Source organism: Amborella trichopoda, chromosome 13 (assembly GCF_054954075.1).
Source record: "Amborella trichopoda isolate Santa Cruz 75 chromosome 13, AtrichopodaSantaCruz75HAP2 v2.0, whole genome shotgun sequence".
NCBI classification, from domain to species: Eukaryota; Viridiplantae; Streptophyta; class Magnoliopsida; order Amborellales; family Amborellaceae; genus Amborella; species Amborella trichopoda.
In genome coordinates, this window is record NC_142348.1 from 43,022,874 (window position 1) to 43,167,052 (window position 144,179).

The 144,179-nt window shown below is 36.1% G+C and overlaps 5 protein-coding genes, 1 long non-coding RNA gene and 1 pseudogene across 33 annotated transcripts; 4 read left to right on the forward strand and 3 right to left on the reverse strand.

Annotated features, from left to right (window-relative positions):
* Nucleotides 1-19,974: 19,974 nt before the first annotated feature.
* On the forward strand, nt 19,975-30,059 carry LOC18442511 (Hyp O-arabinosyltransferase-like protein). 2 transcript variants are annotated; one of them, XM_006852727.4, is made up of 8 exons: nt 19,975-20,415; nt 26,511-26,578; nt 26,720-26,921; nt 27,010-27,107; nt 27,189-27,258; nt 27,348-27,419; nt 27,701-27,814; nt 29,777-30,059. In XM_006852727.4, the coding sequence occupies exons 1-8, from the start codon at nt 20,005-20,007 to the stop codon at nt 29,840-29,842; spliced, it is 1,101 nt and encodes a 366-aa protein (XP_006852789.1). In that variant the 5' UTR covers nt 19,975-20,004; the 3' UTR covers nt 29,843-30,059. The 2 variants fall into 2 exon arrangements, with proteins under 2 accessions (XP_006852789.1, XP_011626381.1); XM_011628079.3 differs by lacking the exon at nt 27,348-27,419.
* On the forward strand, nt 24,028-25,384 carry LOC148779242 (medium-chain-alcohol O-fatty-acyltransferase-like; annotated as a pseudogene).
* Nucleotides 30,060-31,567: 1,508 nt separating the features above from the next.
* On the reverse strand, nt 31,568-74,149 carry LOC18442513 (uncharacterized). 17 transcript variants are annotated; one of them, XR_016047075.1, is made up of 20 exons: nt 73,659-74,149; nt 70,911-71,502; nt 70,638-70,726; nt 70,398-70,496; nt 61,261-61,972; nt 60,036-61,127; nt 59,762-59,888; nt 55,616-57,459; nt 55,130-55,280; nt 54,894-55,020; nt 54,707-54,790; nt 49,577-50,059; nt 49,267-49,362; nt 44,570-44,652; nt 44,028-44,198; nt 43,752-43,931; nt 43,094-43,207; nt 42,805-42,987; nt 42,665-42,709; nt 31,568-31,896 (listed from the first exon to the last, which is right to left on the reverse strand). XR_016047075.1 is itself a non-coding variant. In XM_088855158.1 (19 exons), exons 1-18 carry the CDS (start codon nt 73,728-73,730, stop codon nt 42,705-42,707), a joined length of 6,186 nt encoding a protein of 2,061 aa, XP_088711284.1. In that variant the 5' UTR covers nt 73,731-74,149; the 3' UTR covers nt 31,568-31,896; nt 42,665-42,704. The 17 variants fall into 17 exon arrangements, 7 of the variants coding, with proteins under 7 accessions (XP_088711284.1, XP_020528001.2, XP_088711283.1 ...); XR_016047074.1 differs by having other exon boundaries at nt 55,130-55,292; XR_016047081.1 differs by lacking the exon at nt 44,570-44,652 and having other exon boundaries at nt 54,894-55,041.
* On the forward strand, nt 39,782-40,971 carry LOC148779243 (uncharacterized). Its single transcript, XR_016047085.1, has 3 exons — nt 39,782-39,942; nt 40,089-40,206; nt 40,360-40,971. It is a non-coding gene; the product is annotated as an uncharacterized LOC148779243 (long non-coding RNA).
* Nucleotides 74,150-84,303: 10,154 nt separating the features above from the next.
* On the reverse strand, nt 84,304-100,699 carry BRIZ2 (zinc finger (C3HC4-type RING finger) family protein). Of its 6 annotated transcripts, none has more exons than XR_016047089.1 (13): nt 100,023-100,698; nt 99,385-99,500; nt 99,141-99,249; nt 98,890-99,004; nt 91,736-91,833; nt 91,177-91,283; nt 90,510-90,709; nt 90,273-90,326; nt 89,926-90,066; nt 89,773-89,837; nt 87,806-87,860; nt 87,508-87,668; nt 84,304-84,705 (listed from the first exon to the last, which is right to left on the reverse strand). XR_016047089.1 is itself a non-coding variant. In XM_088855162.1 (13 exons), the coding sequence occupies exons 1-12, from the start codon at nt 100,440-100,442 to the stop codon at nt 87,519-87,521; spliced, it is 1,662 nt and encodes a 553-aa protein (XP_088711288.1). In that variant the 5' UTR covers nt 100,443-100,698; the 3' UTR covers nt 84,304-84,705; nt 87,508-87,518. The 6 variants fall into 6 exon arrangements, 2 of the variants coding, with proteins under 2 accessions (XP_088711288.1, XP_011626450.2); XM_088855162.1 differs by having other exon boundaries at nt 90,478-90,709; XR_016047087.1 differs by having other exon boundaries at nt 84,384-84,705; nt 90,492-90,709.
* Nucleotides 100,700-103,920: 3,221 nt separating this feature from the next.
* Nucleotides 103,921-106,881, forward strand: G3PP5 (Major facilitator superfamily protein). Its single transcript, XM_006852731.4, has 3 exons — nt 103,921-104,108; nt 104,246-105,340; nt 106,043-106,881. The coding sequence occupies exons 2-3, from the start codon at nt 104,284-104,286 to the stop codon at nt 106,573-106,575; spliced, it is 1,590 nt and encodes a 529-aa protein (XP_006852793.4). The 5' UTR covers nt 103,921-104,108; nt 104,246-104,283; the 3' UTR covers nt 106,576-106,881.
* A 5,140-nt stretch (nt 106,882-112,021) lies between these two features.
* On the reverse strand, nt 112,022-134,217 carry LOC105421287 (putative protein phosphatase 2C 27). Of its 6 annotated transcripts, none has more exons than XM_088855163.1 (5): nt 133,653-134,217; nt 117,014-117,218; nt 115,542-115,588; nt 113,964-114,199; nt 112,022-112,876 (listed from the first exon to the last, which is right to left on the reverse strand). In XM_088855163.1, the coding sequence occupies exons 1-5, from the start codon at nt 133,803-133,805 to the stop codon at nt 112,303-112,305; spliced, it is 1,215 nt and encodes a 404-aa protein (XP_088711289.1). In that variant the 5' UTR covers nt 133,806-134,217; the 3' UTR covers nt 112,022-112,302. The 6 variants fall into 6 exon arrangements, with proteins under 6 accessions (XP_088711289.1, XP_088711292.1, XP_088711291.1 ...); XM_088855166.1 differs by having other exon boundaries at nt 112,022-112,884; XM_088855165.1 differs by having other exon boundaries at nt 112,022-112,911.
* Nucleotides 134,218-144,179: the final 9,962 nt, after the last annotated feature.

A 144,179-nucleotide genomic window follows, 5' to 3' on the forward strand; every position in this document is an offset into this window, starting at 1 on the left:
CGTAATACACCTTATAGCAACTTTTAAAATGTATTACGGTACTTGTAGTACCGTAATACTTCCCTTTTTCAGCCATATAAACCCTAACGCAAAAGAACTCAATATTACAGACTTCATCCAAACAACCTAAGATTACAGTCTTCATTATGTCGTTAGAAGGTTGCTACGGTGTTCTCCATCTTCATCGATCTCTCCTTCATTATTTCAGGTAAGAAATAGTTGTTGTTGGATTTATAAACTCCAATCGTACAATATTAATTTCAGAGCACATAGAATTGCAACATCTTTGTTCTCTCTTTTCAATTCAACAGATTTGTTATTTCTTCCAATATCTGTGATTAATTTCTTGGATCGAAATGGTGTAGTATTTAGGTTTTTGATAATTTTTGCCATTCTTTTAATAATTTCTTCACCCCCTAATGCTTCTTGAAGAAATTTGGTGGGTTTGATAGATAATCGAAGTAGTTATCAGATTCATGTTTCAATTTGTTCAAAAAACAAAATATTATAGGTTGATATTCACCCAAAAGGGTGTTGCTCAAAAAACCTGTGCTCAATCCAAAAACAAAGATTTTTTAAACTAAAATTTGAAACTAAATATTATGGCATCTTCTTATATTTTATTTGAAAATAAATATTGTTCAAGCTTGTATGATGATATCTTGTATTTTTTATGAAAACTGAGTTCATTACCTTATTTGATAATCCATCATTGCATTTTGTGCAACCTATGCTAGCATATATCAATGACAATAAGACAAAATAAAAATAAAAATCGATCGTATGAATCTCTCTCGAAATGTTCAAAAATCTTTGCCAACTTATATTTGTAAGGAGTGAAAAACATCAATGTCTATATATCAATGTAGTAGGGTTTCTAATATTAATTATATTTGGAGAATCAACTCTCAACACAAACCTAGGCTTTATTATCAAGAAAAGTATAACATTTGATTTGAAATTAAATATTATTCAAGCTTGTGTAATGGCATCTTCTGATATTTGTTTTGAAGCTAAATATTGTTCAAGCTTTTGTGATGGTATCATAGGCATTGGATGAGTTCATTCCCTTATTAGCTAATCCTTCCCTGCATTTTGTACAACCTAAGCTAGCATATGTCAATGACACCAAGTTAGGCATTTTTTTTAGTAGAATTAGCATCACATGTCATTATGTTGTCATTGAACTTGGTCCATATAGCTGAGTATATGAAATATGTAAATTGTAGACATTAACCGCTAATGCATTTTGCTAGCCATCTTTGAATGATTTGTTTCTTTTTGCTTGTGATATCAATGTACACCAAGTTAGGCTTTTTTAAGTAAAATTGGCATAAATGTACACCAAGTTAGACATGTTTTTAAGTAGAATTAGCTTATGCATATTTGGAATGGAGTGTAAGTTGCAGATATAGTGGTTTTAAATATAGGTACCAAATTTATCAGGGACTTAAGGAATACTTACTAGGACATTTAAATATCATACTATCGTATCATTTACTATAAAAATGTTTATTAATGAATATTTTTTTTTGTTTATTTACAAAGATTTTTTATGTATGATGACTTTTTGAACAATGATCATGGCAGAAGATGCACCCTTCCCTGGAGGTCCAGAGATTCCTTCATTGCTCACTAGACAAAGGGAACATATATCACAGAAGATATGGGAAGGAGATGTAAGTAGAAATATTTAAAATTATATTCTTTATCTATCATATTAGTTAATCATTTTTTTTTTTTTTTATGTATCTGAAATGACAAATTCTATTTCAACATCGAAAAAATACCTCAGGATTGATGTGAAGCCTAATGCAAGTGCTGCATGGCTGTTAACAAACAACGACCAAATTGATTTGGTCAGGAGATCAAGATTGTATCATATGAGTATAATATCGATGAATCGACATGACCACGACACATTATCTACAATCATCGAGAGGTGGCGCGTTAAGACAAATACGGGGCACTTCAATGTAGACATCGGAGAGATGATGCCTACACTTGAAGATACATGAAAAATTCTTCGGTTAAAGGTGACTGGTGTAGCTGTAACCGTGAGGAGAGTGGAGAACTAGGAGAAACATATAGTTCGCATGATAGGACAGCTGTCACCTGGTCATAGTCATTCCTTTATCCGACTGACATGGTTGAGGAACATATTTAAGCATATACCACATAACTATAACCGCAGGACTCTTTGACGATATACCCGTGCTTATATCTTATATCTAGTCGAGTGCATAATATTTACGGATTCCACAGATGGTACAGTTCCTACAATCTACTTACAACTTTTTGAAGGTATCGATGTAATATGCATGGGGTGCAACTACGTTAGCATTTTTGTTTCGAGCCTTGTCAAAGGTTGTTCATGCTGATCATTAACACTTAAGTAGATCTGCCACTCTTTTGCAGGTAATTGTTTTGATACTTTTTATAAAGTTCAATAGATATTTCTTGTTCTGATTCTTATTTTTTTATACAGGCATTTCAATGTTGGGCATACGAGCATTTCAAATTGTTGCGCCCAATTCCAAAAGAAATAAGGGCACGGCAACCTAGATCCCTCAGGTGGGCCCCTCCTAGATAATGGGATAACACTCACAACTTCGGTTTGGTGGGGCGACAAGAGTTTGATAATACGTGGATAAATGATGTTAGTATAGTATAGTTATAATTTGTTTTGTTTAGTTATAATTTATTTAAATTTAGGTGATGTTATTATAGGTAAATTTGTGATGTTAGTATAGATAAATTTGTTATGTTACATGGACCACATACGATGATTTGTTACAATTTGTGATGTTTATAATTAAATTTGTTTATTTATGTCATAGGTCATATGGACCCCATACGACGATTATCCTGACATAGGAGAGGAAAGTGCAGATGATAGAGATTATGGGCTTTGTGTCCATGAGACTGTTTTGTGTCATACATACCTTATATGTGGACACATCTGTGAGGAGTATATGCTGGATCATGTGCTCCGGCAATTTGGACGTTACCAAGGGATATCAGCAGATCCCTTATAGTGGGAGAGGAGGGAGAGAAGGGGGAATAAATATGACAACTAAGGAGATAAGCTTAGAGATGAAATCGATATGTGAACGAATCGATTAGATTATTTTTGTCAGGCAGATGAAGGTATGTACAATGGGAAGCCGACACGAGAATACATCAAGTGGTACAAACTAAGGACTAGGCCCCTGATCCATAATATATTTAGAAAACGTCCTTCCAAATATGCACCTTGAGGTTATAATGATGAAGATAGAATGACAGTTATTTATCTTCATATTTCATATAACTTAATACAATTTAGAAGTCTCAATAATAATTTCGTATTTGATATGACTTTATGTAGCCTAGGGACATCAGCCATGCAACTAAACTTTTACTTGAAGGTTGCAATTCAAGAAATTGGGACCTAGTTGATGAAGCAATATATATAGTTAAAACATATGACCCAAAAATTGCAGAGGAAGAAGTATCTGAAGAATTGGAGCTAGATGATAAGATGGATGACAACGTGCAAGTATGACATCATTCTCGACTAAATGAGGGGTCAAGTAATACATAACTCGTCCCCACAGCGATTCAACCAGAGGAGCCCAGATAACAATTGTGTCATCGTGTTGCAAGACGGGAGGAGAGCAGCTCACAACAGCAGAGCAGCTCTAATAGAAAGTTGCAGGTACCTTGCAGATCGAGAAGCTGCCAATACGACAAAAGCGTTCATAATGTGTACATGACTGGATGTATGGTTTTATTTATTGTAATGAGGCAAGTAGTGCTTAATCTGTGTAAATAGGTCATTAGTGCCTATACTGTTTTATATGAGAAGTCTTGTATAAAAAGTGTTGCTTGTATGTGAATTGCTTTGTATGTGAATTGTTGTGTGTATATCAATTTCACGGCCCATTAGTCTTAAAGGGTGCAACTCAGGGTACAAATGGTCTACAAGTATAAATACAACTCGTGCTACAAATATTGATTAGGTACATCACATTTTGAAGCTATGAGAAAAGTTACTTACAACCTACAATTCACATTTTGTAACTAAGACTAGAGCGGCAGAAGTTGAGTAAAATAGATGGGCAGAAGCTATGAGAAAAGTTACTTATAACCTACAACCAGCATATCTTCATAAAATAGATGGGTAGAAGGTGAGTAATTAAGACTAGAGGAGAGGACAAATGTTGCCCAGTGGTGATGTGGAAGAAGCAATATTGTTAGTGATGTTGGCTTGCATTTCTTATAGACAAATTATTAAAAAAAAAAATTTATTATGGTTCTTTTAATACCGTAATACCTGTTTAAGGAATTGCAGTACTAAGAGTACCGCTATGACTATTACGGTACTCTTAGTACCGTAATTCTCCTTGTGACCATTACGTGTCATACAAAGACCGTAACGGTCCATAGCTTACTGGAATTTTCCAGTAAGCTATGGACCGTTACGGTCTTTGTATGACACGTAATGGTCACAAGGAGAATTACGGTACTAAGAGTACCATAATGACTATTCCGGTACTAGTATTATATCCAAACTGTTCGCAGAAATCACCCAACTCCTTTTTCCCTGTCATCCTTTGTTTATGCAATTGTCTTTTTAATTTTAGATCAGTACATAAGACAAGCCCTTCCGCACATATCTCAGCGGATAATTCTCCTAATGTATAGAGGGAGTATGGGAGTATGAAATTATTCCATTATGTTTATTTTTTAATCTATTTCTAACTTTCTCGATAAAAAGATATGGTAATCCTACAATAAACTTTTCCGTCTAATGATCAGCTTTACTATCCTCTCTATAGAGAAGCCAAGAAAAGAATACGTCTTTATATCATTTGTAATGTGACAATGTTGGACACCTAAGATTGGACAAAAGATCTTCAGATCTGGCATCCAACAAGGCAATACTCCCAACAAAATGGAGAGTTATTGTATATATGAGAGTGTTTACTGCATCACTTTCACTGGTGGGTATTTCTCGTCCATATTCATTTTTAACTGTCCACTGCCCTGTGGCAGTTAATATTTCTCTTTTAGTGGTTTCATCCATATGAAAGTCCCACCATCCTTTTAACCAACCAGTGAAACCGCATACTATAGCCTTAGCAATTTCTTGATCATGGTTACCACTTATTTTACAGGCCATTGAATACATCGTCATATGTTTCATTGTGTCAAGTATTTGATGGTCAGACATACAATCAATTTCCAATTAACTATTGTTCTTCCAGAGTAATATCTACAGGGGTATGTATAGAATGATACATTCTCGTATGGGAAGTTGCCATAATCTATTATATTAATGTCAAGGTTTTCTTCTTTAAAAACATCTTCCATTTCTTGTATCTCATCATTGATCGAACTTTCTTCTTGTAAAACTATAGCTTCTGATTCAACCATTACTCATTTACCCTTTATATCCAGTTTGGCTAATTTCTTTACTAATTCTTCAATTAGAGCCTTATTTTCTTCCTTTTTTTTCATTCCCTCCAAACTGGATCGTCCTTTATTTATTTATGGAGGCGGTTTATATATGACAGATTTTTTACTTTTTAAATCATATTTTTTATCTTTTATGCTATTTTGGTTTTTATTTACCATATTTTCAATTCTGGTTGTTTGCTTTCCAATGGTTTGTAAACATAAATTAGTATAATTATTTTGTTCTAATATATGTGATATAATATCAATTTTATGACTACGGTGGTCGTTTTCTTTAGGGATTATTTTATATGGAGAAGCTTTGGTTTCAGGCTTCTCTTTTAATGTTCCTCTTAACTAGAGACTTCTATCAGGAGGATGTATGCTATGTATGAAATATCTGGTATTGGTTTTCTATACCATTAAGACTAAAATTGGGAATTAAAATTCCTTTTTCCCTTAGTGTGGGTTTCAGCCAATCAAAGAACCCTATGTTTTTCTTATTTTTCTTTATAAATTTATTAAACCTTTTATGTAGAGCATCTAATAGTTCTTTAGGAAATTCTGCTAAATACCAATCACGTATCTTTTTATTTTCCTCAGAATGATAATCATTTCTGATTGCTTCTAGATCTATTTTTTCTTCTTTTTGAAGAGTTAAAATATTAAAACCTAGATCTGAAGGTGATGGTTCATTATTAGATATGCTAGGATTATATATTTTATAGACAGGTTGATGGATATTACTGTTTGTTTAGGTCAAATCTTTTGCAATATCGATGAAGTAGGATGCCTAGAGGGTGTAGGTAATCTTATTGGGGCTCGTATTAACCCTTCTAAAAGGTTTATTCTAGTTCTTCTATCAAGGTTGAATTGAATTTCAATATCCCCATCCAGATATTCTATAATCTGATTAGGCTCTCGACTGATTGGAGTTCTATATTATTGATTTTCATTGTGTATAGACCAATTATCAGGAAGAACAATCTGAGACCAACTAATGGATTTTGGGATTACAGTATTTGATTTTTCCACATTAGTTTGGAAGAATGTTGTTTGACCTTTAGTGTCCATATGTAGAACACTTGGACTTAAGGTATTCATTACCTTATAATATATTCTATAAATTAGAGCAATATTTTGGGATCCATGGTTCATATCAAATCCCTGGGTTTTTAGATTTAAGGTAAGTACCTTAAGAAGGTTAGGATCTGTTAACGATACAGAAAAATTTGAAAAACAATTAAAATATATAGGTCCATTACATAAACTATATTCAACTATTCCCAATAATGAATCAGAGAATTTGTTATGGCGACTATCTCTTAAACATAAATGTATGGAGTTATTTAATCTTCATCAAGTTAGGGGTGTTACAGCTACTTGAATTAATCCTGTATGGAGGTATTTATATTCTTTAGTCCTATGATTTTGAATCATACGATCAGATAAAAGTTGGAAACTTTCTTGTTCATTGTTAACAGATATACTATGTTCTACAGTTTTAATAGCATAACTAGTTATGAACTCAAATGTTCCTTTCTTATAAATGTTAGATATAGGAACCCTTGGGATGTTTCAATTCTGTATTTGTTTTTCAATATTGTCAATAATTATTTCCTCCTTATTTTTTAGTCTTAATGTACTGTTTGATGAAGATGTTGTTCTATTAGACAATATCCTAATAAAATTTTCCATTTTTAAGATAACGGATGAGTACATGAGTCAATCGAAAACAATCCCTGTGCCTTTCAACGACTCTTCTGGCCTAATTCGACAATACGAGTCATGACGACTTTGGTCTCAACTCTCGGACTTATCTTGGATGGTAAATTTTATTAAGCTATTAGCCTTTAGAACAATATTTTCATCGACAGTTCACCGCTGTATATTATCTGTGGCTCTGATATCAAGATGACTCAAGATCTATTTTAAGCAACTATTATTGAGGACATTTGAATGATTACTAGTACATAAATCTAACAATTAAGTAAACAATTAGGCAGAGAATTAATATTAAAGGAGAAAAATCTACCACAAGCCAATTAATGTAAGTAGCAATTCTAAATTTTACGCAAAGTATGAATTTAACTTGCATAAAGGAAAAAACTTATACTTAAAGAAACTTTATACAAAACACTTACATATTACAGATACAATAGCTTGTAAAGAGCCTCCACTCTTCTGGACAATAACTTGGTAGACTATCTAAGTTACAGTCACACACGTACAGAACTTACAATCACTCAATTTTTGGATGGCTAGACAAGAGTAGAGAGATGAGATAAGAGAGGAGTAGTAGAGAAATAGAAAGTAGCAGAGGATACTACAGAGATTAGTGGGTTGTACAGAGAGTAGCACAGAGGGTTCAGAGAGTTGAGAAGGAGAAAAGAGAGAGAAAATGAAGAAAAGAGTAGAGCTTCAGAGTGAAGCTTTAGAGATAGAGAATGAAGAAAAGAGTAGAGCTTCAGAGTGAAGCTTTAGAGAGAGAGAATGAATAACAGAGTAGTGGGAGAAGAGCACCCAGGGGGAAAACTTCAGAGGTGAAGACTTAAGAGGAGTAGAGGACAAAGGGAGAAGACTTGAACTCTTTTCCGAGGCCCTTCCATTTAGCTGAGGTTCCTTGTTATAGCCTCCGGACTCCAACTTCAAATTATTCATATTGTATTATTGAGCGCCAGCTGGGTGATAGCTCAAAAGAGATGAGCAGTAAAAAGGTGGTCGCACAGTAAGTGGAAGTGACAAAAGAGGTAAACAGTATCTATCGGCGGCATTTTGGAATAGTGAAAAGGTGAATAGTATTTGTCGGCAGCATCCTGGAACAGTGAAAAGGTTAATAGTATTTGTCGGCAGCATCTTGAAACAGTGAAAAGGTAAATAGTATTTGTCGGCAGCATCCTAGAACAGTGAAAAGGTGAACAGTATTTGTCGGCAGCATCTTGGAGATTCTTCATATTATTGGCCTTTTGGAAGTACATAGGCGAGAGATCTTCTATTCAGGCTTTTGATGAAAAGTTAGGTTTATGGAAAGTCGACCCCAGGTTGTATGAGCTCGCAGTCCTCATTTTCTAGGGCGTAGTCTTCATCATTCTACGTAGATGTTGACATCGCTTCTTCCTCGTCGTCGAACATTTGAAATAGTTTTTCCTTTAACTCTTCTTTGGTGGTTGTAGGGTTCTGCTGTTTCAATTTATTTATATAATCGGCCATATTGGTTTCCTTTGCTTCTGGTGTTGAAATATAATCTTCCTCAATTTTATGTTTTCTAGTTCGATGGCTTTGTTTTCATACACATCCCACCATTTGATATATATTGTTTTTCCCAATTTTGGTATATATTCCCAGTCATGTGTATAATCATCCGATATATTATAGGACTATTTCATGATCCATAGTATCGGATAGTATGCCATAAAGTACATGTGGAGATCTATTTGGGTATTATTGTTATTATATTCAACAAACTTGGTTTGTGAGGCTTGTATTTTATTGGAAGTATTTCTGTTCCAGACCCCCATATCTGGAACCAATTCCTAAACCAGTTAGGAAATTCATCTACCAATGGTATCTTGATTTGTAAAACCATGTATGAGAATTATTAGTATTTTGAAAAGAAGAGACTTTATGCCAGGCATCTATGTACTCAGCATATCTATAATATTTATTATTGAATTTTTCTTATTGTAACTTCCTGCATTTTACAGGATCCATACCCCATTCTTTATAAGATATTATTTTCCTTATTTGGAATTTGGAGTAGGCCAGTATATTAGCATTTTTCTGAAAAAAATGAACCAGGATTATCGATCTAGTTTCTAAAAAAATGGCCTCATACCATTATCTAGTCTTATTACCATTTGATGGATGTAAATGATTATTTAAATATATATTAGCTACGTTAACTGGATCCATATCTAGATGAGTGTTCTCTATTATTATTTCAGACATGAAGGTGGTCTCTATAAATTTTGATTTTTCTATTGCAGGTTTTGTTACTGGTACCGGGTCAGGAGAGAAAGTTATATCTTTGGCATGTCTTTTTATTAATTGGTTTGGGGTCATAGGAGAGGCTATTAAAGAGTTTTCTTATGGTGATGGAACTATTTCCATCTTTTCTTTTCCTTTATTTGTATTTGCTATAATGCGATTTTCTGTCTCTATTCCTGTCCCCCCTGCAAAAATTCACGAGTTAAAAAGTCAGGAAGGTAATTTCTATTACCTTTGATATGTTCAATGTTAAAATCAAAAGAAGATAATATTGCTTGCTATCAGGCAAAGATTTGTTTTGAAACAAGATTCTTTACATTTTTGTTAATAATATCCTTTGCAGCCTTGCAATCAGATCGTATAAGAAACTTTTGATTAAGAAGGTCACTTTGGACCTTTGTGACACAGTGTACATTAACTAGAATTTCATTTTTAACTATTCAATAGTTTTGCTGAGTCTAGTTCCAAGCTTTGGAAGTAAAACGAACTAATTGTTCTTTTTCAAAAAGTACTTGTTTTATAGTTCCTCCTAAACCTATTTCAGAGGCATCACATTCTATAATTTTGAAAGCATTGGGATTAGAAAGAGTAAGGCAAGGTAATTCCTTTGCCTTTATTTTTATTTTTCTAACCGTCATTGTATGCTCATCTGTCCACTTAGGTGGAGTCTTTTTCAACCTTTGGAAGCTTAGCATCAATAGCCAAGTTTACATAGAAATCGGTAATATAATTAAGACATCCCAAAAATCTCTGAAGCTCAGTTTTATCTAATATAATATCTGGGAATTTATTTGCAAATTCAATTGCTCTGTTAATAGGGACAATACTTCCTTGAAAAATATTATGCCCCAAAAACCTTACCTTAGTCAGAGACTAATTTTCTTGGCAGAGACTATTAGTCCTGCATTTTTATAGCATTTATGAAAATATTTATATGTTTAAAGTGTTGTTCACTGTATTAAGAGTACGGTAATGACTATTACGGTACTCTTAGTACCGTAATTCCTTTTGTAATCATTATGATCATACAAAGACCGTAATTGTCCATAGCTTATTGGAATTTTCAGTAAGCTATGGACCATTACGGTCTTTGTATTTCTAGTAAGCTATAAACCATTACGGTCTTTATATGATCGTAATGGTCACAAAGGCCATTACGGTACTAAAGAGGCCTAATCTCTTTGTACTCTATTTGCCTATGATGTTTCTTCGGCCAACCTGCGGTTCGCCTTGCAACTGACGGCATTACAGTTGTATAGATAATCTCTGACAATTCTAGTACATCAGACATTGGGTTGAAGGGAAGGGAATATGCCCTACGGTACATTTGAACTGTAAAATAAACGTCGCAATAATTTGTAACATCTTCATGCCTTTGACCTATAGTGGCGATTGCATGACTGCACGACAACCCACTAACCTGCCACACCCTACAATTACATGTATGAGTCGTCAGATTAACAACATAAATCTTATCTGCATTGATCTCATACATACCATCATGAGCTCATGTGACTGTATGAAGGAATATGGAGTTATCCCTCCTAAGCATGCCACTCAATTTTAGGGACATAGTCATCTTTTTTTAAAATTCTCCCATGAGTTTAACCCTTAGGCATTCAAGGAGTTCAATTAAGGGCTTCTCCCGAGCATGTAATATCCACTGGTTAAATGATTCAGAGATGTTCGATGTCAGATGATTGTATCTACACCCATTAAAATGTGTGTTTTCCTAATATTCGGTATGTTGTAACATGATCTAGTCATAGGTCTCAACATTTGCGCTCGTAATAGTTGTCATGTACTCATCGAAGTCCGATATATACAATGTACTTGCAGCTTTTCAATAAAGCTTTGTGAGCACTGGATTTCTATAGACCTTTTTGAAGTTATCGGCAAGGTGTTTCACACAATAGCCTTGTTCACTGGTTGGAAATACTGTTTCAATTGCATCTTACAAGATCTAAGTCAATAATCAATGCTGGCAAATCAGGCATCTCGCAAAATTGCTCATTCAGAAGCTCTAGGAACCAAGTCTAACTTAGTGTATTTTCACTCTCAACCACTACATATGCTATAGAAAAAATATTTTCATTCGCATCTACCACAATTGTAGCCAATAATATCCCTTTGTATCTTTCATTCAAAAATGTCCCATATAGTCCTATTAGCAGCCTACAACCAAATAAAAATCCATATAAACATGGACGATTGCCTATAAATACACTTTGATCATCTGTTTGAATGATGGTTAAGGTTCCAGGGTTAATGACTTGGATCTTATGAAGATATTTAGCAAGATCCTCATATGACTTCACATGGGAACCCTCATTTATCTGTTGTGCAACCTCTTTGCCGCGCCATGATTGTTGGTACGATATCATGACATCGTGATTACGTTGTATATCATTAACTACATCCCTAGGTATAAGATTGAACATATCACTCAATCAGTCTTTGATCTTGCTTGCCACCTAGTCGTTCCGAACAAGTGGCTGATGAACCCTACCTATTCCCCCAGCACATGAGTGAACGTTTATCAATTTATTCACCTTGAAGAAGTATCTTGTATTAACCCTTCAACAACGCAATTGCCATGAACAACCATCTACAACACACTTTGCCCATATATGTCTCTGCTCGCTTTTTATAAACTTCATATTGAAGTTTTGTGATATGGAACAATCAATAAGATGATTATGGCATGCCTGTACGTCATCAAAATCTTGACCATCTTCAAGTACAACTTTGTAAAGGTTAATCCTCAGGAGGCTTTCTAGCTGACCAATGTCGTCTATATGCCGTTCGATTTCTTATTCATGCTCATCTTGTACGCATATGCCAGCAGCACATTCACTGTGACCTACTTGCTCTGGTCGGGATGTGCTGTAGAAAAAAAAAAAAAAACAAGACAAGTCCGAATTATCTTAACTCATAACAAAAATTTCACAAATAAGAAAATTTATGATTTCCATTGAAAACTTCTTACATGACCAATCTTGATGGATCATTATCGAGCATTGGTGGTGGTCGATATTCAGTGCAATATCGAGCATTGTTGATTGATATTCAGTATAGTCAGACTCAATAGGTCTGTTTGATACGTACATAGTAATGGGAGAAGCCCATTCTATCATATTGGCAATGCCGTCATCATCATCAATACGTATCACATTACTTGATAACCCTGGGTCAATATACCCAATAGTCATGATACTCGGGGTATAATTTGATACTTTTGACAAGTGATCCTTGACTTGTTCAAATGACGGGATCCCCTTAAAAAAAATATAACATTTACGTCCCCACCATCATAAAAAATACTTCCATTAGGTTTCTTTCTGAAAAATCCACCAAAGTGTAAAACGATGTTCACTTTGATCTCACACATTATTGATGTGTACAAGTTGAATCACTGTATATAAATTTCATATGGAAACCAAAAAAAAATACTTATATGAAGTTCAAAAGACTTACACAAAGTGAGGAGGTTGCTTGAAGGACAATACATTGCAATACAATTGTCATAATATAAAAAAAAATTACAATGGTCATCCAAACTATATCAAGTATTTTTTTGATGGCCAAACTACAATTGTCATAATATAAAAATACAATTGGAAAACATTATTTTGATGGCCAACCATTAAATAAAGCTAAAATTTATTTATGCAACAATATACATAAATCTCAAACTTAGTTATGCAACATAATATTTTTTTATGCTAAAAACAACATAATATTTTGATGACATACCTAAAAATCAGTTGGTCTTTAAATTTGATCCTCTGATGGACCTCCTTCAAAGATTGATAAATAGTGATGATATGATAGAAAATAAACGAGAGAAGGGATGAGAGAGATAAAAAAAAGTCTAAAAATGCTTAACAATTTGTCAAAATAGGGTTTTATGAAAAATTTGGGAAAAATAAAAAACGAGAAACAATTACGGTACTAAGAGTACGTAATTTCTTAAGTAAAATACCCAACCCTTATTACGGTACCTGTAGTACTGTAAAAAGCTTTTGAAGAATTACGGTACCAGTAGTATCGTAATATATTGTAAGAACAATACGGTACTCATAGTACCGTAAATTAAACATTACGGTGTTTTTAATACCATAATTCTTATTATGGTACAAAGACTACTGTAAAGGGTAGTTTGGTCCAAAATTTCACGAAAATAGAAAAAATGGGTGTGGGTGAGGTTTTGGGAAGTTGGGGTTTTTTTTTCTAATTTCCTAAAAATATGGGTATATTAGTGATAATTTCCCTAAAAAATAGTGTAGATCGAGAGATCTATGAAAACTTGAAAATCTTAAAAAATGACGGTCCAAAAGTGCGATACATAATATACTATTTCTAAAAACTTGAAATCCATTGTTTTCTCATATCCATGCATCTGGATGTGGAGATAATGAATTTGAGGATATTTGAGAATCAAAACAACCTCTTCTTGTGAAATTTTTTAGGTAGGCTCGAATTTGATTGTTTAGAGCCTCTGCTCCATATAAACTTTTCCCTTATTTAAAATGTAAGTTGTTTTTTTATTAAAATTTAAATAACATATAAGAGATGAACAAATTAACTCTCACCTATACTTTGTGATTTAATTTTAGAATATCCATAAAAAAGCATACGGTCTTGAGTTTGAATAGTTACAATAGGACAAAATGTTAAAGGATGAGGTTTTTATGAGTCAGCCGACTCAAATTGTACATATGCGCGGCCTCCATTAAACCATCTTAAAAATGGATTCAAAATTCAAGATTTATGTTCTAGTTTAAGATAGTCATGAGCATGAAAATAAAAATAAAAGCCCTTTGAGTTTTTTACAACATCCATCTTTAAGATGGACGTTGCTAAGTCAACGGGCCCTTGCACCTGCTGAATCAAGAACGACTTTTCCAATGTTAAAAACTTCATCTCATGGGTATTTTGAAAATTTTTTCTTTTTTATTTAATTTAAAAGGCTAAATTTATCAAAACACGATATAGCTTAACTATATAAAGTTTTATAACAGGTGTAAATATTATTTTTTTTTTTGGTGTTATTTGATTGGCTTCTTGAAATTTGATAAAAAAAAATGACCCACTTGAAATTAGATTAAATAATATAGTTAAGATGGTAAATAGTTCAAATATTTTAAGTTAGTTTGATGAGTTGCCCATCTAAAACACCTATTGACCGCGAGTAATAAAAAAAAAGAAGTAATAAACAATTGGTATTTTTGTGTAATTTGATAAATAAGCAAAATGTTAAATAGTTAATAGGGAAATTATAAACAATATCCTTTTTTTTGGGTTATTCGAAAAAAAAAAAAAAAACCTCTAAATTTTTAAGACCTCGATCATACCCTTTTTTTTTTTCACTATTTAAGATTTTGTGACCAAAATACACTTCACACAAGTATTAGATCCATGAAAGTCATCATGATTGAGTCAAAACAATGATGATTTTAAATAGTTTATAGGGGGTATTTTTACATATTTGCATAACTGTTATTCTTAAGTGAAGATAGACAACTTAGAAAGCATCATGGTAGTAGCACAATCGTGATGCCTCTTAGGGATCTTCACGGTTCTAAGTGAATTATCATTGAAGGCACCACAGTCGTAGCTCAACCATGATGGATGCATCTCATGCGGCGGCATTTTTCTTATCATCTTGAGCGTAATTACCTTATGTGTGGCCCCTTATGTGGGAACATTTTTAGAAATCAATCATATTTTCTTAAAGGTATAAGAGAATGATCAAGACCTTAATGGTTCTAAGCGAACCGTGGTTCACAGAGAGTACTAGCACAACCGTCACGGTTCTAACTCAACCATGATTGTTAAGTGCAGCATCAAGGTACTAGCACAACTGTGATACTCTATCACGGCCCAAAGACTATTGTGATGGTTTTAGTACATTTAGCACATCACAGTTCAAGCAGAATCGTGATGGTTCAATGGTGGCAAAGCCATCACTGTTCTCTTACAACTATGATGGTTAAAAAGTTTGTCCCCGCCATCTATGATCATCACTATTATGAGTTAACGGTGATGACCTTCAAGGACCTAATACTACTATGAAGGGTATATTGGTCACAAAATTATAAACAATGATGAAAATGGGTATGATGAATGAGCTTTTAGAATATTTGGGTTTTTTTAATAATAACCTTAAAAAATGATATTTTTGATAATTTTCCTAGTTAATATCCAAGTGAGATTTGATAAATTCTCTTTAAAAGTTACATATATCTTAAAGATACACCAAGCAAAAACATTTTTGATAAAAATTGATTGACATCTTTAGGCCATGTTTGACAGAAAACGAAATTGAATCTACATTTTTAAAAAGAATGTAGATGAAAATCTCTTAGATATTTAGAAAACCACATTCAAATTAATCGATTGTGGAGTGAAGTTTTGAGTGTCATTTTTGAAAGGTGAGCCATATGTTATGTACACATGTAGTAGATCTTAAAATTTCAATGCGCAATTTGACAAAACCTATTTACATGTGCCTTTTTACAAAGTTAAGCAGTACATGGGACATTCAAAGCTCATAACAAGAAGAAATACAACTCAATTAAGAGCCAAGGACTCCCACTTGCATGTGCCAAGACACAATTCACATCATTGAACAAAATGATATTGTATTAACAAGACAATGTACACAATCCAATTCCAACACATCATTAACAAGACAAGACAATGTACACAATCCAATTCCAACATAGAGATTACATTAATACATTCCACAACACTTCATTGCAATTTTGATACATGGACTCATGTGCAATCTCATGAACATAAAAACCAAAACAAATGGACTATAGAACCATGGGAAGCAAATTGAGAACAGTTGCCCTAGGATTACCTTAATGGGACTTCGTACACCACATGTACCGGATCACACCTCTCGATGGCACATGGATCAATCTCTTTGTGCTACAATGCTAGGAAGCTATAAAAAAAACGCCCTAATTATAGACCCAATGCCTCTATGAGTCTTAAACAAGATGATCTAGATGGGCTGAAAGCATAATGGTGGTGGCCTGCCACAATGGAGTAGAACATGGATGCAATGCTACACAATGGACTACATGGACTATAAGTACAGTGGTTCAAAGTGAGGGCTTAGGAAATTTAAGATATGGGGCATCAGGGGACCTCAATGCTTGTTGTCCGTGGACTGAGACATGGCTCAAAACAAGTGGCTATAGGTGGCATCAAGGTTTTAGAAAACACTTATTTGGGTCGAAATCATTGATCTATATCGGGAATCAGGGGAATGGCTCAGGTTCCCCCAATATATCGAGAACTAACAAGTTTTGTTAGTAAACCAGGCCAAATCACCAGGTTTGTATCTAATTTTTAACTATTGTATTTTTATTTTTTTCCATTTTAAGAATTTTTTTCATTTACTTACTTCTATGGTCCCACTACCACCATTGCATAGGATGCCATGAGTTTGCCATTTTTCTACATGTGACTCCTTTTTAATATTGGATTCTTGTAAAAATGAAGGATATTAATGGATACATATCCATTTAATTCCAAGAGTTTATAAGACTTCTAACATGGCCATTAATACTAGGATGCGGTATTTATAAGGCAGAGGCTTTATGAAAATAAAACATAACCTCACCTCAAGTCATAGTCCAAAAAGAACTTTGGGTACTAGAAATCTTCATGATGGCTCTAAAATTAATTTTCAATATCAACTATGGAATTGAAGTTCAAAAATTGTATAAATCTTGTTGATCTGCAAAAACTTTTTTTTAGGGCAAAATGATGGTCTAGATAATGTGTTATAATAAACATATTTATAGGGCTTAAAATCATAACTTTTATTTTTTCACAACCATAATAATCGAAGCCAAAATGATCGATTTGAAGATTTTCTGATGTAAGTTTTAAGTGAGTTTTGAGGTGAGACTTTACTTATTTTGATAATACTGAAGCTCTATGAGAACATTTTCCTTAATGGCATGATGGTAACCCAAGAACCTCCTTGACAAACTTCAACAAAATGCTCATCATACATACCATTAAACTCACGAAAGAGCACTACCTAGTGGGATTTTACGCTTTACAAGTATGATTAAATTATAGGAAAACTTACTATACTTTCTCATCCATATATACATATTTATTGTACATCTCCCATCTCCTAGCTGTTTGTTCTAAATTGATAGCTGGGATGACTTTGGCCATAATGTCACAAGTGAAACTCCCAACTATTTGATATAAATATGACATCTCAAAGTATTTTATTTTTATTTTATAAATCATATGAAGATAAAATTTGATTAATATCATCATCTTAATAATGTGCACTTAAAAAAAATATTTAAATTATTTTTAAAAATAAAATACCAAAATACTCATATAACTTCCAAGGGTAATTTAGTTATTTTATTTTTTAAAATATATTTTTTATATTTTTTGAAGGTGCAAGGTTAAGAGAGGAATGAGCACCCCCTAATTTGGTGACAAAATATTTTACATAATTTTTTTTGAAATAAAACAATATATAGTCATGACATTGAGATTGAGGTCATTTCAACCGTCCATTGAGCTCAGACGGCTGGGATATGAGGGAGATAAGAAAATACAAATGGGTGGAGAAATATAAGTAGTTTTTCCCTTAAATTATTAGCATATGTTTTAAATGAAATGACATTATAGTTGAGAGGATTTTTTTAAAAAAACTAATTTAGTGGGGAAAGGGTCCCCTCCCTTCTCTTTCTTTCGTTTTTCTTCTTCTTCTTCTTCTTTTTTTTTTTTAGGCAATTGAGTAGGGAAAAGAATACCCACCAATAGTTGGAATCAAATTCGACGTTGTGGTGCCCCACCACCCTAACTGCCTAGCCTTGAGTCCATTCCTCATTTTAGACTAATTTTTATTTCAAATTACACACAATATAAAATGTAAATATATCAAAGGTGACAGTAATTTCTAACAGGTCTGCACTATCAATTTCTTGCAAACCGATCCTCATTTGCCCAATTGATATTTTGGAGTTGTCTATAAGTAGGTCACATATTTCTTTTCAAATTCAAATGGCTAATTTCGCTTCAGAACACATTTAGGTTTTCATCAGACGAGTATTTTATCACGTAACATATTACATATCCTGATAAATTGATTTTATTTCAATGGAACTTAGTGCAATATAATAAAAATAAATAAGAGAGAATTAGTAATATAGATAAAATAAAATAATTTATCTTATAACAATATTTTTTTTTTGATCAGATCTTATAACATATTTATTATCACTTAGAGGCAAGCAACATATGAAATGGAAATGATTTGGAATGTCATGAGCATTTTTAGGGTGGGTAAAGAGTAAATTTCTATTTTAGGGAACTGAAATTCATATATATTTTGGATGTTTGGTGTGTTTGCTTGCTCTTTCTCCCTTGAGAAGATGTATTAAATCTATTCCATCTAAATAAAATAAGTTGTGTCGAGTATTGTAACTTTATTTTAAGATAAAAAAACATATTGTTTTATATTTTGAGCTTCTCAAGTTCAACAACCAAGGTTTGTGTTTCCCTTGTTTGTATATTTTGAGATCAGAAAAAATGTACAAGAATGAATGAGCTTGGGTTTATTATGGTCATTTAAGATTGGGATATTTTGACCAGGTAGGCCGAAAGAGAGAGGAGAAATAATCCATTCATTGAAAGGAAAAAGTTTATATAAGGTTGCAATTTTAAAATGTAGAATTATAGATGCACCTCAAAAATCTATCGGAAAAGGTTGTTATAATGTTGAAAAACCTTGTAATTGATCATCTCGACAACAAGATGTATGAATATGAAAAAAGAAAAAAAGATTTTGAGTCTTAGAAATAATTCATTTTGCAGCATATTATCTAGGCCGTCTATTTTCGAGATTTTCATATGTTTATAGATCTATTTGACTTTAATCATTTTTTTAATTTAAAATTTTATAATTAGATATAAAAATAAATTTTGCTATAATTCTAAAAATGCTTTACATCAAAATTACACTTTACTATAAAATTTGAAAGTGCGCCTTAATTTGAAGGTACAACCTTATAAAAACCACACCCTTGATGAAATGAGAGACAGATTAAGATCCTCATTCAAAAACTCCAAGAGAGAGATAAATTGTTCATTGTATGAAATGAGAGAAAAGACTCCATATAGAGAGAGAGAGAGGAGAAATTGTCCATATTAAATGAGGGAGATCAGGATTCAATGGCTCCATTCTAGGTGAACAGAAGAAAACAGAAGTTGGTAGACAAGAATAATACTTTATTTCTCAATGTATGGCTTTCAACCCCACCGACTTACCCCAAAAAATAAAAAATAAAAAATAAAAAAATAATAACAGAAGCAGAAAAGTCTTCTCTCCATGAAAGTCCATGTAACAAGTACAATAATTCCAATCAATGGGAGAGGGGCTGCTATTTTTCCATGTTCTTCACACCCCAAGAGAGAGGAGAGAGAGAGGTGCAACCCCAGCCCAGAGACCCAAACCCAGACCCCAAATAAATATATCCTTTGTCTCACTCCTCAGGTTGAGAGAGAGAAAGGAAGAAAATGGGGAGTTGTGAGAGCCTCTTCTGGTCTCTCATCCTCACTCTCTCTACTGCAATCATAACTTACAACATCATAGTCTCTGCAAATGCTTCTCTCAACCAAGAGCTACCTGGAACCTCTCCGTCTTCAACTTCAATTGACCCATTGATCAGAATGCCTGTTGATACTCGCTTTAGAAATGGAGGAGAGAGGAACAAAAAGAGACTATTCCACACTGCCGTGACTGCATCAGACAGTGTCTATAACACATGGCAGTGTAGGATTATGTATTACTGGTTCAAGAAATTCAAGGACATGGAGGGCTCTGAGATGGGTGGATTTACTAGGGTGCTTCACTCTGGGAAGCCTGATGCTTACATGGACGAGATACCCACTTTCGTTGCTGACCCACTTCCTGCTGGCTCTGATCAGGTACTTCTGTTACATTAGAGAGAGAGAGAGATTTTGGGTTGGGGATCTGGGCATTTGTCTTTTTCTGCTAAATTTGTTTGCATTTTTTTCTCAGATTCCGGGGAAATTTTGTCCATTTTGAGGCTGCGAATAATGGCAGTCTTTTAATTTCTTCAGTTGGGAGTTGAATACCATGAGATTTGTGTGTGAAATTTGATTGATTTGAGAATAGTCTCTCTTTCTCCTCTCTCTCTCTTTCTCTCTCTCTCTCTTTCTTTGTGTGATTGGGTTTCCCTAATTTTTGTTCAGCAATTTACGTTTAAGTTTCCAGACATTCTAGCTTTGCTTTAATGTAAACGATGTGGAAATTATAGAAACCTGTACTTATTTTTTGGTACAATATTCTCCTTACTTTTATGTGTACCGATATTAGAAAAGTGGTTTTATTTTTTATTTTTTAAAATTAACCATCCTCTGGTTTTATTATTACTGTCTCATGGATGGATGAGAGAGAAAAGGAAAAGAAAAAGAAAACAGAGAAGACTGAGCTGTGTACAGACTTGTTTCTCTGGTTTCTGATGGGTGAGATGTGAATATACTCTGTTTTTAGTGTAAGCTTTCTTTTCATCGGTGGAGAAGAGATGCCTTCGAGTCTTGAATGGACAAAAAGGATCCGAAACAATAATAAACGCGCATCTCTTCCTCTTCCTCTTTCAATGGAACCCTAGATGGCATCATCAGCTAAGCCAAGGAAAATCCCCAACAAAACTCTCCTCAAAAGCCGAGGCGGTGGCGCCGCCACCACCACCACCACTTTGGCCCAACTCTTCCAACTCCAAGGACAAATCGTCTTCTCCCACCTCTCCCTCTTCGACCGCTTTGTCTTCGTCCTCGTTTTGGTGCTTCTTAAGGTCATTGATGTCTGCCGCTGCATTTAGCAGAGTAGTGGGGGAGAGATGGGGTGGAGGGCTTAGGATGATTGTGGGTTTGTGGTTGCTGTGATGAGGTCGTAGTATCGGCGGGAGTCGGGGAGGCTTCGGGTTTGTTCCTGGTGCTTCCGGAAAGGGAGTTTCGATGGGTGGGACGAGGGTGGTTGTGTTTGGAGGTGCAGGTGATTAACCAAAATAACATATGCAATGAACCACTTTCCTAATATGGGTACACATAGAAAGAAAGGTATATTGTTTAGACAGTGTAAAAAAGGTATATTATTTAGACAGTGTAAAAAGAAAAGCCCGAGAGATAAAGGAAAGTGAGAAAGGCCCGAGAGATAAAGGAAAGTGAGAGAGGCGCAAAGGGAAAGTGGCCAAATAAGCATACCAAAAATTGCAAAGACACAACTGATCTGGAAAAACAAGAAAAGACCCACGAGATGGACTAATTTATATGTGATGGTTGACTTAGAATGACCTCAAATTTGGCAGCAGATCTTTAGTAGCCAACTAGAAAAGCGACGAAATCGGATCTTTTTTTTTTTAAACTAATTTCAAATGGGATTTTAATGGGCGGTTTACCTATGAAGGACTGATTTATAAAATTTTTGATGAGCGGTTTCAAATGGTGGGCGGTTTTATGACATGGACGGGTGTTTAACAGTTTTTTGAGATGGCAGGTGGTTTTATGATACGGTTGGGTGTTTTTCGTATGGCGGTTTTTTGAGATGCCAGGTATTTTTCAGATGGCGGTTTTCTAAGATGGTGGGTGATTTTCTGAGATGGTAAGGTGTTCTTTGGATGGTGGTTTTTTTTATATGGCATGGTGGTTTTTTGAGGGCAGGTGGTTTTCTGAGATGGTAGATGGTTTCGTTGGAAGATGGGTGGTAGGTTGTTTTTGCACAATGGCTTTGTAGGACTGTATTGTAGGCGGTGCTGAGTGGAATTTAAATTTTAATTTCAAGGTGGTATTGCAGGATTAACTTTGCTCATATACCATGTAGAGAAATATTGTATTTCTGTATATTTGGGCCTTAAGCCCCTATGGAAGATGTACTTCAAATCTTATCGAAAATGTGAACAAGTGCCCCAATTTATAGGGTTACAAAGCTGTGTACTATTAAAGAAAATAATATATGCAATGAACCTCTTTGCATAAGTGACGGTGCACCGTTGCGTACTTGTGACAAACCGATTTCTCTCCAACAAAAAAAAAAGGGTTTCTTGTCTCTAGTGTTCACCCAAGTACTTCATGTTGTTTCCTGTCCAACCAAAACCGGTTCTAGTCGCATAAGGTGAATATGTGATAGTCCTTTTACCTGTTGGAATGGATAAATTAGAATCTTTTGCTAGCATTGGCTCAACCACCGTGACACTCACATCAGAGCAATTGCAGTCATTGCTCTCACAATCTCGTTTTTGGGTCTTGGGTTTCAGGATTTGGGGTTATCTCTAGCGACTCTCTCTTCAAACCAACTCTCTCATTACCTCAGCCACTCTCTTGCTTCCGCCGACTTTCTTTTTTCTCTCTCAGTGCCCCTTCTCTCTCTATTGCACCGTCCAAGTGGTTTCCTTGTTTTTGCATCTACAAAAGTAGACTTTTTGTGAAAAGCTTTTCCTTTATTTATATAAACCTTGAAGGACCATACTATTTCCTTATACCACCTGAGGAGAGCCGAATCTGAAACCTGCCTATAAATCCACCTTTGAAAATGACCTCTGAAAGTGACCAATTTGCACCATCTGCAAAACAACTATCGAGTCGTGTTTCAACTCTCTGATTTGTTTTGGATCTTACTATTTTCAACTTTGAATCTAAGGTCCAACTGTGCTTGTTGATCCGCCGCTGATTTCTATTCGCTCTTCCAAGTGCCTCCTGTTTGATAATCGGATTTCTCGATCCTGGTTGATGATTAAGTTTTCTGTTACTTGATCATGTTTAATGATTGAGTTTTTCGTTACTCAATCCTATTGGATGATGGACTTTTCTGTTACTCCATCCTGTGTGATGATTGAGTTTTTTTCGTTACTCAATCCTGTTTGTTCTAGAGGCCTGTTGATTTGTTCTTATGCGAGATTGCTTTGCTCGAGGCGTCGGTTTCTGATGATCGCTAATTTACAATTGTTCAAGCTTCTTCTGTTCCTGCTTTGTTTTTAAGGTCTGCCTTTAGTTGTCCAAACTCAATTTGCTCTCTCTTAATGCATCTTGAGTTTGAGGGGGAGCGTGGAAATTATAGAAACTTGCACTTATTTTTTGGTACAATATTTTCCTTCCTTTTATGTGTATATATATTAGGAAAGTGGTTCATTGCATATGTTATTTTCGTTAAACCCTACAGAAGAAGCTAATGTCCCCAACGCCTTATCTCTTCATGCCCAGCCTAATGTGGTTGTTAAAGCTTCTGTCCAAGAAGAGATTAGCCGTTGGGGAGCATGGCTTCTTCTCTAGTCTGGACTTAGCCGCTAGGATGCTTGGCATCTGAGCCACTGGGGTGCATGGCGATGGCGTCTTCCTTCATTTTGACTTAGCCCCTGGATTGCATGTGTCTCCATTTTAATTGAAAAATTGAAGTGTGTAAATTCAGATGAAATTATTATACTTGTATCTGTATCTTCTGTATTTGTATTGGATCTTCTTCACTTGGTTTAGGCATTTATATATAATTTCCTCAAAATACATGAATGCCTGAACCAAGTGATGAAGCTCCAATACAGATACAAGTATAATAATTTCATCTGAGTTTTCACACTTCAATTTTTCAATTAAAATAGAGACGCCATGCAACCCAGGGGCTAAGTCCAGACGAAGGAAGGCGCCATCGCCATGCACTTCAGTGCCTCATATGCCACGCACCCCAGTGGCTCAAACGCCACGCACCCCAGTGGCTCAGACGCCATGCACCCCAGCGGCTAATTCCAGACTAGAGAAGAAGCCATGCTCCCCAACGGCTAATCTCTTCCTGGACAGAAGCTTTGACAACCACATTGTGGCTATCATTGGGCTGGGCATGCCATTGCATAGCCAAGAACTTGAACGTGCTCTCGACCCGTTGCTCGAGAATGAAATATTTTGTTGCATACCGGTTGAAGACGGTGCTCTCATAAAAAAGGGTGAACATTCGTGGGTTCCTGAGGAAGTGGACATCAAGCAACACATAAAGTGGAACATTGGTGATCTAGTTCAAGATGAAGAGGAGACTGGTAAGTCTTTTGATGAGAGGTGCCTTACAAAAATCACTTCCGTAGCTCTGGAGAGGTCCAAGCTTTTGTGGGAGGTATATGTATTGAATGTAGCGACAAAAGAGGCAAAATCCCTTTTAGTGTTCAAGGCACACCATTCACTGGGTGATGGTGCGTCTCTCATCTCGCTGTTTATGTCTTGTACTGAAACGACAAATCAACACTCTTGGGACTTTATGGGCATTTATGGCAGACAGTGATTGACGTTGTTATGTTAATCCCTACAAGTCTTCTATGGAAGGACACCATCATTGAAGTGAAGGACATTCAAGGGGTAGGGAACGCCTCCAAAAGAATCATCCACTGCACCCTTAGCTTGGAGGATATGCGGATGGTAAAATCAGCAGTGCATGGGACTGTAAATGACGTCATGTTTGGTATGATGTCTGCTGGGCCAGCTAAATATTTATGCAGCATGGTCCATATTTGAATGAAAATTCTCATGTTCGTGCATATGTGTTGCTCAATCTGATTCGCAGGGTTCAACTTCAAGTGGAAATCTACTTGGATACACTATACTCCCCATTCTCTTGAAAAACCCGGAAGATCCTTTGGCATACATTCTCCTTACAAAGGAGATAATGGACCGAAAGAAGACATCATGGGAGCCCAAATTTACCCACTATGTGGGGAAGTTTGTGACCCGGCTGGTGGGCATATGGGTATGACACAGGAACACAACATGCACTGACCGTTCACTTCCAAAGTTACAAGGACAAAGTGAAGCTTGTCCTTTCAGTGGATGAGTCAAGGATTACAGACCCTGATCAACTATGCAAGGACATATCACACTCTTTGGCCGAGATGGTTAAGGCCGCAGGGAATTTCATCTGATTTTGTGTATTACATCTCTCATAGCAGATTTCTATCTGATGGCTACAATGAGCTGTATTTTGTTCTGTTTTATGACTCTCAAACATGGTAACTCGGATGTGTATGATTCTCAAATATACTTCACGTCTACAATTTTCTTTATGAGAGAGTATAGCATTTACAAATATACTTCTACTTCTGTCTACAATTTTCATTCTGAAAGAGTATAACATTTACTGTAAGTGATCCTAGAGAAATAGTCTACTTTTTTTTCTATGTTTTATTCCATGAATCCTGGAAAATTGTATTATTTTAAACAAGGTGCTGCAAAAAAAAGAAACATATGCAATGAACCACTGTCCTAATATGGATACACATAAAAGGAAGGAAAATATTGTACCAAAAGATAAGTGCAGGTTTCTATAATTTCCACAAGCGAGAATTGCTCGGAGAACTTGATTAATTCATTGATGAGACCTGTCTATTTGGGCTGTCAAATTGTCTGGGTTTGTGTTATGCAATTCAATTGATCTGAGAATTTACTATCCTGTGTTCATTGTGCATTGAGTGTTGCATAGTTTGAAATTTGTTTAGGAACTTCTGTTGGTTTCAAACATTCAATAATAGTGAATCTATTTGTGGGATTTTGAATATATTATAGGCTCTGCTTCATTGTAGATGTAGATATACCTTCCCATTTTCCTATTTCTTGTTTACTGTTCTGATTCTATTTGTTAATGAGTGATTAAGATTCTGAGGCTATTCCATGAGTTCTATTTTTATGTTGCTGTGGTTTCTGCACAGAGCATTTAGGGCTTGAATTGTCTGATATGTGATTTGGTGAGATAATACTGTGACCTCACATCAAGTGTTCGCTTTGAAATGTCAATCTGAACTTCTAATCGTTTATTGGGTACTTGTAAAATAAACTTTTAAGTTGCTGGTCTTGTAGCAGGGCCTGATATAATGGTGCAGGTGGGGCATCGAGATTTTCTTTGTCTTTTTAATTTCCTTTTTACTTTTTCTTAACTGGAACTGAACTATTGGATCAGGTTCTATTTTTTATTTGTTTGTGAATTTAAGTTACCATCAAAAGGAAACTGTAACGTCCAATCTGTTATTTGAATACAGGGATATATAGTTCTTAATAGACCATGGGCATTTGTTCAATGGCTTCAGAAGGCAGACATCAAAGAAGAGTGAGAATAACTTGATCCTTAATTCAAATTTCTTGTCATAAAGTAGGAGTGCTTCAAACATTGAGAAAGCAACATATATGTGTATACATATATATAAGGATGAGGATGCCTAGAACTAACTAGCTGTATACTTCTGCACAGCTACATACTAATGTCAGAGCCAGACCATGTAATTGTCAAACCTATACCCAATCTTTCAAGAGATGGGCTTGCAGCTGCATTTCCTTTCTTTTATATAGAGCCAAAGAAATACGAAACTGTGTTGAGGAAGTTCTTCCCTGAAGACAAAGGCCCCATCACAAATATCGATCCTATAGGGAATTCCCCTGTTATTATAGAAAAGGTGCCTTAAATATTTTTTCTTAAGCTACTTTGGATATTGAAGTTTCAATATTTCTGGAGTTTGAAGCATCACTGTGCAATGACATCAGGCATCTCTTAAGAAGATTGCTCCAACATGGATGAATGTTTCCTTGGCGATGAAGAAGGATACAGAAGCTGATAAAGCCTTTGGATGGGTTCTTGAGATGTGAGGCTTTAAATACTTGAATGATACTCCTGATTATGCATGTGATTTGGATTTTCTTTAATGTATTTGGGAAAATCACAGGTATGCTTATGCTGTTGCATCTGCCTTGCATGATGTGGGTAATATCCTTTACAAGGATTTCATGATTCAGGTAATAACAGTTTCTTTCTTCCATCTTTCTTGTTTTTCTAGTGCACCTTTAGGCCCAACTAATTGTCATATTTGTCTTTGTGATATCAGCCTCCTTGGGACAAAGAAGTTAGCAAGAAGTTCATTATACATTATACATATGGGTGTGACTATGATATGAACGTAACTCCATCTCTAACCGAACGCCTACTTTTGGATTGTATATTTGAGTGTTTCTAGTTGTTTTACTGTATATTGGTATTGGGTATGCATACTTTGTTTAAAGTGCCTATCAATGCACTGCTTTTTACTTCTTTTTATTTTTTATTTCTTCCTATTAAGTACTATTAGTTAGTAGCCATTTTGTTACAAATATTTTCTTTTTTTTAGGTGCCTTTCGCAAGTTAGTATTTACGATTGTACCGTTACTTCTCTAATTTTTGTGTCTTTGTGGTGACATTCAGGGTCACTTAACATATGGAAAGATTGGGGAGTGGAGGTTTGACAAAAGATCATATGAGAATAAACCACCTCCAAGAAACCTAACACTGCCACCACCTGGAGTTCCTGAAAGTGTGGTATGCATCTCTTGTCCAATTTTTATGATCCCACTTTTAGTTTGGAGCATATTTGCCACTTTTTTGATGTGGAGAGGATGAAACAACCTCTCAATATTGTAGTTATGTGGTTTGATATATAACTTTTATAATTTGCTTACATTTCATTTTTCTTTGGGTTTTCTTGTTTTAATATTTAAAAGGTCTAAATTGTTTCACTAGGATAAAGTAATTAACTTTGACATCATCACCTCCATGTAAATTGTTTCACTAGGATAAATTAATTAACTTTGAGATCATCACCTCCATGTTTAGGTTAGGATGATGTTGAACAAATTGCTAAGAACAATACTATGCAGTCATATGCTAGATGATGCTCTGTTTCAAATTTCTCTTTGTTTAAATCTTAGTGCACCTTTTACAATCCTATAATCTAGGGATTGGTTTGCACTTCTTCCTCGAAAGAGTAACACCCTTGGAAAATCAACAAAAGGTTCCAGTGTGGTTTTATATTTATGGTTTTTTTTTCTCCAATTGTTATTGTTGTGGTTCGACCTCATCCAACCAAGTGGACTTGTTCAAATTAAATTCCAAGCCTTAAGAATTTTGCTTTGAGCACAATCAGATAAATTGCTTACATACCATCTCTTTGGAGTCTTGATTTTGCCCTTGGTTAAATGTATGAAGTTCTAGAGGTGCCTTTGCTCGCTTGAGCATACTCTGTAGTGACATGTATAAATGTAAGTTATCTTGCAACAAAGTAAGGTTATTACTTCACCAGTCAATCTTGCTAATTTGTGAAGGAATCCTTTGGAAAAATGGACAAAAAAAGTGTCTGTAGTAGGGAAAGTATACCATTGTCCAATGCACCAATATATATGGTAACCCCAAAATATGTGCTCTGTTTGTTCCAACCATTGGTTGAAGATTAACTTGTGGGAGACCTCCAAGGATATTCACCAGGGATACAATCAATATCCAACCATCCATCACTGGGAAGAGATGGTGGATCTAACCTTATCATGTAATGTATTGCGTTGGACTATCATGTGCTTTCCGTATGCCATGTATAGTTTGTTTGTGGACATATATGCTCAGAGTAATTCATACTTCTACACTGGGGATACTTCTACACTGGGGATGGGATCGTGTGTCCTTATGTATGTTCTAGTTGTATAGTAGATGTGGATCTGTTTTGGCCATTTGCTATGTGAGTTGCTCCCGAGTGCAAAGATTTGATTTATTGAAACTGCGTTCATTATTATGCATCTCTAGTGTGGAACTCATAATTATGTGTGATCTTTTGAATTTAGATCAAGGATATCCGAATAATTTGGCTCGTGAGTAATTTTCTTTATGTGTAATCGCTCATCATAACGGATTACATGCATTACTTAATCTTTAGACTGGAAATCATCACGGTATTGAAAGTCTCATTTGGTAAACGAGGATTTGGCCAGTAGCTGAATGAATCTTGAATGACTTGATCATTTTAGTGATGATTCTTATTTGAAATGAAAATTTGGATATTAGGTCATTAAGTCGGATTGACATGGAGCTTTTAAGGTGCAGGATGTCATGGCATTTACAGACATTTTCTGTTTTTTCTTTGATGCGAGTTCTTGATAAGTTCTTTATACATTTGAAGTCTCCCACATGGAATAGGTGCATTTTTTTGGTGTGGAGTGCTTATGTGGTCTAATCTCATCTAATCTAAGGGTTTTTTTTTATTTTATTTCATTTTTGTGGTTTTTGGTTGTCGTTTTGTTTTTTGGGGGGGGGAGGGAGTGGATATGCTCTGCGTGGTGATGTTAGATGAATACTCACTAGGGCTTAGGTAGTTAAGTCTTTCTTTTTGTTTGGGTAGGTTTAGTCAGTATGTATTTTTTCAGAAAGAAGTTAATTCTTGTTTGCTCTCCATGCAAGAGCAAACTCACAAATGATACAGCTAGTTTTACCGTACTGAGCATTTTATGATTGCAGGTGACCCTAGTGAAAATGGTGAATGAAGCAACAGCAAATATTCCTAACTGGGGAGTGTCTGCCTAACTTTTTGAACTTAAATTCTAATAGCCTTCAATTTTCCTATTGAATTGAATTAGATCATATGGAAGGCTTCAGTTTCAAACAACTTTCTTTTTGAGTTTTCTTTCTATGTATAATAATCAAACATGTTTATGGTCCCAGTTTTTGATATCACTATGTACCTTATGACTGTTTTTTTTGGTTTTCAAAAAGCAATGAAATATGTTTTATGCAGCAAAAAGATTCAAGACAAGATAGAATACAAGATATTGTGTTTCTGTGGTTTTATTTTATGATGATCAAAGATGCAAGTATTAGAAATCCCCAGTAGTTTCTTTTGTATTCCTATTTTTTCCTAATCAGAAAGCCAAGAAGAAAGCCAAGAATAAAGAAATACATTTTCTGCTATAAAATTTTAATGAATGAATATGTTCTGCTATAAAATTGTAATTGCAACTCAGTTTTGGATTTCTTCCTAGAACATATCATTAGTGCACAGGATTGCATGCTCTCCCATAGTGTTTTTTTGCATATGAATCTGAAGTTGCATGGTTGTAACTTTTGTTGCTCTAATTGGGATAGGTAAAAAGAGATTCGATAAAATGGTTTGGTTTTCTCATAAGCACATGACAGTCATCGAAACTGACCACTTCCCTAATACAGAGAGTGCGACTTCATAAGTTATGAGTCTTTTACTATTTTGCTGAAAAAAAAGCGTACTTTGGAATCCTACTGTTAAACCGGTTTCTTATTGTAATTCTTCCAAAAATCTAGTTTTCTTAGAAGGGCAACTTCACAAGTAACTCATCTACTACTTTATGAAAAGCATACTTTGGAATCCTTTAGTTAAATTGCTTTTCCTATTCTCATCCTTTGATTCGGAGAAAGTACTGTTGTTTGGCTATTAGATAGTGGCGCTTCCATGAAAGCAGAACCAAGCAAAATACAAAGGATAAATTCCATTGAAATCTTAACCATGTCACCGAAGAGGCAATCTCAATCACGTCCTAATTTTCAAAACATTTTTAACAATGTTAGCAGTGTCTGGTCACCATTGTCCTGTCAATAATGAAACCTTTAACAGATTCAATCATACTTTGGAATCCTTTGGTTAAATTGCTTTTCCTGTTCTCATCCTGCGCTTCGGATAAAGTACTGTTGTTTGTTGTTTGGCTATTAGATAGTGGCGCTTCCATGAAAAGCAGAACCAAGCAAAATACAGAAGGATAAATTCCATTCAAATCTTAACCATATCACCAAGCAGGCAATCTGAATCAAGTCCTAATTTTCAAAACATTTTAACAATGTCAGCAATGTCTGGTCACCATTGTCCTGTCAATAGGGAAACGTACAACAGATTCAATCTTTTCCATGCAATACTCATGTACCTGTTTATCGATGAGTACAACTTTATTCGTGTTATGATTCACATTGACATATGCAATAAGTTTAGAGCATCACTCTTTTGTGGCAATGACCAAGGCAACTCAATTTCTTTAAAGCAGTGAGTTTGTTCAGGTGCATGCTCGGCAATACTTGGCAAAAAAACAAAGAAAACTTGATTTCTTTAAAGCAGTGAATTTGTTAGGTGCTGGAGTCTAATGCCCTAAACCAATATACGACATTCCAGCTGATCAAGCCAGTCCTTGCAATCTCAAAATTTAAATGGACATTGATATCATCTTCTCAATAACAATCAACCAGTATAATGGATCTCAATAAATTAGAAAGATCAAACTTACAGAAGTATAAACACAAGGTGCAAAATGCTATTAATTTCAATAAATTGAAGGCAGGAATAATTACAAAAAGGTTGCAGGCATCACAATGCAGCTGCCAAAAATGCAAAAAGAGCAGGCAAGAGAAGAAAAAGTAAAGAGACAAAATCGAGGAGACAAAAGTAAAGAGGCAAAATTGAGGGGAATAAGGAAGGCCAACATAGTCTAATTCAAAAATCGCCGACAATTTTTGGAATTACAAAAACATGGAATTTTTTTACCCTCGTCCTCATTGTTGAAGTGGTAATCATAAGTAATCTCCTCTCCTGGGTTTATATCCCTTTCTGCAAAAAAAACAACCTGAAATGGTACAAAAGAGTACATTAGAAAGTCCATATACATGGCATCTCAAACAACTGCCAATTGCAAATATTTTGATGAATCTAGTTGTAACAAACAATGCAGGAAGGTGCAGCAACAAAACTAAACAACAAAATAAGATTTACGAATCCTTAAGGAGAATAGATCAAGAGAGTCAGACATCAAAAGTCCAATTCGGGATCTAATGCGCAAAAGATTGTGGTGAATTCATTTCATTGTATAAAATGCAAACTATTTGCCAAATTTCATAATGAACTTAAATTTCATTAGTTGTAGAAAAACACGACTAAATGCCAGATATGTAATGGGCTTGGAATCAATTTTATCATATGAACTTTTACATACAGCTCCCTGATTTACCAATGCAGCTGTAATGAAAGGTTTCATGCATAAATGGGAATGAATTTGAGATCAAAACACGCAAAGATAGCTTGAAAGAGATGCCCTCAAACATCACAAAATACAAAGTTCCACATGTTGGGACACCGACTGCACTTAAATGAAAATGATGATAGTTTCAAAGGGATTCAAATCATTATCCTTGCCATGAACCAGATGTGAGCAGGCCAAACATGTTCCACAAAACAACGGTGGGACCTTTTTGAGCAGTTGCAGCATTGTTTGCGATTTGGAACAAGATATACTTACTGATATAATCAATAAATTTTACTTTTTTATATAGCTAACTTCATGAATGAATGAGAAGAGTTAATTACCCCAAAAAAATGAGAACAGTTGGCAGTAAAATATGAAAGGAGAGTAAAAAATTTGAAATGACAATGGCCTGCAGCCAGGCACGACGCTAGGCTGCACAAAATCGAGGCCAAAAAAAAGCCTATGGAGGGGAAGTAAAGTGCAGTTCACAGCGAGGGATGTGCGAGCCAACCTTCTCTTGCTAGCCAGCTGGCCAACGAGTTAGATTCACACCAGGTGTGTCTAAATGAAACCATGAGCCCTTCAAATTGAAACACCTGGTCAACCAAAGTTTCGAGCATCCATGGGCAATAGAGGATTTGTTGGCTAATTAGATCATGCATTTTGGGAGTCTCCTTCGATGATAAGTGGTCCAGCTTGTAATGAAGACTTGCACACACCAGTAGTGAAAAGGATATAGCATGGGACACATCCATTAACAACTGGCCTGGAGTGAGTCGTTAAAATCTTGCCAGAGTGTGACACGAGAAAAGCCCCCGACCCCCCATCCCGCGCATCCCCACTCGCCCCCCCACCCCCCTTACACACACACACACACACACAAAAAGAAGAAAAAACCAAAATACCTGAAGTGTCAGGGTCTCAAGGGATCTGCCATCAGATTTTTTTTTTTGATAATGAGATCTGTCAACTAAAAGATTGCCCATTCAGGTGGCGGCCACTGTGAGGATCTTGGTACCAAGTTGTCGCCATTGGATAACAACATCAATGGTCGAGAAGGACCTGAATTCTTTACGAGAGAGTGCCCATAGATAATCGTTGTTTCATTGCGATCAATGAGTGTCGAGGTCAGGATTGGTTGCCCTCAAAACTTCTTCAATGCGGTCCAACCACAAAGAACCAAATGACAGCTAGTATGGTTAAGCGTTAGGCGGTCGGGGGGATCTAGGGCGCCTAGGCGTGTGCCCAGGGATATCCACTTTTCTTGGGCGCCTAGGCCCCCAAAACCGCCTAGGAAGCTGCCCAGGCTCTGGGCGGTCCACTTTTTGAAACACTGGTTAAGCGTCAGATTATGAGGCCCGACAGGTCATTGTAGGAATAGGCTCTCAACAATGGGTGAGGTGGTCCATAACAAGTCTAATAGTTGTAGAAAGAACGACCAGACAGCTAAAGACATAGTGCAATGCACGAAAAAGTGAGAAATGAACTCCACTTCGGCATTGAACACATTGCATCTATCTGCCAGTTGAACTCCTTAGTTTTTTGGGGTGATCTATGGTGAGTGGTTTTGTTTAAAATGGCCACCCAATCAAACACTTGGAGGGACAAAGGAGAACCAAGCCTTAAGAATGGTAACACGGTCAATGTTTTATTGGTAAACCGTGTTGTCTTTGTGAAGACTGTTGGATTGCGTTAGGTCAAGATGGACAAGAGCATGGTCATCATCATTTTAGTCTTTTCCCAATCAATTGGGGTTGGCTATAAGAATCCTGGTTCTCCATTCCGCTCTGTTAAAGGCCATATTCTCAGTGAGGCCATAAATTCCCATATCTTTTCGAACTACTTTGAACCACATCCTTTTGGGCCTACCCCTTGCCCTCTTCAGTCCTTTCACTTGAACTAATTCACAACTTCTAACAGGTGTTGTACTTGGTAGGCAAAGCACATTGCCAACCCATCTAAGTCTACTCTCTCTCATTTTATTGCCTATTGGTGCCACGCCCAAATTCTCTCAAATAGATTTATTGCGAATTCTATCCCTTCTTGTCTTGCCACTCATCCATCTCAACATCCCCATCTCTATTACACTAATTCTATGGGTATATTGTTTTTTGTCCGCCCAACATTTCGGCCCAAAAAGCAAAGCTGGTCTCACCGTTGTCCTATAGAATTTGCCCTTTAGCCTAATTGGTATGCGGCAATCACATAAAGTTCCAGTTGCACATCTCTCACTTCGCCCACCCAGCTCTAGTTATGTGTGCAACATGCTCTTCGCTCTCTCCATTTTCCTGAATTATCGACCCAAGAAATCGAAAGTGTGGTCTTTTTTGTGCTTCCTTGTCGTCCATCTTAACTACTTCCTCGTCTCTACTCATATTATTACTAATTTTGCACTCCATAGACTCTGTCTTAGTCCGACTAATTTTAAAACCTTTAGATTTTAAAGCATCCCTCCAAAGTTTTAACTTTGTGTTGATGCCGTTTGGAGATATGAACTGCTGGAAATATGGCCTTTCAAGGCCTAAATTCCAGTACTCTCATTCGGTGGGAGCGATTGACAGTTTGAAATCTGAGCACCTTGCGAAATGGGGCCCATATTCTTTTACCCTGAGTACGTATGAGGCATCGAGAGTTCATGTATTGAGAAAGCAATTTCTCAAGGTGTGAGGGTTACCTCCTAGTCAGGATTTTATAGGTTAGCATCATGTTTAGCTACAATTGGCTAGGGCTTAGAGAATCCAAACGAGAAAAATAGAACCTAAGTACTTATTGAGTATTCACCTTATATGGAATGGTCAAGATTTATGAGACATAAATCTGTATCCTAACACGAAACCATTCCATGATATGTGCATTTTCATTTCGTAGGAGAAACCAATCTTCCAAATGCATTATCCGAGTTTGGAAAAGTCAGTGCACATGTGCTTTGACCCCTGTAATTGAATTAGATCATGTCCCACAAGGGTACACTTGTAATCCATTTTTAGAGCTGGATGTGGCCAATTGTGTCATTGCTTTAGACTGTGGAACATAGGTCCATTGGGTCGATCTAAGACTTGGCGGAACATCATTCGGGACTAGCCCAATAGAGTACTCCAATACCTACAATTATAAGCCTGAGATCTCACTGTACCTTTTGTTCCATGTTATAATGATGAGAAAAACCCAATAATTGCTCGCAAATACTTTAAATATTTATTGTGAATTTTTGAGAGTTTTTCAAAATTTTTATTTGCTTCAAAATGAGGTTTTTCGAATTGTTTGACTCAAATTCCACTTCAATCCTGACCTGGAAGTGCCACATGGCGTCTGAGTGGCCATAAGACTGCCATGTGGCACCCCATGCCCCACCCTAAGATCACTGCCTAGCTGGACATTGATCCCTAGGGGGAGGGGACTAGTTGGGCATTTGGTTGTTTATTTTATAAGGGACTGTGTTTTGGTGTCTTGTTATATATTGTTATATAGAATTATAACTTAAGGGCCCATTTTTATCACATGTTTTAATTAACTCACACATAGCCATGCATGGCATGTGTGAAGTTTAATTCAACTGCTTAATAATATTAAAGAGAAAATAGATTTTCAAATTTGAGTTGAAAAATATCTTCACACGTGTGAAGGGGCCATTATCTTTGAATTGGTTGGTTTGAATTGGTTGGCTTTGTTAAAGTAGAATCTCTTCATATGTGTGAGCTTTGCCAATTATTTCTTTGCCCATTACCCTTGGTAGTTCTCTACTCTCATATATTATTTAAAAACTAAGGGTGTATTTGTAAGACCATATTGGATTCGAATAAAAACATGGGTCAAAGACAAAATGGTAAAGTCGCACAACTTAGGGTTAGTGCGAGTGATAATAGTGTGAAATCCCATCCCTTCATCCTAGTGGTTGGATGGGGATGGGTGGGTGGCTAGGTATATTAGCCTCTCATGTGCCTTTGGATTAGTGCTGCAAGGGTGTTGATTGAATCTAAGGTTACCCATGTTATAAAAGCACATCATAAGATCTCAAACCCTAACTAACTCAACACTGGAACTAATTTGGAATATTCATGCCCCCCCCCTTTTCTAGAGCTCTGTGAGAGAAAATTGATGAGAGAGAGAGAGACCTTATGTTTTCTACAAAAGCTTTTAGAGTTCTATTGATGAATTTAGTGATCTTGATGGTGGTCCTCCTTTCTCATGTTTGAGTCCATGGTGTGCATTCATCAAGGTAAACTCCATTGAACTTTTTCCTCTCATAAGTTCATGTTCCTAGCATCTATAGTTGCTTTGAATTTATGGAAGTTTTATTGATCTTAGAATCCTCATTTAATCATCTTTTTCATCATACTTATTCATAGTGTGGCCTTTCATGAGTTATAGCCCATATGCATGAGAATCTATGATCATGCATAATATCCTTTTATTATTTTTCTTCAAATCTATCAAATACCTTAGTCTCAGTGTGTCACTAACTTTTCAGAAGTTTTTTATCATGTATTTACTTATGGGGGTTCATAAACTTTTCATACAAGTTTGCTTTGGTGGTCTGAGGGACCAACCATGTGTAGTTTGGCCATAACTCTCTTGATTTAGATCCCAATTCGATTCAAACCTATAGCATTCCGTTTTGGATGATAATACCAATGTGTTGAGATCTTAAAAAGTGATTTTAAGGTGTGTAATTGCTTCCCATTTGGATTAGACACTCTTGTAAGATTGAACCACTTTTGCACAACACGAAGAGACAAAATTGAGTCCTTATAGGGCCTGATTGCGTGGTCTCGATAAAAGGGGTTCGACACACAGCATCCCTATCTTAATTTCGCATTCTAATTCCCTGTTAAGTTGGTTTTATTCCCTGGAATTTTGTTTGGGGCAGTTGTATGTCGTATTTAAGCTTTGGGACATAGTTTATGTAATTTGTGCTATGGAAGTGTAATTCATAAGCTAGTCTTGCTTTATATGTAACTGCCCCATAAGGGGTTGGTATTTGAGTTTATTTTAGTTTTACAAGGCTAGAAATGGTTGTAATTGTTATTTAAAGGACTGTAACTTATTCACTTGGCTTGGTTTTAAGCAAGTGGTTTGTTGAAAGTGTTCATTTTGACTTGTTTTTGGCTTGAAAATTTGTTCTAGTCTTTTGTACCCACTCTCATGAACATGGTAGAACAACAAATTTAACACTTGGATTGAAAGTGCCTATAATCATGGTTCTCAAGAGGGCTAATTTTTCTTGAAAATATCAACCCCCACCATGATTACGTTTCCACCATTTGAAAAGACCAATGTTCCAAAAAACAGCACGCCTAGCGCCTATGCGAGCTAGGGGATCCTGGGCGCATTGCCCAAGCCAAGGCAGCCCTCGTAGGGACTGCGCCCACCCAAGGGCCAAAATGCCCCTCGTGGAAGGGCATTTATGGACTTCTCCCCTCCTAAATAAGGGGGGAAGGGGTGAGGTTTAGGGTTTTATGTGTCCTAAACCCCTTTTTTTAGATTTTAGAGTGCAAAAAAACTAGAACAACACACATTTCTTTCTTAGATGTCAGATTGATCGGTTAATTCATGGTTTTCTAAAAATTGATCCAAACATCATCATTTGGGTTTGGATTTGATTTTATAGATTTTGAAGCTTATTAGATGATTTTTATCGAAGCATTTGAGGTTGGGAAACATCTCAAAGATTGAAGGTTGGAGATCGAGCATTACAGGTTAGTGAAAAATATAGCATGTGAAATTCTTTGGTTTTTTTTAAATGTCTTCTTCAGGTCCTACTAGAAGTGGTGATCCGGTTGGAAATACGGTTATAACCTGAGTCCAAAGGATAAAAATTGTATAAGATGTAACTATTGCGAAAGAAATACCAATGGGGGTATAAACCGGTTCAACAAACAGGTTGCTGGCATCAGTGGGGATGTTGCCCTTTGTAAAAAGCTTCTTAATGCGGTTAGAAGGAGATCAGTTGAGAAAACTAAGAAGCAAACAACAATTGAGAACACAATCAACGAGAGAGAGAGAGAGCTGATCAGTATATTGCTTGATGGTTTTATGAGGCGGGCATTCCTTTCAATGGTGCTCGTCTAAGCAATTTCTACACCTTGGTGGAGGCAATTGGCCAATTTGCGCCTGGGTTGAAGTCCCCATCCCCTTATGAGCAAGCTTTCTAAGCCCCTTTTGACAAAAGAGGTGGAAATTATGAGGGAGATTGTGGATTCGCATAAGTATGCATGGGCTTAGTATGGGGTGTCTAGTACATCTGACACTTGGAGTGACAGGAAGAGAAGAAGTTCGATGAATTTATTGGCGAATTCTCCTTTAGGGACTGTTTTTTTTGATATTGTTGATACCTCTGATGATAGACATGATGCCACGTGCATAGAGAAGAATATCAAGGAGGTTGGGGAGTAGCATGTTATTCAGGTTGTCATAGATAATGCTGCTCCAGTGTTGTTGCCTCTAATTTGTTGCGCATGAGCTACCCTCGTATCTTTTGGACACCATGCGCATGGACATTGCATAGACCTCATGCTTAAGGCGCTATATGAGCGAGATTGCACATACAGTTAAGAAGGCTGAATCTGTTACAACCTTCATATACAGCCACACCCTCACCCTCAGCATGATGTGCAGGTGTACAAAGAAGAAAGAGATAGTGAGGAGGGGCTCACGAGATTTTCTGCCTGGTTCCTGTGTCTAGATAGCTTATATGCGTGGCGAATCCAGTTGAGGTAGATGTTCACTTCTGATGATTGGAGAGCATGCAAGTGAGCTAGGAATAAAAAAGGGAAGAAAACATGAGATATCATCCAATCTAAGATCTTTTGGCAAGGGATGAAAGATGCTCTTAAGGTATTTTTTCCTCTAGTCACAGTTTGCGCATGGTTGATAGTGACAAGCCGTCCATGGGCTTCATATATGAGGCATTGGACAGTTGCAAGAGAGAGATAGGTAGATAGCTAAAGATTTGGATAATAATGAGAGCTTCTATGAGCTAGTTCGAAACATTATTGATGAGAAGTGGGATAGGCAGCTAAACCGACCATTGTATGCTACACGTTATTTTTTGAACCCAACTTTTTTCTATGCTAATAAGGATCTACAGATAAATGATGCAATTATGAGTGGATTAAATTATGGAAAAAGTTCATATAGAGCCGAGGCTCTAAACAATCAAATTAGAAACCACCTCAAAAATTTCCCTAGAAGAGGTTGCTTTGATGCCCAAATATCCTCAATTTGATCATCTCGACATCAAGATGCATGGACATGAGAAAAAAAATCGATTTCAAGTTTTGGAAATAGTGCATCTTGTAACGCATTTTTGGACTGTCAATTTTCAAGACTTTCAAGTTTTCATAGATCTGCTCTATCTACACTATTTTTGAAGTTTTAAGTTTTATAATTAAAGATGAAAATATATTTTAAGGCTATCACAAAGATTTCCAGTATTGAAACCACATTTCTTGACACTATTTGAAGGTGAGCTTTACTTTTGATTGTTTAGAATCTCGGCTCTATACAAACCGCACCCTTTAATTATTGTCTGGCTATGCTAGTCCCTAATCAGGAAATCCAAGACATCATATGCATTGATGTCTTACAAGTGGGCATTGAAGTCTTTTGGGAGTGCAATAGCACTAAGGCAGAGGACCAACCTTGATCCAGGTAATAATATACTCAACATAGTATTGAAGTTCAAGTTTCATGTTTGTTGTTTAATTTTAATATTTCATATGTAATCGTAATTCACAATCAACTCATAGTAAACTATAGTTAACTTGAAGCCATAGTTAACTCATAGTAATTTGCAGCCCATTGGTGGAGGCAGCAGGGTGTAGTGCTCCAAACTTGCAAAAGCAGGCCATTTCGATCTTGAGCCTAATCACTACCTCGTCTGGCTATGAGAGGAACTGGAGTACTTTTGAAATGGTATGTTAGTTACTCACTATGCTACTTAAGTTTAAATTTTAAACAATTGAATTATTACTTTATAGTTTACTAATTAGTATTAGTAATTACTGATTACTGTGTAAAGTGTAATATTATTCACTTTATTGTATGCGTTTTCAATTTTTTATACAGTTCATACAAAGAAAAGAAACAAGCTAGAATCAAAAAGAAACAAGCTAGAATCAAAGAGGCTATATGACTTCGTTTATGTGAAGTTCAATCAATTCTTGAAGGAAAGATTTGCAAAGCGAGAAAAAAGAGACCCCCCTTAGAAGGAAAGACATGAAGAATGATATGGTGTGGTTGGTTGATGATGATGAGGAATCGAGGGGCATGAGGGATTCACATGGGATATGGTTATGGAGGCCTCAAGTGCAGCAGCCAATCCTCCTAGAGCCACTAGATCATCTTCCCAGAGGGTGAGGGGATTCAGAAGAAACAAAGAACAAGTATTACGTTGAGGAGGGGCATAGTTCTGATGATGATGTGCTTGACTCTGATGCAAATGATGCAGCTGGACCTACTTTTTCTGACGATGACTGAAGACTCTACCCTTTGAGTCCTCAAGTGAGCTGGTCTATATTTCTTTCCTTTTTTTCCCTCCTCTCATGGTATGGAGTATGACTATGAACTATGGAGTGGAATGGTGTATGGACTATGGACTATGTCGATGTGTTATGCCATTATGATATGTGAGCCTGTGACTTGTTTGTAAACCATATGATTATTATATTTTCCTTGTTATTCTGTTAGCACTTAGTTCTAGTAGGTCTAGTACCGAATTTGAATGTTGGATTATATTTTCCTATTTTTCTTAATGTGTTTTTGAGTAATAGTCCAACTTTGGTTTGTCTTTGAAGCTTGACTCTGATGCAAATGATGCAGCTGGACCTACTTTTTCTGACGATGACTGAAGACTCTACTCTTTGAGTCCTCAAGTGAGCAGGTCTATATTTCTTTCCTTTTTTTCCCTCCTCTCATGGTATGGAGTATGACTATGACTATGGACTATGGACAGGAATGGTTTATGGACTATGTCGATGTGTTATGCCATTATGATATGCGAATCTGTGACTTGTTTGTAGCCATATGATTATTATCTTTTCCTTGTTATTCTGCTAGCACTTAGTTCTAGTAGTCTAGTACCGAATTTGAATGTTGGATTATATTTTCCTATTTTTCTTAATGTGTTTTTGAGTAATAGTCCAAACCTCAAATAATTTGGTTTGTGTTTGGAGCTTGAATTCATTGAACATAAAAAATGTATTAAAAATGCCTCAATATGCAATTTTTACGCACAATTTAGACTAAAAACAGTTTGTTCGGACACCTCCCACCCCTGTTCTTCCACCTTTCTAGGCAGCCACCCAGGCAATCGCCTAGGCGCTGAGCAACCAGGACCCACCCCCGGCCGCCTAGGTGCTGCCCGGCATTTTTTTGGAACATTGAAGAAGACACTTCTGGTAAAGACATGAATGGGGTTCGGGTTTGAAAATCTGGTAGAGTCACAGATGTGATGATAGTGGTGGAGTGCAAGGTCGGAATAGGATAAGTAGGTTTGCTCCTCTAGGAAGAACAAATGTTTATAGGAGGAAGGAGGTATCTTGGTTGGGGTTGGAATGTCTACTGCTGAGGAATGGGGTAAAGATACAGAACCAGGATGGGACAGAGATGGAAGATAGGATAGGAACCAGAAGATCCATGGGTCAACCATAGTCTAGGCTTTGGACAAAGGGGTCATGCTCTCATTCTCAAGGGTTTCATGTTCTCAATACAAGGGATGTATCAAGGAAGTAGAATTAGCTGAGCAATGTCAACTACCAGTTTACTGCAAGATTACCCATTAATTAAAATGTAAAGAGCTACTAGAGTTTCTTCAATAGCAAAGTCATGAACATATAGATGCATGCATGCAAGCATAGACCCACGCCCAAGCCCAAGAGTCAAGATCCCTTACACAGAGATAAACATTCAACTAAAAACAAACATTTGCTTCCGAAGTCAATAAAATAGACTACTTGTGCATCCAAAGTTGGGAGAAAAAAGGAAAGGATACATTTACTTCAGCCATTGAAATTAAACAAAAAAGGAAAATAATAACCGTAGGGACCTTTATATGTAATAGACTTTCCATAACCGTCACAAATAGGAAAATAATAACCGTAGGGACCTTTACATTTGTCACAAAAAGAACCGTTACCATCACAAATTAAACTCAAGAGTGTTTCTGAAAACCATCACTTGTGAGTAGTTCTCCAACTGTAACGGTTCTTTTTGTGACATTCCAACCATTATTAGTTCAACAAGGGCAGACTCGGAATAGTTGTGAATGAGTCCTATATCTGTACCAGCCCAATAAGAAGACAGAAATTGGGTACCAACTCTGAATATCTGGAGTTAGCATAAAAATAACCAGATGTGCTACATCATGACATACCTTCTTCTCATTTCTGATAGTGATAACTTTTGCGACACAATTAGGCTGCTCAAACAAAGCAACAAAAACAGAACAAATTTGAGAGATTAATCAAGAACTTTTCCCAATTGGGCAAAGAAAATGAGAACAGAAGGAAATACCAAGCATGAGTGGTTCACGAAGCGAGCAATGCCACCTTTACGAGTGGCATCAATTATATGCTCCTTATCAATCCTGAAGAAATAGCATGCACTCTCATACTGTATCCTTCGACCAGAGTGGTATTCGGCTTCTCGTTTATCAGCAACACGAAGACCCACTATCTCACCGACATACTCAACAACCTTAAAGCACAAGGTCAGTCAGGTCCATAAACAATATTCACTTTTTTGTATAAAATAACAAATATGACATTTCATAAATAACAAGACAAAAATCATGACTGCATACCATAGCTCCACGAAAAATGAATTGGGAAGTGTAAAGACCAAGCGCATGAATGCCAGATTTATAGACTACCAATTGCTTCCAACCCTTTGATTGTTTATAGCGGGCATACTCTTTCTGTCATGAAAAAGGAATATTACGTCACAAAAAGAATAGATACTTCAGCATTGTACACATCAATGAAAAGATCATACTTCCATATAGTGGAAACTCAAAGCAACTATGTTATAAGATTGCCCAATTCTAGGAATCGGGCTTGGGTCAAGACGGTAGAGGCTGGGTTTTCATGGCACAACGTCTTAAGTTCCATTCCTATGTAACCTTGCCAAAAAAAAAAAAAAAAAGATTGCCCAATTCTACAAATGTCTAAAGTTGCCAGGCACATGGGCAGCAGAGCTGGCCGAGATGAATCAATGCTCACCCAAGTAAACTGTCTAGTCATGATGGTGAACCTCCTAAATGGCCATGTGTCTTACAGCTCCACTAAATTACCCAAGTCTCATGTAAATTAGAAGAATCTTCTCATTGGGGAAATATGTATTACTAGAACTTTAAAAAGCGATTGATATTGTTCACAAAATCATATGACTTGCAGATGAACAGTAAACAGTTCATTCCAAATCAGAAGTGAGCATATCAATTCAGAAACAATGAAACATACTCTGCAATCATATTCAGTATCTGATGCTGGAGGTTTTATAAGTCCTCGCGTGCATGACTTTTGACCATTAATGTGCAACCAGGCATTTATTTGCTCTTGAGGAACAAGACAACCACTATTATCCTTTGATTGTCCTCTTAAACCATAATGCAATCCTTCTTTCTTTCGGCCCTTGTAACCCTATTTCAGAAGGTTCACATTGTTAAAATGATCAAAGCAACTTTTCAGTACTTGGATCCAACAGTTGATAACAACTTCAGGAAGAGCTAAGGATACCTCAGTCCGTGCACAAGTGGGGTCCTTATTGTCAGAATGATCCTCAACTTTGTCATTCACAAGATGGACAGGTTTGGTCAGACAATTAATGTTCACAGCATGAAATAGGCACCTCCCATAGAATCCAACATTTTCATTATCGACACCTTCAATCTCACTTTGTAATAAGCCCTGCCACACAAGCAATCATTTAATATTTCTAGTGTGTGAGCAACTATTGTTGAACCATTCAATAATACGTAACTTATTTAACTAATCTAGGTGATTACAATGATTATGCAAAATAAACAATAGAAAGAAAAATACTATGCATAGACTCGATAAACATTAAGTATGTTTGAACATTAAAACCTAATAAATTCATGCCACAAGAAAAGAATATTTTTTAAGAACAGTATCAATAACAACAGCAGCTTTCTACCAGCTTGTTCCGATGGTGTATAAGTTGCCATCAAGCTGCATTACATGTGCAAGCCATTCTCTTCAGAGTTTTCGGCAGCATGCTATTCACAATATTTTTAATCAGCTTTATACATTCAAACCTGATGGAGATAAAACTGTGAAAAGCTGTTTCCCCCCTATCCCCAACAAGGCACTTCTTTGGTCCTCATAAGATAACATCAAACTGGACCAATAGGCTTCCATAAGTATATATCTCATTGCAAACCAATAGGTAGCACATATTAAAATTTGACAAAAAGAATTGAAATTGACCATTACATTGCAAAAGACACATCAAATTATTAAATCAGTAATAATATAATATTCATTGAACTTTATGACATACATTATACTAAAGCAAGAAGTAAGAAGGAAACACAGATCGACAAGGGTGAAAGGAGATATTAACAGAATATCCCAATGATAAAATGCAACAGAATCCCAAAACAGAATCATCAGTTGTCCAAGGCCATCCAGGACCAGTAAGGCAGCCAAATCAATGGCCTCATGAAGAATGAAAAACGATAGCCATAGGTTCACTGGAAACCTCTGCCAAGAAATCTGCAGTATGCGACAAAATTGGCAATTTCTGAGACACCCATCTGATAAGGTTCAACAAGTCAACCTCTACCGAAAAAGGTCTCAAAAGCAACTGATAAGATACTCTGAGCTCTTGGTTAATCGTTAAAAAAGACAAAAAGATTAGGTTGATCCCACAGAAAATTCTCAAGATTTAGAATGGCCCCCCCCAATTTAAGTGTTGTAGAACCATAGATCACTTGAAACTGAAGTGCATAGCTGAAGACCATTTACAATTGTAGTTACGGTAAGAAGTGAAAAAACAGAAAAGCAAGATGTAAAGTATGAATAAGCAGAGAAACATTAGGAAGAGAAGAAGTGCATAAGAAAAGAGGAGCACGGAGAAGAATGGTCAGTAACCCAGGAAAGGGCACATAGAGTAGAACATGACATACAAACCCCTGGCAGAAGATATAAGCTTTAGCAGGGGCATACAGTCCAGTCCTCATTGAAGAGATACAGAACCTTCAGTTCAAACCCTAACCTACGAGCCTCAGTTCATTTAAAAGTTAAAACCCAACTTACACTTAGGACTGCTGTTCATTTAAATCTAGGATACTGCAACAAGGGAAAAAGATGCAGAAATAGCAAGACGGGGTAGAGTGTCAAAGTGGCAGAATAGAAACTTAGACATGAGAACTCCATTATATATACAGATGCTTGCACATAGCAAATGATGAAGCCAGCAGGGCTGTTCATCGCATGTGAGAGGAAAAGTAAAGGAGATAAATGAAAAACAAGGAAAGGTTAGAATCAAGACTAAATTAAAAAATAATAATAAACAAAAACATTTAACATATTATTTGGGTAATAGTGCTGCCCCATGACAACAATTCAAGGTGCCCGGACCCAGGAGACATAAAACAATTTAAAATGGTGATGAAATAAAGGAGAAACAAGGGGGATAACGAGAACTACAAAAAGGATAGAAAAACTAAAAAGAAATGACAAACAGATAAGATAAAAGATAATGACAAAAAAACAGTCGATCCACCAGATCAAATTGTACAATTGGTCCTGCAGCCAAAATACGAACTAGGGGATTTTTACGAACTAGGGGATTTTTATGACATGAAATTTCTCAAATCATCTTTAATTCACCTAATAATCAAATTAAAAAAAAAAAAAAAAAGGTTTTCAGCTCAAAATTGTCGAGATTTGATGTCCATCAAAAGGATGATTAGATTCCCATTGAAGAAGGTTTTGATTTGGGGCATTTAGTTTATACACCTTCAAATATTGTAATGGATAACTATAGACCTAGGAATACCCAATCCAGCCAGATCAATCACAAATTAAAGATTGGGATATGCAACCATAAACAAAATCCAAGATCTGAGGAGGAACTGGCTTTGAAGTAGAACATGAGTCTTGCATCAAGGTTTAGGTGATAAAGTCTGGCACAGTGATGACATTATTCAGCCATAGGAGGGTCAAGTGCATGAGATCTCCTGCCAGCCCCTACTCCATCAGCCAGTGAGAAGACCTAGGTGATGATTTCAAGAGTGGCAGGGCCTCAAAGCTCAAACTTTAACCCTTGGAAAACTTATCCATCATTGTTATCAGTCAATAAAATTTAATTAATAGCTTCACTAAATGGTGCAAAAAAAAAAACACATCTTGCTCACCAACTAATTTCCCAAGCTTTCCAACAATCCAGGAATCACCTAAATCCAACACACAGTTGAAGACTGGATGAGTTATGACTTTGAAAATACCAGGATAGCCACTCTGTGCACACAATTACCGCACTGTGTGGACCACATGGCATGTGCAAATCGCACAGTGTGGCATGCATGCCACATTCCATAACATGGACATATCATATCTTGCGGCTCGTGGAAGGTCCTCTGGAAACCTCAAGGCGGCAGTCTATGGCAGTGGGATGTGATTGTCTCGGGATTTAACCCAGTTTTTATGTCTTACTCTCAGCTTCCCATCTAAAGCACTAGATCCTATAGACCAAAACTATAAAATATGTGAGCTCAGAAAAATTCAAAGAAGCTTAGACACTTGAGAAAATCTCCAGATCCCTGGCTTCCAACACCTCAAATTTCCAGCAACCATCAGAGAGAAACCATAGATCTAGAGGAGCAAAAGTCCTACATGCCCTAGGCACCTCTTCTAAAGCCCCGCTTCTTGCATCATCCTTGACATCAAACAGAAGAATAAGCAATATTTATTAATCAAGAACAACATCTAAGTGAAGAAGGACCAGAACTGATTGCAATACAACACCACATGCCAGGCCTAGGCAGCTCGTTGCTCAAAAAGCGTGCACTAGAAGTAACCTCTAGTAATGAATCTGTGGAAAGAACAAGATTGAGATCCAGTGTGGCTCAAGTGAGGTCGAGGATTGTGATGCTGAAGAGGCTGAGGCCCAGGCCCAGGTAATGGTGTTACAGAACACTCTCTGAGAGAGGAGAGGCTGTAGACAGTGGTGTAGTGTCCGATAGGTTAGCTACTAGACCCATCCCATGGGCCAATTTTGAGGCCATAAGCGATCTAGGATAAATATCTCTCACTTAGTGTCACACACAATAACAATAAGCAACATGTGTGCATAGATTAAAATAAAACTATATAGTACTCTTGAAACTACAAATAAGAGTAAACAGATGTATTACTATGTACTACACATGAAATAGCTTTATGATCTCAAATGTCATCATTCTAAACACCTCCAAAAGAATGTTGGAGATGAATGAAGAGCACACAATGAACCACTTCATTGACTAGACATCAAACAGTGCTTCAAAAAATGAGTCCAACAATAGATCACAAGTTCTGACAAGTTTCCTTTTTAAGACTTTGCAATCTAAAACATAGTAATTGCCCTCATGTGGAAGCCAGATCAAATGAATGTAAGAACTGCATCACACATTGGAAGAACCGGGATTCATGAAAAGTTTTGGCAAAGTTTTACATTGGCTGGCTGCCTAACACAACCCACCTCCTTTACCTGGGCTTGGATCGGGTTAAGGAAAAGTTTAAGGTCCTCACCCTTCTTAGAACCAAACATTGGAAGAGCCTAAGGATGAAAAATCATATCAGAGATGGAAAAGGGTACTTAACTCATATACAAAGTCCATCCAGCAGATTCTTCATGAAGCATTGCAACCATGGTTGTAAGAGAATGAAATGATCCCATAAAGAACAAGCACGAAACTACAAAACTTTTGTTTTTGAATGTTAAGAAATCATAAACAATTGAACATAAGAGATGAAATGTGCATTTAAATTCATATTTTCCTAATACAGTTCAACCAAAAGCAATTTGCAACTTCGACAAGTGCACCAGAAAAGTGGGTGAAGACAATAGGGAACTAGAAAGAAGCAGCATTTTTATGTGCAGGTGCTCAACTACAATGTATTCACAACTTCTTTTTATGGAAAAGTATTTCGTAAGGCCACTGCTGAATACAGCCACAGCCCAAATCTTGCACACAGAACCAGTCCCAACGTCCTAAACCCTTCAAATCCATAATCTCCAACTCGATAAGCAAGGATGTAAAAAAGAAAAAATTGATTTCAAGCCTTAAAATGGTCCAACTTGCAACATTTTCTGGATCATTTATGCCAAGCCTTCATAGATCCACCAGATCTCCACCCCTTTTGGAGCTCCCAACTCCAGTCAAGGGCAGAAACGGATTTCCAGGCCATCATGCTGTTTTTGGCACCCCATATGAGTTTCGTGGGAGAATTTTGAAGTGCGGCTGGGAGAATTTTGAAGTGCGGCTACAAGACCACATGCTTCTTTTGTTGGTAACATTATTACACAGGGATGGTTTTCCATATCGCAGTCTGTCATACAATGCAATACGGTATGACAAGACTGTTAGAATATTCTGATGACAAATAGGCATCACATATCCAAGAACCGTTACTTTCAATGTCTAGGACCAGTGCAACTATTGTCTCCTATCTTTTTAATATTGAATATAAACAATTCAAATAATGCAGAATAAACATGGAACAGCAGCCGATAAATTAGCCAATAGAGAAAAACTGGTACTTGGGTCTTCAATTGTCATCCAAAATATTTAATGTAAAATTTGGATTCAAAAAGCCAAGAATATTTTTATGTCCCGCATATATGGCTGTAAATGAAGTTGTTAAAATGCTTGTCACCGAGATCACTAATAACATAGAAAAACTCACTAAGTGCATTCCCAGAATGCCCACAGCTAATGCTTCCACTCAGGAGAAACAGATCTACCTTTTGGTGAGCACACCATGGGTGAAAAAAGACAGAGCAATCAGCAACTCTACACCGGATGCAGGAGCCTCCAGGACGTTTACATATGGAACAGACCTGTAACAAGCATTCCTCAAATAAGAGAATTATTTGACCTTCAAGACTATGGCCATGGAACCAAATCATATCTGCATTGATTCACTTCCACCAGACAACCCACTTCATAATAAAAAACGTGAATTTTCACAGATGTTTTTATCTTTTCTTTAGGATATGGATGAAACATGAGTTCAACACTAAAAAAAATTGAACAGAAAATGTATTCTCTTACTGTATTCCTTTTTGGAGGAGAAACACCAGATACATCAAAGGCATTCATGGTATCAACATTAGGGCACCGCGTTCCAGGCATCCATAACCCACAAACCATGTGTAGCCATTGTGTAACGTTTGGATCAAGTACTGCAGCAGTGATGGTATTATGTACTTGAAAATCATCGACCAGGATATCTGCATTCCTCATGATACTTGTAGCATCCAGTGTATTAGCCTTCATCATCACTCTGGAGACTCGTTCCAAGGTACCAGGTTTCATGGCAGAGATAGAATCCATTTTCTCAAGCCGAGAAGGTCCACCCCCTAATTTACCACTTAGACCATTCAAATCGTCATGCTTACTATCAGAAAGATGGAAGGGATCAAGTGACTTCCGGCCCTTCTTAATTTTCCAGGTCTGCAGCAGATTTTTCACAATATTTCGACTTCTCAGTGCTCGAGTCATGGCGCCACCACTATAGCCACATAGAACACAGACCTATAGAACTCTAAGTTAGAAACATAAAGATGATTTTCCCATATAACTTGAACAAATAGTAGATATGGAAAAAAGGTAGCTGACTATTTTAAGGAAGGCCATTTAGAATCAATCAAGGTAGTAAAAAGCAACCAATATAAATACCACCTATGGATGGCATTATTAATCTCATGTTGGACAAACTACAAGGCAATCCAGCATGACATATAGCAGCACTCATAGATCTAGTATTCTACTTCTAGTTGAATCACGAAAACTGCAATGTTCTTTATATCCGAGCTTTGGTAAACTATAAACAAAAACACAAATATCCACAATCTGACATTACTAGATCCACCTCATGCTCAATTGCAAAAATTGTCCCATATTGGAATTTTACTGATAGCAGCATATATTAAACTACAGGCTATACCTTCAGTAAACTCTATAAAGATAAGGGGAAATTTCCACATCATTGCAGCTAGGAAGATATGTTCATGCACATACCAGACTCCAACACTAAATTATAATAGCACTCACAGTGTATTAGACTGATAGAGCACATGACTGATCCCCAAATCACGAATCTTTGTTTAGTACAATCCACATTATTTGCCACAATATATGAGCATTTCAACATGAATTGCAGGATGCTCTACCCATCAAAGCACATTTTCACCACTGCTTCAATCTAACACTCAAATAATAATAATTTCCACGAAACCAGGGGAGCCAAAGAGAGATCTACAATAGAATATTAACAATGAGAGCTGCCTGTGGATCTATTTTCATAAAATTTGAGAGGCCCGACCAAGATCGCTGCATTGCACTTTGAGAAAGCTCCTACAACGTTTCCAAGTGACACAAACCAAACCATGCATATTCCATTTTCCATTTTGAAATTCCAAATAAGTTTAAACAATCCTATCAAGGTGGGTTCATGTTGCCCTTCACTAGTCCAACAACCGACACTCCGTTTGTCTTAAACTCACAACTAGAACAACTGGCTCGCTTTAATTCATCCAAGCTGCTCTAAACAAACGTTGTTCCCAATCATAAAGACAAAAAGCCAATTTGAATCGTAGTTGTTGAAAACAATTCCGAATCCGAATCATTTTAGGACTTGGAATCTCGGAATCGCAGCCAGCTGGAAGATTCCTATTTTCGGAATCGATGACCATACAAGACGAATCATGGGAAATAAGATTCTTGCGCATAGGAATTGAGACTTGGCCAAAGGGGAATCGAGATCCCAATATAGATGGAACCAAGATTTCTAACTCTATGGAATCGAATTTCCGACCTATTTGGAATTGATCTATATAGAATCGATATTTCTTCATTTATGGAATCGAGATTCCTACATCTTTGGAATCGAGATTCCGAAGCATTTCGAATTGAGATTCATACCAGTTTGGAACTAAGATTCGACCTAGATTGGAATCAGGATTCATAGCAGTTTGGATTTGAGTTTCAACCCATCTAGCAATAGAGATTTGTAACCCTTTTATAATCAAGCATAAAGCAAACATATGGATAGTTGGTTTTGATTCTTTTTTCTACTTGGCAATGAAGTATTACCCAATTGCTTATAATTTATTATCAAAATAGTACTCCAATAATGCCATACAAAATTAAATTATGCAACAAAGAGTTACTGGGCCATTCTTTATTCATGTGGCATACATGTATCACATGTACATTATTTTTTAAATTTCTTGACTTACAATCTCTCTAATGGATCATTAAAAATGCACAATTAATGAAATAGCCTATAAAGAACATAGGCCACTTAATTTTTATTGATCACTTTCTGTCAAAAAATATGACATAAAGATGATTGTATCTTGTATCTTGAGATTGGGTTTCGTGTAATTTGATACTTTGATATCGTAAGCATCAGTTGTCCAAAACAAAGAGAGTATGGACATTGAAAACATCACTTCCCCAAAAATAAATAAATAAATAAACGAGTGTAAATCCTGTATGTACTGACGCTTCGTGCCTTTTGATAATAAGGGTGAAATGTGGAGTATTTAAATTTTAATGATCCAAGGACCAAGTTCTCTTGATTTAATGCTTCAACACCGTAGTTATACCAACCTTTGTTACTTGCAAAAGATATTAGAATCATATATGTTGAGTATCTCCTAACTCTAAACATTTGCATTTGAAGGTTGATTTGAGTTACAAATACATCAGCACCGCATTCATCAGATTACTATTGGAGCACCTATAAACCAAGGGAAACAATATCCTCCAATAAGGTTTCCACATAATTGAAATTAGAATCTATAAATATTTGAGGTTGAGATTGCACACACAATGAATAGCAAAGTTGTGCACCTATGACCAACAGTACTTCATTTTGTGGAATTAAGATTCCAAAATAGTTCGTATCGAGATTCTATGGAGGTCGAAACAAGATTCAGTTTCTTGCACTACAAACCGAGGTACTTAGTATTGTGGATTCTGGATTCAAAATCAAAACAAATCGAGACTCATTACATGTGAAAATGGGAATCAACAAATGCGGAATCAAGATTCAATAAATGTTGGAATCGAGATTCAAAAAAGTTGGAAGCGAGATTCCATAAATAATGGGATCGAAATTCCAAAAAGGTTTGAAAATTTCATTCCTTAATTAAGGAATTGAGTTTCTTGGATTCCATGAAGATTCCTTGTCAAAGAATTGCAAAATTGGGGTTGCAAACTGAAATCGCATCCTCGGCAGAGAGATTCTGATAACTACGATGTGAAGCATCCAGAGGTGGTCATTCTTCCACCAAGCATTGTTCTGTGCAGGCAAGCCAGAACTTTAGTTCCACAAGATGCATACAACGCACCAAGGGGGAAGATAAAATATCTGGCAATATAAAACTCTGCAGCTACATATCCTTTTGCACATATACATGCCTGTATATGCACTGTAATTGATTAATCTATAAAAAATGGATTGTCATGCTAGATAATTTGAAAATAAAAAAAATGCAATACGCTGTTGATAATTTCCTCTGCAAGCAAGACTGATGCCATCAGCCATATCTTGTCTCACCATTACCGTTCTTGGCGAATACAGCGAATCACCAAACCTTGCACAAGTTTTCCTCGAATTCGTTTTTTGATAATTGAGTTTTTCTTTCATAATTAACCTGGTAAAAGTTTCTTGATGATTAAGATAAATGCAAAATATTATGTAAATCCAAAATAAGGCAATGTAACAAATGATCTATATCCTCTAGTGTTGATGAAAACAGAAATGAACTTCTATTCTCTAGAGGTTCTACAAACCAACTGCAATCTAGAAGCTTGAAAGTAGAAGAAAAATAATATTTTTGGAGGCCACAGCAAGAGAGAAAGAGCAAAATTAAGGATAACCATAAGAGATATCCCAATGAGAGCATTTCAGAAACCACCTTTGAGAGCATTAGAATCAAATGCTTCGAAAGACTCAAATGCTTCGAAAGACTGGCTGATGGTAGTTTCAGGTATCAAGGAGTTAAGAATTCAAGCCATGAAGACTGCAAGGTATTAACACAGGGATCTATAAAGCAATTTTTAACAAAATATCTAACGAGAATAAGGATCTTGCAGGGTGTTGGAGAAGTTATACATAATGATGAAGTTCCTCCTCCTGTTGACAATGCCAGTGGATTTTTTTTTTACAAGGTTAACTGTTGTATTGCTGTGAAAGTAACATGAAACAGACGGGGGATTCAAGAGTACCCACAAGTAGGGTCTCTTGATAAAAAAAATAGGTCAAAAGACCCTATACAAAATATTGGGGCGTATAGAAATGCCTGATTACAAGGAATTTACTGGATCGTGAGTAAACAAGGGTGCGCCTACTGTGGTCCAGAGCAAAAAGGGAGATGGACCAGTGGCTACTATAGAATTACAGCAAGTGTGAGTAAGCAAAGGTACGCCCATTGTGGTCCAGAGCAAAAAAGGAGATGGACCAGCGGCTTCTATTGAACAACTGCAACCCAAACAATACTCGTCTAGGTGAGGTTTTCTGCTAGAGCCCTAGCTCCGTCTTTCGCCAGAAGATCGGAGAATGCCAGTGGATTAAGTCAACACCTTGTCAAAATTTATATATCTGTCAGAAGCATTCCTATACATGTTTGCCAAAAGCGACTATTGAAAGTAATAGGACAGGGAGGGCGGTCAGAACCTGTACAATGGCACATGAGCTAATAGCTGTGAAATCATATCTAGATGTTATCACCAAAAGAAAAGAAAAAGAACAAACATTCCACTAGTTAAAGGTTACCAGAGTACTTTGATGTAAAACAACTTCTCAAATATCCATAAAGCATGCGAAGGATTGCAGCTTTTACGAGACATTTTTCCACCATGGGATGGGCTACCTATACCTTCCTTGCATTGTTCATAGATTACTTCTAGTTTAATAAAATTAATTTTTGAATAGTTTAATGACATTATTATTTAAAAATAAAAGAGCAACAATTTGACACATAAGAATGATATTGCAATAGAGAGAGCAAGAAAACATTAAAGTGAGCTGGACTAGAAATGCAACGCCCAAGAAATGGACAACTTAGAGAGGTTATTATAACGAACATGCAAATAAAACATTATGAGCAAAGATGGTAAGTTGTTAACATATAAAGGATACATTATCTTTGTAAAAAAGTAACCACTCACAATGTCTTTGATATCCGCCCTGCATGGTCTACAACACCAGCGACCTTTGGGTGCCTTTAAGACACCATAGCAAGCTTGGTGCACCTGATTCAAAAGAGATATTGTTCATAAACACACTTTTACATTGGAAATGGAAAAGTGAGATTAGATATCTAAGATAAAATAATAATTGCAATGAGGAACGAACTTTGATTAAGCACTGGCTGCATTCTAGTATGCAGTTAAAGTCATCTTTATCAGAACCTCCACAAACACAGCAGAACACATCAGAGTCCAAAATAAAAGCTTTCCTCTTGCGACATTTAGTAGAGGATCTGCATCCAAATCAACATACACTACACAAATGAATTTCAATCTAATCTTAGAATTACCCGGTGTTATATGAAAATATAAATTGACGTTTACAGTCTATAGATTGCTCACTTTTTTCCTTTTACTTCATGAGAAACATCTATAGGACCTTGGGTTTCCTTCACATTTTCCAAACATAACTTCTCTGACGTTCTGAAAACAGACCGCTGCATGCATATTGAGTTCTTCCTAGTACATGAATTTGGAGTACGGGATTGCTTCTCTGTACCAATGCCTTGTAAACAGTTACTATGAATTTATTATGTTACGTCATAATAATATTATTATTATATACATGTGTATATATCGATAGATTTATATATATATATATAGAGAGAGAGAGAGAGACAGATAAAACATAGAAAGAGAGAGATCTAATAAAGGAATTCTAGATTTAATTCTGTAACAAGCAAATAAATTTGAAATGAGTTCATTGTAGGAAAGAGCTCGGTAGAAACAGTTTTTCCACAATAGAATCATTTGGAGATGGCCTTCTGAATAAGATTAAAGAAATAAATAAATAAAAAATTTAGTTAAGAACCATTTAAAAAAACTCACCATTTAGATTATCAACTAACTTGTCATTTTGGGTAGCACTTCTAGGACACAAATTTTTTTCTCTTGACTGCAGATGTTCTTGCCTGGAAAGATGATTTAAACAAGCTTGCTTGTTGGCATGCTTCCCCTTTTGAGTTAACTCATTAAGACTGTACTTGCGAACTTCTTTGACAGCATTTGCAGTCTGATGCATTTGAATAGCAGAAAACCAATCCGCTGCAGAAGTTTCCACTGAGTCGTGACCTTCTTTATCTTTCACTCTTGAAGCAGCACAGGGGGTGGTATGGCATCCTTGGCTTCTGTTGGAAAATTTATTCTGGGTCTCTGACATAGAAGAAAATCTCATCTCCTGGTTCTCATTTGTACATCTTTTAGCTCTTCTGAGGATCGAGCTTAACGAGACAACTTTTGCTGCTTTTTGCAAACCTTCAGCTGAGTTTACATTGGCAATGATACCAAGATTTCCACATACTATCGGACGTGCCTTCTGATCATTACAGTAATTGTTTGGTAAAGCTGAAATGGACTTGCCCAATCCCATTTTACTGTATTTCTGAACCTCTTGAACATTTGGGTCCTCTCCACCATGTTGCACACCTGATTTGTCTTTATCTTTAGTCATTTCCCTATTGTTCTTCCATTCTTTTGGAAAGATAGGTACTTGTAATACACGGCCCTGTCCAGAATCTATATACTTCCTGCTAGGGCCATCCAATGTACAGGCGTCCCCCACCAAATTGAGGGGTCTACTGGATGTCAACGTTGAACGTTTTCGTTTTGGACCCAAGGTTGCAATAGTACAAAAACAAGATGATTTTGTCGGGCCAAGGTCAGCATGAGATGACTTTTCCACCTCGGGATAAACACACATGGCAGAACACTTGCTGCGATTGACAAGTTCGTATTGCCTGTCATCTGTCCCAGAACCAGATAAAGATGCATCTAATTTTTTCCATTTCATTGTTTTCCTCTTTCTTTCTATTTTAAAGGCCCCACCAACTTGTTTCTTATGAACAGCATTCTCTCCCTTGGGAGAACCAAAAGGAAGCCGCACCTTCTTCAATCTAAGGGAGCTTCTGACTTTAAGATTATTAATAGGATCAGTAGAATGACTTGGCAGAGTAGAGGATCTTCCCAATACTGCATCTGTGTTACCAGACAAATTAGCAGTTTCAGCCCACATACCCGCATTATGTGCATCAGAGGAGCAGCATTTTTCTATGCCGGAGCCTTCATCAACAATCTCATCACATGTGGACCTTGTACTTCCCAAATCCAAATTAACAAAACATCTACCAGAAAACTCCGTCACCACAGCTGCAGAACTTTCAGAACAAACATTAGACATTTGCTGCTCTTTTAAAGACCCAGCATCTTGACAACCTTCATCAAATCGCTTTGAGGCTGTATCTGCAAGTTGGTCTTCATTTCTTGCCCTACACATCATCTTTGCTGGCCTCTCAATGTCAGTAGTAGCAGAACTATCCATTATCTTGCCAGGAACATCTCTCCATTGCATCGTATTACAACTTCTTTTCACAATATCTAGAGTTTCTAAGTTCTCACATCTCTTCAATTCAGTGGTTTTGTCCAATGAACTTCTAAACCCATCATCAATGGAGGGAGGAAGTAGAAGTGACGTTTTGTCGACTGCAGTGTTACCATTGTTCTCTTTCAAGGATCCCTCAGCATGGGCTCCCATTCTGGAAGAACAACTTCCTGCAAATGACTTTAAATGCTCTGCACACCAGAAGTTACTACAGACACATGGATTGGGTTCCGCTTGGTTGCATCTCGCATGTTTAACACAGCAATTGTTGTGATGATTGCTCCGGCTTGCAAGTCTTCAATGATAAGCAAGAAAAGAAACAAAAAGAATGAAATACAAGAACTATAAATGGAAGAATTGCTACTTCTAGAGAAACACAGAAACAGATCATACATACTTTTCCTTTTTGTGGAAAGAACCAGGTGATTAAGAGTGATCAAGAAAGAAATATCACTGCTATAAGAAAATCGGTTTTTTATTCCTTTTTGAGGTCACAAACAGAAGTCTGTTTGTGAAGTAACCTATGCTTGCCAAGTTTACATAATCTTTAGGCTCAGCAATAGCCAAAAAACATTATGAACTATTACAGCGAAAGCATAGCAAAGGAAACTAATAGTCCCGAATTGAGAATCCATTATATAAAACAGAGTCACTATACTAGTGGATGATAAATAACATACTACAACTAATCATTTCACCAAACAACCTATGATTACATCCTTTCTTTCCCTCAGCATCTTCTGAAAAGAAGAGCTCCTCCTAAGTTTTCAATTTTGACAGAGGCTGCAAGTTCATGACAAAATGTCCCACTTGTGCTCGAAAATATTCAAGGTATCTAACCAATTGAAGATGTTGTCAAAAGATGGTGAAGAGATGAAATACAGCATCAGAGAGACAGTCAGTGATTGCAGTTTGAAGAATGTTTCAACTAAAAAACAAATGTGCCAAAAATTTAATATTGAAGGAAGGAACCCGTACCAAATACTCAACATTGAAGAAATGGAAGGACTGAAGCCATCAGCATCTCAAGATTAAGGAAATGAAGGGAATGGAGTAGTGTAAGAAGTCCAACTACAGTACTTTTCGGGAAAACAAAGACAGATTTCTGAGTACATTTTTGCTCTCAAAACTTCCTTTGCAGCCCAACAGAGGAAAGGTGTGATCTGAGGTCAGCAGCCATAGAGAATGCGATTTTGCAAGGGGATGAAGATGACTAGATGTATAACACAAAGGTGCCTCTTGTTTAAAATCATTCCACATCCGATGCATGCTATATTCTTGGGAGGTCCCTAGAGACCCAGTTAAAAACGATCCACATGCAAGATGCTGAAGGTTTCTAGAGTCATGCAGAAACCAACAAACAATCAAGCAAGGCAAAGGGTTCTCGATAAGAGGCAGACAAGATAAATCAGAAGGGCTCTACACTCATTATTTTCTTTCCAATTACCATAATGGACTAACTTTCATAATATAAATTTCGAGGGCAGGAGGGGAGGGGGGGGGGGGGCTAGAGAGAGAGAGAGAAGGCACGAGAAAGAAAATAAATTATAGATTTGTAATCCCCTTCATTCTGGCCTTTCAAAATTTAAAATCTCATAAATTTATTTCACTTATTTCCAAAATCATTGTCTTTTTCCCCCCAAGATCATGTGTCTGGTTCATCCTTTTGTCCTTTTTTTCCTGTTAACATTGTCTAGAAGCACAAGCTAATTCTTCTCTACTGTTCTTCAACTAAATTTGTATATTCTCATAACCCAACTGCCCATATAGTGTTTGTAGTAGATGATGTTTGACTACTATACAGCTTAAGAGGGATTGTTGAGATAAGTAGTTTGGTAACCTGGTCCAGGTTGCACAGGAAATACATTTTGAAACAGTATGGAGCCAATAAGGATGACCATTTCAGGCCAAGAGCAAACCATAAAGCTCAAGCAATCCATCTGGCATTTGACCAAAGACATCACAAAGAAAACATTTATCGTCAGTTCAAAGCTGCAGAAGAGTGCAAATCAAATCAGTGGACCCCCAAGTAATCATCGCCAGCCTTGTCACTAGAGCCAACCAATTCTTTGCAGTAGACACTACCAGCTATACTAACTTTCGACCACATGCAACCCGTTTTCAACCAGGTTTTTCCCAACTCGAACCATAGAGATATAGGCCATTGGACACCACTAATAGCAGCTCCACACCACCACAATGATTGGTGATGGGACAATTAGCCTCTACAACTAATTTATGTGGCCCTCAATATGGAAAGTCTGCATCCCAGAAAAGATTCATGCAGCATCACTGACATCTATTCTTCACATGACTCCATATTTACTGTTGTCCTTGATAATTAGGAACAATTGGTTTTTTTCTTTTATCCTTGAGAATTAGGATGACAACAACTTGATGAGATAAATTAAACCAAGATGGATGGATAAGCATTTATAGGCACTTAATAATCCACGACTTTCCCATGCACACATTCTGTTTCCACATGGAACTGAAAAAAGAAAATGTGAACAATGAACAACCCCATAATGAAAAACTTCCAGTCAATACAAATATAGTTGAACAGGAAAAGTAAAAGTTTTAATTATCAAAAATACCTAAGCAAAGGTTGCTCAACACAGCAATTTTGATGACAATGAGAGCTGTGAACATCAATTCCCCTTGGCTGTAATGAAATAGAGGGTGCAGTAGTCAAATTGCAACACTTGCAATAATTGTTTGGACCTGCAAAACAGTAAAAACAACAGAAATTTCAGAATGTAGCCAGAGGCCCCATAGCCTGTTGATATATCACAAAAAACTAGCATCCTTTAACATAGTCAAGACTTAAATGTTATCAGGTAAAATTAAATGAGATTTCATCATATACACCTGTAAGGCAACTCAACTTTTCACGTCCACCATCTAATAAACCCTTACAGCAAAATCGTGTAGTTTTATCTTGCTCTTCAGTTGTATCCTGATTACCATTCAGAACTGGTCCCTGCTTTGGTTCAGGTCCAAATCTTTCTTGTTGAGAATAATCATTTGGCAACTGTACAGTTGAATGACAGTAAAACTGTCCTTGATCGAGGTTCATGCAAGGTGTAGCAGCTTTGTTATCCTGCTTAGACACCTGAGGCAAACTTCTCAATGTAGGTGCTCTCAGATTCTCATCGGACACCTGATGCCTTAAACCAGTCAAGTCCCCATTAGGAAGTATAGTTGTCAGATTCGATAAGTATATTGGATTCCAACCTGAGAAGTTCACTGGCATCACTGATGATCCTGTTGAAGCGGCAGAATCATCAGCCCTATGAAAAAAAGAATCAGGATTAGCATTGGCGTTGGCGTTGCAGGATGGCTTCACAAAATGATCAGATGTGTTCCTGACATCAGGTTCAGCTGATAATATAATAGCTGGGTGAGGCAAATTGGCAGGACTTTGTCCACCAAGCATAACTGAATTGCTGTGATTACCATGCCCAACACTGATTCCATGAAGTAAAGAATCTCCCGTTTGCTTCACATGAACAGTGGAGCCAATGCTTGAAAAGGTAGAGGAACCATTGGGCATGTCCCTTGACATTTTGACCGCATCAATATGGTTGGCCAATTTCCGTTCCATCATCTCTGATTTGTTTGTTGTGAAACAATTTGTTCCAGATTTCAGAAGTTGAGAATTACTGTGAATTAACTTCGGCACAAGATGCTCTGGAGCCATATTGCTATTAGGCTGTAACATTAGGCCCTCTTCATTAGTACCAAAATTCTCCATGGGTGAAAGTAGCATTGACATTATTGAATTCTTAGACATGTGTCCCTCAAGGAGGTTAACGATACCAGGTTCCCCAACATGTGTGCTCCTATTTACGGGATTGACAGAATTTAATCTACTCTCTTTCTCACGTTCTTTCATTGCTGACAGGTCTGATGGACGTAGAAAGTTTTGTCTAGATTCCTCAGTTATCCTGGAACCAGAAGCTGCATCAAATAATTTAGAACGTCTTTATCCTAATAATAACTGGCAATTCTACAAAACAAGAACAATGATAACTGAAATAAATGCAAGCAACATTAATCTACATCAAAACTCAAATTACTATTTTCAATTTACCTCTCTGGATCAATTGTTCACAAAATAGGGACTTTTGATCACCAATTGCATTGAATGATTGAGAACGTATTGATGATGGAAGTGAGCAATTGCGTGCCTGGCTCTGCTGAGATGGTTGCCCAAGCCTCAACTCAATGTTTGATGCCATAGCATCCTTATCCAGCATAAATACTTCCCTTGTCCTGTTGCATCTTCTTGCAGTAGAACCACCATTGAAAGATTTCAGGTTCGTTGACCTTTGATTGGTAACAAATGGATTGCCACCTTTGCTAATGAACTCAATGTAATCGACAATAGATTGGTATTCACAATGCTCAGAACCTTTGTCCAGTGAAGCTCTTGTCACCTTGGGGCCAGGCAAAGTATCATTTAATGCATGTGTAGTATGATTACTCACAAAAGCAGGCATGCTACTGGGTGAAGTAAGATTAGAATTGTCACCATCCTTTGGACGGACTATCTCAGTTGTCCTACTAGCTGAACTTTCCAGTATGGCAAGTCCCCCACGAGGGTAATTAAAAGAATTTGCATTGTTCCAAGGTTGTTCAGACCTTGGTTGTCCATCAAAAGGATAACCATGACGAGAAACACCAGAGTTCTTCTCAATATTCTGATTCTTCTGAATGCAAGCTGATTTGTATTTTGGTTTCCCAGCATTTGCAGTGCTTCCATCAGGCCAGTCCCAGCCAGCAGTGTCATCTGGCAACTTGATCTGAACCACCATAAAAACATCATGACAAAGTACCATCCACACTGTAAAAAAAAAAAACTATAGAACCCATGAGATAGACATTCTTAAAGCGGCCAACACCTGAATATATCCACAAATCAAGACACATGTATAAACATACCATAACTACATGAACAGTAAAAATACATTTTCACCTTTTTAACATTCACAAAATGATCAGGATTCTCAAAATGATCAGCAATAACCCAGGTCCCAGATATTATTCAAGACCTCTGGCAAATAATAAAGCTAAATCGGTCACCAAACAAACTGTACTAGTTGTGTCTCCTTCCAGTTGACCATTTCGGTAACTTCATAAACTATTTCCTTTCTTCTGCTTTCCCTAAGATATACCCTTATAGCTGAAAGAGAACCTTTATCCTTAAATAAAGGAAGAAAGCCCATTCCAATATATACGCATTGAAAGATTTATGGGAAGGACTAATCCCAAAAGACCTCACCTGAAATGTTACAATAAAATCATTTCCAAATCACTTCTTTTGTGATCCTTGGTCACCTATGCCAAAAGATATCAATGTCCAAAAACATGCAGCCCTAATAGAATGTACAAAGTGGTACAGATTTTACCAACTTATCCTTAAAAAAGGAACTCCCCAAGGAATTTGTTCTCCAAACATGAAACTGTAAGATATTTGCTATATCTCCATACATATCCCTGTATTTCAAATAACAATAAGAGCATGATGCCCCAAAACAGCTAATCTTTGCAGAGCAACTCCTTAAACAATCCCATATTACAAATAATATCGAAAATAAACCTCATAGAGGATATCCAAATTCCAAAAAACCCCCCATAGGAAAGTAGGGACGGAGGCTGCAGGAAGGTAGAAAACCTATAAGAAACAACTATGAACATCCAACTACTAATTAAAACAGGATTTGACTCGAAAACATAGTCGAACTTGGGTATGACTGAGTTTATCTGTATATAATATTTATTCTGCTCTTTTATCACCTAAAAGGAAACTGCAAACTGGTAGCATTCATGTATTTAAGTTTGTACCAGGCTGATATCGCTTAATATTTTGTCTCTTCACAAAAAAGTGAGAAGCTCGCCCGAGTTTTTACAAATTGAGTGTTCACCTTGATGAGTCCACTCAGTTTGACGGTAACCAAGTTGATCACCTAATTTGAGTTTTTCACCATTGCATCCAACTGCATGGCAGCACCAGCACCTAATTCTGACATGTCAACCTGTTGCAAAAGATCCCACATTCTTCCTTAATGCCCTGATGTGCAAGGGATGAACAGCATATGTGAGGAACAACACGCCGAAGCAACGAAAGTCTGCACACTGGGCATACAAAGAGAACCTTGAGTCAACACACTTCAGATTCGCAATTTGAGCGACAAGCCTCTTTAACAAAATGAAGTGATGCCAAAAACATCAGCCCAAAGGTCCATAGAGACTGATCCCAAAGCAACTACATGGCATCACTTTCACCCCCAATGACTGGTATGCACTCTAGTAGTCTGCACGCGTCGCATATGGACAGAACCTTGAGTCAACACAAAATCAGGGCCCTGCTTCAGATTTGCAGTGCGAGAGACAAGCCTCTTTACTGAAGTGAAGTAAAGCCAAAAATATCAGCCCAAAGTTCCATAGAGACTGATCCCAAAGCAACTCCATCGCATCGCTTTCACCCCCAATAACTGGAATGTTCTCTTGTCAATCAGGAGATTCCATTCAGGATCCAATAACAAAGGGTTACTTTTGTCAAGGAATCTACATTCTCACATGCGCTCTAGTAGTGAAGTTGATAAACCTTCAGCGTGCAGGAGTTACATCTAGTAGGCACATATCGAATTGATAATCACCAATGTAGAAATTTTTTGCATCTAATCAAAAACATTCTCACAACAAGAGATCTGGCCACTTTAGTCATAAGTTCACTTTCACCAAATTGACATCATCTCTAGATCACTCAGTAAAACTCGTATTTACCCCCCCTAGATCTTCAGTAATATTTCCAAAGCTCCAATCCCGAAACCACCACAAGCAAAACCTTGGGTGCACAGCAATCCTAAAGAAGTCTTTTCTTTGGGGCCAAAGACCTCAACCAGTGGTTTAAAAAACGGATCGGTGCCCCAGATCGAGCACCCAAAAACCCATCCGGACCAGTGAATCAACGTTTCGGATCGGGAATCGGCCGAATCGATCGAATTCGGCCTTAAAAAAAATTCAAAAAGATTATTAAAAATCACTATAAATGTTGTTTTTTAGGAATCCAATAATAAATGAGGGTACTACATTAATAAGTTTTATTTTTTTGCATCAATATGCAAATATTGAGATGTTCTTTCCCTGTATGAAGATTATCATCGAACATTTATTAAAACCTAACTAAATACAATATTATACATTGAAATTAGAATTATTGGTTTGTATTTTATTATTTTATCATCATTTTACTATACAAATAAGAATAAAATTAAAAATTGTCTTATAATATTATCTAATTTAAAAAATATAATTTACAAACTATAACAAAAAATAATAAATTACATAATTTATAATGTAAATAAATTCGATTAATAGAAGAATTGGTTATCATTGTAATTAGTATAATTATTAATTACAATATTATAATAAACGTGATTCAAAAAACAAGGGTATGAGCCTCACAAATAAATAAATCTAATATCTAATAATTAGTGCGGATAGAAATATAGAATATAAAAATATAAATTTACAATCATATTTTAAGAAAATTAATAAATAAATAAATAAATTCATACTTGCAATGTAGAGTAATTGATAAAGTAACTTAAAAATAAATTCTTAAGTGGTATACGTTAGTGTTATTTTTCTCTCGTAAAATATCCCATAAACTAATATTTTTAATATTCAATAAACTAATATTAGTATTCTTTTTTGCTTTTATTAATATCCTATGAGCTAGTACTATTTTTTTTAATTCTAATTAGTTAATAGTCCAATATTAATCATATAATAAAATAATCCATGAGATAATAGCCTAATAGTATTAGTCTCTTTATTTTGATTTTTTGGTAAGTAAATTTAAATTTTTTTGGTGAACGATAGGGGTGGTGGGCCCTACCACCCAATTATTATTTTTAATAATTTTATTTCTTTTTTTATCATGTAATTTAATGTCAGGCGCACACCCCTCTTATTGATGCCCAACCATCCCTACCTAAGTATTAATCTATATGCTCATTCAATGTGACAATTGGGGTATGAGAATTGTCCCACATCGAAGAGATGTGGGATGCAAAAGTCATAATATAGAAGGACCTACAACAACATTGATGGCAATTGCTTGTTGGGGATTGGGGTGATGTGCAAGGTCCACCCAATTAATTTATGCTGACGTCACATGATGCCAACATGGATGTTTAAAGGATTTTTAATAATAAAATGGTAATAGACAATGATACCTGACATCAGGACCAATGAACAGTGACGTCATATGACATCAGCCTGGCGATTTTAAAGGTTTTTTAATAATAAAATGAGAATCACGTTTTTTCTTTGGATCCGAAACGGCTTGAGTGATACCCAATCCGGATCGCCCGATTCTGGATCGGATCGCCGATTTTTCAAACACTGCCCGCAACTACTCCAAGTCACAGTATGCCAGCATCTATTAGTAGTCCATAGTGCTAAAGAATTCAATCGCCCGGCTGCCTAGGCAGCCAAGTAACATGGCCAAAGCGCACTGGACTAGGAGGCCAGCCTAGCCATTGAGGTCCACAGGCACCAGCCTAGGTGCTCGAGAGGCCGCCTTGGCTCCCGCCGCTGCTTAGGTCCCTAGGCTTTTGTGGCTTGAAGTGGTTGTGAAAGAGGAATTTTGTCAACCAATAGTAACCTATTCGAGCCAAGATCGATTGCATTTTCAAAGGTTAGTATATTTACATTTTTGGTTTAGGATTTGTTCATTTTATGAATATTGAGTTTAGATTTATTTTTTGAGTAACCCAATCTTAATAGAATATCATTAAACTTAGATCTCAATGGATATTTTTCCCTTCTTTATTGGTCTTAAATTTGTATTATGATAGAAATGGGGTAATAATGTAATTTTTTCTAACCCATTTTCCACTTTCAGTGGGTTCTTTTATTTAAAAGTGGGTTACGATTTGTGTTTAATGATATTTTATTAAAAAATGGGTCATGGTTTGTGTCGAATGACAGGCTACTAAGATTGGTTAAACCCAATCTACCAATGGGTTCTTTTCCTATGGTCTTAAATAATTTTAGACTTTTAGTAATTCAGTTTCAATTTTAGAACTCATTGTGCATGAGAATCTGAGGGACTTAGACCGTGTTTTCCATTTCTTTTGTTAAAAAATATGGCAGTTTGAGGGGGGGTTTGGCATCCAATCCAACACCTTAAACACCATTTTAGGGGCCTAGAACCCTCACCTCCCAGGAAATCAGCCTAGGGAACAATGCGCCCAACTAGGTGCCTACCCAGCTGCCTAGGCAGCTGTATCGAAATTCTACAACGCTGATTCCACACACAATGTCATTCTAATAATTTCTTTCCACACACAATGTCATTCTAATAATTTCTTTCCACACACAATGTCATTCTAATAATTTCTTTCTCAGTGTGACCCAGTGTTTGAAAAATCGGCGATCCGATCGAGAATCGGGCGATCCGGAATCGGGCAATCCAAATCGGGTATCGCTCAAGCCGTCCCGAATCCAAGGAAGAAACAGGATTCTCATTTTATTATTAAAAAACTTTTAAAATCGTCAAGTTGATGTCATATAACGTCACAGTTCATTGGTCCTGACGTCAGGTATCGTTGTCCATTACCATTTTATTATTAAAAATCCTTTAAACAACCATGTTGATGTCACATGATGTCAACAGAAATTAATTGGGTGAACCTTGCACGTCACCGCACTCCCCAACAATCAATTGCCATCAATGTTGTTGCAGGTCTCTTTATATGGCTTTTGCGTCCCACATCTCTTCGATGTGGAACAATTCTCATAGCCCAATTGTCACATTGAATGAGCATATAGATTAATACATAGGTAGGGATGGCTGGGCATCAATAAGACGGGTGTGCGCTCAACATTAAATTACATGATAAAAATAAAAAATAAATTAAAAATAATAATTGGGTGATAGGGTCCACCACCCCTATCTTTTACCAAAAAAAAATTAAATTTACTTATCAAAAAATCAAAATAAAAAGACTAATACTATTAGGCTATTATCTCATGGGATTATTTTATTATATGATTAATATTAGACTATCAGCTAATTAGGATTTAAAAAAAAATAGTATTAGCTCATAAGATATTAATAAAAGCAAAAAATAATACTAATATTAGTTTATTGAATATTAAAAAAAATATTAGTTTATGGGATATTTTAAGAGAGAAAAATAACACTACCTTAGACCACTTAAGAATTTATTTTTAAGTTACTTTAACAATTACCCTACATTGCAAGTATGAATTTATTTATTTATTTTTTAATTTTATTAAAGTACGATTGTAAATTTATATTTTTAAATTCTATATTTCTATCCACACTAATTATTATTTATTAGATTTATTTATTTGGGAGGGTCATACCCTTGTTTTTTGAATCACGTTTATTATAATATTGTCACTAATAATTATACTAATTACAATGATAACCAAGTCTTATATTTTATTTATTAATTTATTTACATTATAAATTATACAATGTATAATTTTTATTATAGTTGTAAATAAGATTTTTTAAATTAGATGATATTATAAGACAATTTTCAATTTTATTCTTATTTGTATAGTAAAATGATGATAAAATAATAAAATACAAACCAATAATTCTAATTTCAATGTATAATATTGCATTTAGTTAGGTTTTAATAAATGTTCGATGATAATCTTCATACAGGGAAAGAACATCTCAATATTCGCATATTGATGTAAACAAATAGAAGTTATTAATGTAGTACCTTCATTTCTTATTGGATTCCTAAAAAACAACATTTATAATGATTTTTAATAATTTTTTTGATTTTTTTGTAAGGCCGAATTCGACCGATTCGGTCGATTCCCGATCCGAAACGCCGATTCACCGGTCCGGATGGGTTTTTGGGGTGCCCGATCTGGGGCACCGATCTGTTTTTTAAATCACTGGTGTGACCAACATAAGCCCAAAGTCATCCCTAATAAATTTAACATCACGTAATCAATAATCAAATCTAAGTAGTAACTCTTTATAAAGCAGTCAAAAAATTATTAGAATCTATCAAACCGCTAGACACCATCCCTTAACAAAGGTGGCACAGCACTAATTGACAAGCCACACATGCCGCAGACAACATAAACAACTCATAGGTGACATCTTTAGGCATTAAAATCAACCTCATAAGTTTTCCAAAATGGACTCATGCAGGCACTGAGAGAACCTATTAACACCTAGAGCAAACTCCCCATTAAAAATTCACAACGAAAGTAACCTCTAAGCCCATTGGATTCTCAACCACCCACACAACCCCCTTATACAAAGTCGACTTCACCCAAACTTCTAAGCATAAGTTAGATGCATTTCAATTGAGTATAGATGGTCACAAGAAGGTTCAAAGGTCCATCCTCATGAAATCTAATAATAAACTCAATATTAAAAAAACCATTAAAAAAAAACCCACTTGTTAGGTTCCACTGCATGCATAACTCCAGGTAACGTCCTTGCATCACTCCATTCACTTAGACTGGGAGTGAGAAGGTTTTATTGAGTTAAATTGATTCGTGTAAAGTTTCTATGTAGTCAAAAAGAAGTCTTTGCCAACAATAAAAACAATGGGGCAGCCATTCAAAATGCCACTCCATTGCCTGCAAATCGTAATGCAATTGAACACTGTACCCAGCGTGCTAGGTTTCCCACCAACCTTCCAATTTCCCCATCTAGACTTGGCCCCTAAACCCTGACAATACATCAACCCATACTTTGACACAATGCCGTAGAAAAGTTCAATCTGGTGCACCATCATAGACTTGCTTTTCACAGCATCCAGAAGATTAGCTCCAACTGCCAAGTTCTGTGATTCATTCCACCATATCCTCCCATAAGAAGCTCTTAAATCCAAGGCCATAGGCACTACTTATCTACCAAATAATCTCACCATAGACTCACTGAGGCTCCCCAAGACTTGGCGTGCCTGAGAATTCCCTAGGGTTTCACAACCGCTAGAAACTGAAACTTATGTTTGGTATCAACAACCTTTGATCCTATTTTCCAGTGAGCAGCAAGGGGAACCTAATACTGCATATTAGGATCTTGATTTATTTTATTTTGTTACTTTTACTACTGTATGATTTCTTTTTCATTTTAAAGAAGACAATTTCCTTATCAAGACATACCAAATCTGGATCTCAAGTCAACTGGCCGATGCAGCAGATATCATCACTACACAAAGATATCAGAAAAGCTATTTACATCACTCTAATCACAGTTTCTAGTCGAATCTGCCATTTAGGTTCTATCATTTTTTCTAAATTTGCCTAGTGACTATTGAGTTTATGTTTCTTTAGCAGTATAACATCACTCAAGAATGAAAGTGATATATGGCAATGTTAACATTCTCCAGCAAATCAGGGATGTCCTGCTGTCTACCCAGAAAGTTTGACATCACAATAGAATAGAAAAGTACACTTAACATTCTATTAAGATTGCCATTAAGTCGTCCAAAAAAGAGAGAGAATTTTGCCATTTCATAAAAGCCCACCAAGATTCGCAAAGGCGTTTGCATAACAAGTTTAGACACAAGGCATAAAACACAAGTATCAAAACAGGTGATGATTAACAAGTTTGGACAGCCGGCATATTATTTTACATACAATCATTAAGGGGAAGAATAATAAGTTCAGACACCAAAGCCACGTACATTCTTTCCACAATCCCCACAAAAGGTGAGTAACATTCTTCACATTCATCATATAGAAAAATTCAAATAAGACTTCAAATGATACCAAGCTCATTAAATGCATTTAAGTCCAAAACACATTATGATCCATAGAAACATTCACTCACGATCCAATAACATACACAAAAGAATGAATAACATCTGAAATATAGGTGTCTGCTGGATACAACAAATTATGTGCCAGAACAACCAAGTAGATGGCTGTTAGAAGGATGAAGAAATAATTAAATGGCACCAATAAGCTATCAAACCATAGGGCAAGCAACAAGTCAAAACTTATTCAATCCTGGGAATGATATGATGAATAAGGGAAACATCAAGCATAATACTTGAGTGTACAATAAAAGATCGGTGCATAATATGCAACCAAAAGGATACAAGACTAATAAGCACAACAAGCACACCCCTTTTTTTATTAATGTTTCCATCCATAGCCTTCTGTCTAAATCAATGAACCATGAAAATCAAAAGGACATCATACCCCTAATTTTATGTAATTCTCTCTGCGCCACTGAGCAACAGTCTCGCCACTTCCAGTGCGAACAGCTTCCCCAGGATTGATGACACTGCTTCCTGAATGCTGCAGGAAGAATAAGTTGAGCATCAACAATCTTTAGTCGCTCTAATTCTTGATCCAAAAGCTCCACTAGAACTTATAATACTAACTTTTTATCGCTAAATTTCAACACTAATTCAACTTAGCATTTGACAAAGTTTCTACCTCGCAAAACTTTGCCACAGACATATGCAAACCATGACATGAGCAGACAATTCCAAGATGTCCCCCTTCAATAAGAAGAAGATCCCCACCTGTCACAGATTAATAGATGGTGAGCAGAGAGTACCTCATACAATCATAATCAGAAGAACGACATTTCATGAAACATTACTGACTCCCCAATATAAAAACGGCATTTCCCACAAAATCATCCACAAAATAAGAACTATTCTTTTAAAACATTATAAAAACAGCAATCAAGACAAAAGTACTCACTTTTACCAAGGCAATAGGCACGTGTAAGCCCTTTCACAATGGAAGATGCCTGATCAATCACATCACATTTTGAATCTGATGGTAATTTAAATCGTGTATAGCTTGAAATATGTGCATTATTTTGTTGTTTCGTATTTGTGGTACCAATGAGCCATTGAATAGGTGATCGCTGCGATACTATCTCATTGTCACGAGGAGTGTGATCAGAAAAAACCTGCTTGGCAGCATTGGACCCATGAAGATGTGAACTTTTGGGTTGAAGATTACCATCATTGAAAACAAGGCCTCTTCCACTATTGAAAGCCAATGGATTTCTAGATCCAATAACCTGATAGAGCTCAGGTCCATTAACAATGTTTTCATTGATAGGAGGACTGGTGGTAGCCATGCCCGATCTGGAACTAGTTAGTTGTTGAAATTCACCACAAATCTGCTGAGAAGGCCCCCCCGCTAAGAGAGATATAAAGGAGTTTGCAAACTCAGGATTCGCCATTTTGCAGTTGTATGGGGTAGAACCAAAGTTCATTGTATTAGATACATTGGCTTCTTGTGCATAGGTATGCAAAAAATACTGATCAGCATTCATTTCAAACTGGACACAAAAAAAAAGGAATGCCAAGTGGATCAGAACAACGTACAGCCACACAAGGGACACAACATAGAAAAAGGTAATCAATCTATCTTGCAATCTAAGCCCAAAGCATCAAGCACAAAACAACAGATATGACTTGAATTAGGGAGATGATTTGAGAGGGAAAAAGAAAAACATTCAGATAGATATCCTTAAAATCTAACATATTGTTTAGATACTCACAAAAGATCTAAAAAGGAACCAATTAAAACCTCTACCAAGATTCCCATGCAAAAGAGTCTTGAAAGTCCAATAATCATCTGTATGTGAGACGTTTTAATATCTGAAGTTATGGTCAACAATTTGTCAAAAATATTGAAAATAAAAAAAATTATGTGCAGCATCAACTTAGAATAGCACCTGCTAGAAGGAGTGATTTGGTTCAAGTTAAGGCTCAAAAAGGACAAGAGGAAGGCCCCAAAGACATGGATCGAAGTAGTGAGAAAAAATATGGCAACTTATAGTCCGACTGAGGGTATGGCCCTTGATGGAGCGGAATGGTGGAACAAGATTCATGCAGCCAACCCCAAATAGTTGGGATAAGGCTCAAATGATGATGCTGATTGAAAAGAAAAAGAATTAAAAAGTAAGGTAAACCTCAAACAAGTTTAAAGCGCAAAATTCATAAACTTGGAAGCAACAACAATTTTCATATCAATGCCAGGTTTTAAAACTCGACCAAACTGATTCCGACTCGGCCAAGTTACTCGGATTCAGCAACTTGTCGACCCAAGTCCAGGGTACAAACTCTAACAACTAAAAAAAATATAAGAATCATAAAATTCATATGTTTTAATCAAATAGATGTATAAATATGAATGCATATGCTTCGCTCCTCCTCAACCTCTCTTCCGCCCTCCTTTTCCACTCGTCATTCATTGTTGCACACCATAACCACTTCCCGCTCCACCCTTTCCCTCCACTCCCCCTTATTTGTAACCCCCACCACCTTTCCATCCTTTTTAGACTTTTAATTATGTTCATTTTTGACAAATTTCTTTCTCCAAGTTTTGAGCCTTTTTGGGCTTTTGCATGACTAGAGTGAGTCTGCTTGACTCGTCCAAGTTACTCGGCTTGGGTAGAGGACGAGTCCCCAGCGCAAGCCAAGTTTTTGCACACTGTATCAATGTCAAAATAGCTGGAATTCCTGATGCAAACAAGGAGGCCAGCATAATAATATTTTGAGCTCAAACAAACAATGATTCAAACAATGCTGGGAGCCATTCAAAATTTTCTTTCTCCAACCTAAACGCATGCAATGGTATAACTACATCAAAGGGTACAAATCCCACATTTCAATATATTTACATTAACGGGCCATTGCAGGTATAATGGAGAAAAAAGTATCATGGGGCAGGAAGTCCCCCAATTTCTGTTCAGTAAAGCTAACATTGTAGTCTTTGTGTGACAAGGAGTTTATCCTGCAATTGGGTCTGGCATATGGAAGCTCATTTCAGCTCGCTGTTTTTGCACAGAGTACAAGAACATGGAACTCTTACTTATGATAATCTACAGAAAAACAGTTTTATTTGGTCAATGTATCCTATACAGAACAAGGAGTGACACTGATGATCATATCCCAATCACATGCAATTTTGGTTGGTCCTTTCGGGCAAATATACCAAGACTATTTCATGATGCATGTCCGCTTTTCTTTCTGACTGGCAAAGTCTATTCCATGATACATAGGTTATGCCTAACTAGCACAAAGGATATATGTTCATTTATAAATGCGATGGATTTTGCAGAAAGATGAACCAAAAAGTAGTGATTGGTGAAGTTTCTACAATCTAAGAGAAAAATGTAAAGAAAAACATGGCGAGATGAATCCAACCCGTAGCCACAAAGCATATTCAATCAATCAAAATTCAATCAAGGGAACCATTGCTGTATTCCTATATCAGTCCAATACATGAAGAACCAGAAGATGCAAAAACAAAAAATAAAAATAAAACTAAACGTACATATGAATACGCTTGTCTTCCATTTGAGTGAGAGAGAGCAAAATCTTACCCGGGATAATAAAAAAAGAGAAGTGAGATAGGATAGAGAGAAAGGCCACCTAACAAGAGAAAGAGTAAGAAAATAACATTTGAGATTCATCAATAGAACATTACCTGGTTTCGAGGCACTGAAGAAGGTGGCCCTGGCCAAGAGGGACCAACTTTACCTGGCCAAGAGTTATCCATAGCCAAAAGCGCCCTAAAAGCCCTAAAGAACAAGTGTCATCATGCAATAACCCATGAAAAGGCTCTGCAACTCTTCCAAACCGTTACTACAATGCAATGCCAGTTACTAGAAACACCAAACGAACCAGTCCTTTAAGGACTAGAAAGACCAAGAAAGTCCTTCGACCATCAACCCATAGATGAAAAAAAACTAGAAAAGGGTACTGAGGTTCCCCAGGCCCTAAACCAGAATGCAATGCCTAAGCATCATGCATTGTGGTGAAAACCCAGAGTTTTTAAATATAGAAAATCCAGGAAAAAAAGCCTAGAAAAATTTAGGGCAGGGATTTTTCAGTGGCGACCGCAAAAAGCTTCCATTTTTGGCAGAGTTGCAGAGATGAGAGTCACAGGGGTTCGGTATATGTGACCATCTTCGCACGAGCCGCACAGAGGCTGAATGTGTTCACTCGTGTAAGCGAGCGTGACGAAATCTAGGGTTCTGCACCGTTGGATCGGTGATTGGGTTTATGTTCACCGTTCGATTGAGAGTCAGAGCTGCCCGCTTACTGGTCTCGGGTAGGTGAATGTTGGCCGCTGGATGGAGCTTTGCACTCTCGTGGCAAGATCAGGACCGTTAATATAATAATATACAAAAGTCGCTAAATATAGATAAAAACTGTATACAAAGATGTTTTTAACTTTGGATACAAAAAGGTCACAATTGATAAGTATCTTATACGAAATTTGATAGGTTAAACAGGTCGTAAAGTTCAAAAAAAAATTTAAAAACTTTGAATTTCATCAATGAAATATACGCATCCGCTCAATTTCACATCTTTTAAACTTTGAGCTCGGTCAATGAAATAAATGCGACCACCCAATTTTACATCTTTTAAATTTTGAGCTTGAGCAATGAAATAAACGTATCCATCCAATTTCACATTCAATGGTTAAGATTAATTATGATCGACTTATATCCTAGGTAAATAATCTTATTGCGTACTTTTTCTAGATAATAAAATGATTTGACTTTTTACTGGATTAGCAAAAGAAAAATGATTCGACTTTCTCCTACTTCTTCTATTCACACCTTAGGGACAAAAGATGATGCGTCTAAAATATATTCCATTTTTGGTAAACAATAATATAAATAAAATAATAATTTATTTTTTTTTAAAAAAAAGTATTTTATCTCTCCATAAAACAAGGTTATGGTAGCCTCAAACCATATTTGGCTTGAGATTGTGCAAGTGTAGCCGATACAATAAAGGTGCAAAATGTAACTTGGGTGTCGAAAAATCTTTCTGAAGACCATCTAGATTTCGACAATTATGGATTTAAGAAAAATGACTTTAAAAGAGGTATTGCAATACATTATCTAGACCGTCTATTTTTTAGTATTTACAGACCTACTAGATATATACTGTTCTAGGGCTTCAAATTCCATACTAAGAGCGGAATAGATTTCTAGGTCATTATAAGAATTTATAGTGAGGGAACTGCATAGTTTTGAAGAACATCTATGTAGTTTAACAATCAAGCCTAGGTCTCATGCTAGTTGCACCCTAAACCTTGTCTACAAATTCTAATGAAGCCATATCAAGAAATAAATAGAATAGCTTGAGCCTAGAGGTAAATTAATAAATTCAAGTATTTACACCTTGTTGGCTCACTTTAGTGGAAATGGGCCAACAAAGAGAGCATCAAACTTGGAAATTGATTTTCATCCATTGTTGGTTATGAGATTCCAACACTCAACATAGGTTCAATTGCACTTTTAAACTGAATACTAACAAATTTGCCAATATATTATATCTCTTAAATGAGAATGTCAACCCAAGTTAGAAGGAGACTTGAAGGTCTATTGAAGAGGTTCTTGTGGGAATCCACTAAAGAGAAGAAGTTTCCCCTTATGGAATGGGAGAAAGTCTATTTAGCCAAAGAGGATAGTGGACATCTTAAGATTATGAATGAAACCTTATTAAAAAATGGTGATGGAGATACTCACATGTTGAGATAGGTAATAAAAGTGAAGTATGGCAAGCAATAGGGGTGACAACGGGTCGGATCGAGCCCGGATCTGTATAGTATACATAAAATTCGGATTTGGATATGGATCCCAATTTTGAGCAAATCCGGGGGTTTAGGATCCGAATCGGGTCAATTCTCACCCCTAGCAAGCAACTGATTGGTGGTAGGCTTCAAAGAAATTGTAATCACTTTCGCTATTTGGAAGTGTCTTGATTATCATAAGGCTACAACATATTATAGCATTCTATTGAGCAATGGAGATTAACTTTCGTTTTGACATCAAAAGTGGCTTAGAGATACCCAAGTTATATAATATATAATAAGGCTTTCTGATAAGGATGTCATAGTAGCAAAGGTTGTTAATACCAAATAGAAATTAATTTACTTGGTCAATCATATGTTAATACCAAATGATGTATGGTCGATTTATCTCATAATTTACTGTTCTAATAGAGAGATTAAATCACATATACTACCACCCAGATAACAAGGATGAATTGATCTAGGAGATTGCAGATGTTTATGAATCAACCTAAAATCTTTTTGTCATAGATAGATCAAGAGAAATGAGCTACATTAGCTCTTAAAGAGTATGGAAAGTCACCTCCACTCACGAAGTCCAAGGGCCACCCTCGATGTCATATAAGACAACCTTCGCATTAAAGAAAGTTGCATACTTTTTCATCTACAATTGAAGAAATATTGGCATCTTATTTTATTATGTGGGTAGCTTGGATGTCTATTCAAATCAAGGTTTGAAAATTCTATGATCCGGATCGGAATCACTCGATTCAGATCGAAAATCATTGATGACAATCCAGATCCCTCCATGTACTGGGATCCAGACAACTCCCCTTACAATCGGGTAAGACCGGTTTTGTCATAAAAAAAACCACATACGTCACTATTTCCAATATAAGTTTACGATTTTTTATTTAGAGTTGCAACTTTTTAAAATTAAAAAAGACTCTATCATTGGTCCCGCAACTTTGTACTTTGCATTCAAAGAATTTTTAAATTAAAACTTGTGGGTTCATTATTGCAAGCCACTTCCCCAAACTTGTGCGTCACTTGTGACGCTAATCACAAGCGCTCATGACCCTTTTTTCTCTCTCTCCCCCGATTGTTATTCGTAGAGAGAAAAAATTAGAGAATTTAGATTCCACTAAATGGAAGCTTAATTCAAAAAATTCCATATAGCTAAAAAATGAAACTCCTAAATTAATATATATATATATATATATATAAAAAGAAACGTAAGTTAGAGAAATTCATTTTATTGTCATGAGGTACATTTTCAACTTCATTTTGGCTATAAAATGAATTTAATAGATAACAAATACTCAACATAAGACATGTTTTCAGAATTTATATATTTTTTACACAATAATGAAAAATTATAATGCAACTGCCACTATTTTTTAGAAACCTAAAAAACTAGATTTTAGAGAAATTATAGTGATTTTTTGAAAAACTTTTGAAGCTGAAACCTGCCAATTCTTTGATCCAAATCACCAATCCACTGATTTGACACGATTTTTGGGGTAGCCGATCCAAATCACTTCTTTGTTTTTTAAACCTTGGTTCAAATACTAGAAGTAGATTTATTTGCTAGATATATCTACTTGGATGCTCTGCAATATATTATAGCTTCAATTTTTTTTTCCTTGATTTTTCTTGTTACATCAAGTCTAACCAACCTTGACATTGACTTTGTCATTTTTCATGGGTTTGATAAACAGAGAACGTGGAAAAATAAATTGTTTCACGGGCATAGAGAGGTGAATGAATAAATATAATTGTAAATGAGAGAGTTTTATACCAGTGTTGTCAAATTCGCTTCGCTTTGGCCGAAGAGGCCAAAGCCTTTGGTTTTTAGGCATAGACCGAAGCGAAAAGAAGCATGGTGCTTACACTTCGGTTAAATTCGAGTCACTTCGGACTGTTTCGGTCAGATGCTGGTCTGCTTTGGGTATGCTTTAGTCAAAGCTTCTAGTTGCTTCCGTCATAAAATAAATACTTCCAACCATCAGTGAGCCTTTTTCCACACGAATCCTAGTTTGCCATTTTACCATGACCTTAGTGAGGACATAAGTTCCCCTATCATTTCGAGTTACTTCTAACCATGTCTTTTTGAGCATACCATTTACTCTTTTAAGTCTTTCTACTTGAACTAACTCGCACCTCTTAATAGGTATTGTACTTGAGTGCCACATATGGCCAGCTCACCTAAGTCTACTATTTCTCATTTTATTGACTATTGGTACCACACTTAAATTCTTCCGAATGAAAATTTCTATATAAAAGTATTTTTAATTTTTATTTTATTGTATTATTTTAAAAAAATTCCATCAATTTTATATAATTTGCATATAAATATCGATTTTATTTATATTAAAAATTTTAAAAAGTCTGAAGTCTTCCCTCGAATTGGACAAAGCACCAATTGCTTAATTTTGCTCATCAAACCAAAGACTTTGAAACGAATAAGATAAGATCGTTTTGTACCAATTCTATAGCCCATGAACCATGATCCAAGACAGAAAATCATAATAGAGCCCATTTAAAGATAATAATCCCAAATTATAATATCGGGCAAAACTTGAACTTATAATTACATATTGACGAAAATAAAAACTACAAAATGTGCGCAAAATTGCCACCAAAGAGAAGCATAAAAAACACAATTATAACCAATCAGTGTATTTGTTTGCTAATTTATGCTCATTAGTCGTGAGCCCTTTGCATCTTAATCCAACATTACATGATCCTATATTGTTTGAACGTTAGTTTAAACAAATTGATCGATAACAAATTGTTTGAACGTTAGTTTAAACAAATTGATCGATAACAAATTGATGCTAGGGCAAGAAACGGGCCGGGCCAACCATGTCCCTAGCCCCCCTAGGGCTGGCCCAAGTCTGGTCCTAGCCCTATCAAGGCTGGGCGGGGTCCAATAAAACAAAAAGATAAAAGGAAAACATAAAGACAAAGAGTCAGGTAGGGCCGGGCCTGGGTTCTACCCTTTTGTCACGGTTGCTAGGCCGTCGTCCAACCTCTCTATCTCAACTTTTACGTTTTAGAGAGAGCAAATAAAAATTTTGAGATAGTTTCTCTCTCTAAATTTTGATATCATTTCTCTTTTTAAATTTTAGAGGTAGTTTTTCTCTCCAAAACTTAAAATTTGATGTGGTTTCTCTCTCTAAAAATTGAGATAGTTTATCTCTCTAAAAAATTTCAAGTACTCTCTTTAAAACTTAAAAATTGTGAGAGTTTCCCTCGCTAAAATTTTTGATATAGCTTTCTTCTCTAAAAATTTGGAGGTAGTTTCTCTCTCTGAGGCTTAAAAATTGAGATAGTTTCTCTCTTTAAAAAAATTTAATATAGTTTCTCTCTCTAAATATTTTTAGGTATTTTTTTTATTTAAATTTAAAAATTGAGAGAGTTTTTCTCTTCAAAACTTAAAATTTGAGATAGTTTCTCTATCTAAAAATTATGAGATTATCTCTTTAAAAAATTTTAGATACTTTCTCTATTTGAATATTTATATTTGATATAGTTTATCTCTTTAAAAATTTCGAGGTAGTTTCTATCTCTAAAAACTGTCTAGTACTTCTCTCTAGAAAACTTAAAATTTGAGATAGCTTATATCTCTAAGAATTTTCAGGTACTTTCTCTTTTTAAAATGTAAAATTTAAGATAGTTTTTTTGTCTACAAATTTGATATAGTTTCTCTTACTAAAAATTTAAATTTAAGATAGTGTATCTCTCTAAAAAAATTTAGATAGTTTGAGATAGTGTATATCTCTACAAATTTGATATAGTTTCTCTTACTAAAAATTTAAATTTGAGATAGTGTATATCTCTAAAGATTTTCAAGTATTTTCTCTCACTAAAACTTAAAATTTGAAATAGTTTCTCTCTCTAATTTTGTTTGGTACTTGTCTCTAAAATTTGATATATAGTTTATCTCTCTAAAATTTTAAGGTATTTTCTCTCTCTAAAATTGAAATTTTGAAATAGTTTCTCTCTGCAAAAATTTTGAGTTAGACATTTGAATATTGTTTCTACTCTATAGCAAAAAAATTATATAGAGTTGAGGCTCTAGACAATCAAATTAGAGCCCACCTCAAAAATTTCACAAGAAGGGGCTGTTTGATGCCTAAATATCATAAAATTGATCATCTCGACATCAAGATGTATGGACACAAGAAAAAAATAGATTTCAAGTTTTGAAAATAGTGCATCTCATAACGCATTTTTTTGCTGTCGATTTTTAAGATTTTCAAGTTTTTATAGATATGCTCGATCTACTGAAATTTAAAATTTTATAATTAAAGATAAAAGTATATTTTAAGGCTATCATAAGATTTTCAGTACTAAAACCACATTTCTCGGCACTATTTGAAGGTGCTTTACTTTGATTGTTTAGAGCCTTGGCTCTATACAAACCGCACCCTGCACCCTTTATGTTATCTTGATATTTACTTTTTTTAGCATGTTTGACTGTCTACCTATATGGCAATGACTCACAAGCCAAGACATGCAAGAGACATATGAGCAACACAAGAATCCGTCAATGAAAAATATACAAAGATAATTTGGTGTACAAAAATATACATGGGGTCGATTGGAATGCATTGATTTGGTGTTATGCCACTCATGGCCATGCACAAGAGGCCATCTAATTTGTATTAAAGCACCTTAATATCCTCATATTATATGGTATTAAAACTCCAACCAGAGAGTTCAACGGCCCATATTTTGCTCACTAATTTGTACGTAGTTTCAAGGTGGTATGACAGTTAAAATGGCGAAACAAATATTGAGAATGCAAAATTTCGACGAGCGAGGGAGAGATACACACCAAAATTTTGACGAAGAAATTAAATCCTGCAAAACTCAAGTCCAAGTTGAATTCTCGAGGATATAAATATTTAGAGGTTATCTAAATATTAGAAAATATGATTTGATCCGATCAAACATGATATACGAGCTGATATAATTAAAACTATAATAAATTTTATGTTATCCTATAATATGAGGATATTAAGGTGTTTTAATACCCTAAGGCATTGCATGCATTAGATGCAATGTATAATTTGTGGGATTTGAGTGTAGGGTGTAGTCACAAGGAAGGCAAATGCCATTCCTCCATAGCATAGACTCTTATGGTTGCAGGCAAATGTCCTAATATAGCAATGAGTTACTTTCAAGGTTGGAACAAGTCCACATATTCAACAATTAAATTGTTACTTTTTGAGAGAATAGGAAAGAGGTAGTTCAACTGGATTTGTTTATAGGACAAACCCATGGGATGTCCCACTAAGGAAACATGAGGGATCCTAAAAGAGGGCCTACCAATCTAATCATGTTCCTTCAAGTACCACAAAAGTATATACAAACCGTGCTAAGTCATAAAGGGAATAGGAGGGAGGACTACCAAAAGGGGGAAGTGACCTAAAAGAGACAAAAGGCTTAATGACATGGCTCTAAACTTTGATAATGGCTTTTTTATCTCTCTCTCTCTTTTTTTTGTTTTGTTTTTGATAAGAAGAGAGAGAAGTATGTGAGGGGGTGGGTTGAGGCCCACATAGGTCCACCACTTGGCTTTGTGGGGTGTGCATTAAGGCTGAGGATAACGAGCTCAAAAGGGCATGCGTGACCCATGGGTTGAATTGAGGGAGATAGGGTTTTATTTTAGAGCTGTTTTAGAGAGAGAGAGAGAGTATGTGTTTGTGTGTCTCTTTGTATATCTGTATCAGGTGTCCCCATGGTTTGTTTATAGCATTTTGCTCTGTACATGGTATATGGACAATGAGTGTCGATGTCCAGTATGTATCTAAGATGCACAATACTTTAGATAAAAAGGCTAGTGTGTTGCTTCGACACATATGCATAGGTAATCTTTTTAAAAATTTATATAAACAAGGAAAAGTATGTAGAGAGACCATGTACTTTTAATACGAGGAGGTTATGATCACTTATGTCTGTCAAATTTCAAATTGGGCGGTTGTGAGTGTATCATTTAATAGGCTAAAACTTCAAAAGAAATTTTTTATATTTTGTGACACATCCCGAGCTATCCAATATGACATCTAATGGCTAGTAGCAATTACGACCTCCGTGGAACAAAGATAAACAATATCATAGTATACAATATTTACAAAAACTTGAAAATAATAAAAAAATAAAAATTTCTAAAAAAAGAGTCATAAAATGAAATTTAATTTATGCACAAATATTTACGTAAACTTTGTATTTTTATAAATATATTTTTTAAAATAATGTGGCTTTTTGCACGTCTTAACCTCCTAAGACCTTTTACTTCTACTATAAGAAGCTTAGAATCACAGCAAGCCCTTAGAAAATGAAGTCAAGGTGGTTAGGGGTGAGTCACGAACTTCAAAAATTTTTTTTTTTACTAGACTTTAAGAGTGATGTTACCATTCACATCTCAAAAATGATTGTGGCTGTCTTGTATTAAATCTAACAATTTATAATGTATTGACTTTGTAGAGTAAAAACAATATCGACTCTATCCTGCCAAAAAACTTTTCGGTACTCAAAACCTTTGTTTTTTGGATAGTTAGTGGAGATGGAGTTCCATAGGAATGGAACTCAAAATAACATGTTTTGGCATCCCGTTGTCTTAACCACCTAGCCATGAGCCCATTCTTAGTACTTAAAACCCAAGTACACCAATTGGTGTCTCTATGTTGCCATACTATTTCTGATGTCTTTCTCTTGGAATTGTAAGTTGAATTTTTTTTTACTTTGTTGAGAGAGAGAGAGAGAGCTTGGTCTTCACATCTCACCTGGAAATTATTTTATTCTCCAGAGTATTCAAGAGAGTGCGTCTCACTTCGGATTTGTAGTGTAGAACTATTTTTGCAGCTCCCATACTCCTAAGGAACTTAATTGCACTTCACAAAATCTGTTCGAAGAAATAAGTGTTGTGTGTGGTCATTAAATACCTTATGAATGCTTGTAAATGAATTTTTATATAATAGAATATGAACTCAATGGGAGTATGCTGTGTGGATTATAATAAGCAAATAATGTTTATTGATACCGAACTGTGCTTAACGTGTTAGGTCAGTCTGGTTGGAAAAAACTCATGTTACATGGGTATAGAAATACAAACCGATAAGGGTTATAATGGGTCATCATTTATTGAGGTCAGAATATGCTTGAATGAGTGAACCGAGAGACTGCATGACCCTTGTGTGTGATGGAGAGCTTTAGAGATGGGAGCCAAAGCCTCAACTGAGTACAATCACATAGTATGCACATTGATAGACGTTTTCGAGAAAGTGAACCACCTTTCAGGGTAAAACGTGTGCATGTGTGAGAAAATTCATATGCACCATTGAGTAATAGATTGTATTAGGTCTAGGTGACCTTGGTTCGTCTCTAGGGGAGAACCTGAAATCCCTAGGCTGAGACTACGACCCCTTGCCCATTGGCTAGACTTTAGTGACCCACCAATAATACCCTACATGGACTGTGGGTCATAAGCAACGCTGGGTCGGTTTGAGAAAGCATACGTAGTCCGTAATCCACAATTGAAGGTGGAGTGCCCCAGTGCAAATTTATTCCTAAACCATATGGATTTTTTTTCTTATCAAAGTATTTAATTATATTTATTTTAATAAAATATAATTTTTTAGAATTGTTATTTGATTTTTTCTAAATCTTTCGATATTTTATTTATCAATTTTGGATTTATAAAAACAAAAATATGGATTTAAATATTTAAATATAATTTTATGAATTTTTAAAAATTATTGTATTTTAAAATATTGCATAGGAGGCCCAATAGGCTTTATGGGCTCACCATGGCAATTAAGTTGGGGCCCATTGTGTGCCACATAGGGTGGAATGCCCCACCTAGGTGGCTTTCTATTTTGAAGAGCTCAAGCTCCATTGAGGGAAAAGAAAGTGATTTACAATAAAATTTGGTATGTATGAGAAGGCATATGCATAAAATAAGAAAAGAAAATGTTATAATATATTAATTTATTATTTGAATTAATTGATGAGAAAATAATTTATGAAGTATAAAATATGGTTCTAACACATTTCATACGATCTTGATGGCTTATCTATGGAATGGACGATTCATATCTCTCACCCCCACAAGTCACTCAATATCAATGGTGTATATTCGATCTCACATGAAGTGGCAAGCTATGGAAAACTCTAAAAAACCTTAAATCTATTAAAGCACTATAAAAATGAGAGTACCATACCCAAAATCTCTACAACAAAACTTTCCATCTCTATTACACAATTAGGGGGCACACCCCACTCTAGAAGACCACATCTTAAAAAGTTGCTCTCTCTCTCTCTCTCCTCATGTAATCCTAAAATGGCACGCCCCACTCTCTTGCTTTCATGGATGTTCTCTCATCTCTCATCTCTCATCTCATATTGGGACTATTGGATGGTTGAAAATGTGTCATTGTTTAGACACAATCCAAAACAAAACTTCTTAAATCTTGTGTACAATTTCATCCATTGGATTTCACACCCAATGGCTAAAAGTGACTGTGATATCTTTATACCAAAAATCAATGGCATCATAATATACAATCCTTTGTATTTAATATACATAAAGTATCTTAAAAGACCATTTACTTTTAGTATAAGGTGCTTGCCCATTATATTTTAAATTGAGTAGTTATAAATATGCCATTGACTAGACTCAGTATTCAAATAAATTTTTTTGAACTTAATGACAGACCCCTAACCATCACCCCTAACCATCAAATCTTACATCTAATAGCTAGGAGTGATTGTGACCTGCTTGTGATAATATAAACATTCTCATAATATACCATCGCAATATGTATTAGGTACTGTATGACGAAGTATTCAGTAAATGCATGTGATAAACTCTCCCCTCTGTGGTTGATCTGCATGCCCTCTCTCTCCCTCTCCCTCCCTGTGGACTCTTTATCTGTATAAGAAAATGCGAAAGTTATAGGTCTATGCTCAAGGGTTCCAGGCATGGAGAGAGACGGAGTAGAGAGAGAGACACGGAGCAGAGAGATGTGAGGCTTTTGAGAGACGAAGAGGTGTAAAAGACTTTTATATAGGGTATATCCTGATGATAATGTTGTAACGGGGGCGATTACGTAACTTTCCCTTAAATATAGTAAATAACATCATAAAATGGAAAATAGGAAACAGACAAACATTTAGAAAAGCAAATAGAGAAAATATGGAATAAGCAAAAAATATATCACAAAAACTTTAGAATTACTAGGAACAAAACAATGGAATATTTTTCATCTATAAACTTTTATCACGAGAATGGCATAAGGCTTTCGTAGTAGTATTGCCAAATGAAATCTCTAATTCCATTCTCACCTAAAGGCCCAAATCCCCACTGGCTCATCACTTTTTTTCTTTCTATTTACCCAAAAAAAAACTTTTATAATAGTTCCATTGAAATGTTAAAGAATAACAAAATGATGAATATATATATATATATATATATATATATATATATATATATATATATATATATATATATATAAACCAAAAACTAAAAATAAAAAACCTAATATTTAACTACAAAAAATGCATATAATCTGCCAAAAAAGCAAAAACCTATTAACAATATCACTTGTTCTGGCTACAAAACTATTTGATTGAATGAAAGAAACAACTATTGCATTTATTTTAAATAAATATTTCTAACAAAATGCCCTAAATTTTTTTCCTTTTTTCTAAATATAAAATAAATAAATCAAGAAAATAGTTTAGTAAAACCAGATTGAGCTTGAAATTCGGTGAGTTAATGACCAGAATCCTCCATGGAATATGCCAAAATTTCATCAAAGATATTAGGGATTTTTGCGTGACGAAAAACAATAGTTAAAGTAACTCTCTCTAAAAATCCACTTCTAAAGCACCAAAACCCTCATATTGCGATGGTCAAGTATGATATCTGTAATAATTTTGATTTTATATTTCTTTCTAATTTTTCATGAGAGAGAGATGTTGAATGCAATAATCCATAAATTATTGAACACCTCATTATCTAAAACCACCACTTTTTTCTTTGCAAGATAAAATGATTAGTTTTCAGATATCACCTTCATTGGGTAGATGTCCATATGTAATCAACAAATTTTATATGGGATTGTATACAATGAGACCATTTAATTTTGATACAAAGCACTCACAATTATTATCGACTATCCGATGTGAAATTTGATAGCTTGGATGTACAGAAAGTTTGAAAAAATTTCTTTTGAGCTTGGTCAATGAAATAAATGTAACCACCCAATTTCACATCCAATGATCATGATTAATTGTGATAACTTAATACCAAAGGTAAATGGTCTCATTCTACATTTCCATTTTATATTATGACGATAAATGGTTAAAACATACTTTCATTCAAGGTTTCCGAAATACAGTTTACCAAACATAAGAAATTGATTGCACAGCATTTTCTAGAAGTGTTTACCACACATTAAGAAAACAAGCTTGAGAAATTCCATGTACTTACTTCTTAATATATACAACAGTCAACACTTTCAAAAACAAAACAAGCTTGAGAAATTCTTTATTATAAACTGTTTGCATGTGCAAATAGTTTTACATCAGCAACTTGTTTCATTAAAACCAAACGTACCCTAAAGGATTCCCAGCAACGAAGGTCATGTTGGATGTGCTCAAGAAGAAGTGGGTTGGCACTTCTTCAGCTCATTCGCGAATCTAATCTATGCCTTTTGAGCCACAAAACATTCGCCCAAAAGCCATGTTAGATCATGTGAAGGAAAAACTCTCAAATGACGTGAGACCTAGAAGCAGTTGGAAGGTGGCAAGCAACATATGCTTAGAATACTTAGGCCTCTCTTAGAACCTTAAGAAAATATATCGGCATTAATATTATATAATAACTTTTTCCCAACTTTCCCATCACCTCAAAATTGAAAATGAGTTTCACCTGTCTTTTGGATTTGAAACTGCTCTAGTAGCCCAAGCTAGCAAACATCAGTAATGTAAATATCGGGGCAGGCCAATGAAAGGAGCACCTAAAAGGGAGGACTAGCCTAAGCAAGAACCTAAGAGAAAAGCCATAGACATGAGGGGCACAATAGACAAATCAAAGATAGAAGAATGGCTTCTTTGCTCATAAATGCCTTGAACCTAAAACGGTACAAACTTGTTTTCCTAATTGATTGTTGCAAATATTTTGTACAGAAGTGCTCGTCGCTCATACAAAATTTATGAGGATTTGCCGATTAGAAGCAACTAAGCATTTCAGTCCTTACCCATAATGGTCTGTTACAAAAAATTGCTAACTTTGTCAAGGAGGTTTATACAAAAGTTTTTTGACAAGACACTGGACTCTAGTACCGCAGAAAAGGAATGTGGGACTTCTAAGGAAGGAGCTATTACCATGTAAGACGCATTTGGGACTTTTCTAAGTCCCAAACATCTAATCTAAAATTGAAATTTCATGATAATGCAAATGGCATGAAATCTTTGGTATTGCCTCACAAACATCACCAACAAACTGTTGGCCGTATTAGTCTGACTGGGGCCAGGTTTACAATAACTGAAGCATTATCATGAAGCCAAAAAATAATAGATTGTTGAAAACTATTTCCGACACTAATGCCATCCTCATAGAACCAAGGACAGTGACACCACACATGCATGTAACATTAGCTACTTCTTGCCATAATAACAGCCTAGTGCAAAAAGGACACAAGGAAAAGCATGAGAAAAAGAACATCACCGAGAAAAGGGTCAGTTCCTTTTCTTGTTTTTTCTTGGTGTAGTCTTAGTGTTTCTCGATGAGGACTCTGCAACTGGTGAAACTGTCCCTTCCTGAACATTTGAATCGGGCAGTTGATCGAGTGTCTTCTGTGATTCGATATACACCATCAGGTCCCTGAGCTGCAATGTTAAGAAATTAACTAGGATTCAATATGTCAAGTCACCGCAAATAATATAAATATGTTACCTTGGAAAGAAAATAAGGTTTTATATAATGCAAAGTCTGTGATTATGGATTAGAATAACAAGGTGTTTACCTGTTCCTCCAAGTTTTTTATCTTTTCATCTCTCAACCTCAATGCTGCTTTCTCCCTACAACAGAACAAATTTAAACACATGAAAGGTAAAAGAGTGGTTTTAATGGGAGGCATATAATTCCAATAATTTCTTAGTTTTACCACTTTACAACTTAAAATCGCAGATAGAAGTTGGGTTCAAGTTGTAGCAAAGTCCTTGATGTATCTTTAGCAACTATTTCAAAGTATATTTTTGAGTAAAGTTCACTGTATTATATTTCAAAAGGGAACCACAATTCCAAGAGGAAGGGTGACAATTTCAAAGTATATTGCAAGACAAAACATCCTTGAACTGTTGAGAATACCAATACAATTTGGATATAGTTTTAATACATTATACTCTTTGTTGTTATAGTGCAGTCCCAGATTTGTATGTATAATATTTAACAATAATGTATGGTAACTGTACGCATCTGTAGCGGTGTACTTTACAATTTACATACACAAATTAGTATCAAGGGGCAGTAGAACCTAGAGGCAATGAAATCCAGCAATCTTTTTTCCACATTTTTTTCTCTTTTCTCCCTCATACTACCTTTCCATGCAGAAACAGAGCAGGAATATGCTTAGGATCAGATCGTTCCCTGCTTGGAAAACATTGAGAAGTCAGTTTATAGAATCCAACTGCTGATATCCTCAATGTCCATCACATGGCCTTAACTAACAAGAGCCCCAGAAAACCGTCAACTCACTAATCTCGATATCACCTCAGTCGACCTCATTTGTGGAGCTCAAATTCTAATCAAGCTGTTCATGGTCCCCTGAGTGCTATCCAAAATATGTGTACACCTCAAACTGGCAGAAATAAAAGAGACCTGATCCCAATCAGATGGCTTAAAAGCATTTTTGTGATAATCTCATCTCACCAAATTCATAAGCCTGATGTCCAGAAATTTTTCAGAATTTTAGGGTCCCATTCTATTAGGACTACATGAGACGGAAGTACGATTATCTGCACAAGCATCAGTCGCAAGATGAATTGTCTACTCATGCTGCGGCACGATTCCACAACAAATCATATTGCAACTTCTCAAATTTCTTAGCCGCATCCGTAGCATTTTAAACAAAGACATACTAGAGCTGAGAACAAATAGCAGTACCTTAATGAGATCAATTTTTACCTCCCAATGTCAAAATCCTCCATTTCCGCCCATACAGCTTTTTCTAGTTTTGCCATGTGGGGAAAGTCCACAAAAAAGTAAAGCGAAAGTTAAACTATCAAAATTTTCAATATAGTTATTATTCTTATCTTATGTTCCCCATATGTACCAAACTAATCTAGGGATTCTGATTCCAATTTCTAATTTTATTTCATCTATGACTAGGCAGATGGACTAATAACATGATCAAGATTCACAGACCTTCGTGGTGGGACAACTGAGCCACCACATCTGGCCACTGCATATCATCCTCTATCCTCTGGTTGCAACATGGGATCCTCTCCATTTACAATAACTTTTTTAGCATACATTCAACTGTATAAAATGACACAAATCTGTCCACTTCTCATAAAACTTACATTCATGGGAGACCATAAGCACAGCCAAAAAAGCTTCACCATAGAAAGCATTGATGTAAAAGAGAAATAGAAGTAAAATACTGGGTTAACAAACACATAATCCGAAGTAGTGAGTTTTTCATAAGCTAGTTTTGGCAGAAAGATAACTTTGAGGAAATCTTTCATGTTAAAACATACTACTTTTTCATGCGGTGGATTGTTTCAGTGACGGTCCAAAGCTCAAATCAGCTCAAAGTTTCTTGCCAAATCCACCCAGAGTTAAGTTTTTACAAAAAGCTATAAACCCCCTAGATCTCTAAATGGAATGTCCATTACCAGCAGAAACAGTGAGAACGAGCAACTTCTCCAACAGAAAAAGGTAAGTAGACTAGAACAATTTTCTGCAAATATAAGCGACTCGATTATTTACCTTTGTTCAGCATCCTGAAGCTCCACCATCCACATCCCCTGATTCTTCACAAGATTATCATGTATCTAGTTGCAACAACAAAGAAAATAAGAGGAAACCTTGTTAAAAAGGCCACCAACAAAAGCAAAATCTCAGTGACAGTAGAGTACGTACATCAGTAAGGAATTTTTTCTCCTCAGCACATTTGTCAATCTTAGATTGAATCTTTTGCAGTTTTGATGTCGACTTCTCCACAGCATCAGAAATTGCTCTGTCGGTTTCCTCTTTGACCTCCACGAGCAGTGACTCATAGTACTACCGTTCCATTAAGGCACCATCAATATATGGAATAAATGAACAGATTCACCAAAGCTATACTCATGGTTTACACATTTGTGACACTCACTCATCACAACAAAAACAATGCATAGAAGATTTCAAATTCAAACATTTTGTTTAAAAAAAGCAAAGTTGTATGGTAAAAATTGAATTTCTTGATGCCCATAAATTAGTGCACTTACTTTTCTTAGGTTTTCAAGCTGGGATGTAAGGAGGTCATTGTATTCCTTGACAATCTGTCACAGTTTAGGGCGGGGTAGACAGTGTGAGTATTACAATATTGAAAACAATTTCTACAATGCAGAGATAAATTTATAGACAAAAAATATCATTCTATTGGTAGAATGAAAATCACTGAAGTAATGATTAATGAAAATTAGTAATTACTGCTTCAACTTTACTGTTCAAGAGGGCCTCACTGATTCCAGTATCAGCGCCACAATCATCACCATGCCTGCAATGGTAATTTAACTCAACCAACTTTCCATCAGTTTTTGACTGAATCAAACGATGAACATAGTTGTCGCCAACATAATCCCAAACTCGTTGAGTTTCTAGCTCAAGAGAATAGCAATGTTGTGTTTCTCTCCAATGCCTGATAGCATGACCTTCTTTATATCTGCAAATAGATATGGTCCACAAATTAAAATCAAAGAAATTGGAAGGAAAAGTACACTATAATCCAATTGACCAGGGCAAACCATAAACCACTGGGTTCATGACCATCCGATGAAATGGCGGACAATGATGTTTGAGAGTGGGACCCACACGAACAGAACAAGGCCCTAAAAGTGAGTCCCCTTTTCTCCAGATCACCTTCCACCATTTCATTCGCAGCGACGACCCCCATATGGACAATGCCTTTCCATAGTCCACTGGATCATAGAATACTAGTCCAAACTCTAAACAAAGGAAAACTAAACACATTACCAACAGAACAACACAAATTTCTTAATGTAACATAACAAAAGATTTAATCATGCATTCTAGCATAATGACATTTTGTTCACGTAAGAACATGTCAGACCAAGCCCCTTAAAGCTACTCAATGGAACCTTGGTTGGAGAAGACAAGGTCAGTGTTTACCTTCCACATCCAACAAAGCCGCAGATAACGCAGATCCATAGATTTTCAGATGTCTCACAGACAGAGCACGTCGACTTTTCAGGCTGCAGCTGGCAATAACGGCAGACCTGAAAGCAGAAGATGAAATCAATTGAAGTGATTCATGGCTTCTTAGAAAGAATCTTTTTACTTATCTAGAGATAAATTATTCTATGTGCGTGTAATCCATTTTTATATGATAATCAGTCTCATCTCTTTCCACTTTAATTCTTTTTCCTAATCAATGATGAAACCATATCCTGTGTTATATCCACAGACATGCCAAAGAGCAACTTAGACTCTCCACATCATAAATTTGTGATCAAATCAATAATATTACTCATTGTGAAACTGCCATATCTATTTGCACACATAAGTAACATTCATGTTTAAATAGGAGTACAAAGAAATTTGATATCCCTTAGCTGTCTAATGCTTTTGAAGATGAACAATTAACATATTACTATAGCATTAGAAGTACATCATGATTATCATGTACATAGTAAAGGTAATAAAACACCCAATTGGTTGATTTTCTTACCGGACAAGAAGAATCGGTCCAGTTTGAAATACATGAGCAATGGAAAGTATGATTGCAGATTGTTGTGAGAATTCCACTAATGTCTTGATCCAATCTCTCTATACAAATGGGGAAAAAATATAATGTCAAAGCCAAACATTGTTAGGTTCTACTTAATTACAAATTAGTCAGACATATGATTTGAATAAAAACTTCTAAGCAGGAGAAGACATTCAAAAGAAACAGTAGCTATTGTTGCATAGGAAACCTTATGGGCCTGAACCATACAAATGCATGGTACATGTAATAATAGGAAGTCAAAAGAAAAACATTTGTTACTACTATTTTTAGATTTTATAAATATTGAATATTGACAGATAAAAACCATAAAGAATTCATTCTATACATTTGCTAATATTCATACCGCTGAAGAAAACAGATACTATCAAATGACAAAACATAGGATGATTTTAATGCACAGTAATTGTTGTCAACAAGATGCACCTCATTCCTACGTGAAATAATCACAAGGTTATGAAGATAAACATGTCTTTATGATCTTAACAAATATGAAAGCAAGCAAATGTTTGCAACCCAAAGGGAATCCCTAGTAGTCAAAAGGGGGCTTTTGGGGAAGTGGTGCCTTGAAAAAAAGCTCACGAAGTAAGAGATGATGAAAAGGGAAGCCCACCCTCTTGCATAAAGATCGCGAAAAACACGGAGGGCACACATTACCCATGTCAGATATCAAACTCAAGCTGAAGGTCCTCCTTCCTTCTAGTAACAGGGAATGTCCTTCCAAGCTTGTTTCCTCTACTACAATATAACACCAAAATTTCAGGGAATCAATTCAAATACTATTCTTTTGCTTTCTGATTTATATATGCCTCAAAGAAAATGACTGTCATAAAGAAATCTATACTCGAGCACTCTATTTCCACAAAGCATCATCCATCCTTGTCTCCATTAATTTGCCTTAGGAACCTTCCTCCAAAGATTATGTCTCCTCTTAGAAGTCTCGGGTTGATGCTATGAAAGAACTGATGCATACTGGATTAAGCTTCCTTACGGACAAAATGAATTGGGTGCAACAAATGGTTCTCATAGTGAAAACATAGAAAGGATGCAAAGATAAAATCCTGGCTTATCGCCAAAGATGTCTCAGGTATAGCAGACTACAAGAAGGCCTTATGATACAAATCACATCCAAGACATTTGAAAGATGCTGATATTTATTTATTTTAATCAAGATTTTAACAGCTATGGTTGGACTTGTTTATTTGTTCTTATTTTTTTCTACAGTTATTTTTGAGGGACTAATAGCAATATAGCATAGAGGGCTTAAATTCGATTTAATTAAAATTGTGTAGAAGTAGTAAATTTAGTAAGTTTTATTTACCGAGGATTAGCATGATTCTTTTCTATCTTCTTAGGATTTTAAAGTAGCATGAGCCTCTCTTGGTTTAGGTAGTTGGGTTTCCTTAGAAGTAGGAAAGTACATGGAGTCCCAGATTTATGGACTTGCAGGGATTCATGTGCAGATGAAAGTAAACAATAGAAGTTTGGTGGTGGTTTAAAGGAAAGGTCCAAAATTTGTGGGGAAGTGCATAAGGGAAATGAAGAAATCTAACGATAGTGAGTTAGTTGGAGAAGATATATGTTATCTTTAAAGAGACAATAATTGATGTGGATTTATTTATTTTTTAATTTAGAGTGGTTGTTCTTAAGACTTGGTGCCCCATTGAGAGGGGATTTATGCTTATGTTTTGAAATGGTTCATGAAAGAAAAGAGAGTTGCTTCTTCTTTTTTTTGGCTTGATTTATAGCAATGATGTTTCACCTTGTGTTGCTGAATTTTGTTTGTTCCAAGACTGAAGGAATAGTAGATTTAGCTTCTTGTCCTCCTTTTGCATCAATTGGTATCAGAGACAGGTCCAAGGCAATCAAAGAACACAATGGCCGGTCATGAAGGTTGTGACCGATGGAAAGCTGATCTGAACCGATTGAACGAATGACTTGAGAACTTGACAAAGATGGTAACATGACTCCTTTAAGGGAGAGATGAGCAACAGTGTACCTCAAACAAAGTGTTGTTCGATCCAAATCATGAGGGTTTTGGTGGAGATTGGCACAAATTGGAGCCTCAATCTGAGTCAGAGTAGGCTGATGATGTGTCCAACAACCTACTTATGTTTGATACGTGATGGCAACTACAGGAGCATGAATTTGATGGAGAGCTAGGCAGCTGACCACCTTGAGGCCAACATAATCGGTATAAAGGCATGGACAGGGACAAGTGATGCGATCAGCATCATAGTGATGAGAATATATGAGCAAAGAGAGTTTGATCTAGGTATTACATTAGATCTTTCTGAGTTTTATGGAACTCTTCTCCCGAAGAGTTTTTGGACTGGTTGAGCACGGTTGAGTGCTTCTTTGATTGGAAAGATTCGTCTAATTCGAAGAAGGTCAAAATCATGGCTCTTAAACTTGGAGGACTTGCAATATTGTAGTGGGGTCCAGTTCAAGGAGCATGACTTTGAAAGGGCAACGATACAATTGGATCGTGGGTCAAGATCAAGGCAAAGTTGCGCAAGAAAATTCTCTCGCCAGCTATGCACCAACGTTGTTCCAACAGTTTCACTAGTGGTCCCCATGCAACGGATTAGTAGAGACCGAGGATCAAAAGGTGGCACATTATGTTTCAAGGCTACAGAGTTTGATCCAAGATTAATTTGCACTACCATATGCCACAATTGGGGAGAACTATCAAGATGCATTGAAGGTCGAGGAATAAGAAAGAAAGGGGATAGTCTGAAGTTACTGGGATAGGGATCAAATCAGATCCAGGATAGGGATCGGGACTGTAGGATCTTGAAAGCAGGAAGCTAAGCTCCCTATGGTAGGAACCACGGTCTGTACACCATCTAGGGATCTCGCTCCCAATATGTGACAGAGCTCCATCCAAACCTAATTGGAATCCAATGATAACTTGTACAAGACCGAGCTCCATCTAATTAATAATAAGCCCCTAAGAGCAGTTAACTAGGATAATAGTACAGTAGATATTATGCCACATTGCTATGCAATAATACTACAACACTATGCTATATACAATATCCTCCTGTACTGTACCATACTACACTATAATATACGATACTACATGCTGCTGTATTTGAATTTACTACATACAACTATAGAACATATATTATACCATATAGTATATGCTGCTATAGTATCCCCAACTGCTAGACTAGACTATACTACTATATTGTACTATTATACTATACCACATTGCTATACCAGACCTTACAACTATACTATGCTACAATGCTAGGGAATCTGGATCCTTGCAACTCAGGATCTCGATCCCCAATAGGAAACATTGTGAAAGTTCAAAAATCGCAAAGGAATGAGAATCCCTGCCCTAGAGTCTAGCAGTGAAACATTGGAGCGGATAGACCCCATGGAAGATCCCAGTAACTATGGGGCAGCCCACACGTGGACCCACACATGGAGAGGGTTCATCTCAATCTGGGGCACATGGGTCTCTAACCAGTAGAGTTTCGACTACTATTGATGACCCAGCTCCTGGAATAGGGCAATGACATGAGGTACTGACCTGCTGAGCGTCCCTTGGATGAAACCCAATGTCATGCCAATTTGGTGGAACCTGAGTGACACAGAACAGGCAGTGGATCACAAGAAGCACGCAACAAGTGAACATGACATTGAGTTAGATGAAAGGGAGATTGTAGTGGTCACAGACCAAGGCGAGTCCCCATTGGTTGGATGTGTGCTCTGTTTGTCACATGCCCCACAAGAAGAAGGTTGGCCGACGTTATCAAATGTGGGATGCAAACTCGATGCGGTTTCGGGTTTGAGGTAGGAAGTGGCTCGATGCGATCCCGAGGCGAGCACATCACACAGGATGCGGTCAATAAATTTAAATTGTTTTTTAGGAAACCATTAAAATATACGAATGCATAGAAAACACAAATGTGTGGTTTACGCGATACCTTCTCTAATACATCAGCTGTTTGAGGCGCTTGATAGATAGCCTGATAGTTTGATAAAGAGTAACAAAGTTTGTTGTCTTACATGTAATATAAAGTAATCCATTCCATCCCAATAACAACGACAATTACTAGTTTAACAAAACATCCAAAGACCAGAAATACTTCACAATCACAATTTCACGACCACACCCTCTTAGTCACAACTTAAACATAACTTTCAAACTCCAAAGACCAAAAATATATAACATGCAAAATATAAAAGATAATAAATACACTCGAGGCCAATTCGCAACTCTCAATTATTAAGCGGAAAATTCATGTGATAATCCATCACATGCATCTCCCCCATCCACACCCAAGGTTGAAGAGTCGCCATCATCAATTTAATCACCCTCACCACATACCCTTCTTCCTCCTCTGTCTTCTCTGCCTCATCCTCTTCAATCCTTGGAATCAATGTCGATGTAGACCAAACTCTCTTCCTTTGTGATCTAGTACTAGGACATGCCTCTTCTCCAAACCCCATAGCTTGTTCAACATCCAACCAAGTAAGGTCCACACCCTCGAACACCCACATTGATCGTGGATCTACTGGGCACTCGTGCCCTCAGGTTCATCCAATACAATTGGGTCCACATTCATGCACTTCCAGAACCTCTCCCTAGAACCATGGAAGTATGGTTTGTGGGATTTCTTTTTTGGGGGAGGGGGTGTGAATACAATTTTGTACCTGATCATGGGCAAAATTTCTGCCCACAAGTAGGGGCGCAATGTGGGTGCATTGCCTCAGATGTGGTGTCGCCACATATACGGGCACGGGCACATCGCAAATTCCTTCATATACGGGCGGAAGCAATGCGCCTAGCCGCATAATGTATTATGCCACCGCATTTGATAACATTCCACTGACAACTAACATATTTCGAACATGATGCACATGTAATGCCAAGTTGTGTAACGTCATCATCGACAAGGGGAGTTGAGAGAACATGGTGCCACAAAAGGCAATTGACAAGTTGTATTTCAAGGTAGAAAAGCACATCCATCCACACAAAGTCACATGGTTCAAAACAGGGTAAAAGTACCCATTACTTCTCGATGCTTGATTAAATTTTCTATTGCTCATTTCTATAAAGATGAGGTTTGGTGTGATGTTGCACCAATGGGTGCTTGCCACATATTCCTCGGATACCCCTAGCAATATGATCGCAAACCAATCGTAATGGAGAGCATAACATCTATAAATTTCAGAAGGATGAAGTAAGAGCATAGCACCTATCCTTTTTGGAAGGATGACCTAAGGTGGTATTGCTGCCTTACATAAGCAGGTTCAACCCAGGTCTTCAAGTAGGGTGTGACTCTTGTCTCACTCCGGCAGTTCACAAACGAAGGTGAAAGTAATCTAAGGAAGACTTTTGAAGAAGGGTAGAAGAATGCACCGTCTATCATTTCATTGGAGAGACAACTATAATAGCTACTACGAGAGCTGCAAGAGATTGTTCGATATCCTGTGACTCATCCAAAGAAGTTTGAGAAGTTCGGAATGTCGCCTTTAAGGGGGTTTCTTATATGGCCCTCCAGGCTGAGGTAAGACCCTACTTGCCAAGGCCATTACCAATAAATGGCAAGCCAACACCATGACAAGGACCTTTCGCCTGAATATTAAGGCAACTTGAAGAAAGAGGAGTTGCTTTTGACCGCATCATGTTGAGTTCAAGAAGAGTGGGGACGAGTATCAAGGAGCCGACCCAATGGAGTTGAGTCTTCTCCAACCACAGAAGGATGAAGCAGATCACATCCAAGACATTCAAGATATGGGCTGATTAGAGTTTTCTCTATTTTACTTTTTATGGGGATTTTAATTGGAGTGGCTGGACTTTTTATTTTTTATTTTTATTTTTGTTATAGTTAATTTTGGGGGACTAATGGCATAGAGGGATTAAACTGGCATTTATTTAAAGTTTTGGCTAGGAGTAGTAAATTTAGTAAGTTTTATTTCCCTAGGATTAATTAACGTGGGGTTTTTTTTTTTTTTTGATATTGTTAACAATGTATTGATGGTTAAAGAAGTACAAGGTAAAATGTCACCAAGGAGAGTGACAATAGAGAAGACGAAAACCAAAAACAGGGGTCACAACCCCATTAATTAACATGGTTCTTTCCTATATTCTTAGGATTTTAGAGCGTCATGAGTCTCTCTTAATTTAGTTAGTTGGGTTTCCTTAAAGTAGAGAAATGCATGGGGTCCACGATTTGTGGAGCTGGTGGATTCATGTGGAAGAGATCCTAAACAATAGATGTTTGGTGGAAGGGGTGTGTGCTTAGAGAAAGGGTCCTATATTTGTGGCAAAGTATGTGAGGGCAAGGAAGAAGTCCTAAACTTATTGATCTTTTTGTTTGTTTTGTAAGACCAGCCATGCTTTATGGGATGGAATGTTGGGCAATCAAGAAACAACATACTCATAGGATGAGTTTAGCTGAGATGAGGATGTTGAGAAGGATTAGTGACAAGAGAAGAAAGGATAGAATTCAGAGTGAATACATCCGAGGAAATTTAGATGTGGCTTCAATAGGAGATAAGATGAGAAAAAGTAGACTTAGGTGTGTTGTCCATGTGCAGAGTATGCCTAATACAACATTGGTTAGAAGGTACGATTTGGTTCAAACGGAAGGCTCTAAAAGGGCAAGGGGAAGGCTCAAAAGGATATGGATGGAGGTACTAAGAAAGGACACTAATGGTCTTATTGAGGGTATCGCCCTTGAAAGAACATAATGATAGAACATGATTCAAGTTGCCAACCCCAAATAGTTTAAATAAGGCTCGGATGATGATGATGATGATGATGATGATGATGATGATGATGATGATGATGATGATGATATAGATAGTGATACACAAATAGTCTTCCCTGTCAAAACTTGTCGGCGACATTATAACACATGCCGCATGTTTTTATAGATGGATTTAAATTTCAACTGAGCCATAACAATCGATAAATGTTCTATCCATTAGCTCAAAGGACACTTACAATTCAAACGTGCAATAGAATTCCTATAGTAAAGTGGTGCTATACTCTAGACATGAAACTTGTCAGAGGTAGAACTTTAATTAGGACATCGAAGGTTAATAACTTTTCAAATGTTCGATCAACTCACCAAGGCAAACTGGACATGTAGGTAGCTCTGTGAATCCCGTTGGAGAAGCTACGGCATGCTCTATTGAGCCTGTATACTGAACATCCAAAGTAAATAGGACATGACAAACTTCCACCTGCAATAAAATGAAATAAAAGTAAAATTACAATACAAAAATGTTTCTAACATTTCATCCAAATAATAGAAAACTTATGAGAACCTACACTGAAAGAGTAAAACTTCCACTAAAAGAAAGGATACTTTAGATAGACCTCAAGAGATGAGAAGAGCTTCCCATTAAAATGGTGATAGAAGTTATCTGCTGAGTTTTGGTTGTCAAACCGAATCAGGACACTATACCGATCATCTGCACCATCATTTCTGAAACACCCCGAGAAAATTCAATTTTTCGGCTAAATTCAAACAGTGAATTTGATTAAACAAAACAAGAACCCAATCATTGGCAAGAAGAAGTAAACAAAGTTCACAAATTTCCCAAACTAAGTGAAAATTTACCTAACAATTCGCATCTCTGAAATGTGTTGGATAAAAGAACCACAAAATTGGCAAAAATCTGCATATGTCATGTGATTGGGAACAGCTAACACGCAAACAAGAGAATTTCTCCCTGACTGCAAGGTTCACAAAAGAAAGTCATCTTTTTTTACACTATAGCAAGAATGCATTAGACCATCAAATATTTATCATGCTCAATCAGCACTATTTCTCTCGCTAAAGTTCTAGAGATGATCTCAAATAACCATAAAATAAAGGTCAATTTCTCCTGGCTGCAAGGTTCATGTAAGAAATTGAAAACTAACACATAAAAATAAAAAAAACCACTGAAAACAATAGAAACGCGAATGAGTTCCAACACTAGCTACCACGGGCTAGAGCGACCGAGGAAGAAGAAAGATGCACCAAAAACCTAACCCATTCTGGAACTCATAGCTATTTATCTCTCTAAAATTCCATAGCAGAACGCAAAAAACTATTGGAGTCCAAGCTGGGGAATAAAGAAGCACCAAACTTCACCATAAAGCCAACTAAATCAACCCAGGCACTAAATCGAGACAAAATATAAACCAAAAGAACAACAAGGGCGATGATACTGCACGACTCAAAACCCTAAAAAGCAGAGGGGAAGAACTTACAGGTAGCTCCGCCACAGAACCAGGGTGCTGAGAAAGGTCTCTGAATAGGTGCATAATACCCCTTGTCTCTTCAATTCTAGGGTTACCGGAAGAGAAGGCAACTTCTTGAGTAAGGACTGAAACAGAGGGCTCATCGCTTGTTTCACCAGAATCTGGCAAAGATTGCCGAAATATTTCGCTCTTTTCACCCGTATCCAGCAGAGGTCGCCGTAGAAGCTCACTCTTCTCACCAGAGTCAGACAATGATAGCCGTAAAACCTCACCCTTTTCCCCAGAATCAGGCAAATTTAAGCAGAAAATCTCGCTCTTGTCACCGGAATTTGGCAGGGTTCGCCGGAACTTTTCGCTCTTCTCTATGGAGTCCGGCGAAGATCGCCGGAAAGTACATCTAATTTCGCCGCTGGTTGAGGTGGCAGACATGGCAGTGGCGTTTGATTGTGGGAAACGATCGCGGGTCCGAATTTGAAAGTGGAAGAGGAGAGAGAATGAGAATGAGAATGAGAATGAGAGGGAATGTGAAAAGATGGCCCCTCAATAAGAGGGTCCTGCACATCGGAGCAGACCATCTTGCATGAACATGACGATTAAAATAAATAAATAAAGAGAAAATAGAGAAAAACTAATTGCATGTCAAAAATTCCTTCAAGGTGATAAATGAAATAATTTTTTGATAGGCATTTAGTTTTAAGGGAAAATAATGTATATATCTATTATACCTACTGTTATTATGGTATTACTTATAAGTTTTTGTTATTAGACTCATTTTTCACCTTCCTAACAATTTTTTTGAAAAAAGAGTGCTTTTTTGTTTTTCCAAAACAAAAATAAGATTGTTGTTGCTAACTGCAGATATAAGCTCATCAGAGAGAACTAAAGAGAGAAATAAAAAGTGAGTTTTTTAAAAATCGAATCAAGTCTTATTTTAGTTTTTGAAAAACTAAAAATATGTATATTTATTTTTAAGATGGTAAAAAAACAAGTGTAGGTGTAATAAGATAAACTTAGAGATAATCGCATAATAATGATAAATATAATGGATATATACGTTAGTTTTCCTAGTTTTAAAGTTTATTTCACTTTAGTATATCTATTTACCATAATTATTTATCAATAAATAGTTAGTTTTATAATTTATTTCACTTGGGTATATATAACTATTTTGATGCGGAGCACTTGGAAGAGAGTGCATTTTAGAATTTTGAAATCAGCTCTCAAATCAACATTTTTTGCATACATGCTTTGTTTTTAGATCTGAATTTCGTCTAATAAATTCTAAAAAATCGACCGTGAACCTTCCATCTAGATTTGAAACAAGAAGACAAGCGAAGAAGTGGGAGAAGGAGACAGAGAAGGAGGAAGAGAGGCGCACGGACAAAGGGTTTTCAGGCAGAAGGAAAGAGACCCAATTTTCGTTATTCAAACAAATGCAGGCAGTGAGAAAGTAGGAATAGGAGAGCATTCATCTTGGGATCGACTTACTACTTAGATGCTTTCAGCGGTTATCTACTCTACATTTGGCTACTCAATGTTTACCATGAGCACGATAACCGGTAAACTAGAAGAAAATGTCATCTCAATGCTCTAATACCCACACTGGATGTGGATCGAAATGTACGTTCCAATATACCACCCCTTATACCAAAGCAGCCTTGGCTAAATATTTTATGTATTGTGAATGGCATACTTTAATAATTTATGATATCTTTGTAAACAAGCACAAGCTTATCGCCAAATGCTTTTTCTATTAAGAAGACCTGTCTGGTATGGTTGCAACACGATTTGGGTTCATTTTCGGCCTTTTAAAAACTATTTTTAAAAATTTTCGAAAATGGTAGTTTCATCATTTTTTAAAAAATATTATGAAAGGGAAAACATATATATAATAACAGAAACTTTGAGGTATTTTCATGAATATATTCAAAATGATGGATACATACGTAACTTTCTCAAAAAGGAATAAAATGATTTGATTATAGATATAGAAAATCCAATGTCATTTGTGATTTAGATAGTCAATTTCTAGAGTTAAGAGTAAAATTAGAATAAAAATGATAAACAAAAGGGATGCGAGTAATTTTAATTTTTTTTTATAATTTTTATTTTAATAAAGTGTAAATTTTTTAATTTTCAAATATAAAGGATGAGATCTCTATAAGGCCTAGGCTTTATAATCTTTACTTTAATATAAGTGTAAATTTTTTAATTTTCAAATATAAATGATAAGATTTCTATAAGGCGTAGGCTTTATGAAAGCAAAACAAAGCTATGAGTACTTATTTTTAGGACGAAATAGACTGTCTAGATAATTTTTTATGATATAAATAATTTTTAGAGCTTAAAATTCTAAATTTATTTTTACAACTAGAATGTTTAAGTGAGGATGATTGATGTAAAGGTTTTCCAATAAGTCAATTACAATTTTCGATGATTTAGGAGGTGAGGCTTTATTTATTTTGACAAGGCTGATTAGGAGATGAGGCTTTATTTATTTTGATAAGGCTGCTGCAGCCTTGTCAAACCATATTCCTAAAACTTAAATTTTAAAGCGATCTTAGTCGACACTCCGTTGTACGATTTCTTACCGCCGAATAAAACGCGTGTCCGGGTGTGCACGATCGTCACCAACTGCAACCGTTATTTCCTCGTTATTTCTGAATTCAAAATTCGCTTGTTATAATTTGACAAATCCAACCAATTTCCTCTTTATATTATCTGGAGTACCCCTCAGGCAAATTTTCAAGTAAATCATTAATAAAATTTGAAACCATGAAAGAAATTCGTGGGGCACAGATTTTGGAAGTCTTCACATGCATGATCAGAGTGTTTTAGAACCCAAAATGGGTTTTGGATCGCCTGCCCATTGGACCGTCCTAGATTAGCTGGTTGATGACTCGAATTAACTGAATTGGTATAAAATACTAAAATATATGTAGTTATATATAAATTATTTACATTTGATACAAAGAGATCATAATTACCTATCAGTATTTGAAGTGAAATTTGATAGCTTGAGAGTATTATAAAGTTTGAAAAAATTTCATTAAGATTTTGAATCTAATGAACGGAATAAATACAACCACCTAATTGTCAAGATTAATTGTGACATCTATGCATCAAATATAAATAGCCTCATTGTATATTTTTTTCAAAAGATATATTATTATAAAACTAAGATGAGGTGATATGGGGGAGGGCGGATCATCTAACTAGTGAATCCGATTGGATTTAGCGGATCATATAATGAGCTATCTTGATAACCAAACAGTACTTTGACATAATCCCGATCGTCAATTTCAATGGTAGGCGGCTATAGAGATGTCAAAGAACTGTAGGAAATTTTAGGTCACATTATTAACTTACATCGTGTTTATTTTCTTAGTTTTATGGAATTAAAAAAAGGCAAAGTTCATATAGAGCCGAGGCCCTAAACAATCAAATTAGATCTTACTTCAAAAATTTCATTATAAGAGGTTATTTTGAAGTTGTTTTGATGCTCAAATATTCTCAAATTGATCACCTCGCCATCAAGATGTATGGGATTTCAAGTTTTGAAAATAACGGATTTTGTAATGCATTTTTGGACCGTTAATTTTAAAAAATTCCAAGTTTTCATAGATCGGTCGATCTATACTATTTTTGAAGCATTAAATTTTATAAATAAAGACCAAAATATATTTTAACGCTATCAGTGTTGAAAGTTTGAAACCATATTTTTCGACACTATTTGAAGGTAGGCTCTAATTTGATTGTTTAGAGCCTAGGGTCTATACAATCCACACCCATAAAAAAATTGATAATACTGATGGGTCAAAAATAAATTAGATGAAAATCAGGGGCTTTTTAGTCTTTCGGCTTACAATAGAATTGAATATGAATATATATCTAGTTAAAGAAAAGATAATCACAATCTCTATCTCTCTTAACTCCCTCTCTCTGTTTCTCTATCTACTGCAACGACTCTAACCAGTATTTTGGATTGCTTGATCTCTACGGCTACCTGGGTTATTTCCCTTTAGTCTGGATTCCTGGTTTCCTGTAGAGATTTCTTGATTTCTTCTCTCAAAGTTATACAATCACCAACTCTTGGTTAGTTTCTTTCTTCTCTGCAACATCGATCTACAATCGTGATTTTTCATGAGATATTTCTCCTGTAAATACATGATCCCCTTTCTCGGTTCTTCTTTGATCTTAATTCTATTTCATGGTGTTGTCTTTCCATACAGAAATACATGAAAATTAATCCATACAGGTCTCTTTTCTAATGGAGCTACACATGGGATTACCCCCTGGATTCAAATTCCTGAACCTAACAAAAACATCCCAGAGATCGCTTCAATTCTATCAAACCACTGTTGTGATTATCACATTCTCAGCCTATGCGTGTTTCCATGCATCTAGGAAGCCCCCAAGTATTGTAAAGAGTGTTCTAGGACCAGGAATTTCGAGCCCTGAATTGATAAACACTTCAATCTCCATTGAGAATGCTGGTTCTAACAATACAAGTGGTGGGTGGGCTCCTTTTGATGGAATTCGAGGAACCCATCGTCTGGGCGAGCTTGATCTTGCATTCCTTTCAATGTATTCTTTGGGTATGTATTGGGCTGGACACATTGGTGATCGGATCGATCTTCGCTTGTTTCTCACTCTGGGAATGTTGGGTAGTGGGCTTTTTACAATTATGTTTGGGTTAGGTTACTGGTTGAAAATACACAGTTTTGCATATTTTTTAGCAATTCAAATGATAAGTGGTTTGTTCCAATCAACTGGATGGCCATCTGTAGTTGCAGTCATGGGGAATTGGTTTGGAAAGTCTAAAAGAGGTTTGATAATGGGAATTTGGAATGCCCACACTTCTTTTGGCAATATATTTGGCTCTCTCATAGCTTCAGCGGTGTTACACTATGGTTGGGGCTGGTCTTTTGTTTTGCCTGGAATTTCAATATCTTTGGTGGGGTTTTTGGTGTTCTTCTTTCTGGTTGTGTGTCCTGAAGATGTGGGGTTTTCATCGAGTTCGCAAAGTTCAGAGATAGGACTGTATAGGATTGATTCAAAGTTGAGTAATGGAAATGTTTCGGAAGACTCAGAAATGAAGAAGGAAATGGCTATGGATGATGGTTCAGTGAGAATAATTGTGGGCACAGAAGGGGAGGAGGAAGGCCTTTTGGATCCTTCTAAGTTGCCTGAAGTTCCTATTGCCATAGGGTTTATTGATGCATGGAGGCTTCCTGGAGTGGCCCCATATGCCTTTTGCTTATTCTTTTCCAAGCTTGTGGCCTATACCTTTTTGTATTGGTTGCCCTTTTACATACGGCACACAGGTATGCGTAGCTCCATCGTTCTTCTTGCTCGTATGATCGTCATGCTTTTCACACTGTTGTAATTGTAATTGCTCGCATGGTTAGGTTGCTGCTATTTTTGTTGTCTTGCTATTCTTAATCTTGTTTTGTTTTAATTAACACCATCACCATCATACTTATTGTCACAATTGTCATAGCTATAATTGTTCATAGGATTTATGTTATTGTTATTGTTATTGTTACTGTCACTGCTTTTATTATTTATTGTTCTTGTCCTTCATTTGATTATCATCCCCATCATCATCATCATCATCATCATCATCATAACTCTCATCATCATCATCATCATCATCACTCTCATCATCATCATTATCAGAAATGTAAGTGCACAGGGTTATGGTCATTTCTATTGCTATTGCTTATGGTTTTGTTGTTATTGGTTTGAAAACCACCATCATCATGTTCGTAGTCAATGTTGCCATCTTTGATTGCTTTTGTCATGATAGCCACTATCATCATGTTCGTTGTCAATGTTGCCATCTTTGATTGCTTATGTCATTTTCTTCGTGATCATTGTCGTCATGATCATCACTATCATTTTCATCATCATATTTTTCTCATCATGTTCATAATTTAGTAGTGCCTGATTTCTATCTTGTCATTAGAAATCATCGTTTTTTCCTATTTTTGTAGTTATTAATTTAGTTCTTATGGTTTCTCCAGCTGTTGCTGGTTCACACCTATCGGATAGAGCTGCTGGCATCCTTTCAACCATTTTCGACATGGGAGGAGTTTTTGGCGGAATTTTGGCAGGATATATATCAGATAGAATTGGGGCTCGCGCCATGACATCTGTTGCATTCTTCTTCTTCTCTATCCCATCTTTGATATTATATCGAATTTATGGAGGCTACTCAATGCATACCAATATTGGCCTGATGTTTATTTCGGGCTTGTTAGTGAATGGCCCCTATTCACTGATTACAACTGCTGTTGCAGCCGATCTGGGCACACAAAGCTCCATAAAAGGCAACTCACGTGCCTTAGCCACTGTGACAGCCATTATTGATGGGACTGGTTCAGTTGGGGCAGCGTTGGGACCTTTATTGACTGGATATATCTCTTCCAGGGGATGGAATGGTGTCTTTGCAATGCTTATTCTTGCTATCCTTCTTGCCAGCCTCTTTTTAATGCGTATTGCAAGAGAAGAGGTTTTGAGTAAAATGAGAGGATCTATTCCTGTGGAACAAAACTGAGTATGCATGGGAAGCATTCTGTTATGGCAATCCAGTGGTTTATTTATTCTTGGCTCGTGGCTTGGGATTTGTTTCCCCTGTATAACTATCATTTCTTTCTGTTTCACATCCCAGATGTAAATGCTCAGTTTATATTGTACGATGATCATCAGAAAAAAGTGAGAAAAAAAAGCTGGTTGTATAATGGGGTTTTAAATACCTTAAACTGAAAGACACATGGGAGGCTATGGGACACAAAATATTTCCCTATGTAAGACTGTCATTTGGAAGAATTTATTTAATGTAATAGAATCACATTCTTTTTTACTTTGAAGGAATTTTGAATGCGTCTGGTACATTATTTTATATGCTGTATCTCTATAGGTAGAAGTTAGCATAGTAGTGAATGCGCCTTAATCATCTTCCATATCAGTATCAGATCAGTATCAGACATATATCACTGAAAGTCGTGAGCTTATTCAAGCCCATATTTGAAATGTTGCCGCAATTAAATTATGATGTGTTCAGTTGATCAACTTTTGTGTATGATAGTCTTTAGTTATTTCTCAAAAATTATTATGGGTAGTAAAATCATTTTACCAAAACGTATTTTCCTTTTCAACTATATTTTAATTAAAAAAATGGAAGTCTTACAACAACGAATTATATCAGAACCAGTTCCTGAATACACCTTTTTATAAACAAAGGTAATCCCTAATAATGCCCCTTTGGGGGCATATCCTTGAGATGGTAGCCAGTCTACTTTGATATCTTACCTCAGTCTTTGTCATTGAGTGATTCAAGTAGATTGCTAAAAGAGAAGTGCACTCTGGCCTCAAGTCAGTTAATAAAACGTCACCCTCCCCCTGTAGTGAGACCTTGGGAGATTAATTTCTTAGCAAGAGTCTATGGATGAGATGGTTCGAACCATCAGAATACTTGTGTGTGTTGCGCATGTTTGTGCATTTTGTCATCCAAGGACCAAATTTTTAGTGGGGCATTTAAGTGGGTCATGAGACTGTACAAACTGAAGAAAAGACTTTAACAATGGCATTCTTGTGAACAGCAACCAAGATTTTCATGTTTGGTGCATTCTAAGAATACAAGGTTTATAGTTAGGCACATCAAAGTATGTTGTCTTAGTACATAATGGGTGGTGTTTTGAGATACACACTTGCGTGTCACGACGGAGTACTTGTCCCAATGCGAGCTTACTGGTTTTCTCAGGCCATGGGGTGTTAGCCAGTTTTGACATTGATGAGCAAGATGTGTTGTTTCCTAGTAAATGAAATGAATGAGAATGGGCTCCAAGAATATGCAAAAGCCACTAGTAGAGACTCCGAGAATACACTTTGACTTTGAGATTGAGACTCGTACTGTATTGGTTAAGGTGTTGACCTTGTAATGGTAAATCTCTAGTTTGAATCCTCTGACTACCCAGTACCCACAATAAAAATGAAAAAAAGGAAACTATCAATTAAAAGGTTGAAACGCTTTACAAAATTACTAAAGTGGTCAAAAGTTCACAAATTATATTTGAAGGTTTACTTTTAAATTTCTATTTTAGTTATGTACGTCATCAAATGAAATGTTAAAAATTTCCGCGATTGCACCTATTCGGTGTTGAAAAGCTTGAATAATTAGGGGCATTTTGGTAATTTTACCCCTAAAGAGGCTTTAACATAATAATAACAAAAATACCTCAGCTTCTTTAGAGTTAAAAATACAGCTTGTGCTGCATTTTGAAATGATGAACAATATGTCAAATGATGTAAATATCCCTTATTGTTCCCCATTTCAAATGTCAAACAAGTTTTCCGTATTTCTAACACCAAACAAACAAGGGTATTTTTTTCCATTATGTTAGGGCCTATTTAGGGGTAAAATTACCAAAGGGCACTTAATTATTTAGGCTTCTAAACATTGAATATGGGCATTTTGGGGATTTTTTACTTTTTATTTTTGTTGAGGACATACCTTATTGAAGTAGAAATTAAAACCAAACCCTCAAATATAATTCGGGATCTTATGACCCATTAGTGATTTGATAATTTTCCTTTCCCCCGCCCCCCCAAATAAAATAAAACCATAAGGAAAGAAAAAGAAAAAAGAAAAAAGAAAAGAGAAAGAGTACATGCTTCACTTCATCCTTGTGTAAAATTTATCGGGTTGGTGTATGAACAGTCAGTCATATGAATAAAAATCAGTGTCTTGATAGCAATTGGTGAGATTGCAAATCAAATCTGGTAAGCATATAAAAGATAAGATTTAATCAAATCTGGTAAGCATATTAGAGGTAAGATTAAATATAAGACTAATTGGTGATGTATTAGACCTACACTACGAATAGCCGGCCCTACTTTCCCTCATCTTATTGCCTATTGAAAGTACTTTTAAATTCTCTCGAATGTATGAACAAGATTGAGGAGCTTATGGAAGTCTAAAACTATGTTTGATGATCACCCTTGGCTAGAATTCATTGGCGGTCTCTATATCACTCAATGGTCAACAGACTAATCAAATTTAACTGTATTCACCGGTGATAGAAGATGGTATTCATTTTACCATGGGAGGAGGGACCTGGGTCCAACTGTGATTATTTTGTTATATAGAAAATTTAGGTTTTGTAGCAGCTCAGGAAATTGAAGGTCCAGCCACTTCCATACCTGATTGAGATATTTGAATCTTAAGAGTCTCCAAATGGTCAAACAGGATGATATGTGAAGTGATTATAAGGACGAAGAAAAAAAACACTGCATTGGGTCTATAAAGAGCTGTCTCAAGAGAAGGATAACTCATTGGACCCACCAAACATTGGTCAATTTTATATTTTCCTTGTGATACTTTGTAAATTGTGCATTGCGTTATATGAATTTGGCATCGATTCTGCGATGCATCTGCAGGTAATGGTACTAAATGCAATTGTTCTAGGACCATTCTGTCAGATGTGCTAAGGAATTGCAGCTTCTGAAATTTATTCATACTTAGAAGAATCATAGTAAAAACCAATGGTTTAAAAACCGGATTGGTGACCCGGATCGGGCTTTTCAAAAACCGATCCGGATCGGCGAATCGGCGATCCGGATCGGCGAATCGGCGATCCGGATCGGCGAATCGGCGATTCGGATCGGAATCGGGTGAATCGGTCAGAATAAAGCTTCAAAAAAATCCGAAAAAATTATTAAAATTCATTATAAATATTGGTTTTTAGGAATTCAATAAAAAATGAGGGTACTCCATTAAGAATTTTCATGTTTTTGAATGAATATGCGAATATTGATATGTTCTTTCCCTGCATGAACCGCCATTCAGCATTTAATTTACAGTATTTCGTGCTCATCCCTACACTGTTGCTGTTGGGACTCGATATGTGAATTATATGGCTGGGATAGGGTGGCCTCAAAATCATCATCTCTCTCGTTTTCTCTTTGAATAATATGGATTAAAAAAAAAAAAAAAAAAATTTTCAAAAAAATCGATCATGGATTAAAAAAAAAATCACAAATTTTCAAAAAATTCTATCATGGATTACAAAAAAAAATTCGATCATGGATTAAACAAAAAAAATCACAAATTTTCAAAAAATTCAATCATGGATTACATAAAATTCGATCATGGATTACATAAAATTCGATCATGGATTACAAAAAAAAACAAACAAAAAAAACAAAAAATTCAATCGTGGATTACAAAAAAAGAAAAAAATAGTTCGATCATGGATTACAAAAAATTCAATCATGGATTACAAAAAACTCTATCATGGGTTACAAAAAAAGCAAAAAACAAAAAATTCAATCATGGATTAAAAAAAAACAAACAAACATTTCGATCATGGATTACAAAAAAAAAACAAACATTTCGATCATATATTACAAAACATTCGATCATAGATTACAAAAAATTCTATCATGGGTTACAAAAAAAAAAAAAAAAACAAAAAAATCGATCATGGATTACAAGAAAAGAAAACAAACATTTCGATCATGGATTACAAAAAATTCTATTATGGGTTACAAAAACCAAAAAATTCGATCATGGATTACAAAAAAATCTATCATGGATTACCCAAAAAAAAAAAAAAAAAAAAAAAAAAAAAAAAAAAAAAAAAAAAAAAAAAAAAAAAAAAAAAAAAAAAAAAACCGTACGGAATCGCCGATTCACTGTTCGGACTTGCCGATTCCGTACAGTGAATCGGCGATTCACTGTACAGAATCGTCCGGTTCTCTCTAGAACCGGACGATTTCCGATTTTTGGGCGATCCGGTTCCTTTTTCACTATTTCCGAGTCGAACCGGGCGAGTCCGGTTCGACTCGGCGTTTTTTAAAACGCTGGTAAAAACCTTCAAAGTTTGCTGTACAATTTGCACGTTGTCAGTAAAATCACTCATGGTCCATCTTCGTTTAGAAAGGAGATTTACAAGCGCATTTATATTTGTAGTCAAGGGAAGATACAAGAAGTTTATTTGGATAAGAGGGTGCTTTAAAACTTCGAATTAGATCATGGATCGCCACCCACTTTACCAATCCATATCAGCAATTTCGATCAGCCAAATTTGTGAAAATTGGGGGTGGCTGGGGGGAGACGGATCATTCATCCACATATCCATGTTGGATAACTAGATCGACAATCCAAATCGGATCTAGATCGAACTAAATCGATGATCCAAAAAAATATTAAAATAAATAAAACAAAATAAAATAAAAATTAACATAGGGACCAGGATATTTAGAGAGAACCTAAAATTTTTATTAAAAAAGAAAGAAGAAAATGTATAGAGGACTCTATAGAAACAGAGTTTTAAAAACTTTATGACTGCATAAGTTTTCTAAAATATATCTTCGACTCAATTTATCTCTTTTAACTACTCATTTTTTTGGCCCAAACAAAAACTTTAAAAACCTTCTATCTACTAAACCTCTCTCTATACGTCTTTATTTCTCTCTATATAACGTCTCTCTCCTACAAGGAGAGAGGTTTAGTAGACATATAAAGGTGCGTTTTTAGTTTTTGTTTAAGCTAAAAAAGACCATTAAAAAGGATAAATTGGGTTTAGGGGTTAGAAGATATATTTTCTACAAAACCTATGGATGCAAAGGGTTAGAAGATATATTTTTAAAAAGCCTATGGGCCCAGGGGTTTAGAAGATATATTTTTTAGAAAACCTATGGCCGTCAAAAAGTTTCTTAAGATCTTAGGTCTATGGGGAAATAGTACACCGAAATAGGGTGTACAACGATATTTTTCCTAAAAAGAAACCTCAAAAGAGAGTTCACACACATATGCCAAAATCATAAAAGAATTTATATAAGAACATGAAAGAAGAATAGGTAGAGATTGCAAGCTCAGTAAATAACTAAAACACCACCCCACAAGAAAATGCACATGCACTAATACGTCAGTGTAAACAATTTTCGCAAAGAACTCCAAAAAAAGAGCCTCCATGAGAGCAAGCAATCAAATAGCAGGATGCATAGAACCATCTCTTCCTCTTTCTTTTTATTCTTATTGAAAATCTAGCGGTCTCAAAGCTGCAACTACAAGCACCTTCAAGATCAACCATGGGCTTGAACCCAATATCTGCTTATTTTTAAATGCAGGGGAATGTTTAGGGAAGGTGGCCTAGCCATGCCATTCCTGGAAACATTAATGGGTCTCAGAAATGTACATAAAAATTAAGATACATTGGTATGTATACATTCACAAATAAATATTACATACACATAATTTAATCTAAAATACATAAAGCTTTCATCCTTCCAAAAAGCTTTTGAGATTGTGGAGCCCCTCAGCTGATATGCTCCTCCTGAACCCACGGAACCGCTTAACTGTGCTTTGAGGTGGGGCCTCAGCATGGAAGCAAATCATCACAATTGTTAAATTATCAAATGAACCCCTTTTAGAAGCCTCCTCCACCACCTCTTTACAACACTGCCTCACATCATTGTGTTCTTGGAGCCGCCTCCTCGCAAAATCTATTGCATTTTGGCTTGTAAACACCTCCCATAGACCGTCACTTCCTATCACTAAAAACTCATCCTCTTTTGTCAATGTTATGAGCTTAAGTTCAGGTTCGGCGATTAGAGGACCATTGGCTCCATTGCTTCCTTTCTCTCTCTTCATACCCTCGAGGTGCCAATCTCCAAGGGCTCTTGTAACACTAAGCTGACCATTGAGGTAGCCATCATCAATATACCCACCGAGAGATTCGACGCGCTTTCTTTCTCTTATGCAGCCTGGCCTGTGGTCCTTTGACATTTCGATTGCTGTCCCAGAGCGGGAGAGCACAGCCCTGCAGTCTCCTGCATTCGCTACAAGAAGGGACCTGTTCACCTTGGACACGACAGTTGTCTAACTCAGCTGTTGGCCGTTAACATGAAAGGATAGTGTTAATTATGTCTATGCCTCTGCCTCTGCCTCTCTCTCTCTTTCTCTCTGCTGTGTGCATGCATTTAAATATTTGGAGATTGAACTGGACTACACACACTCTCGTGTGTCCTTGTGTACTCATGTGCATGTGTTGTGTACTCCCGGAGTACACACACTCTCATAAGTAATGTGACACGCATGCATGAAGCACAAGAAATTATGTGGACTCCATTTTCCACGAGTTTTCCCTGCACCAGAATCTATTGATTGGTGAATTGTTTGCAGACGCTAGGAGCTGCATCAGTATTCACTTGAGAAGAGAGGAGCCAAGAGTATCTTGATGCCCATTATTTGTTGGTTGGTGATCATCGATTCCTCCCACCGCCTTCCGCCTCTTGTTGCATTGATTTTTAATACATTTTCCATTTTAATTTTATTTACTTATTCTCGTCTTGCCATTTATGTTCATTATCTCACTTGAGATTCTACTCATCCATCTCCTGTTGTGCCTTGCACTTCCTTTTTCAGTTTGTTGCATTATTCGTTTCTTCAGTTGGCATTTCTTTCGTTTTCCTCCAATCTCCCTTTTGTGTCCCTTTTCCATTTGTATTTTTCTCATAAATAATTTCCTTTTTGGTTGCACTATGATCCGCATTACCATGGTAGTAGTATGGTCAAAAGAGAAATCACCGAACAATCAATGGGATGGACACTGATGGAAGGAGTGCAGGATATAGACCCTCTCTCCCATTATCAACACCCAAACCATAAACGGGAAGGTGATGACCCCTACCATAATCATATGGATCATGGTATGTTTTTCCTTGTTTATCACCATCTTTGAGAATTGCTTTATCATGACTCTTTTTAATTCCTTTTTCCTCCAAGATTTGAATTGTTTATACCATGCACGTACAACAAGAAGCATAAAACAGATATGCATGCTTACATGTGTGTCTACAGGCTTGTCTATGTGTGTGCACGCGCACATAGAGAGAGAGAGAGAGAGAGAGAGAGAGAGAGAGAAGTACTGGTCAACCCACCTCCCATATATGATTGCCGTTAGGGCTGTTGTGCCAGAAGAGAGGGCAGATTGAGCAGCACATGTTTTTGCAAATGCAGCATCTGTCTGCACAAATGACCTCTTGACCACGTTCTCTAGTTCCACAGGGAAGTCAGCATCCTCCACGATGACCCGTGGTAGATTGTCCACAATGACCCTTGGTAGATTGTCACGAACAAATTGTGCTGCTCCTTCCCCTCCATGTCCATCAAATACCTAAGGTCACAAAAATAAGAAACATATCACATAAAGCACAAAATGATTTACTAGCAAATGTCAAGGCATTTACATTTGTATGTGATAAGAGAGCATAAGACCATCCACACAACCTGTGTTTGAAAGAGAGAGAGAGAGAGAGAGAGAGAGAGAGAGAGGGGTGGGCAGGCGACTTTATATTTGTGAAAACAACACCAAGAAGAGGGCACGAGGAGTTAAGCGCTCCAAGTATAGTTTCTGCTCAGTTTCTTTCACAAAGGGATTCTCTTATTGATTTTCCCTTAAAAATTCATGCATATTTTTAGGATCACAAAATTTACAAGCAAGTAATATTGTTATGATTTTTTATTACAACCACATTTTCCAATACTCTGTTAACATGGTTTGAGAAAATAAAGGGGCATATTCGGCCCCATAATTGATATATTAGTAGAATCAATAGTTTCTGGGAACTTCCTGATGGTTATGCAGAAATATCAGCAAACTGAATTGAGAATGGTGGCCACTGATTCTTGAGAAGGATTTGAAAGCATAGGGTCTCAGCCAGTTCTAGAACCAGGAAAAGAGATTGCTGGAGATATACATCAAAGTAACAAAATAAACAATGTCAAAGTAACAAAATAAACAATGGATACATTAAAAGGTATCAGCTTGGGAAAAGAAACCTTAAGGTGGGACAAGGAAGTTTTCTGGAATGTAGAGGCCAAAAAGACTAGTATAATGGGGAAATAAGCAAGTAGGATAAGTGGGAGAAAGAGCTAATTTGATTAAAATGGTTTTACAGCAGACTGTCTAACCTCACTGTCCAATATCTAGAAATCCCAAGAATTTGTGGGAAGCAAGGAACCAGGGTAGATGGTGGCAGGAGGGGACCGAAACACAACTTTTTGACCACCTCAAACAAGTTGTGCTTCTCTCCTACTCCTTCCATGAGTACCCCTTCTATCAATAGGGTCAGAAAATTGGTTTACAACTCACAGGAAAAAGACAAATTCATGCTGTTTTGGTTTCAAGACAGACAATGACAATTTTGGATAATCGTAATGCTCGTTGATTGCTTTCAAAGACTTTCCACCTTGTAAGAGGTGAAGTCTTTTGTCCTCGCTGCTTTCAAATTTATTCTATTGGGTAGATAAGGTGTGACTGAAACTTGAATGTTAGTGTCGTGGTCCTTATGTCCTAACCAGTGGTTTAAAAATCGCCGAGTCTGTACGGAATTGGCCGATTCGAACAGGGAATCGGTCATCCCGTGTCGATTCTTTTGTAAAACCGGAAATCGTCCAATTCTAGAGAAGAACCGACGATTCTGTATAGTGAATCGCTGGATGATGCCATGACTCACCCGGTAGACGTCATGACTCGTCCGGTTTGACATCATGACTCGCCTGGTTACGTGCACGCGCATGAATTTTTGAGTTACAATGGGCACCCATTGTCAAAAACACGTGCTCCATCACAAACCCACACTGCTACGTGTGTTTCGCGCGTGACTAGCTTTGGTAGCAAAAGACTATTTATCCTTACCAAATTTGTTCTGTGGGTTCAATGTGGGACAATTGCGCCACGATAATAGCTCAGAAAGAAATAGGATATAATTATTGAGTGACCTCTTTGTATCACAACTTAACATTTAACGTGGTGGTTAGAGCGTTGCTTTGTGCGCTGAACATCGCGGGATCAATTCCTGCCCAGGTGCCATCATTCCTTCACAAACAAATTAATTTTTTCCTTTTTACAAAATAATTTTTTTTTACAAAAAAAATAAAAGTTTTTTATAAAAAAATATATTTTTTGTTAAAAAAAAAATATAAGGTTCTTGTCAAAAAAAAAAAGGTAATACAACAAAAAAAAAATTTCTTGTCAAAAAATAAAAGCTTATTGTAAGAAAAATATAAAGTTCCTGTAAAAAAAAAAAAAAAGGTAATACAACAAAAAATTTTTTTCTTGTCAAAAAAAAAAAGTTTATTGTAAAAAAATATAAGGTTCTTGTAAAAAGAAAAAAAAAAGTTCTCGTTAAAAAAAAAAAGAAAAAGTAATACGACAAGCATTTCTTGTAAAAAAATAAATAAAAAGTTATTGTCATAAGAAATAAAAGGTTTTTGTCAAAAAAAAAAGATCAAAGGTAATACAACAAATATTTATTGTAAAAAAATAAGAGGATGGAATTTTTATTATTTGTATAATAAAATAATTATAAAATGTAAACCAACAAGTTCAATTTCAGCATATAATGTTCTCCACCAATTCGAGATTTTGGTGGCCATGTTTTATCGATTAAAACCATTCTTTATTATAGTCCATCTATGATTATATATTTCATCCATGATAATTCTATGATTTCTCTTTTGTGTGATGTAAATTTAATAGTCAAAATAAGTTCACACAGAGAAAAAACATCTCAATATTCACATATTGATGAAAAAATGAAAATTAATAATGTAGTACCCCGATTTCTTATTGGAGTCCTAAAAAACAACATTTATAATGAATTTTAATTATTTTTTTAGATTTTTTTAAAGCTTAATCCAACCGATTCGGCCGATTCCCGATCCGGATCGCCGATTCACCGATCCAGATGGGTTTTTGGGGTGCCCGATCCGGGCCACTGATCCGTTTTTTAGACCACTGGTCCTAACCACTAAGCTCAGAAGCCAAACCCCAGATAAACAGTTTCAATGAGCAAGTCATTATCCAAATAACCAGAAATCTCTTCAACAATATGTGAAAATTGACTAGAAAAAGGCAGTTACTTGACATTCATGATACTAGGAAATCAGAACTTGCATGCTTCGATGCATGAGAAAATTCAATGACTTACACCATAGAACGAGACAGCCTCCCCATTAAGAAAAGTAAATCCAAACTTTTTAGCTAGATCTGCAATGCATACATGAGTGTCTTCCATATACAACCGACTGCCTATATCAGACCACTCCCCTGAACGAATCACTGGCACATATTTCAGTGATTGATTTTCTGTTTTACCTACTGCCACAGTATTCTCACAAATGCTTTCCATCTGCAGATATGTGAGGAACAATATTAGTCACAAAATTCAAGAAAGAACCAGGAAGTGATGGAATTAACATGACAAAGGCCAATATAGTTTCAAAATTCACAGTAGACCGGAAGGTTCGATGTATAAGACATTACAAGTATTAAATCAAGTTCTGCCGAGACTGATGATTTCAATATAAAACATAAAAGATGGCATCAATGAATGCTACCATTATCAATCTAAATAACAAACACTGCAACCAGTAGAATATGTAGTCACCAATTCAACTAGGCCAAGTGGATTTCATTCAAAAGAAGAGCATTACAAGCATGATAAAATTTACATCATTTGCAACTGCCATTCCAGCTTCCTCTTTGTCCTTTTTTTAGAAGATAAATTCTTCTTTTCTCTTCATAAATCAAAAAGTTTTATACCATAAATATCCCTATCAAAGTTTCAAAAAAAGGTCCGCCCAGCGCCTAAGTGCCCAAGACACCTCTAACTGCACACCTAGACCTGGGCGCCCCCTTCCGGGTGGATGTACCTGGGCAGGCGGCCAGGCGGGTGTCTAGGCAAGCGCTTAGGCAGACCACGTGAGCACGTAGGCAGGCGCCCAAGGACGTGGTTTTTTTTTTATTTTTAAAGATGTCCAAAAGGGCAAAAGGGTACTTTTAAACCCAAAAAAGTTTAAATACATTATAGGGGTTCTTTTCAACCCCCTAAAGTTAAAAGAACACTTCCATAAGCCCTCAATCTTTTAGACATTTGGATGTTAGACTTTTTTCCTTTTTGGACTGTTTTGTCATTTGGTCTTATGCTTTTGTAAGTTTTTGTTGAAGACTTGGAGAGTTGGAGACTTGGAGTCCATGGTATTATGAAATATGGAGAGTTGGAGACTTGGAGTTCATGTTATTATGAAATATGGAGAGTTGGAGACTTGGAGTCCATGTTATTATGAAATATGGAGAGTTGGAGACTACTACTAATACATAGCCTATTAAACTTTAAAATTTTAAAAAATTTGTATGGGGTGAATTTTGAAATTTTGAACAAGTTTATTCTCAATATGCGATATGTCATATGTTTGTATATAAAAAAGTATGTTGCAATATTTTCAATTGTGGGGATCTGGAATAGAAATATTGCTACCTAATATTCAAGCTTCACAAAGGAAGTTCGTAGAATATAACAATAATAATGATAAAATAGATCTCCATATGTATTTTATGGCTTTATACCAAATACCATGGATCATGAAATGGTCTTACCATATAACAGATCATTATACAAATAATTGGGAATATATCCCAGAAATAGGCAAACAAATATATATAAAATGGTGGGATGTGTACGAAAATAAAGCCCTAAACCCTGACAAGATAAGAATGAAAAAAGTACCATTTTCACCCACTGATACAGAAGTAAAAATGGCGGATTATATAAATAAGCTTCGTCAACAAAACCCTACTTCAACTAGGGAAGAACTCAAAAAGAAACTACTCCAAATATTTGATGAAGAAGAAGAAGCTATGTCCACGTCAACTCAAAATGAGGAATCCTATGAGCAAGAAAACGAGGATATGGACTTTGGAATATCACAATAGAAGATACCATAATACACAGGATGGAACGACTGCAACCAGGAGCACATGAGTCCTGCCGACAAAATAGTAAACTGCCGACGAAATAGTAAAAGCTGCCGACAACATCTTTTCCTATTCACCGACAGCATCTTCCTGTTCACGGACAGCATCCCTCACCTTTTCCTATTCATCGACAAATCTTTCACCTTTCGATCCCACTCAGCATCACCGACACCTTTTGGTCTTATCACCGAAACCTTTTCTACCTTTTAGTCCCATCCAATGTCAGCAACGCCTTAAGGTCTTGTCCAGCACCAACGGACTTGAAAATAAGATTTGGAGTCCGCAGGCTATAAAAGGGGAGGAAGGCCATTCATCTGAGATATCCGGAGTTTTCCCCCTCAGTGCTCTCTGCAACTGTACTCTCTTTATTTCTCTCTCTCTCTCTCTGCAAGTCTACTCTCCCGATTGTATATCTGGTGGTGTATCCAGCCAACCAAATGACATTTCTATTAGAGGATTTGCTATATGTGTGATTATAACTGGCACTCGTTACCCAACTACTGTCCAGACGAGTGGAAGTTGTTTTCCAGTTTTTGCAAGTGTCATATGTAAGTTATCTATATTTCTTCATGTAGTTTAAAATAGTTGTCTACATAAGAGTTTGGCATGCTATTTATGTTCATTGGATTATTATTAATATATCGACTCCATTGTGTGTTTTCTGTCTAAAAGTGTTTATTTTTACAAAACTGTTATCTTTCCTTTTAAAGTTTCTTCAGTATAAGTGTTTTTTGTTGTTATTTTGCTTATGTGAGCCTTTTGGTATCAGAGCCAAGAGCTTACAGTGGTGAACTGTAGTTTAAGAACTGTGTTAGAGTTTAGGGACTAAAGAAATTTCCCACAACGATATCAGATTGACACCAAATAGTCGTCGTGATCCGAACTACCGATATGCCAGGAAGAGCCGCGAAAGGTACAGGGACTGTTTCCGACTGACTCTGTGATCAACAATTATCTGAAATGGCAAATTTCCTTAGAGCTCTATCCAATAGAACAACCTATTCTTCTAATAGTATACTACGCGTAAGAAACAGAGAAGAAATAACTATAGATAATATAGAAAAACAAATTCACAATTGGAATATCCCTAAAGTTCCAGCCACAGATGTTTATAAAAAAGGAACTTTTGAATTTAAAACAAGCTTTTCTATTAAAACTGTAGAACAAAGTATTTCTATTATTAGTGAGCAAAATAGTTTCCAACTTCTCTCAAATAGAATGATACAAGATCATAAGAATAAGAATTACAAATATTTACATATTGGACTTGTCCAAATTGCAATAAAGCCACTCACTCGAACTAGTTTAAATAACTTTGTTCATCTCTGTCTCAGAGATGAACGACATAATAAATTATCTGATGCTCTCTTAGGTATAGTAAAATCAAGTCTATGTAATGGCCCTATATACTTCAATTGCTTTCCCAATTATTCGGTGGCCTTAACGGATCCTAACCTCCTAAAGGTTCTTACCTTAAACATAAAAACCCAAGGGTTCGATATGGATACAGGATCCCAAAATATTGCTCTAGTCTATAGGATTTGTTATAAATTGATGAACACTTTATGTCCGAACGCACTCCAGATGGATACATAAGGACAAACAGTGTTTTTCCAGACCGATATGGAAAAATCTAATACCATAATACCAAGGTCTATGGCCTGGTCACAAATAAAACTTCCTGAAAAGTGGTCCTTACACTGTGAAAACCAACAGTCTAGAACCCCAATAAATAGAGAACCGGAACAAATAATAGAGTATCCAGATGGGGATGTAGAAATACAATTCAACTCGAATAGATGAACCCGAATAAATATTTCTGAAACCCCTTCTAGAGTTCCTTCAAGATGCTCTACTTCCTCTGTTCCGCAGTCAAAACATGAGCAAACTCACAGGAGACCAATCGTTGAAGGACTGACTAGAACTAATAGTCAAGTGCAACAACCAGTATATAGAATATATGAACCTAGTTCCTCAGATAAAGAACCAACACCTTCTGACTTAGATTTTAATATTCTTACCCTTCAAAAGGAAAAAAAGTTTAAGATAGATAAAGAAGGGATCAAACAGGACTTTTTGTCCAATGAAAATAAGAAAATAAAGGACGAGTATCTGGTGGAATTTCCCCAAGAATTATTAGATGCTCTGCATAAAAAATTTAATAAATTTATATTAAAACATAGAAAGAATATAAAATTCTTTGATTGGTTAAGATACACCCTAAAAGAGAAAGAGATCGAAGTTCCAGAGTTTGATCTCAATACTGTTGAGAGTCAGTATCAAACCTTTTATACTACGCAAGGGGAAGAATTGAACTCCATTCATCCCCCCGTAAAAAGTCTTCAGATGAAAGGAAAATCAGAAGATAAACCTGAGGCTAAAGCTTCACCTTATAAAATTACCCCAAAAAACAGTGATCATCATACTTATAAAATAGATGCAATCGCGGATATAATTGAACAAAATAATTATACTAATCTCTGTTTACAAACTATTGGAAGAATGACTATCAGGATTGAAAATATGATGAATAAACCTCAGGATAAAAAGATGGATCATAAGTCCGAAGGAAAGAAAGCTTTACTGTTCAAAACTCCTCCTGTCCCCCCTGCAAAAACTCATGAGTTAAAAAATCAGAAAGGTAATTAGTATTGCCTTTAATATGTTCAATCTCAAATTCGAAGGAAGAGAGAATACCTTGCCATCGAGCAAAAATTTATTTGGAGACAAGGTTTTTGACATCTTTAAGGAGTATGTCTTTTGCAGCCTTACAATCGGTTCGAATGAGGAATTTTTGATTGAGTAAGTCACTCTGAAATTTAGTAACACAGTGGACAATAGCAAGGAGTTCTTTTTTAACAGTGGAGTAATTTTGTTGGGTCATATTCCAGGCTCGGGAAGTAAAAGGAACCAAATGTTCAGTATTAGAAATTTTTTGTTTTAATATTCCTCCCAACCCTTTTTCTGAAGCATCACACTCAATTATTTTAAAAGCTGTAGGGTCAGAGAGTGTAAGACATGGTAACTCTTTAGCCTTTATTTTTATTTTATTTACAGCTGAAGTATGCACCTCCGTCCATTTAAGAGGATTCTTTTTTGATCTTTGAAATAATGGTTTAGCATCAATAGCTAAATCTTTATAAAAATCAGCAATATAATTGAGACAACCCAGAAATCTCTGGAGCTCAGTTTTGTCTTTGATCACAATTGGGAATTTATTGGCTAAATCAATTGCTCTATCAATAGGGATTATTCTTCCTTGGAAAATATTGTCCTAAAAATCGTATTTTTGTTTGACAAAGACTAATCTTTTTGGCAGAAACTACCAACCCAGCTACTTTGATTGCTTTGACAAAAATGTTTAGATGCTTTATATGTTGATCTAGATTTCCAGAAAATACTAGAACATCATCAATATAGACCAACATAAATTTAGTATAAGGATTGACGATATCATTCATAATATTTTGGAATTCTAAAAGGGTATTCTTTAGCCCAAAAGGCATAACATTCCATTCATATTGTCCGAAAGGAACATTAAAATCAGTTTTATACCGATCTTCTTCAGCAATTTGGATCTGCCAATAGCCAGACTTTAGATCAAATTTAGAAAAGATACAAGGATTAACAAGTCTATCTAACAGATCTTGTTTATTAGGAATGGGATACCTTATCCATCGTAAGGCTTTATTAAGTGGTTTATAATTTATAACCAGTCGTGGAGCCCCTCTTTCTATTTCAGAAGGTTTTTCCACATATAATACTGAACAGCTCCACGGAGAGGAGCTTTTTCTAATGAGCCTTTTCTGTAGTAAATCAGCAATTTCTTTTTTACAAATTTCCAAAAGCCTGGGATTTATCTAGATTGGTAGGAATTTTCTCTTCATGGAAATTGGCTTCATAAGGTAGATGAACAATATGTTTTTTCCTATTTCAAAAAGCATAGTTCAGCGCATATTTCTATTTCAATATTTTTTCTGAGGGTTTCTATTACCTTTTTATTTTCAGGAAGTACAAGCTTCGTTTCTATTGTTTTACATTTTATTTCCTCTTTAAGGAAATATAAGAACTTTTCTTTATTAGAAATTTTCTCTCTTATATTATTAATTTCTCGAGTTTTTGGCTTTTCGAAAAACTCAAATTTCACATCATGTCCTTCTATGTTTGCTTCAATTCCAGTATTATCGATTTTTATTGGTTAAAGCATATTTAGAAATGGAGTTCCCAGAATTACAGATTGGCTTAATCCTTTTACCATAATAAAAGGGAACTCAAAGCAATTGCCATTATTGCATACTGCAGCATTTGACAGTTTATAGTTTATGATCATCTTACTGCCATCTGTTGTGTTAAAGACTTTAGTGGTCCTACTAAAATATTTAGTAAGGACCAATCCTTCATTTATGCAATTTAAATCTGCTCCTGAGTCTATTAGAGCAAGAGTTTGAAAACTATATTCTTTTTGATCTATTATTTTATCAATTATATCTATAATCAAATTTTCTTCTTTGATAAGGGTGTTGCAAAAACCAGAGTCATCAATATTATTATCATCTGCGTCAGAACTGCTAAGGATTAAATCTTCGTTTTCTTTCTCTCCAGTTAGCATCTCTAATTCAGAATCAGAAGAATTATTAGAAGATTCCTCATTAATCTGCAGTATATTAAACAGTTGATCTTTAATATTATCATCTAATTGTAAAATATCTATTTTCTTTTTGATTCTGCACTTATTTTTATAATGTCCTACCTTTTCACAATTATAGCAAACAGGGATTCTTCTTTTTCCTCTGGCCCTTTTAAAATTACTTTTGGGGGAAAATTTCTTAGAAAATTTTTCTTTAACAGTATTTCTATTGGATCCTGGCTTGCTGCTATATTTTCTATTTTTATATCTTTTTCTATCAGAATCTTTGGAAGAAGGTAGAGTATTAAATCCAAACTGTTCACAAAAATCTCCTAGCTCTTTTTTTCCATTCATTCTATGTTTTTCTAGCTGTCTCTTTAGCTTTAGATCTGTACAGTGGGCAAGGCCTTCTGCACAAATTTCAAATGATAACTCGCCCAATGTATATAAAGAATATGGGATTATTCCTCCATGTTTATTCTTTAATCGTGTTTTCACCTTCTCGACAAAAAGATGGGGTACACCAGAAATAAATTTTTCTTTCTAGTGATCAGATTTACTATCTTCTCTAGAAAGGAATCTGGAGAAGAACACATCTTTATACCATTTATAATGGGATAGTGTTGGGCATCTGAGATTAGAAAGTAGATCTTCTGATCGAGCATCGAGTAGCGCAGTACTTCCCACAAAGTGGAGAGTAACAGTATATATTAAAGTATTGATTGCATCACTCTCCTTATTTATTACATCTTGCCTAAACTCATTTTTAACCGTCCACTGTTTAGTGGCAGTTAATATTTCATTTTTTGTATTTTCATCCATATGGAAATCCCACCATCCTCTTAGCCATCCCGTAAACCCACAAATAATGACTTTAGCTATTTCTTGGTCATGATTTCCACTTATTTTGCATGCAGTTGCGTACATGGTCATATGCTTCATTAAATCAAGAATCTGATTTTCAGTTATTCCATCAATATTTCAATTTACAATGGATCTTCCAGAATAAGATATAGAGCTGGTAATTAAATCTTCTTCGAACTGGAGATCTACAGGAGTAGGCCTAGGATAATACATTCTTGTCTGTGAAGTAGGCCTAAACTTTTTCCCATAATCTATTCTATTTATTTCAAGGCTTTCTGTTTTGAAAGCTTGTTTTATTTCATTAAGCTCGTTATTGGAAAAGGATTCTTCTTGAAGAACCATAGCTCCTTGATCAGAACTAGTCTTGAAAGTTACTCCCTTTTCTTTTACATTTAACTTTGCTAATTTTTTTACTAGCTCTTCTACCAATTCTTTATTGTCATCTTTCTTCTTTATTCCTTGAAGACTAAACTGCTCTTTATTGATAGTTGGAGGAGGTTTAATTACCAGTTCTATATCTTATTCTGGAAGATCCATTGTAAATTGGAATATTGATGGAATGTTTGAAAATCAGATTCTCGATTTAATGAAGCATATGACCATGTACCCAACTGCATGCCAAATAAGTGGAAATCAAGACCAAGAAATAGCTAAAGCCATTATTTGTGGGTTTACGGGATGGCTAAGAGGATAGTGGGATTTTCATATGGATGAAAATGCAAAAACTGAAATATTAACTGTATTAACAGTTAGTACATCAAATATTTAATAATATAAGAGAGAAAATTTCTAATAAAGAAAAGTTCTTATAATTCCTTAAAGAGGAAATAAAATATAAACAATAGAAACGAAGCTTTCACTTCCTGAAAATAAAAGGGTAATAGAAACCCTCAGAAAAAATATTGAAACAAAAATATGCACTGAACTTCGAAATGCTTTTTGGAATAGGAAAAAACATATTGTTCGTCTACCTTATGAAGCCAATTTCCATGAAGAGAAAATTCCTACCAAAGCCAGATCAATCCAGATGAATCCCAGGCTTTTGAAAATTTGTAAAAAAGAAATTGCTGATTTACTACATAAAAGGCTCATTAGAAAAAGCTCCTCTCCTTGGAGCTGTTCAGCATTCTATATGGAAAAAGCTTCTGAAATAGATATATATATATATATATATATATATATGTGAAAGGATCCTGTTAGCCCACGGGCAGACAGCTACAATGTCAGCCAATGGCCCAGATTCAATATGGGTCCAATTCAATGGTGAAGACCTTAGTTCGTATTTGAATTTTCATTTTTTTTATACAAATCTAAATCACTTGAAATCTTGAGCGTCCATTCATAAAAAGTAGTAGAATATAATAAACATATAATAATAAAAAATTTGAAAAAAAATAAATTGACCAAAATATTCTCCAAACATTTCGAGGGTATTTTGGTCAATTTATATTTTGCAAATTATTTTTCTTATATTTTTATTAGGTGCACCTTGATGATTAGAATGTACACCTAAATTTTCAAGTGATTTGGATTTGTAGAAAAAAAATGAAAATTCATTTACGAAATAAGGTTGTAACAGTCAGATAATCTGGGCCATTGGATGACACTGTAGCTGTCAGCCTGTGGGCTTAATGAATCCATTTCCTATATATATATATATATATATATATATATATATATATATAACTTCGCTATGCTTTGAGTGAATTGCTCAAAGTATTCGGGCTTTGCCTTGTCGTCGAAGCAAAGCTAAAAGATGAAGATTTCGTTGGGCTTATTGTTAAAAGCTTTGTACAAAATTTGTTTGAAAAGTGATGCAGGAAGGAAAGGTGGGAAATTGAAACCATCATTTTCTTGAACTTTAAACAAATAAAATCAACAATAATGGGGAAAGAACATGGATGTAAATCAAGCCAAAAGAAGAAATATTTTCTTCTTTCTTAAGATAAAATTCATTCCCATAACATATGCTTCCAACCTTTTATAAGCCTATGAAACCTTAATTTACTTGGATCTCCTAAGTAACATTTAAGACTCTAAAATCCCTAAAATAATACTAAATTCCAAAAATATCCTTGTGAACATGTGAAGAATAACAGATGAACATACATGTGAATGGTAACTGTGAATAGTACCATAAATAGTACTCATGAATAGTAAATAAATAAAATATAAGAAAACCCTAAAATCCAAAAAAAAACTTTAAATCTTAGAAATAATCCTAAAACTAAAATAAAAATATACATCTTTTAAAAATTGAATAGAAATTAAAAATGAGATAATTTTTCCCTACATCATCCTCCCCTAGTTGAAGAAAACTTGTTGTCGAGTTTTGAAATGTGTTAAGATGAATTCAGCATGAAAATTGCATTCTTCAACCTTTTTCTTTTTTGTTTGCTCAAAGATTAGTCGTGGTAAAAATAATTCCTCAAGAAATGGATCTTAATATGTATATTGACGAATCGATGCAAATTTATCAAATTCGACTATTCTTGAGCTCCCATTTAAAATCGTGAGGAAACTTCAAACCCAATTTTCTGTACTTTAGAGGCTTTCTAGACATCTCTCTCATTATTCTCTAAAACTAGTGCGACAATTTGCAGATTTAGAGTCGCCCATGTTCCCATTGCAGATTTAGAGTCACCCATGTTCCCAAGAGAAGGAAGAATTTTCTTTTATAAATTAAAAATCAATTCCCATAACATATGCGTTCCAAAATATGACATCAACCTTTTATAAGCCTATGAAACCCTAATTTAACTTGAGATCCAAGTAAACATTTAAGACACTAAAATACCCCTAAAATAATACTGAAATTCCAAAAATACCCCTGTAAATAGTAATGTGTGAACAATATCTGTAAACAATATTGCGTGAACAGTATGTGTGAACAGTAATTGTGAATAGTACCATGAATTGTACTCTTGAATAGTAAATAAATATATATATATAAGAAAACCCTACAATCCCAAAAAAATTAAAATCCTAAAAATAAAATCAAAATATACATCCTTTAAAATTGAATAGAAATTAAGAATAAATATAATTTTTCCCTCCATAAAAACTTTATTAATCGTAATATGTACTCAAGGCTCTAAATTTAACTAGCATTAATATTGATGTATCATGTGTGAAGAGGTAAAGAAAAAATAAGGAAAAAGGTAAAGACAAAAGAAGACTTCAAATATCTAGAAAGAAAATGAGCGAAAACCACGCTCTCTGTAAATGCATAAAACCTTTATAGAGAGAATATGAAAGAAAACGACATTCTCTCTCTAAATAAATAAAATAATAATAATTGAAATAAAAATTTGAAGGGTAAAAAAGTACATGGAAATTATTAAAAATATCCCTATAACATCTGGATATTACTAAAATACCTAAATCTCCATTTATTTACACTCATACCCATACTTGCTTCATTTTTCTATAGAAAGCCATATTTGCCCTTGTTATACATATACTAAATATGTAGGGCTACAAAGCACCATGGATCTAACACTTTCGTGGTGCTATGGCACTATCACCTTGTCAAACCACATGTGGTGACAAGATGACAAAGCATCAAGGTGCCACACTTTGGCATTTTGGCCTTTGTCACTCTGTGAAAAAGTGATGTCAGGCACATTGTAACCCCTTTTAAACTCATGCCGTGACAAAGTGCCATAGCATGGCACGGACGTAATACAACTATGCGCTATTTGTAGCGTGATGGACGTAATAGATTCATGGTGCCCTGCAACATCACATATTTATTAGATCTGTGGCACTCTTGGCACTACGGATGTGTTAGATCTGTGTTCTTGTAGTGCCACATATCTAATAGATCCATAACAAGGGTACTTGGACCTGACCTTAGTTGGGCCTAGGTTAAATGGACCAGGCCCGACCTACCAGGTCTAGATCCAGATCCAGATTTGGGTCCCATTTGTTCGACTCTACCTGTTTGCCACCCCTACCAATGACGGCTATTGACAACAATGTGCTTTGTCTACTCATGAAAGACTGAGTTTAGATTAGAACAATGGCAATGGCACTTACGATGAAAACCCACATCTCTTAATTGGTTCCAAGCATGCGAGTATGCAACTAGTTAAGAGTATTGCAAACTTAAGTGTTCCCCATAGACATTTGATCTTGAAACTAGATACGAGATCAGTTGTATATAATAGTGTTTTGAAAAATGTTGGGTCAGATCAAAATCCCTTATCTGACCCCAGACTCGATTTGGTTGTGCCGGATCCCTAAATATATTGGGAACTAAGCAAGTTCTTGCTAGGAACCAGCCAAGCCAGACTGCCTGCTTCACATGAAATTTTTTATTTATTATATTTTTTATTTTTATGATCTATTAAATTTTTTTACTTACCATAGATAGCTCCGCATGGGGGGCCCCTCTATGTTGGTCGCTCTGCACCCACTTGGTGCAATAGGAGATGGCCCACCCCCAACTAACTAACCTTTGCCCGACCCGGCCATGTTAATGTATGGCTTTTCCTTCCTAGACCTTTTGCAACGGGACAATTACATGACCTTTCTCTTTTCATAACCTGCAGCTCCTTTTAAATGCAGCCTTGCCTCCTTTTATATATGCCCTTTCTCCTTTGTTTTGTAAGAGATAAAAACTTCACTCTCTACGAGTAAGAAGGGGTAGCAATGAGTCCATTATCAAATAACTATCTAATAATTTTTCATGTCACTTAATTATATTATGATAAACTCCATTTGCCTAATCTCAAGATTAAAGGTCTATTTAATTTTTAATTTCCTTTTTTTTTTGGATGATCTAGTCTCTTGGGTAGACCATGTTTTTTAAAAAAGAAAAAATAATAACGACTGATTTTGATTTGCCTAAGTAGGCTCGGGACCAAATGGGGACAACTTGAGTTCAATGAAATAGCTCAATTTGAATATAAAAACAAAAATAATGAAAAACCCATGCATTCTCAATCTTTCACCCTCATTTCTTCACTAAAATCACAAAATTAGTATCAAAATTTTTCTAAAAGTATTGTATTGAAATTAGTCCAAAAATTAGAATAATAATAATAATAATAGCAATAGACACTCAGACAGGAAACGATATCTCAATATTCACGTATTTTTGCAAAATAATGAAAGTCCATTATGCATTACCCCCATTTTTTTTTTGGAAACCCAAAAAAGAACATTTATAACAATTTCTAACAAATTTTTTAATTTTTTTTAAGGCCATCCACACAATTAGGACCATCGATCAGCCAATCTGGATGAGTTTTCCAGATGGCCGATCCACCCCACCGATCTGAGTTTTCGAACATTGGTATATAATGATAACTCAGAAATGAAACACTAAGTTTCCAATTTTGATCTTGTGAAAGCTATGAAAAGCCTTGAAAGAATATGGTTTTGGCTGCATATGCTACTCTTGGAAGGTTCTGGATTCATTTCGGACCCAAGAGTGCCTTCTGGTAGTTGGCCCCAAATGGGGCCCTTTACTATTTCAATCTATATGCAACAATGCCTCCAATTTATCCTACTAAGTTGGGTGTATGGCTCTTGCTTAGCAATGAGTAAAGATAACTTTCAAAGGACTTAGTAACAGGATATTAATAAGATGCATGTATTGACAGTCAGCTGAACTTCCATAGAGAGGTTTGAGAGGAAGAGATGAAAGTAGGATGATAGGGTCTATAGGAAAATTTTTAATTTCAGCAACCATCTTGAATCAATTGACCTTCCTTTGGTTGGAGTTTTCTTGGGCTAGCAACAAGGAGGATCCTGTGATGGTCAAAATTACTCACCTTCTTCGTTCCATGCTTAAAATCTCAAAACTTTTATCGGCTCCATGGCCAACGACTATGGATAAAGGATGGTATCATTACTAGTTGTCAGTGGAAGGCATACTAGCACAGAATGGTCAAATACGCGTACTATTGATTTCCATACGCGAGCTAGAAACCATATTCCCACTAAAAGCATGATCATGGATGCTCGAAATCTAGGCCTCAAGTTCACACATTTCAATAGCACTATTAATAAGTCATATGAATAACAAGAAGTGTGTCTAACCTGTAAAAGGTACCTGTTAGCCCAAAAAACTGAGGTGGTCCATAGTTTGCTCAGTAGGTTTGTGGAATAGTTCCTCATAGGTGGAGGTACGGACTAAAGAGAGTGAAAAATCGGACAATGCGCTTGTTTATGGTTGGATATCCTCTTCATGTTATCTATGGGGTAGGAGGAGGGAAGTCATCAGCATGTTTGGTTTGGGAGTAGGCATCTACACTATCATAAGGTGTTCCATCCATGATAAGGCCCTCATCATCGACCATCTTTTTACTTAACCAAAAAAAAACATAGACCACCTTTAAAAACGAGGCTAGGGATCTAATGAGGCTCGCAGATCCCACTACCTGCTTTATGTGCTGAGAGGGATATCATGGACCATCTCCTTTAGCAATGACCTTATACTTGAATGATTATGATATCCTCCATGGCTCGCTGAACTTGTTAGAGATTCCTTACTCGTTTTATTGTCAAGGGAGCTTATGAGACCCTAATCATGTACTCAACTCCTTGAAGGAAATCATTTGCCTTAGGACATGAGCCATATGTGCATGGTAACTTCCTGGGGCATATACAAAGAATTAGCAAGAGGTTTTCGAGCACCGCATTAAGTTGCTTTAGACTTAGGGAGCATATTAAGGACTGTGAACAATTTGGCCGCAGTCACCAAAGAGGTTATTTGGCTTCAGGGATGCTAACTAGTTTAGAAAATCAAAGATGATCAAGGAAATCACTATCCCTAAGAATAGAATAAGAATGAGTTATGGCCTAAGGGTATCCCTAGAAAGGAATCTGATGGTAGGTCTCTCTGGTCCCTCAAGACCTCTACGACAGCCGGTCCTCTCCTGTTCGGGCCCCATAACATACCTTTAGTTTTTTTAATTTTCTCTAACCATGAAAAAGATTCTCTCATCAACTCTGCTATGGCGTATCCCAAGCCAGTCATGCCGGTGCCAAACCCGGATAAAGGAAGAGGGTTGTGTTAGGCAGGGCAGCCAGTGTAAAACTTTGCCACCTTTTCACGAATCCTAAACCTATGTCATATGCTCATGCTAGGGCATTTCCTGTAGGTTTGACTGAGGGTATGACCCTTGATAGAGCAGAATGACAAAACAATATTCGTGTAGCCAACCCCAAATAGTTGGGATAAGGCTTAGATAATGATGATGATGGAAAAGATTGTATCATTCGCACTAGATGTGCCTACAAAGAGCCCACAACAATGGGCCTAGTTGGTGCATCTTTGTTGATATCCCACTCACTCTTTAGTGGGGCCATAATGAAATGGTAAACACTTGGACACTAGCCAAGGTTATAGAGGAGCTTCTCACAAGAGGGAGGGCGAATGCCCACTCCAAACTCCTCCTTCCTTTTTTATTTTTTGGGGGAAAAAGTTAATTCTTGTTTCTAGTATGTTTGTCAATTACAAACAAGGAATCAGGCTACCCGCAGGTTGGGCGCTCTTTACATTTCCCAAAAAGTACTCTCTCAGTCTGTCACAATACAAAACTAGGTAAGAGACCTTGTACAATGGAATAAAAACAAAGAACTCTCCAAAAATAGGCAAAAAAGGAGAAACCAGATCTCCAAAAAGGTGCCAAGAAGGTACTGCTACTGGGTGCAAAATCTGCTGATCCAAGCACTCCTGCTTTTGCAAGGCTATTGGCTACATGGTTTGTCTTGTGCCACATATACCGATCAGGAGAAATGCAAATGCCTGCACAAGTCGAAAAGTTGGTCAAAAATGTGTAGAAGCTGCCATGGACACATCGAGTCTCTCTTTGCCCAAGAAACAATGTTTTTGGAATCACCCTCCACCACTAAACAACTTGACCACTCTGTTCTGACCCTTTTGATCCCCTTCAAGGGCTAAAGCCTCGGTGCAGGTGGAATCAGATGTGCCTAATTAAGGTGGAGTAGGATAGCCAGATATTGCCATTGTGGTCTCTAAAGAGACCTCCAAAATCCGCCAGACTGAGGTTAACAAGGGAGCAACCATCAAAATTGAGTTTGATTTGTCCTAGTTCAGGAGGGTGCCACAGTGATAATCGAATATTTGGATGGGCATGGTTTCTAACAGGGCCTGCCAGTGCTGAAGAAAGTCTATGGCAGCATGCTAGCTGAACTTTTTAGAGTTCATGGCCCAAAAGATAACTATCCCTTTGATGCGATCCATTAATGTCACGGCTGTGTGTTCTCTCCCTTCCCATATTCAGATTTCTTTCATTCCATATCACCCAAATGGTAGACCCGATACCTGCACGGCAAAGGAGCAGGCCCACAGCAGCCAGGCCATGGAAGGGGCAAGAAGCCTTGGAATAGGTGTGGGATGGAGGAAGGCATGATCCAATACCAATTAAAGAGTTGAAGTAGATAGGCCCAAAGTCTGGAAGCCCGTGGACAGTGTTAAAACAGTTTCCTAACTCCACATACTCGACTAGACCAATCCCGATGTGAATTTCCTTCTTGCTCGAGAAATAGGGAATTCCTTTCAGATGGCGACTACTTTCCAATACAAATATGAACCAGCAAAGGACTTACAAACCATGTTAGTCGTGAGGAATTGGCATGGCTTATCTGATAGTAGTTCGTTGAGGTGATAGGTATTTCTTTTCTTTCATTTTTTTGAAATTGTTCACTTTGTATTAATGTAAAAGGAGAGTACAAAAAGTGAAACTCCTATACAAAAACCCTTCGGGGCCCAAAAATGTGATACAGTGTATATAGGAAAACCAAAGCCGAGTTTGGTACAACTTGAAAAGATAACAAAAGTTCCCAAATGATCATAAAAACCATATGAGATATATAAAAAGATATTTCTTTATAATATATGAAGGTCTTTTAGCAAAATTAATGGCTTTGTGATACTTGTAACAGGGGTGAGTTGTCGCCCAGAACTCGCCACAAGTTAACCTGGCGGAGTCCTAGTAGACTCAGCCGAGCCTTGTAATATTGCTCTACACAAGAATAACACCATAGAGAGAAAAAAAGAAGCAATTCCATAAGAAGGTTATCACAATTAATGGCTACAACAATAAGAAATATATAATGCAATATCAAATTGCAATAAATTTCAGCAGATTCCAAAACCAGAACAAGAAGAAAAACCCATTAATCATCAATATGAAAACCCATTATTGCCACAGGTGTTCCAAAGCTTCATTTCATTAAAAAATGAGAAATGACCGAACTAAACACACCCATTTAAAGAGAGAGGGCCAGAAGCTCAGATAACAACGACAAATGCAAACTGTAATGAGCTAAATCACTCACAGGGGTATAATTAGCGAGACAATAATTCATGTGCAGATTCTTTTCCATGTCCATTACAGCAGAGGAAGGCAGAGGCCAACGCCCTTCTTCTACCTCCTCCTCGCAGAGACCCATCGTTTCAGCCATGAGCTTCTCACTGTCCTCCACACACATGACTTCCAAAATGTTAGAAGAGATGGAAATGGCGAGACTAAAATTTATTGCAGATCGAAAGAGAGCCTGAAAGTGAAGAGTGAGCAAATGAGGCAAAGCTAGAGAAAGCACAAAAGTGAGAATATGCTCGGTAATGCCTAGAGAGAGAGAGAGAGATTTCAAGACGAGAGGAGAGAGAGGAGAGAGGAAAGAGGAAAGAGGAGAGAGGAGGAGGGAGCGAGGAGAGAGGAAAGAGGAGAGAGAGGAGGAGGAAGAGGGGAGAGAGGAGAGAGGAAAGAGGAGAGAGAGAGGAGGAGGGAGAGAGGAGAGAGGAAAGAGGAGCGATAAAAGAGGAGAGAGAGAGGACAGAGGAGAGAGAAAGATTCCAGGATTCGAGATTTTTTCTCAGGAAGCGTGGCTGATATCCGACTGTGGAAAATGGGGAACAACTCCTTAAAATTCCAGTACGGTAGATCTGTAGGATACTACCCTTGATGATTCCATAAAAGACGAAAACATCCCCCAAGGGTTTTACCCTCCGTTCTGGATTACCGATAGTCCGACTGAACCTGGTGGTCAGGGGCCTCTTATTATGAGAACATTTTCCAACCTATTGCATATAAAAATGCAGAAAAAGGAATGAGAAATTTTGGGGGATGAGACTAGTGGACAACGTAATATAATTAAAAATTAACAGTATTTGATAACCCTGATCGGATGGATTAATCAGGCGTTCATGATCGAATGTCATCGGCAATTCTTCTGGTGTTAAAACATTATTTTAGACTTTTCAAAAATAAAAAATATTTCAAAATGAATCAGGAAAGCCTTTAATAGAGCCGCCTTGTTCTTTAACAACATTGGGCCAAATTGCTAATTCTTAATCCGGATTAGAGATTTTTAAACATTGATAATTAATTAACAGATAACAAGGACAAATACTACAAAAAAAGAGAGTTTACATAAGGATGAGGCTCTAAACAAGCAACGTGCACTTCAAAAATTCACAAGAAGAGGTCGTTTTGATGTGCAAAATTCCTCAAATCAATGGTCTCTACTTGAAGATGTACGGACATGAGAAAGAATGGATTCCAAGTCTTATAAATAGTGCATCTTGTAATGTATTTTCTGGACAGTCAATTTTCAAGATTTTCAGCTGTTCATTAATCTGATCAATACTATTTTTGAAGTCTTAAATTTTATAATTAGAAATGAAAATAAAATTCCAGGCTATTACAAATATTTTCAGTACTGAAACAACATCTTTCAATACTTTTTGAAAGTGCGCTATTTAGGGCCACATTCTTATGCAAATCACACCCAATAGTAAAGAATCCATGTTATTATAGGAAAACCAATGATTGTCATCACCATCCATCAATAGATGGATGGTTCTTTAAGAGTGAAGGGTACCTACCAATCGAGGCACTTTGTACTCTTGGTGGGTCATAATTCACTTTCCATTTTACCATCACCATCCATCCATCATTTTGATGGCGATAACACATGTAACTCTAGTTCTATGATCACATGAATCATCCTAAATTTTGCCTCATCTTAATCTTATTGAATAAATATAATGTATGATCCATATGTACACAATAACAGCCATGTCCATGTAGTTTATCACCTGCAATCATTTGGGTTGAGCATAAAATTCACTACAGGGAGACCAACTCCGCTCCATCGCCTTCCGATCCATCAATTGGACGGTCATAAGTTCATTATCACAATGATCATGTCAAATGACCCTTTATTAATTGGAAAAATAAGCTACTAAGAAATTTTAGGGTGTACAAGATCTTAGGGGCATTTTTGTCCTTCAAGACATGGATATTTTTAGGGTACTCTCGAAATATCTCGAACAAATCGTGGCATATATCCTTCAAGGTGTGCTTTTTGGAGTCCATGTGGCAAATTATTGGCCTTCTTACCAAGGAAGCGAATATGTAGCTGTCCTTTTTTTTGTCTTTCTGAAACTTTTTATTTGTTTTATTTTGGACCTTTCATGATTAGAGATGATAAAAAATTTCTGGATATTAATTAAATAAAAATTAGGTTTAATATTTCGTGATTAATGACGTCACCAATCATTTGCCAGTCCTTCTTGCTTATGTGGGCCCACTTTCGAATTTTTTTCTTGAACTTTTTCTTTGAAATGGAAATGGAAGATATATTTTTGTTTGATAACGGACGAGTGCACGTAGCTTCTTCATTTTCTCGTTAGACACGGGGAATTATGACTGTTTTATTACGTTACAAAGGAGTTTTGCTTTACTTGATTGGTTTCCAGTTAAGGTATTTTGCTAGGAATATGTCACTTGGTTTTTTGGTTGACAAATTAGGGTGGGTGAAATGTTCTACTTTTAGAATGAAGAAAAGGAAAAGGACGTGCATAGACCATTCAACTTTTGGCATAGAGAGATCAAAATTAATCTTGTAAGTCAGATCTCAAATCGACTACTTGTAAGAGTGTTATAGATTAAAGGTCCAAAAAAAAAAAAAAAAATCAATATTTTATTAAATATATTTTGTAGACATACTCTCCCCAATACTTTTAATATCATATTCTTGATTTAATTATTGTTTTTCTTTGCTTTTATCCCCTAAGTCATAAAATTGTATTTTTTATGATGAAACTACCGTTTTTAGTACACATACACTCACATTTTTCGTCAATTCACATGGCACGCCGCTCGAAGCAAAAATTGGAATCAATTCGGCACAAATTTTGCTAGATCGACAGGATTTGCCCAAAAATACGGTTTGGCATAGGCATAGCAAAACAAGTGCCGGATTGGAAGAACATGGCCAAAAATTCAATTTGACAGAAACGTGTGCCCGACTGGTCATCAGAAGCTACAAGCCAGTCCACCACATTTTTTTGCCATGTTCTTTCGATCCGGCACATTTCTTACCGAATCATGGCAAAAACAATGAAAAAATACGGTATGTCACAAAAATATGCCAGACCGGTAGTGAGGCTTCTGGAATTCGAATCCTAAAGTCAGTTCGACACATTTTTGTGCTAGAATGAAAGATGACCTAACGGTTCGGCACAAAAGTGTGTTGGGCCTGAATCTGGATTCAAATACAAGAAGCCTTATTATCGGTCAAGCACACTTATGTGCCAGACCGCACTTTCCTAGAGAGAGAGAGAGAAACCGATTTTAGATGAGGAGAGAGATAGAGAGCATGAGAGGGAGAGAATATTAAAAGATAAGAGAGGATTGAAGAGGTAGTTTAATCTTTAACATATTAACTTTTTGACTGGGGGTAAAAGTTAAAAAAAACAATAATTGGGTTAAAGATGTGATATGAAAAGTATTAGGAGGTTGGATGTCTACAAAATCCATTTCAGAGTGATATCTATAATTTTTTTTAAAAATAACTTTTTTTTCGAACTTCGTGATACATCCTAAACATCCTATTTGACATTTAATAGTTAAAAAATAATTATGACTTACTTACAATAAAGATAAATGATTTCATAATATAGATTGCGTAGAGGAAATAAGCTTCCAAACTACCTCTAAGCTTCCAAACCACCTATACCTTTATTTGATAGTAAAAAATACAGAGCGAGATCATTTACTTTTAATATAAAGTCACAAATTACTCTTATTCATTATATTTTAAATTAGGTAGTTGTAAATATACAAATAATTTTTTTTTGAATTTCATGACACACCCCAACCAATCCAATTTTGTATTTAATGGTTAGGAGTAATTCTGACTTCTTTGTAACAAAAGTAAATGGTCTCATAGTATATGATCCCTTATTTGACATCCCTTTCTTTCATTGTTTTTTTTAATGGTCTTTTCTTTCATGTTAATAATTTAAAACTATTTAATTAAGGGATTATATACTATGAGACCATTTATCTTTGATACAAGTAGGTCACAATTGTTAATAACCATTAGATGTTTAATTAGATGGTTTGTGGTGTGACATAAAGTTCAAGAAATATCTTTTTATAGTTTGAGTTTAGTCAATTACACACCCATAACCACTCAATTTAAAATCTGATTGACAAGAGTGACTGTGACCTTGTTGTATTAAAAGTAAATGGTCTCATTGTATATATTTCCTTTAATTAATTTTTGGCATATTATTTATTTGGGTACAAGGAGATCACAATCACTTGTAAACATTACACTCTTGTAGTGTATTATTGACATGACTCAAGGTTTCAAAAGATTTTTTCTTGAATTTTGTGACACACCTCAAACCGTTAGATTTCATATTTGAGGGCTAAGAATCAATGTGACGTTCTTGGCAAATGATCATACAATATGTGGTTAAACACAAACAATACCTTCTTGGTATATGATACAATTCTTTCCTTTTTAAAGTTAGTGTAACGCTTTTCATTGATCGCCATACTTAATGTGCAAGTGTGCGTGGTAATATACAAACAGTTCCTTATGAAACAAAACCTTGTAAGTCTCAAGGGGTCCTCAAATGCACCCTCCTTGGCAAAGCAATAAGCTTTGTAGACAGATTGAACAGACCACAAAGTGTCTGAAAATGTCCCTAATTTGGTCCTGTATGGGGCATGTAGCATGGGCTCTCTTATTCTCTTCATATCCACAAGATCCACTACATGAAGATCAAGTAGTCCGTGCGTCAGGGGACACATTTTTATAATAGCAGTGTCTGATGTTCTTAGTCTGATAAAGGGCCGTAATTTAGTGCTGGTCCTGCCTACGCAGGGTCTTGAGAGGGGTGAGGTAGAGATGATCTTAACTTTTGGCTTTTTATGTACAATGTGACTGCTCTCAGGACTCGAGCCATGCTCTTGCCCACCCATATGCTATTTAGTTTGATTCTATGATAAAATGAACACATTTCGTGCATCAAGGGACACATTTCTAATAGCGTTTTTCATTTATGGATAAAATGAACTCCATACTTTCTTTTATCTTTTCTTTCAAAGATAAAGTAGTTTGTGCGTCAGGGGGCACATTTCTAATAGCATTTTTCATTTATGGATAAAATGAACTCCCTTTAGTTTGATTCTATGAAAGGCATAGGTTCGAAACATTAGAATGAAAAATGGCCTAATTTAAGTTTGCCTAGAGGATTATATATCAATGAGTATATAGTCGAATACAAATAATATTTCAAGTTTGAACTTGGAGGCATAAGATGGTCTCACTTTCTTCAAAATATTGAAGACCCCTTAGAACCAAGATGCAATTGGGTTTAGATGTACATACTCCTAGAATACAGTCAGTTCAATGATACACCGCTTAAGTTAATGAGCTGCGCACTCAAATGCTTGTATAGATTTGCAACAATAGATTAGTCTTCTAATCAGCAATAATATTTAGAAAGATAATTATGAAACGGAGACAAGTATACCTATGGTTGGAAATTGGATGGGTGAAAAATGGGCAGTGTGATAATAAGTTTATTGACATGTTTTGCAAAAAAAGTACAAAGTCGAGTATCTTTTTGTTTTTAGGGACGACCTATCGCTTTCTCAAGACAATAGGGATAGTAATGGGCTAGGCGGCTTGACCCCAAACTATTGGGGTCTGAGCCACAAACTGTGGTCCAAGGGCTAGTGCCAACCTGACCCGACCCGTCCTTGGGCCAGCCCTATGGGTACAAGGGCAGGGCTAGGGCAAAGGGTACCCTAGCTCAGGCTTGACCAGTTGCCACCCTTAATATGCTGCTTACTAATACAAATTATTGTCCATCTCAGTTCTCGAGACAAATTTTCCCTGAAGGTACATAGAAGCAACAGATTAAACACTTTTTTTTTTTACAAATACACAAGTACATCAAGATTTAGAGTACCATTTATGCATTAATGTAGAGACGAATGTGTTTATACTCAAAACTTTTGGCAGGGATATGTGGTCCGCGACTCATTTTTGGGCATAAACTCGTCGAAAGGGTAAGGTAGAGAAATGGTCCTATTAAATTACAATTTGGACGAGAGACTGGCCACAAGACCGCCTTCACTCGGATTGCCGACAGTGCCGGCTTTGGAGACTATACAACTGGAAGATCACGAGAAAGTTCAGAAATCGGGGTTCTAAGAAGAGGGGAAGGGATTTTGAAATGGTTTTAGAAATAAAGAAAATGGAAGCTTACCTCAAGCCGGGCCCCCCAGGCCCAACACCTGGAGTCGGTACCAATTTAAGAACAATACAGTTGCGCGACTGTCACTGAGCCCTTTGGGGTCTGCCGATGAAGTGAGTGTAGGTTCATGAAGTCGAAGAACCCAAAGATACCGGGTTTAGATATTTAAGTGTGCTAGGTTGAGGTCTGAAACTACAGGCCTAGGGTTATTGTGGGGTTTGGCAGAGTCTGCTTTTAGTGTGGCGGAGTTTGGGTGTAATGTTCGAGCGTATTCTTCGAAATTCGGAGGTCCCCAAAATGAGGAGGTTCAGCCCATATTTATAGACAAGTGTCACTCTTAATAGCTTTTGAAGCCTGAGATTAAATATGAGCCGTTCACAACAATCGCTGGTGTCAAATTTCTCAATGACACTAGCAACTTCGGTGCTCTGTTATCATTGCGGGTTGTGTGACATGCCACCCATGATCTTATAGTTGATGTGATTTTGAGCGGTAGAGTGTTAAAAACAAAATGCAGGTGTCACACCCGTTGGGGGAATTCCTTTGCAGTGGACTTAGGCTAACTAATATGAAAAAAAAAAGAAAAAAAATTTCGAGCTTCAAAAATAATGAATCTTGCAACACATTATCTGGGACCATAAATTTTTATAGATCTATTTAATTTGAACCTTTTTTGAAGTCTAAAATTTTATAATTATGAGTAAAAATGGATGCTCAGATCATTCTATGAATTTTTTACACCAAAATTACTTCTTATGATAAAATTTGGGAGTAAACCTTATGTTGATTGTTTAAGGTTGCAACCTCACGCGAACTGCACCCAACTATGATAAGACATACACCTGCAAGGCGAAAAACATAGAACGGAGATGCTACTCTTGTCCGGCCTTAGGGAGACCAAATGTTTTGGGACTCCCTCCTCTTTGAATATGTGAAGGTTAGTATGGTCCCCACCGCAAGCAAAACTCAAAAGATTTCATGCTCTTGGGGGCATACAGTGTATTACTCCTTCAAGTAAAACTCTATCCGAGGAAAAACCCATCTAGAAATATTTTGAGAACCTTAAATTTTGGATGTAATCTCTTCAACTTATGGGTTAAATTCAATATTTTTTTCTCTTCAATTTGCATCCCTTGTGAGTTTGAAAATATATATACCAAGATTGAATATAGACCGTCTAAGTTGTAAAGGTTGACATCTAAGTATTTGAAAACTCAAAATCAAGATTTTTTTTATTTGGAAATGATCGTCTAGTTATTTTTATGCGAAATTCTTGATTTTTTAGGAAAAGGGCTCGGGCTTAATTGGTTAGTGCTTGACAAATTGCAAGGCTACATCCTAGGCTCAATTCCTACTAAGGGTAGGGGGCGCTCTCCCCACTGATTCACCCAAAAAAAAGATTTCTAACTTCAAAGAAAAGAGTTCTGAAATGGAGAGAGGGATGATGGTGGGCGATTTTAAGAGTTGAGAGTTGAAAATTTTGTTGAATATTATATAACAAAGAAAAAAGTTTAGATAAGGTTGCAAAATGTAGAACCATTGGATGTACCTCAAAAATCCATCGGAAAAAGGTTGTTTAAATGTTGAAAAACCCTTTAATTGAGCATCTCGACATCGACATGTATGATTATGAAAGAAAAAAGGATTTTGAGTCCCATAAATAATGCATCTTACAACACATTATCTAGACTATCCATTTTCAAAATTTTCATAGTTTTATAGATCTACTTGATTTTAACCATTTTTGGAGTTATAAAATTTTATTATTAGATATGAAAATAGATTTTGAGATGATCCTAAGAATATTTTACATCAAAATTATATGTTAGGATCAAATTTGAAGGTGAGCCTTAATTAGATTGTTTAAGGTTGCAGCCTCATGGAAACCACACCCTTATGTAAATTTTGATTTTGACTTTTATTTTATTGTGAATTACATAAAGGGTGCGGTTTGTATAGAGATGAGGCTCTAAACAATCAAAGTAAAACACACCTTCAAATACTGTCGAGAAATTGTTTTCAATACTGGAAATCTTTGTGATAGCCTTAAAATATATTTTTATCTTTGATTATAAAGTTTAAAGCTTAAAAAATAATGTAGATCGAGCAGATCTATGAAAACTTGAAAGTCTTGAAAATTGACGGTAAAAAAATGCGTTACAAGATGCACTATTTTTAAAACTTGAAATCTATTTTTTTTCTCATGTCGACGCATCTTGATGTCGAGATGATCAATTTGAGGATATTTAGGCATAAAAAAAACCTCTTCTAGTGAAATTTTTGAGGTAAGCTCTAATTTGATTGTTTAGAGCCTCGGCTCTATATAAACTTTTTTTTTATGATTTAATTCTCTATTTATATTTAGATTTTAGCGGATAATTATGATATAATATCAAGTAGATAAATACTACCAAATATAAATAAGGTAAGATCCATGTCAATTCAAATTGACCATATCACTTTAAAACAAACTTGCTACAAAATAGATAAAACCATGGTCAATATATCCCTTCTAAGATTTGACCACATGCCACAAATCAAACTAACACTATCTTAAAAGTAAACAAGAGAATCCAAAGAGGGTGGGATGTGCCACCCTTTTGTGGCACATGTGGGCCCATATGGTTTTAGGAATCCAATCTGTAATAACGGGGTACTCCACCTACAACTGTGGACTACAAGCCACACTAGCTTTATCGAACCGACCAAGTGTTTCCCATGACCCACAGTCCAAGCAGGGGCTCATTAGCGGGTTACTAAAGTCAGATCGATGAATCAAGGGGTCGCAATCCCAGCCTGTGGATTACGGGTCCTCCCCTAGATACGAGTTAAGGTCACCACGACATGATGCGACTACAGCTCTATGGCGCATAGGGGTATCTCTCGCACATGCATACGCTTCACCCAAAGATGGATATTTGGCTTTCTCGAATGATCTATTAATATGCACGCTTTGTGATGGCACATGGATGAGGCTTTGACCCTCGTCTCTGTAGGCCACCATCACACACAAGGGTCACACAGTCCCTCGGCTCACTCATCCAGGCATGTTCTCCGACCTCATCAAGGGCTAACCTATAACCCTCATCGGTTTGTTCTTCATGCTTAGGTAACATGGGTTTTTCTTAACCGACTGGCTTAAATCGTTAAGCACAGATCGGTATCAACAAATCATTGTTAGCGTAGTATGGTCCATGAGGGACCGCACTCCCACTGAGTTTATGTTCCACTATATCATTGCATTTTACAAGCACTCATAAGGCCTTTAAAGGCCACATAAACCCAACACATATCAGTATGAATATGTATATGTATGGGTATGTATCTCTTGATATATTCTCTATCAATCAATTCAATATATTCTTTTCAATTCAATATATAGAAAGTTCTCTACTGTATTATGAAATTCTAACATTGTATCAGAGCTATAGATCTGATTCTAACATGGTATCAGAGCCATAGATCTCAACCTCATATCTGAGGTGGAGCTCAACTTAGATCTGATTCTAACATGGTATCAGAGCCATAAATCTCAACCTCAGATCTGAGGTGGAGTGGAGCTCAACTCAGATGATCTGAGGTTGCCATAGCCTGTTTATTCCTCATTGAGGCCTCAAGTTCATTTTAGTTTTGATACCATAGATCTCACCCTCAGTTCTGAGGTGGAGCTCAGCTCAAATATGAGGTTGCCATAGCTCTTTACTCCGCATTGAGGCCTCAGATTCATTCCAAGTTTCATATTCGTTCCAGGTTTTTGTTGTCTCTTTGCTCCGCATTGAGGCTTCAGATTCGTTGGCCTAAGATTCGTTCCAAAAATTTCATGTCACTTTCTCCCAACCCTAGATCCGAGCTCTATCGCCACCAAGTTGTTTCAGCTATTTTAATTCATAGCCCTTGTCAAGGGCTTTGAATCTGTAAGCCTTTTGATTCATTGCTCCAAAAATTTCATGTCGCTTTCTCCCAAACCCTAGATCCGAGCTCTACTGCCACCGAGTTGTTTAAGCTATTTTAATTCATAGCCATCGTCAGAATCTATAAGTCTTTTAGTTCACTGCTCCAGGATCGTGAAACCTCAACTCGTGGAAAAATAATAATAATAATAATAATAATGTGTGTGGAGCCTTCCGTTCAAAACCCAATACCAACTTTGCTTTGCAATTTACCAATGCCCCTTTTGCAAACACTGATCATTTCCTCCTTTGCTTAGAGTGAACACTTGCAATGCTGCAAGTGCAATTTCCCCTCTAGAATTAATCTAGCTAAGCTAGAGAAAGAGATTGTGCTTTCTTTGGAAATAT

Excerpts from the sequence above, each read along its gene's own strand:
- BRIZ2 (XM_088855162.1), bottom strand. The coding sequence starts at position 100,442 with ATGTCTGCCACCTCAACCAGCGGCGAAATTAGATGTACTTTCCGGCGA. Across the intron at positions 90,067-90,272 it reads AGCTTGAAAACCTAAGAAAA|TACTATGAGTCACTGCTCGT; the intron begins GTAAGTGCACTA and ends ATGGAACGGTAG. Across the intron at positions 89,838-89,925 it reads AGAAAAAATTCCTTACTGAT|ATACATGATAATCTTGTGAA; the intron begins GTACGTACTCTA and ends TGTTGCAACTAG.
- G3PP5 (XM_006852731.4), top strand. The coding sequence starts at position 104,284 with ATGGAGCTACACATGGGATTACCCCCTGGATTCAAATTCCTGAACCTA. Across the intron at positions 105,341-106,042 it reads CTTTTACATACGGCACACAG|CTGTTGCTGGTTCACACCTA; the intron begins GTATGCGTAGCT and ends TGGTTTCTCCAG.
- LOC18442513 (XM_011628147.3), bottom strand. The coding sequence starts at position 73,730 with ATGGATAACTCTTGGCCAGGTAAAGTTGGTCCCTCTTGGCCAGGGCCA. Across the intron at positions 43,932-44,027 it reads CCACTTGTGCACGGACTGAG|GGTTACAAGGGCCGAAAGAA; the intron begins GTATCCTTAGCT and ends CTTCTGAAATAG. Across the intron at positions 43,208-43,751 it reads ATACTGAATATGATTGCAGA|AAAGAGTATGCCCGCTATAA; the intron begins GTATGTTTCATT and ends TTTTCATGACAG.
- LOC105421287 (XM_088855163.1), bottom strand. The coding sequence starts at position 133,805 with ATGTGTGTGGAGGACAGTGAGAAGCTCATGGCTGAAACGATGGGTCTC. Across the intron at positions 117,219-133,652 it reads GTCTCGCTAATTATACCCCT|ATGGAAAGCATTTGTGAGAA; the intron begins GTGAGTGATTTA and ends ACATATCTGCAG. Across the intron at positions 114,200-115,541 it reads CGAGTCATGACGTCTACCGG|GTATTTGATGGACATGGAGG; the intron begins GTGAGTCATGGC and ends TTGTGACCTTAG.
- LOC18442511 (XM_006852727.4), top strand. The coding sequence starts at position 20,005 with ATGGGGAGTTGTGAGAGCCTCTTCTGGTCTCTCATCCTCACTCTCTCT. Across the intron at positions 26,579-26,719 it reads AAGGCAGACATCAAAGAAGA|CTACATACTAATGTCAGAGC; the intron begins GTGAGAATAACT and ends ACTTCTGCACAG. Across the intron at positions 27,815-29,776 it reads CTGGAGTTCCTGAAAGTGTG|GTGACCCTAGTGAAAATGGT; the intron begins GTATGCATCTCT and ends TTATGATTGCAG.